This window comes from Oncorhynchus clarkii, chromosome 2 (genome assembly GCF_045791955.1).
Source record: "Oncorhynchus clarkii lewisi isolate Uvic-CL-2024 chromosome 2, UVic_Ocla_1.0, whole genome shotgun sequence".
Taxonomy (NCBI): Eukaryota; Metazoa; Chordata; class Actinopteri; order Salmoniformes; family Salmonidae; genus Oncorhynchus; species Oncorhynchus clarkii.
In genome coordinates this window covers 87,432,260-87,557,542 of record NC_092148.1, presented here as the reverse complement: position 1 = coordinate 87,557,542, position 125,283 = coordinate 87,432,260, and the positions used below count along the sequence as shown (strand labels likewise).

Sequence of the window (125,283 nt, the reverse complement as noted above, 5' to 3'; positions counted from 1 at the left end):
GAGGGTCAGATATTGTATTGTTTCAAGGTTAGCGTTATGACAATAGGATTCCTCTTATATAAAAGGAACCCTACAGGAGAGAAGAGCTCCTCCAGGGGAACCAGATATCACCTAGTCTCTCCACCACCAGGAACCCTACAGGAGAGAAGAGCTCCTCCAGGGGAACCAGATGTCCCCTATAGTCTCTCCACTACCACTGTACACATCGTCTAATTAGTGAACTGGCGATAAACTGCCAGCCTGTATGCTCTGCAAAACAAAATCATAAGAAAAGTTTTTAAAAAAAAGTTAGTTAGTTGATACCGAAACTAAATCACGATACACACTACCGGTCAAAGGTTTTATAACACCTTGTCATTCAAGGGTTTGTCTTTATTTTTCACTATTTTCTACATTGTAGAATAAAACTATGAAATAACACCAAAACTATGAAATAACACATATGGAATCAGGTAGTAACCAAAAAAAAGTGTTAAACAAATCAAAATATATTTCATATTTGAGATTCTTCAAAATAGCCACCCTTTGCCTTGATGACAGCTTTGCACACTATTGGCATTCTCTCAACCAGCTTCACCTGGGATGCTTTTCCAACAGTCTTGAAGGAGTTCCGACATATGCTGAGCACTCGTCTGCTTTTTCCTGCAGTCCGATTCATCCCAAACCATCTCAATTTGGTTGAGGTCGGGGGATTGTGGAGGCCAGGTCATCTGATGCAGCACTCCATCACTCTCCTTCTTACACAGCCTGGAGGTGTGTTGGGTCATTGTCCTGTTGAAAAATAAATGCCTGATTCACACAGTCTCCTTTGAACAGTTGATGTTTGGGCTGCAATTTCTGAGGCTGGTAACTCTAATGAACTTTTCCTCTGGGGCGGAGGTAACTCTGGGTCTTCCATTCCTGTGGCGGTTCTCATGAGAGTCAGTTTCAGCATTCACAATTTTTGCAACTGCACTTGAAGAAACTTTCAAAGTTCTTGAAATGTTCCGTATTGACTGAGCTTCATGTCTTAAAGTAATGATGGACTGTTGTTTCTCTTTGCTTATTTGAGCTGTTCTTGCCATTATATGGACTTGGTCTTTTACCAAATAGGTATTTTTTCAGTATACCGCCCCTACTTTGTCACAACTGATTGGCTTAAACGCATTAAGGAAAGAAATACCACAAATTAACTTTTAACAAAGCACATCTGTTAATTGAAATGCATTCCAGGTGACTATCCTATGAAGCTGGTTGAGAGAATACCAAGAGTGTGCAAAGCTGTCATCAAGGCAAAGGGTGACTATTTGAAGAATCTCAAATATCAAAAATATTTTGATTTGTTTAACACTTTTTTGGTTACTACATGATTCCATATGTTTTGATGTCTTCACTATTATTCTACAATGTTGAAAATAGTAAAAATAAAGAAAAATCCTTGAATGAGTAGATGTTCTAAAACTTTTGACCGGTAGTGTATGTAGAATGAGCATGCCCATTATTGGTTAAAATGAGATTTGTTTATGAATGAATTATGAAGCCGCCTGTGATTCGAACTCCGGTCTCTAATCAAAAGGTAAATGTGTTACCATCGCACCAAGCAGCGCTGGTGATAAATAACATTGTAGGATATGGGTTATATATATATATATTGAGCATATACCCACTACTGATTTTAACCTTAAACAATTTATAAAATGAAGCAAAAATTGTCTAATTCTTTAACTGGCATATCGGCTGCTGACTGGTCGAGTAAACTCTTCTACCAGGAAGTAATTCATAAGGATTAGTGACACGTCCAATACATACATCACCATCCAGACAGACTGACAGGATGTAATACAGTCACCATCCAGACAGACAGGATGTAATACATCACCATCCAGACAGACTGACAGGATGTAACACATCACCATCCAGACAGACTGACAGGATGTAATACATCACCATCCAGACAGACTGACAGGATGTAATACATCACCATCCAGACAGACAGACAGGATGTAATACATCACCATCCAGACAGACAGACAGGAACCTCTGACCTGGATGTAATACATCACCATCCAGACAGACTGACAGGATGTAATACATCACCATCCAGACAGACTGACGGGATGTAATACATCACCATCCAGACAGACTGACAGGATATAATACATCACCATCCAGACAGACAGACAGGATGTAATACATCACCATCCAGACAGACAGACAGGAACCTCTGACCTGGATGTAATACATCACCATCCAGACAGACTGACAGGATGTAATACATCACCATCCAGACAGACTGACGGGATGTAATACATCACCATCCAGACAGACTGACGGGAACCTCTGACCTGGATGTAATACATCACCATCCAGACAGACTGACAGGATGTAATACATCACCATCCAGACAGACTGACAGGATGTAATACATCACCATCCAGACAGACTGACAGGATGTAATACATCACCATCCAGACAGACTGACGGGAACCTCTGACCTGGATGTAATACATCACCATCCAGACAGACTGACAGGATGTAATACATCACCATCCAGACAGACTGACAGGATGTAATACATCACCATCCAGACAGACTGACAGGATGTAATACATCACCATCCAGACAGACTGACGGGAACCTCTGACCTGGATGTAATACATCACCATCCAGACAGACTGACAGGATGTAATACATCACCATCCAGACAGACTGACAGGATGTAATACATCACCATCCAGACAGACTGACAGGATGTAATACATCACCATCCAGACAGACTGACAGGATGTAACACATCACCATCCAGACAGACTGACAGGATGTAATACATCACCATCCAGACAGACTGACAGGATGTAATACATCACCATCCAGACAGACTGACGGGAGCCTCTGACCTGGATGTAATACATCACCATCCAGACAGACTGACAGGATGTAATACATCACCATCCAGACAGACTGACAGGATGTAATACATCACCATCCAGACAGACTGACAGGATGTAATACATCACCATCCAGACAGACTGACAGGAACCTCTGACCTGGATGTAATACATCACCATCCAGACAGACTGACAGGATGTAATACATCACCATCCAGACAGACTGACAGGATGTAATACATCACCATCCAGACAGACTGACAGGATGTAATCTATCACCATCCAGACAGACTGACGGGATGTAATACATCACCATCCAGACAGACTGACAGGATGTAATACATCACCACCCAGAAACACTGACAGGAACCTCTGACCTGGATGTAATACATCACCATCCAGACAGATTACATCCTGTCAGTCTATCACCATCCAGACAGACTGACAGGATGTAATACATCACCATCCAGACAGACTGACGGGATATAATACATCACCATCCAGACAGACTGACGGGATGTAATACATCACCATCCAGACAGACTGACGGGATATAATACATCACCATCCAGACAGACTGACGGGATGTAATACATCACCATCCAGACAGACAGACAGGAACCTCTGACCTGGATGTAATACATCACCATCCAGACAGACAGACGGGATGTAATACATCACCATCCAGACAGACTGACGGGATGTAATACATCACCATCCAGACAGACTGACGGGATGTAATACATCACCATCCACACAGACAGACAGGAACCTCTGACCTGGATGTAATACATCACCATCCAGACAGACTGACAGGATGTAATCTATCACCATCCAGACAGACTGACAGGATGTAATACATCACCATCCAGACAGACTGACAGGATGTAATACATCACCATCCAGACAGACTGACAGGATGTAATCTATCACCATCCAGACAGACTGACAGGATGTAATACATCACCATCCAGATAGACTGACGGGAACCTCTGACCTGGATGTAATACATCACCATCCAGACAGACTGACGGGAACCTCTGACCTGGATGTAATACATCACCATCCAGACAGACTGACGGGAACCTCTGACCTGGATGTAATACATCACCATCCAGACAGACTGACGGGAACCTCTGACCTGGATGTAATACATCACCATCCGCTGTATCCCCACCACTCGACCTCAGACTCGGAGCTACTCAGTAAAATTCAGCCATTTTTTGGAGTTCCAAACTTGTCTTTCTTTCCAGTGATGCAACAATGCCAACATGGTGATTTACAGTTAGCTGGTGGTCTAAATCCTAGTGTTTCCATTCCCCTTTAAAATATGTGAAATTGCAGCAACAGAGGACCAATGTCTCGTTCTGCATTAAAGAGCCTGGGTTATTCCCAAATGTCCCCATATTCCCTATATAGTGCACAACTTTTTAACAACCCTAAGGGCCCTGGTCCCTATGGACCCTGCTGACAGAGAGTGCTGTCCCTACAGGTTTCACCACCCTGCACCAGGTAATTATAATCTGGTCATTATCATAAGATAAAAAGTATTGTGTGTGTGTGTGTGTGTGTGTGTGTGTGTATATATCTATGTGATGGAGTGTGTGTGTGTGTGTGTGTGTGTGAGAGAGAGAGAGATCCTGAGATGGATTATCCCCAGGCACAGAGGAGCAGTCAAGGACAGTAAGGTCATCAACTATTGCATCAACTATTGCAGCTAGAGACAACACCCTCCACTCTGCAGCCAGAGACAACACCCTCCACTCTGCAGCTAGAGAGAGAGACAGAGAGTACACCCTCCACTCTGCAGCTAGAGAGAGAGAGAACACCCTCCACTCTGCAACTAGAGAGAGAGAGTACACCCTCCACTCTGCAGCTAGAGAGAGAGAGAGAACACCCTCCACTCTGCAACTAGAGAGAGAGAGAGTACACCCTCCACTCTGCAACTAGAGAGAGAGAGAGAACACCCTCCTTTCTGCAGCTAGAGAGAGAGAGAACACCCTCCACCCTGCAGCTAGAGAGAGAGAACACCCTCCACCCTGCAACTAGAGAGAGAGAGAGTACACCCTCCACTCTGCAACTAGAGAGAGAGAGAGTACACCCTCCACTCTGCAACTAGAGAGAGAGAGAGTACACCCTCCACTCTGCAACTAGAGAGAGAGAGAGTACACCCTCCACTCTGCAACTAGAGAGAAAGAGAACACCCTCCTTTCTGCAGCTAGAGAGAGAGAGCACCCCCCACTCTGCTGCTAGAGAGAGAGAGAACACCCTCCACTCTGCTGCTAGAGAGAGAGAGAACACCCTCCACTCTGCTGCTAGAGAGAGAGAGACGTGGAGAGCGCAGAGCAGAGGTCAGGATCAGGTGAGCTCCTGCATTTTTCAGCATTTTCTTTAAAAAAGATAGATTAGGAGTTAGATAAACCTGGATTTTTTTGTCAGGAACACATACTGGATTCTACCCTCTACAACATAACCCCTACTTCAAATCAAAACTTAAAACCTACAACTTGATTTTGGACGGAATTACCTGGATTTTTCACAACTACCAAGGATTTATTACCCTATACAGCAAATTCTCTGGAAAACAACAGAAACCTGAAAACACCATCCAACCTGGAACTGAGTGAGTAATGTTTAGTCTGAAACTATATTTTATTTCCAAAAGCCAAGAAGAAAAATACACAACATTACTTTATAAGGACTGAATTCTAACATAATTCTGCCAAGCTTGATACAGCTTCAACTAGCACTGACGTGTCAAGTGAGAGGTGTCAAAGCCCAATAGCCCAACAATGGCAGGAGAGTCACACAGTCTACCCCAACCAAATGGAGAGGCCTTAGAAGCTCCCTCCCGCTGTTCAGAGGTAATTAAAATACAGTACCCTGTGCATGTAAAGAATGATAAGGCAAGAAAAGATTACAAAATGAAGCTCCTTATGGAAAATCAAGAGACACTTTTTGCTGACTATTACAAAAATGGGAACATCAGCAACCTTATCTTCCACACAAACCATCCCCTGGCATGGCACAGTGCTATATTAGCACACTACCCCTTTGTTAAGAGAGGGGGGTTAACGAGGGGTGGAAACTCAGAATACTTGATAACGAGGACTCTGAGTCAGGTAATATAAATATCTTTAAGTCCGGAACAGTAATGGTACAGGGTAACCCCAAACAGTTTCAGCTGGACTTTCACCTAATCAAAGAATTAGCCCAGCAGGAGAAGCTCTCCCTTGATAAAGATACCCCCACCCCGAGAGGGTCAGACCAGACCTCTTCATTATGTAACCCCACAGATGAGCAACCCCCAGCGGAGAGTCAACCTCCCAGCACAGATTACCACTCCCTCATTGAAATGAAGGACAAATTCACCCAGCTGGAGGTAAGACAGGTGGAGCTGGAACAGCAGGTGATTACACTTCAGTCAGCACAGACCCAGACAACAGTCCAGCACAACAAGACCCGGAGAGCTGGAGGTGGACAGAGACATATCTGCACTCTGGACTGTGGTGAGACAACTTCAACAGGAGAAAGAGCAGAATCAGGAGAGGAACAGAGCATTAGAGGAGAGGATCAGACTGCTGGTGGAGGAGAGGTTGAGGGGGATGGAGGAGAGGGTGAGGGGGACGAAGGAGAGGTTGAGGGGGACGGCGTGTGACAGAGAACAACCCACTAGAGAGGTGGCCACCCCGACAGAGAAGCCAGCAGAACAGCCCACCTCAGCACCTGACAAAAGTCTCAACACCACAGCAGAACAGTCCACACCAGACCCTGACCATAGAGTCGACATCACAGCAGAACAGACAAATGAAGAACCACAAGCCCAGCGGCTCTCACCCCCTCTGAGCACCCCCCCTGTCAGCCACCCTGATAGCCCTTCTGACAACCCCCTCACACCCACTGAGGACAAACACAAGACACAGATTGTACTACTTATGGACTCAAATGGGAAATATATAGAAGAAAAAAAACTTTTTCCCAAACACAGTGTGTCTAAACTCTGGTGTCCAAACACCCAGCATGCCCTCGACCTTCTGTCTGAGGACCAACTAGGTTCACCCAGCCACATAATAATACACAGGCACAAACGACCTGAGAGCACAGCAGGAAAGGGTGGCCACAGCACTGAAGGGAGTGATTGAAAAGGCTTCTTCTACTTTCCCCAACGCACAAGTGGTTATTTCCACCCTGCTACCACGAAAATAATTCCACCCTGCCACAATACAGCGGGTAAACGCAAGTATTTCCCGTGACTGTGCCTCAAAACCAAATGTTTTCCTGGCCCACCACTCCACCCTGGACTTGAACAGCCTCTATGACCAGGTCCACCTCTACAAGGCAGCAGTGCCCACCTTTGCCCGGACTCTAAAGGACATCGCTCTCAAACGTATCCCCAACACTTCACACAGGAGCAACAGATCAATAGACACCCCACCCAGACCAGCGAGACACCCTCCCAGACCTGCAGGACCCCCCCCTGGACCTACACATAGAGGACCCACGCCAAGAGGAATTACATCCAGACCACAGTACACCAAGACACATCCACACCCCCACCCCAACCAATCAACACCCCCCCACGTCAACCATGCCCACACCCCATTTAGGCCCCCTCAGATCAGACCTATGCCACTCCTGCCCACCCCATGCACCCCACCCCCGCAAAGAGGGCCTCAACATGGAAGCCACACATACGCCCAGGTAGTGAGCGGGCAAACAGTCCCAACCCCCACTCTCACACTCGCCCAAGCCAATGGCATGTACCAGATGCTCAGCAGGCTCTGCTCACACTTACTGGCCTGAGGCCAAACCACGACCAACAACATTGGACACTCTATGGAACAAAAATCCTTCACTATATCATCCTGGAATATCCAAGGCCTGAGGTCATCTGCCTTTGGCCTAAAGAGCAGAAACCCGGACTTCACCAAAGAAATTGGTAATACAGACATTGTCATCCTGCAAGAAACCTGGTATAGAGGAGACGGACCCACTGGTTGCCCTCTAGGTTACAGAGAGCTGGTAGTCCAATCCACCAAACTACCAGGTGTGAAACAGGGAAGGGACTCAGGGGTTATGCTAATTTGGTATAGAGCAGACTTAATTCACTCCATTAAATTAATCAAAACAGGAACATTCTACATTTGGCTAGAAATTCAAAAGGAAATTATCCTAACAGAGAAAAATGTCCTCCTGTGTGCTACCTACATCCCCCCACTAGAATCCCCATATTTTAATGAAGACAGCTTCTCCATCCTGGAGGGGGAAATCAATCATTTCCAGGCCCAGGGACATGTACTAGTCTGTGGCGACCTAAATGCCAGAACCGGACAAGAACCTGACACCCTCAGCACACAAGGGGACAAACACCTGCCTGGAGGTGACAGCATTCCCTCCCACATATGCCCCTCTAGGCACAACTATGACAACATAACCAACAAAAACGGGTCACAACTCCTGCAGCTCTGTCGCACGCTGGGTATGTACATGGTCAACGGTAGGCTTCGAGGGGACTCCTATGGTAGGTACACCTATAGCTCATCTCTTGGCAGTAGTACTGTAGACTACATTATCACTGACCTCAACCCAGAGTCTCTCAGAGCGTTCACAGTCAGCCCACTGACACCCCTATCAGACCACAGCAAAATCACAGTCTACTTAAACAGAGCAATACTCAATCATGAGGCATCAAAGCCAAAGGAACTGAGTAACATTAAGAAATGCTATAGATGGAAGGAATGCTGTTTGGAAACCTACCAAAAAACAATTAGGCAACAACAAATTCAATCCCTTTTAGACAATTTCCTGGGTAAAACGTTCCACTGTAATAGTGAAGGTGTAAACTTGGCAGTAGAAAATCTTAACAGTATATTTGACCTCTCAGCTTCCCTATCAAATCTAAAAATCTCAAATAGAAACCTGAAGAAAATTAACAATAATGACAAATGGTTTGATGAAGAATGCAAAAATCTAAGAAATTGAGAAACCTGTCCAACCAAAAACATAGAGACCCGGAAAACCTGAGTCTACGCCTTCACTATGGTGAATCACTAAAACAATACAGAAATACACTACGGAAAAAGAAGGAACAGCATGTCAGAAATCAGCTCAATGCAATTGAAGAATCCATAGACTCTAACAACTTCTGGGAAAATTGGAAAACACTAAACAAACAACACGAAGAATTATCTATCCAAAATGGAGATGTATGGGTAAACCACTTCTCCAATCGTTTTGGCTCTATAACAAAGAATAAAGAGCAAAAACATATACATGATCAAATACAGATCTTAGAATCAACTATTAAAGACTACCAGAACCCACTGGATTCTCCAATTACATTGAATGAGTTACAGGACAAAATAAAAACCCTCCAACCCCAAAAGGCCTGTGGTGTTGATGGTATCCTCAATGAAATGATCAAATATACAGACAACAAATTCCAATTGGCTATACTAAAACTCTTTAACATCATCCTTAGCTCTGGCATCTTCCCCAATATTTGGAACCAAGGACTGATCACCCCAATCCACAAAAGTGGAGACAAATTTGACCCCAATAACTACCGTGGAATATGTGTCAACAGTAACCTTGGGAAAATCCTCTGCATTATCATTAACAGCAGACTCGTACATTTCCTCAATGAAAACAATGTACTGAGCAAATGTCAAATTGGCTTTTTACCAAATGAACGTACAACAGACCATGTATTCACCCTGCACACCTTAATTGACAACCAAACAAACCAAAACAAAGGCAAAGTCTTCTCACGCTTTGTTGATTTCAAAAAAGCCTTCGACTCAATTTGGCATGAGGGTCTGCTATACAAACTGATGGAAAGTGGTGTTGGGGGTAAAACATACGACATTATAAAATCCATGTACACAAACAACAAGTGTGCGGTTAAAATTGGCAAAAAACACACATTTCTTCACACAGGGTCGTGGGGTTAGACAGGGATGCAGCTTAAGCCCCACCCTCTTCAACATATATATCAATGAATTGGCGCGGGCACTAGAAAAGTCTGCAGCACCCGGCCTCCCCCTGCTAGGATCCGAAATCAAATGTCTGCTGTTTGCTGATGATCTGGTGCTTCTGTCACCAACCAAGGAGGGCCTACAGCAGCACCTAGATCTTATGCACAGATTCTGTCAGACCTGGGCCCTGACAGTAAATTTCAGTAAGACCAAAATAATGGTGTTCCAAAAAAGGTCCAGTCACCAGGACCACAAATACAAATTCCATCTAGACACTGTTGCCCTAGAGCACATGAAAAACTATACATACCTTGGCCGAAACATCAGCGCCACAGGTAACTTCCACAAAGCTGTGAACGATCTGAGAGACAAGGCAAGAAGGGCATTCTATGCCATCAAAATGAACATAAATTTCAACATGCCAATTAGGATTTGGCAAAAAATACTTGAATCAGTCATAGAGCCCATTGCCCTTTATGGTTGTGAGGTCTGGGGTCCGCTCACCAACCACCCACAAAATGGGACAAACACCAAATTGAGACAATGCACCCAGAATTCTGCGGAAAACAAATATACTGCGGAATACCTGACCACTGTGACTGACCCAAAATTAAGGAAAGCTTTGACTATGTACAGACTCAGTGAGCATAGCCTTGCTATTGAGAAAGGCCGCCGTAGGCAGACATGGCTCTCAAGAGAAGACAGGCTATGTGCTCACTGCCCACAAAATGAGGTGAAAACTGAGCTGCACTTCCTAACCTCCTGCCCAATGTATGACCATATTAGAGACACATATTACCATCAGATTACACAGATCCACAAAGAATTCAAAAACAAATCCAATTTTGATAAACTCCCATATCTTCTGGGTGAAATACCACAGTGTGCCGTCACAGCAGCAATATTTGTGACCTGTTGCCACGAGAAAAGGGCAACCAGTGAAGAACACCATTGTAAATACAACCCATATTTATGCTTATTTATTTTCCCTTGTGTAGCCTTAACCATTTGTACATCGTTGCAACACTGTATATATACGTAATATGACATTTGTAATGTCTTTGTTTTGAAACTTCTGTATGTGTAATGTTTACTGTTAATTTTTATTGTTTATTTCACTTTTGTATATTATCTACCTCACTTGCTTTGGCAATGTTAACATGTTTCCCATGCCAATAAAGCCCCTTGAATTGAATTTTAGAGAGAGAGAACACCCTCCACTCTGCAGAGAGAGAGAGAGAGAGAGAGAGAAAGAGAGAGAGAGTACACCCTCCACTCTGCAGCTAGAGAGAGAGAGTACACGCTCCACTCTGCAGCTAGAGAGAGAGAGTACACGCTCCACTCTGCAGCTAGAGAGAGAGAGTACACGCTCCACTCTGCAGCTAGAGAGAGAGAGTACACGCTCCACTCTGCAGCTAGAGAGAGAGAGTACACGCTCCACTCTGCAGCTAGAGAGAGTACACGCTCCACTCTGCAGAGAGAGAGAGAGAGAGTAGAGATGTGGATCTTTGTGGATCTCTATCCACAAAGAATCCACAAAGAATTCAAAAACAAATCCAATTTTGATAAACTCCCATTACTGGGTGAAATTCCACAGTGTGCCATCACAGCAGCAAGATGTGTGACCTGTTGCCACGAGAAAAGGGCAACCAGTGAAGAACACACACCATTGTAAATACAACCCATATTTATGCTTATTTATTTTATCTTGTGTCCTTAACCATTTGTACATTGTTAAAACACTGTGTGTATATATATATATATATATAATATGACATTTGTAATGCCTTTATTGTTTTGAAACTTCTGTATGTGTAATATTTACTGTTAATTTTTATTGTTTATTTCATTTTATATATTATCTACCTCACTTGCTTTGGCAATGTTAACACATGTTTCCCATACCAATAAAGCCCTTGAATTGAATTGAGAGAGTACACCCTCCACTCTGCAACAAGCAGTCTCTCCAGGAAGCAGGGAAACGTGGGTTTCAGCATTGTAAGTGACTGCTGTGTGTGTGTGTGTGTGTCTGATTGATACTCAACTAAATTCTCAGATCAGAAGCTTTTTCTTTGCTGCAAGCAAAAAAAACTGTCATCTCCCCAAGATAATGCTAACAACGATGGCATAATTAGAGTATGATTAATCTCTATGTCCGTTACTGTTATACATGCATTGCCACCCACTGCTTGGTTCCTGTAGTACTCCCATAGCAAGCAGCACTACAGTAACTAGCGAGAATACACTATTTCAGCAAATTCTGGGAATTAATAAGTTAATCAATCATTTTTAATTCGTTTGAACACAAAGTAGCCAGCTTGTACTCATCACTCAAAATAGCATATTCTCTACCTGGCCCTGCCCAAGACAAAAGCTAACTTGAGGAATGTGATTGGCCAACCCTGCCAACTCATACACAGAAGTTATATAAAATAAAATAAAACAATGGGCGTGTTTGTAAATTCTCTCTGGTTATCTAATCTGATTTCAGAGCACTCGTCTGAGTGTGCCAGAGCGCAGAATAACTGAAGAATTTACAAACGCTCAACCCCTGTTGAATATGGCCGATGTCAGTAAACGTCGGCAAAAAAAAGGCAATTAAATTGTTGGCAGCAGCAGTTAATCACCAACGCTCTGGATAACATGAAAACAGCCTAACCAGCTCTGCTAGGGCGAGTAAAATGGTCAGAGTGAGGTGTTCTCTCATGTGTCTGGAAGTAGCTAGAAAGCTTGCCAACATTAGCCAGTTGGCTTGGGTGCTTGACTGCCGTTGTGAGGTCAGAACGCTCGGATCAGCCCTACTCCTCGACCAGAGCGTCCAGTGTGGCTCTGAACGCTCTGAATTTACGAACACCCAGAGTGCACTCTGGCACTCCAGTTTGGATTTCCTACACTGACTTTCCTGACCCTGTGACCCACCACCTATATTTACTTTCCACTACAGGTAATACTTATTTATTACAAATCATTCATGAAAAACGATATATACAAAATATTTCTAATTCCTATATACATATCAGGCATACATTGTGCAATATCACTTCAGCTGTGAGTATGTGAAGTGCTTGCTGTGTGAAAGCACTCTATTTTCCTGCTTGTCTGTGCGCGTAAGTGCCTGTGTGTCCGATCGGCAACACAGTAGTGAGAGAGCAGTGCCTCCCCCTCTACTGCCTCTGTGTTGCTGACTCATCGTCACTGCCCCAGAATCTGCTGGCTGTCTGCATTATTCACCGACTCACCTTCCTCTGTTAACTGGTACTGTCTCCTCAGCACCTGGACTTGGCCGGCTATGGGGACTGCGCTGGTCCGTGGGGTCAGTGCTGGGATGGCCGTGCAGGCCCTAGGGACCAGGCATCAGTGGGAGCCGGGGGACTTGTCTCAGAGGGCATTTCCAACCTCCAGCCTCCCCAGCCTTAAATCACTTGGCCTGACCTGTGACCCCCCCCCCCCAAAAAAATCGCTGTAAGCGTTTAACTACGGATCTACAACTTTTTATTGTTATAAGGCTGAATGTATTGAGCAACACCTAATGCCGGGCAGACTTTAGTACCATGGGGGCTAGTATCAGAGGACAGCTCCAGCCATCCTGGCCAGGAAACACCTCACCTCCAAGAGGAACAACCAGTCACAATGCCCAGCAGACCAGAGGCAAATAGAAGAGGATAACGAACGCTGCTTTGCCTCCCGTGAAAATGATAAATATAGCTAAGTATATTCCAGCAGCGTGTAGAAGTCCCAGTGGGAAGACCAGAGGTCACATTATGGACGACGTTGGATTCATAGCATAACCTTTGCCTCAGAAAGTAACACTGCATTTACATAAGAGGACATTAAATGTACAGCTTTAGGTAGGAGGGTAAACAACATGGCTGCACAAGGTGTTGTAAGCCACACAGTCTGGGAAGACCACAGGTAACTTATGAACAAGGTTGGATTCTCATATTGTGATTCATTAGCATAACCTTGATTATTTCTGACTTGCCTGACTGATTTAACTCGTAGGAAGACGTTGATTAGCAAGAAGGTTCAGAACAACATTCTAGAAGCCTGGGGTTTGAAAAAAAAAATAATAATAATAATAATCACACTGGGAAGACCACAGGTAACAGGGACAATGTTGGATTCATTCCCTTTTAACCTTGCTTTGGATTAAACTAATTCATGAACGGTAGAGACATTCATTCATCAAACACCCAGAGGCAAGAAGAATAACCTAACATTACAATTTTGTCACCGCAGTCCATGAACGAACACATGGGGTGAGATCTCACAGGAAAGACAGGAAGTAAAACAATAGTGTTGGACTCTTATAAAGTCATGATGCATTAGCATATCCTTGACTATCCCTTATGTAACTAATACAAAAGACATTGATTAAATGATAAAATGGTAAACATTATTCTACCAGTGTGAGTTGTTGAAGTCACACCGGGATTCTGTCGGCACGGTACATAACTGACAGTAGTGATGTCACAGGATCAGTTTCCCCCAGTGATGCCTTCAGTCTGTCTGAGGTCCTACAGAGTGAGCTATAGCAGTACACTGCTATTCTGCTGCAGGTAGCCACATAGTACTGCATAGGCTGGCTGGCTGCGTGGACCAGGTTGCACTGCACAGGAGGTGGGCGAGGACTGCATACAGTATGCAAGAACACACACACACACACTCCTACCTCTCAGACAAACCCTCAGATCTGAGAGCACCATCTAGCTGGCCACATACTCCTGCCAGCTTTTCAAAGTCAATAAATCAATGTAGGACAATGTCAATTTGATATCAGTTGGGACAGAATTAAAAACAATTACAGGGCTTTTACAGGGGATAAACAACGAAGACACAATGTACTTAGAGATAACCTTCAGTACCTGAGCGTCAACATCCCACTGAGCTCTCCCAACTGTTGTCGGGGGAAACAGGGCCTCCGTCTCAAACAGCATCCTATTCCCTATGTAGTACAATACAGGGCTCTGGTCAAAAGTAGTGCACTATATATGGAATAGCGGGCCATTTGGGAAACAACAGACTAAATTTGGGAAACAACAGACTAAATTTGGGAAACAACAGACTAAATTTGGGAAACAACAGACTAAATTTGGGTTGCAGAGCCTCAGCAGTGAGAGAAGACTCTGCCCCCTGGTGGAGAGAAAGTACAAATACAGTCCTGAAGAAATTTCTCTCTAGCATTTAAGTAATGATTGATTGACTTGAGTTTATGTGGTGTCACATTTAAGATCATTCACATTTTCTACTGGTCTTAAAATGCAGGTCTTCGCACTGTGGAGATCAAGCTGACGTTACATCAGAAACATTAGGGGTCTGTTTCCCGTGGAGATCAAGCTGACGTTACATCAGAAACATTAGGGGTCTGTTTCCCGTGGAGATCAAGCTGACGTTACATCAGAAACATTAGGGGTCTGTTTCCCGTGGAGATCAAGCTGACGTTACATCAGAAACATTAGGGGTCTGTTTCCCAGGCGCAGAACAAATCTAGTGCTGGAGTAGAAAGCATGCTCAAATGGACATTCTCCATTGAAATAAGGTTTTAGTCCAGGATAGGTTTTGATTCGTGTCCAGGAAACAGACCCTACGAGTTGTAACACTGGTTGTATCGACATGTTATGACACTTCAGAACAGTCAATGTAATACTTTAACGACAAGGAAACGTGACAGTGTGTGAATCTGTGAAACAAAAACAGCCAAATCGAGCACTGGGTGTTTCCATTTTATTTAAGGTTTCTTTTACCAGACCTGCAGAGGACAGTTCAATTCCTTTAAGCTCCTCAATGAGTGTTTAACTCAGCGTCATGTTTAAAACCACGGTGGTACGACTGACTGTTGGTTTCTCCTGGATCAGTTCTTGTTTCTGGTGAATACTGTTTTTAATAGGGGACGGCAGGAGAAAGAGGGAGAGAGAGAGAGAAAGATGGAGAGATCATGAGTTAAGCCTAAAAGAAAGAGGCTGTGAAGGGAGGAGAGGTTATTCATTTTCTTGGCCCAGAGGAAGGCAGAGAGCTCCTTGGATTAAATTGCAAGCCGTCGTTTGTCAGCTTGTCTTGTAGCACTTTACGATATCACATCGCATTATTTCCATTCTCAGAGGTTTTATACAGATACATATCAGAACATCTTGACACCCTTTCCCAATCACTCAAGCGCCTCTCATTAATTCATGGTAAGGCCTCGTTGAAAGCCCTCACGGGTCTAACAAGGTGTAAACTTGTAACGCTATTGGCTACCCTTATTAGCATTAGTTTTGACCTGCATATCCTGGAAGCCTTTTCATCAACCCCTTCATTTCTCTGTTTTGTCTGCTTTCTGGTAGTTCTCCTGATAAGGGTTTACCTACTGGAGGTGCCACACAGTGGCACTGTGTATAAGACCAAATCCTGGTTTCAGGACGTCCCAGTATTAGCCTGTAATACTCCCAACAGTTTTTAAATACTGTACTTTTTTCTCTAGCCTCGACGCCAACCGCTCCGTTTCACCAGAATTAGCAGTTAACGTGCCGAGGTCTGGTATCGCGAGTCTTGGCCTATTCTTCTTCCGACCAGCGAACAGTGGCGAGACTCTTTAACCAGTCGGCCAGCCCTCCTGTTAGGTGGTGCTACTTCCTCTGATACAGAGGTTCAACTGAATCTTCCCTCTACTACAGGACGGGGCACCATGACCCCTGACCCCAAAGGGATGAACGTTGGTTTTAATGACCTGCATGAGACAAGTCATTGGCTGGGCGCGTTCCAGGCAGACTACATTGCAGTCGCCTGCCAGATCTCACAACGCCTGGATAGGTGTTCTCAGCTAACCAGTTAAATCAGCTATAGCTGATCAGTTCTCAGCTAACCACATATGATATAGCAGTCTGACATTGACTTCAAAAGGTTGATCATTGGTTGCTGCATTGAGTGCAGCACGACTACAATCTAGTCGGCCTGGAACGTCACCATTGTGACCGTGTGTCTAACATGGAAACCGTAGCATGTATAGCCTACCTGTGCCCCTCAACTCACCCCTCCTGACGTCTTAGTCCGCCCATCTCTGTCTGCAGAATTTCCTGTCATCTGAACCAACTACAAGTCCCTCAACAATAGTTCTCGAAAGATTCTCAACCATACCTGTTAAACCGTTAAACTGAGGCATTTTGCCACATGCCCAAAGTGAACCACTCCAGGGCTTCTCTGCAGCGAGGGAGCGTAGAGTTTCATCCAGGTCTCCTGTTCTGTTGAAAGTGGGGTTGATGAGGGTTTTTAGGGCAAAGCTTTAAGAGCAGATTTCCATTCATTTGGTTGCTTCATCCTCAGAGTAATCGTGACTTCACTTCTTTCACCCATTTCATATTTAAATCACGAGTTAACTTCTTAAAATTACCCACGTTAATCTTGTTTCCTGTGCGTTTTGTAGTTATCGACTTCGGCGTCACCAAACCTAGTACTGCTCCTGTTCTCCGTGCTCGTCTAGATCATAAAGAACGGACCTCAAGTGAAGCTCACAGCAGTGTCTGATCCCAAACAATTCACCCGGGTCATATTCATTATGCACCAAACGAAAGAAAACTAAGTGAAACCGGCAGGGACTACATGGATTTATCTGTCCAATAAGAAACACTTTCCGTTTTCAAAATGTTTCACAACTACTGAACACACCCCTGACTACTGGAGCTCACAGTAAGGCATTGACTTGGTCGGTGGCAGGCCAAAAGGGAGGGTAACTAACAATGCATGTCATGTGACACGGGGAAAAGAAAAAAAAGGAACAAACAGGCCGTCAGAACAGAACAAAAAGATAGAAGTTTAAAGGACAAAGAAAGCAGCCTTGTTATTTTGTTAGCTAATAATTCTTCATAATTTGATAATCTGCAGATTGGTGTGTGTACACTGTATCTGTATCGGGTTGGGACACTGCTGTAATCTGTCTTTAGTGTCGGTCTCCGGCGGTGGTACTGTTTAGCAGCTCGGTAGCGCCCTGGCCTGGGGGTCTGAAGGCTGTCTGGAAGCCTGGGGGAGGGCTGTGAAACTGGCTGGGGTTGGCCTGTGTGGGTTGGGCCAGGCTGGGAAGGTAAGGGGCCCAGCCGGAGCCAGCTCTGTGGTGGAGGGGGAGGTGTGGGTGTGAGGCAGCCTGGTCTAGGAGGCCGTGGTGGTGGCTGTGGAGGGACAGGTGCTGTTGGTTCTGGGGCTGCTGGGGGAGAGAGGAGCTAGGCAGGGCAGGGCCGTCCATCTCTGTCAGGGCCTGGAGGGACTTGAGCCAGTGGGGAGGGTTCTGGTCTTCTTGGAAAAGGTCTAAACTGTTCCCTGTCGAGGCTGGGATGCCTGAAGAGAGGAGAGAGATGGATGAGTGAGTGAGTGAGTGGGAACTGTAGGACAGAGTTTCCCAAACTCTGCATGCTTTGGTTTTTGCCCTAGCACCACACAGCAGATTCAAAATAGCCAACTCATCATCAGCCTTTGATTAGGGCAAAAACCAAAACGTGTACCCAGAGGGAGCCCTCGGGACCGGCTGGAGAAACCATGGAGACCCAATTCCATTTAGTATCTTTAGTGCAGTCTACAGATCTCCATGGAAAACAGTGACTATTGTTGGTGAGTAGAGTATCCTGGCTAAATAAAGATGACATGTCCAACTCTGCTTATAACACTTTCAAGCCTATCTTAATAAGTTAGTGTAAATAGTTGTTAAATATCCGCATGTTATATGACAGAATAAAGTCGTCATCATCATCATCATCGCATTGTACCCGTGTAATAAATACGTCTGGGGTTACTCACTACCTGTGATGATGGCTGGGTCCATCCAGCTGGCTGTACCGTCCCAGCTGAGGCTGTGTGATAGCCCCCCTGGCCCATTTAGCCCCCCAGGACCCCCCAGGTGGTTGGGCCGCCCGATGTGGTTCACACTGGAGGACGAGGAGGAGGAGGAGGAAGAGGAGGAGTTGGGGAGACCGCCGAAGTTGATGTTTATGTTGGGGAGGAGAGCTCTCAGGCCAGCTTGCCATTCTTTCACATTGAGGCCATCTATAGAACAGCTGCTTTCTAGAGAGAAAACATATTTAATTAGAAAATAAGCAGTGCTGATTTGCTTCATTTAATACAGATTTTATGAATCCACACCTTCACAGGTGGCTTTGGACTGCCATCTTGTGGCCAAAACACAGAACTACATTACATGTAATTTGTCATTTTGACCTTGCAGGAAACATGGGAGAAATCGGCAAAACGATGACATGTTTTGACATTCAATGCTTGCTACAGTCCTACTGGACAGACTGTATTAAACATGACTCAAACAGGGTTGGGGTCAACTGAACTTCAATTCAGTCCATTCAGGATTTAAACTGAAATGCCAATTTCAATTTTTGTTTAATTCCTGAATTGAGACAAGACATAACTTACTCCTAACCTCAACACTCCAATAAGACAGAGCCAGGGTCTTATAACAACCTACCTGATATGGGGATCCCTCCCAGCCCTGTACTGTGGCGCTGAGGGGGCATGCTCAAGTCCAGGAAGTTTCCGTGTCCCCCTCCAGCGTTGGCCGAGTGGTTCAAGTGTGAGAGGTGATTATTGTTGCGTGCCGAGGGAGACATGTCCATCCAGGGATGCCGAGAGGCTGTGGCGGCCTGGGCAGCCTGACTGCCACCATGATGACTACTCTGACTCTGGGAACCAGGGAAACTAAAGGAACTATAGATTTGCCTGTGGTGGAGCTGAGAGAGGCGGGGTGGAGGTCCAAGGCTACTGGGGAAATGGTTGGGGTTGGAGGGGGGCAGGTGAAGGCCGTGGTGGGACCCGGGGTGGTGGAGGCTGAAGGGGCCGGGGGACCCCAGCGGACTGGGCTGGTCCTGGACTGACAGCTCCTTCTCTATGAGGTCAGCCAGGGCCTTCCTCGTGATGTCGAAGGGGTCGAAGCCTAGGTCGTCGTCCTGCTGTTGTGTCTTGGATGAGGAGCCGAAGCCGAAGGCTGCCTGCCAGTCTGTGGAGGACGAGACCGGTATTGTGTCTGGGGAAGGGAGAGAACCATGGAAAACTTATCTAGTGGTTATGTTTCAAAGTTGAAAAGCAGTGGAGCAGACACTGCACTGTTTTTTTTCACCCCTTGTTTTGTTGTGTCCAATTGTTAGTAGTTACAATCTTGTCTCATCGCTGCAACTCCTGTACAGACTTAAGAGAGGCGAAGGTCAAGAGCCATGCGTCCTCCGAAACACAACCCAACCTAGCTGCTCTGCTTCTTGACCCAATGCGCATCCAACCCGGAAGCTAGCCGCACCAATGTGTCGGAGGAAACACTGTACACCTGGCGACCTGGTCAGCGTGCACTGAGCCCGGCCCGCCACAGGAGTCGCTAGTGCTCGATGAGACAAGGACATCCCTGCCGGCCAAACCCTCCCTAACCCGGACGATGCTAGGCCAATTGTGCGCCGCCACATGGGCCTCCCGGTTGCGACAGAGCCTGGGCGCGAACCCAGTGTCTCTGGTGGCACAGCAGTGCCTTAGACCACTGCTCCACCCGGGACGCGACACTGCACTGTTAAAAGGAAGCATCGTCTACTAAACAGTGTGTGTGTGTGTCTCAGTGTCTACCCCACACAACCCACCTGATGCGAAGAGGCTCTGTGGTTCAGGGGTCATGGGCCAGTCGGGTCCCCCTCTAGGCGTGTTAGGGAAGGGGGGCAGGCCAGACGGGATAGGGTTGGGTTGTCTGAAGTTACTGTTGTCTGAGAACAGCGACTGGGACTCTGCAGCAGCCCCCTCGAAGGGAGAACGGGCAGTGAGATCCACTACACTGATAGGAACAACCAGACTGCTCGGGGGTCTGGTCAGCCCCGGAGGAGAGGAGGGGGACTCACTGTTAGGCATCTGGAGAGGGGGGGGGGGGGGGAGACATTGGTAATGTCTGTGACAATGTAACATTTGTAAGAAATAAATCAGCTATATTTGAAATGGCCCAGAAGAAACTGTATACATATATTTAACAATCATTTCCCTAAATAACATCAATATGTTCTTCATGTAATAAAGTAATTATCTATATACTTATACACATCTTGAAAACACATGTAGAAAGGTTCAAACATTTCTATACTTCTACATTAGGTCATTAGTAAAGGTCTTCGTACCTGTTGTAATGCCTCTCCATTCACCATACTTATTGTTTCCGGAGGTTTGTCGCTGGGACTAAAGAGAAACAGACTATGATTTTCATGGCCCACCACCAGCATTTAAAACAGACCAAAAGGAGACCCGTTTGGCCTGTGAGTTATAGCCTTTTCACTTTATTGTGCTGACCTGAACCAAACTAGGGCCGGCTTGGATTCTCTCTTCACACAGCCCTTTTCAACACGATTCCAGCAACTATAGTGAATGTGTAACCATGCAGGACAGAATAGTACTGCCTGCCTTCTCAGTAAGCTTGGTTTAACCCTCCAGTATACAGTATAACATCTCTGTTGTCATTGTAAAATGGACTAAAGTCTTATTCTTGTACAGTGCCTTCAGAAAGTAGTCTCACCCTTGCACATTTTGTTGTGTTAAAGTCTGAACTTAAAATTGATCAAATGTAGATTTTTTTTGGTCACTGGCCTACATACAATAACCCATAATCAAAGTGGAATAATGTTTTTACAAATTAATTTTAAAAAAGTTCAAATGTCTTGAGTCAATAAGTATTCAAACTGTTATGGCTTAAATAAGTCCAGGAGTAACAGTGTGCTTCACAAGTCACATAATAAGTTGCATGGACTCTGTGTGCAATAATAGTGTTTAACATGATTTTTGAATGACCACCTCGCCTCTGTACAGTTAGTGACCACCTCGCCTCTGTACAGTTAGTGACCACCTCGCCTCTGTACAGTTAGTGACCACCTCGCCTCTGTACAGTTAGTGACCACCTCGCCTCTGTACAGTTAGTGACCACCTCGCCTCTGTACAGTTAGTGACCACCTCGCCTCTGTACAGTTAGTGACCACCTCGCCTCTGTACAGTTAGTGACCACCTCGCCTCTGTACAGTTAGTGACCACCTCGCCTCTGTACAGTTAGTGACCACCTCGCCTCTGTACTAGGTACAGTTAGTGACCACCTCGCCTCTGTACTAGGTACAGTTAATGACCACCTCGCCTCTGTACTAGGTACAGTTAGTGACCGCCTCTGTACAGTTAGTGACCGCCTCTGTACAGTTAGTGACCGCCTCGCCTCTGTACAGTTAGTGACCGCCTCGCCTCTGTACAGTTAGTGACCGCCTCTGTACTAGGTACAGTTAGTGACCGCCTCGCCTCTGTACAGTTAGTGACCGCCTCGCCTCTGTACAGTTAGTGACCGCCTCGCCTCTGTACAGTTAGTGACCGCCTCTGTACAGTTAGTGACCGCCTCTGTACAGTTAGTGACCGCCTCTGTACAGTTAGTGACCGCCTCTGTACAGTTAGTGACCGCCTCTGTACAGTTAGTGACCGCCTCTGTACAGTTAGTGACCGCCTCTGTACAGTTAGTGACCGCCTCTGTACAGTTAGTGACCGCCTCTGTACAGTTAGTGACCGCCTCTGTACAGTTAGTGACCGCCTCTGTACAGTTAGTGACCGCCTCTGTACAGTTAGTGACCGCCTCTGTACAGTTAGTGACCGCCTCTGTACAGTTAATGACCGCCTCTGTACAGTTAATGACCGCCTCTGTACTAGGTACAGTTAGTGACCACCTCGCCTCTGTACTAGGTACAGTTAGTGACCACCTCGCCTCTGTACAGTTAGTGACCGCCTCTGTACAGTTAATGACCGCCTCTGTACAGTTAATGACCGCCTCTGTACTAGGTACAGTTAGTGACCGCCTCGCCTCTGTACTAGGTACAGTTAGTGACCGCCTCGCCTCTGTACTAGGTACAGTTAGTGACCGCCTCGCCTCTGTACTAGGTACAGTTAGTGACCGCCTCGCCTCTGTACTAGGTACAGTTAGTGACCGCCTCGCCTCTGTACAGTTAGTGACCGCCTCTGTACAGTTAGTGACCGCCTCTGTACAGTTAGTGACCGCCTCTGTACAGTTAGTGACCGCCTCTGTACAGTTAGTGACCGCCTCGCCTCTGTACAGTTAGTGACCGCCTCGCCTCTGTACAGTTAGTGACCGCCTCGCCTCTGTACAGTTAGTGACCGCCTCGCCTCTGTACAGTTAATGACCGCCTCGCCTCTGTACAGTTAGTGACCGCCTCTGTACAGTTAGTGACCGCCTCTGTACAGTTAGTGACCGCCTCTGTACAGTTAGTGACCGCCTCTGTACAGTTAGTGACCGCCTCTGTACAGTTAGTGACCGCCTCTGTACAGTTAGTGACCGCCTCTGTACAGTTAGTGACCGCCTCTGTACAGTTAGTGACCGCCTCTGTACAGTTAGTGACCGCCTCTGTACAGTTAGTGACCGCCTCTGTACAGTTAGTGACCGCCTCTGTACAGTTAGTGACCGCCTCTGTACAGTTAGTGACCGCCTCTGTACAGTTAGTGACCGCCTCTGTACAGTTAGTGACCGCCTCTGTACAGTTAGTGACCGCCTCTGTACAGTTAGTGACCGCCTCTGTACAGTTAGTGACCGCCTCTGTACAGTTAGTGACCGCCTCTGTACAGTTAGTGACCGCCTCGCCTCTGTACAGTTAGTGACCGCCTCGCCTCTGTACAGTTAGTGACCGCCTCGCCTCTGTACAGTTAGTGACCGCCTCGCCTCTGTACAGTTAGTGACCACCTCGCCTCTGTACAGTTAGTGACCACCTCGCCTCTGTACAGTTAGTGACCACCTCGCCTCTGTACAGTTAGTGACCACCTCGCCTCTGTACAGTTAGTGACCACCTCGCCTCTGTACAGTTAGTGACCACCTCGCCTCTGTACAGTTAGTGACCACCTCGCCTCTGTACAGTTAATGACCACCTCGCCTCTGTACAGTTAATGACCACCTCGCCTCTGTACAGTTAATGACCACCTCGCCTCTGTACAGTTAATGACCACCTCGCCTCTGTACAGTTAATGACCACCTCGCCTCTGTACAGTTAATGACCACCTCGCCTCTGTACAGTTAATGACCACCTCGCCTCTGTACAGTTAGTGACCACCTCGCCTCTGTACAGTTAGTGACCACCTCGCCTCTGTACAGTTAGTGACCACCTCGCCTCTGTACAGTTAGTGACCACCTCGCCTCTGTACAGTTAATGACCACCTCGCCTCTGTACAGTTAATGACCACCTCACCTCTGTACAGTTAATGACCACCTCGCCTCTGTACAGTTAATGACCACCTCGCCTCTGTACAGTTAATGACCACCTCGCCTCTGTACTAGGTACACACATACAGATAACTGTAAGGTCCCTCAGTTGAGCAGTGAATTTCAAACAGATTCAACCACGCAGACCAGGGAGGTTTTCCAATGCCTCACAATTTCAGGGATTTCACCATGAGGTCAATGGTGAATTTAAAACAGAGTTCAATGCCTGTGATAGGAGAAAACTGAGGATGGATCAACAACATTGTAGTTACTCAACAATACTAACCTAAATTACAGTGAAAAGGAAGTCTGTACAGGAAAAAAAACTATTCCAAAACATGCATCCTGATTGCAATAAGGCACTAAAGTAATACTGCAAAAAAACGTGTTCAGCAATTCCCTTTTGTCCTGAATACAAAGTGTTACGTTTGGGACAAATCCAATACAGCACATTACTGAGTACCACTACATATTTTCAAGCATAGTGGTGGCTGCATTATGTTACGGGTATGCTTGTCATCTTTAAGGAATGGCGAGTTTTTCAGGATAAGAAAAAAAACAGAATGGAGCTAAGCACAGGCAAAATCCTAGAGGAAAACCTGGTACAGTCAGCTTTCCACCAAAAACTGGGAATGAATTTACCTTTCAGCAAGACAATAACCTAAAACACAAGGCAAAATCTACACTGGATTTGCTTACCAAGAAAACAGCTAATGTCCCTGAGGGGCCGAGTTACAGTTTTGATTTAAATCTACTTGAAAATCTATGTTAATACCTGAAAATGTCCAGCAATGATCAACAACCAATTTGATAGAGCTTTAAGAATTTAGAAAATAATAAATATGCAAATAGTGTATAATCCAGTTGTGGAAAGCTCTAAGAGATTTACCAAGAACGCTGTAAATCACTGCCAAAGATAATTTACCAAGAACGCTGTAAATCACTGCCAAAGATAATTTACCAAGAACGCTGTAAATCACTGCCAAAGATAATTTACCAAGAACGCTGTAAATCACTGCCAAAGATGATTTACCAAGAACACTGTAAATCACTGCCAAAGATAATTTACCAAGAACGCTGTAAATCACTGCCAAAGGTGATTTACCAAGAACACTGTAAATCACTGCCAAAGATAATTTACCAAGAACGCTGTAAATCACTGCCAAAGATGATTTACCAAGAACACTGTAAATCACTGCCAAAGATGATTTACCAAGAACGCTGTAAATCACTGCCAAAGATGATTTACCAAGAACACTGTAAATCACTGCCAAAGATAATTTACCAAGAACGCTGTAAATCACTGCCAAAAGATAATTTACCAAGAACGCTGTAAATCACTGCCAAAGATGATTTACCAAGAACACTGTAAATCACTGCCAAAGATAATTTACCAAGAACGCTGTAAATCACTGCCAAAGATGATTTACCAAGAACACTGTAAATCACTGCCAAAGATAATTTACCAAGAACGCTGTAAATCACTGCCAAAAGATAATTTACCAAGAACGCTGTAAATCACTGCCAAAGATGATTTACCAAGAACACTGTAAATCACTGCCAAAGATAATTTACCAAGAACGCTGTAAATCACTGCCAAAGATGATTTACCAAGAACGCTGTAAATCACTGCCAAAGATAATTTACCAAGAACACTGTAAATCACTGCCAAAGATGATTCAGGATTGTGAATACTTATGTAAATGAGATATTTATGCATTTCATTTTCAATAAATTTGCACCAATTTTTAAAAACATGTTTTCATTGTCACTATGGAGTACCCATGTTGAATTCAGGCTGTAACAACAAAATGTGGAATAAGTCAAGGGGTATGAATACTTTCTGAAGGCACTGCATATCAGGGGTTCTCAAAGTGTGATCCAGGTACTGCAGGGGGTCTGTGGCCAGATCTCTCAATCTATATCCACCCACACACAATTTTTTAAAATTAATATTACAAAAAGAGAATTTTGGCCAAGGGATCCATGGAATATATTTAAAGTGTGTAATATTAATCTATAATGTATGTTCTTAACTCTGGGCAACATGGGCCTCGGAGGCTCACAGACATATTGATATCCACAGTACTCCAATTATACATTTTTTCAACTCAATACTATTCCCTCCCCCATTTAATAAAATAAAAAAATGTTTTGTACTTAACTGCACTGTAATTTAAGTTTTAAAAACTGCGAAGTTCTCTCTGCCTAATGGCAAAAAGTGTAGAATTACGGGAAATTCGCTTTAAATCTGCATTATTTTCTCTCCGATGGCAAAATGCAGGCCTTTGAAAATGTTCCTTCCCCGGGGCTGAGACTTGGTTCGTCTGGCCATGTAATGCAGAAGTCATAGTAAAAAATTCCTTGTAGGCTATTTGTTAAAATGGCACTCAAGTAATGTTCTGATTATGAGGGGGTGCTTTCACAAAAGTGGTCCATTACCCAAAAGGTTTGAGAAGCCCTGTTCCATATTACCTGTTGCTGTCACAGTTAGAGGAGAAGGGGGACAGGGCAGCAACCTGACCAGACCCCATCCCCAGCTCGGTGTCCAGCCCCAGGCCAAGTCCTAACCCATCGGAGGTCATGCCCTCTGGGTCCAGGCAGCAGTCTAGCAGCGGAGGAGACTTCCTGTCCTCTGACAGGCCATTGGCCAGTTTGCCACCGTACCCCGATAGAATCGGCCACCCATCTTTGCCATTGTTGGGTCTGTTGTGATAAATGGACAAATATCTAATAAAGAGATGTTGTGTGGTGGAAATCGATAGAAGCCTAAGGTGGTCAAGCGGTTAGTGCCACAGCCTCCGGGGCAAATATTTACTGTTGGGTAGATAGGGGGAAGCCAAAATACCAAACATACCTGTGTGTAGAATTTGAAGATCTGCTTTTTGACTTTTCCCCTGCACACGGTGACGTTTGTAGAAAGCTTGGGTTCATTTTGTAGAGGTCCTGGAGTAGTGTTTGCTCGTATTCTTGGTGTTTCCCAGCCTAAGGACAAACATAATAACGTTAAGTAATTTAAGCAGTGAATCATAAACACACAACGCTCCCACTGTTCGCCATAGACACCTACTCAATTCAACTGTGTCGCAGCTTCCACCTAGACCCAGATCTAGCATGACAACGACATTAGGAATTGGCTATACAGCACATCCAGATCTGGGACCAGGCTAGCTTCAAGTAACATTAATACTGAGGTCCAAAGTCACTTGAAGTAAGAACATGGAAAAGGCAGATACTAAAACATCCAAAAAGGAAATAAAAGAACAAGATCTAACCCGGGACAAGGTATACACACAGGCAAGGACAGTATGTGACGCCAAGAGAAAGTTGTTCGGCATCTCTATTCACCCACCAACAAATCACACAGGAAGAAAAAAAAAGGATATGTTACCTGCATCTCCTCTTTAGTAAAGCTAGCCGCCTCGTCCCCCAGCTCATGTAGATACATACAGTCTGGTTTGGGACACTGCATGCTTTTGAGGAAGTAACTGCAGTATTTTGTTGTACCTAAAGAAGCCTGTATTTAAAAAAAAATACATGATTTTAAATACAGAAAGGAGAGCTCAGTGAAAATGTACTTGACAAATGTCATCTTCAGTTGTTGCCCTCTAAATCATATTATTACATATCTAAGACAAAAGGTCATATAGCATTTAAGATAAGGAACGTTATCAAATAAAGTACGATCTTACAATAAGTCTACAAACAGTTACTTCTAGGACCAGTTTCCCAGACAGATTAAGCTTTGTCCTGGACTAAAATGCTCCTTCAATGGAATTTCTCCATTGAGAATTGTTATCCAGGATTTGGTTTAATTTGTGTCCAAGAAACTGGCCCTGAATGTCTGTTTCGGTCACCTTGAGTGTTCTGCCGTCCACCACTACATTGTTTACACATTGTATTGCTCTGAGGGCGTCTTCAGAGCGGATATAGGTGACATAGGCACTGGCACTGGGACCCTGTGGATCAGAAAAGTTATAATAATATTCAGAATAGGTCATAAGAAAACACACTGCTTTGTTAGAGATGTATTGAGAGGAACCCACTTTTGAATTCAATCCCACTTTTTACGATCTGACTTTTCTCCAAAGTAATTGACAGTACAGTGAGTTTGTAACAGTACCAGCCGGAAGTTTGGACACCTACCCATTCAAGCGTTTTTCTTAATATTTTCTACATTGCAGAAAAAAATAGTGAAGATATCAAAAATAATTACTAACACATATCGAATCATGTAGTAACCAAAAGTGTTAAATCTACGATTCATCAAAGTAACCTTGATGACCGCTTTGCACACTCTTGGCATTCTCTCAACCAGCTTCACGAGGTAGTCACCTGGAATGCATTTCAATTAACAGGCCTACCTTGTTAAAAGTTGAATTCCAAATTCTTTCCTTCTTAATGCATTGAGCCAATCAATTGTGTGACAATGTAGGTGTGGTATACAGAAGATAGCCCTATTTGGTAAAATACCAAGTCCATATTATGCCAAGAGCAGCTCATATAAGTATAGAGAAAGGACAGTCCATCACTACTTTAAAACATGAAGGTCAGTCAATTCTGAAAATTTCAAGATCTTTGAACGTTTCAAGTGTAGTCGCAAAAACCAAGAGCTATGATGAAACTGGCTCTCATGAGGGCGACCACAGGAAAGGAAAACCCAGAGTTACCTCTGCTGCAGAGTACAAGTTCATTAAAGTTACGAGCCTCAGAAATTGCAGCCCAAATAAATGCTTCACAGAGTTCAAGTAACAGACACATCTCAACATCAACTGTTCTGAGGAGACTGTGTGAAGCAGACCTTCATGGTAGAATTGCAGCATATAAACCACTTCTAAAGGACACCAATAAGAAGAGGATACTTGCTTGGGCCAAGAAACAAAAGAAATGGACTTAAGACCGGTGGAAATCTATCCTTTGTTCTGATGAGTCCAAATTGTAGATTTCTGGTTCCAACCGCCGTGTCTTTGTGAGACGCAGATTAGGTGAACGGATGATTTTCGCATGTGGTTGCCACCGTGAAGCATGGAGGAGGAGATGTGATGGGGCTTTACTGGTGACACTGTCAGTGAATTATTTAGAATTCAAGGCACACCTAACCAGCATGGCTACCACAGCATTCTGCAGCGATAGGCCATCCCATCTGGTGTGCGCTTAGTGGGACTATCATTTGTTTTTCAACAGGACAACAACACATAACACACCTCCAGGCTGTGTAAGGGCTATTTGACCAAGAAGGAGAGTGATGGAGTGCTGCATCAGTCCTCCACAATCACCCAACCTCAACCCAATTGAGATGGTTTAGGATGAATTGGACCGCAGAGTCAAGGAAAAGCAGCCAACAAGTGATCAGCATATGTGGGAACCCCTTTCAAGACTGTGGGTAAAGCATTCCAGGTCAAGCTGGTTGACAGAATGCCAAGAGTGTGCAAAGCTGTCATCAAGGCAAATGGTGGCTAATTTGAATACAAAACACATCTTGATTTGTTTTATACTTTTTTGGTTACTACATGATTCCATGTGTGTTATTTCATGGTTTTGATGTCTTCACTATTATTCTACAATGTAGAAAAGAGTAAAAATAAAGAAAAACCCTTGAATGAGGAGGTGTGTCTAAACTTTTGACTGGTACTGTATATATTTTAGTATGGCGATAGAACCCACGACTGTTCTCCGTTACCAACCTAAGTGTGCTACCCTCCTCCCAAGTGAGCCACAAAGAACCAGCTCTTACCTGTGAACCTGCATATGATGTGCTGTTGTTGATGACCACCTTGTGTATTTTCCCAAACTTCCCAAAATACTCTGGCCTTTTTAGAACCTGTGCAGAAATGAATAGAGATGGAGACATTTCTCACAAACAAAGCTTCATAAATACAGTCGAGGGAAATCAAATATAGCTAGGTCAGTAGACCGGAAATATGATCAAGTAACAGAATAGTGAGATGAAATTCTGAATATCTTTGTCCAACTTCTTAAAGCAGGGCTCTCCAACGCTGTTCCTGGAGAGCAACCCCTCCTTCAGGTTCACTCCGACCCTGTTCCTGGAGAGCAACCCCTCCTTCAGGTTCACTCCGACCCTGTTCCTGGAGAGCAACCCCTCCTTCAGGTTCACTCCGACCCTGTTCCTGGAGAGCAACCCCTCCTTCAGGTTCACTCCGACCCTGTTCCTGGAGAGCAACCCCTCCTTCAGGTTCACTCCGACCCTGTTCCTGGAGAGCAACCCCTCCTTCAGGTTCACTCCGACCCTGTTCCTGGAGAGCAACCCCTCCTTCAGGTTCACTCCGACCCTGTTCCTGGAGAGCAACCCCTCCTTCAGGTTCACTCCGACCCTGTTCCTGGAGAGCAACCCCTCCTTCAGGTTCACTCCGACCCTGTTCCTGGAGAGCAACCCCCCCTTCAGGTTCACTCCGACCCTGTTCCTGGAGAGCAGGTTTTAACTCAGACCCCAATTGTAACTAACCTGATTCAGCTTATCAACCAACTAATTATTAGAGTCAGGTGTGTTAAACTAGGGTTGGAGTGAAAACCTACAGGATGGTAGCTCTCCAGGAACAGGGTTGGAGTGAATAACTCATGGATACAATTTGTATGTCTCTGTGTGCAGTTGAGATGATTGACATTAGCTTAGGGCAATTGCTGGAAGTCTCCCGGTACAGTAGCCAGCTCCTTTCAAAAGCAGGAAAATAAATCTAACTACTGTAAAGCTGGGGTAGTTATTTATTAACGCTAATAATCTACACATAGTAATCAATATTTTATAAATTCATACATTTTACTGATAATATATATATTTTTATGGTTATCCACTTCCTCATTTTCTGTCCCAATGTAGTATAGAGATGTAGAGATCGCAATGTTGTATCCGTCTCAATGAGATTTCCCACGGACTCACAGACACCATAAATGGGACAGATACAACAATTGTGACCTCTATACAGCTCTATGAGAAATACAACCCCAAGTCTCAAAATCTCGCAGTTTCCCTTTAAAAATGACTGAAGCAAAGTGGGGGGGGGGGCGACTTCAGTAGATTTAACGCGACGTGTTAAAAACTATTTCCAATCAATGTGCTAAGTGCTTTTGATCTCCACCGGCATCTGTGAACATCAAATACTCTACGATACAACTATGTACTCTGCACATAAGCAGCAAAAAAACAACATTTCCCAGGTAAAAAAAAAAAAAGTATGCATGGGTTAACTGAAGAAGGAATGGGATAGTATATCACGTTACTTACAGAAGAAACCTATGGCATTTGTCTGAAATCAGATGAGAAAATATGGATATCTTAAAAACAACTAATTACCTAGATGTCTCCTACACTATCGATGATGGACTCACCTTTGGGTCGGTGAGGCTTCAAGAGGAAAATCCTCAAAAAAGGGTAGTTCAACTAGGGTTGCAAAATTCAGGAAACTCACAAATTTCCCATGTTTTCCAAAAATCCTAGTGGTAAGATTCCCAATTTCTGGAAAACTTGGGTATTTCTGGAATTTTGCCACCTTAACAAAAAGGATCTAGATACTCTGAATGATCGGCTATGAAAAGCCAACTGAAATTTACTCCTGAGGTGCTGACTTGCTGCACCCTCGACAACTACTGTGATTATTATTATTTGACCCTGCTGGTCATCTATGAACATTTGAACATCTCGGCCATGTTCTGTTATAATCTCCACCCGGCACAGCCAGAAGAGGACTGGCCACCCCTCATAGCCTGGTTCCTCTCTAGGTTTCTTCCTAGGTTCTGGCCTTTCTAGGGAGTTTTTCCTAGCCACTGTGCTTCTACACCTGCATTGCTTGCTGTTTGGGGTTTTAGGCTGGGTTTCTGTACAGCACTTTGAGATATCAGTTAATGTACGAAGGGCTTTACAAATACATTTGATTGATTGGCCTATACGGATATAGTAGATCTACACTGAGTATTCCAAACATTAGGAACACCTCCCCTTTTGCCCTCAGAACAACCTCAATTCACCAGGACACATACTCTACAAGGTGTTGAAAGCGTTCCACAGGAATGCTGGCCAATGTTGACTCCAATGCTTCCTACAATTGTGTCAAGTTGGCTGGATGTCTATTGGGTGGTGGACTGTTCTTTATACACACAAAGGAAACTGTTGAGCATGAAAAACCCAGCAGCATTGCAGTTCTTGACACAAACCAGTTTGCCTGGCACATACTACCATACCACATTCAAAGGCACTTCACTTTGTCTTGCCCATTCACCTTCTGAATGGCACACACACACAATCCATGTCTCAATTGTCTCAAAGCTTAGAAAATATTTAACCCGTCTCCTCCCATTCATTTTATTTATTAAACTAGGCAAGTCAGTTAAGAACAAATTCTTATTTACAATGACAGCCTAGGAACAGTGGGTTAACTGTCTTGTTCAGGGGCAGAATGACAGATTTTTACCTTGTCAGCTCGGGGATTCAATCTAGCAACCTTTTGGTTACTGGCCCAACGCTCTAACCACTAAGCTACCTGCTGCCCCATGATCTACATGGGGCAGTTTTAACAAGTGACATCAATACGGGATCATCCTTTTCACCTGGTCAGTCAATGTCATGGAAAGAACATCTAATATACACTCAATGTATATTAATGTAGTAAGCTCATAGGTGTCTCACCTCTGGATCTGCGAGCCTTTGAGAGAGCCCGACCACAAACACCAGGTTTCTCTGCACCACCCTGACGCTGGCCAGGTGTTTCCTGTTCTCTGTCACCTTCTGCTTCTTCTCGTTCTGTTTCTGCTTCTTCTCATTCTTTATCCTCTGGATCTCCTCCTGTGACAGGGGCTTGTACACCGCAGGGTCCTCCGGGTACGGCTGGATGGTAGGAGCAGAGATAGACAGGTAAACTCACCTATACAGACTATAGGTATATCCTTCTGGGGAGAGTTAGGAGCTGAGTAGAATCATTTCTGTCTCTGATGGATGAATAAAGTAGTATTACATTATACTAGATCAGTACTCTCCAACCCTGTTCCTGGAGCGCTACTGTCATGTAGGTTGTCGTTCCAACCGTAATCAAGCGCACCCGATTATAATAATTTGCTGGTTGATAAGCTGAATCAGGTTAGTTACAACTGGGGTTGAAACGAAAAGCAACAGGAGCGTAGCTCTCCAGGAACAGGGTTGAAAAGCCCTGTACTAGACTGTAGGTCACATTTCCATAACCCCAACGAGCCAGCCTTTTTCTGCAGACGGGGCAGAGGCCGTTCTCGTCTGTGCGGACACGGGGCCAGCAGAAGTGTAGGAGAAAGGCTAGGGGGTTAGGATAGGTTAAGTACCTATCTGCAGGCGGGGCAGAGGCCGTTCTCGTTTGTTCAGATGCGGTGCTAGCAGAAGGGCTAGGGGTTAGGATAGGTTATGCACCTTTCTGCAGACAGGACAAAGGTCGTTCTCGTTTGTTCAGATGCGGTGCCAGCAGAAGGGCTAGGGGTTAGGATAGATTACGTACCTTTCTGCAGGCGGGACAGAGGCCGTTCTCGTCTGTGCGGATGCGGTGCCAGCAGAAGGGCTAGGGGTTAGGATAGATTACGTACCTTTCTGCAGGCGGGACAGAGGCCGTTCTCGTCTGTGCGGATGCGGTGCCAGCAGAAGGGCTAGGGGTTAGGATAGATTACGTACCTTTCTGCAGGCGGGACAGAGGCCGTTCTCGTCTGTGCGGATGCGGTGCCAGCAGAAGGGCTAGGGGTTAGGATAGATTACGTACCTTTCTGCAGGCGGGACAGAGGCCGTTCTCGTCTGTGCGGATGCGGTGCCAGCAGAAGGGCTAGGGGTTAGGATAGATTACGTACCTTTCTGCAGGCGGGACAGAGGCCGTTCTCGTCTGTGCGGATGCGGTGCCAGCAGAAGGGCTAGGGGTTAGGATAGATTACGTACCTTTCTGCAGGCGGGACAGAGGCCGTTCTCGTCTGTGCGGATGCGGTGCCAGCAGAAGGGCTAGGGGTTAGGATAGATTACGTACCTTTCTGCAGGCGGGACAGAGGCCGTTCTCGTCTGTGCGGATGCGGTGCCAGCAGAATCGGCAGATCTGGTAGCCACAGGTGCAGGGGAAGAAGTTGACGTCGTCAATCTCCAGTGGCTCCATGCACAGAGGGCACTCCATGGAGTCGTCCTTCATCTCGGGGCTGTGGGACATCCTATGGTACGGTGAAGGGAGCAGGTGTCACGGCTGGGAGGGAGGAGCGTAGTACGGGATGGGAGCGTTAGTAAGACATCAAGTTATCTTAATTGTCCCAATTGGGAAATGTGTTGTGCAGTCAGGATCCAACAATAAACATTAAAAACATACGTGAAACAGTGAGATGGATAAAAAGGGACAGGCATTGTTGAAAAGTGCAGCAATAAATAGGCATTTCCTTTCATGTGCAGATGATAGGATAGAGACTGGAAAGACAATTCTGCTCCTCACAGACTCTATTTTGACTATTTTCTAAGTAGGCAAATAAATAGTCAACAATTGATAGGTTTCCATCCAATTGGAAACAGATTTGCATGCAAATATTCAAAAATCCCTATAAAAAGTAAGATGCGCATTTTCCATCCAGAGATGTGTTCCCATCAAGTTAGTTTGATATGGCTATTATATCAATATTTGCACATAAACAGCTTCATTTCTCACATAATTAATTTTACCAACACAAAAAGATCACCTCTTGTAGCTTATTTTGTTTCGTTTATATTTTTTTAATTTAACAACAAATCTGCTGTTTCCATCAAGCTTGTAGAAGCGTTTTATCTGACATAATTTACTCGCATTAAAAAGGCTGGATCGGATACCTGGATAGTGGAGAACATTAATAGTACACTAGTGACAACGCAAAACGTAGGCCTAAATCAGACCTGCTCACTTAACTAGTGGTACTGGTGTCTTAATATTTTAGTAGTCGAAGCTGAATGTTATGAGGATCATCACCAACTTCTGCCTGTGTTACAGGTCAATTGGCAACAGCTTGATACGAAAGTAGCAGATTGTGGTAAGGACAGCCAGCCACAAACACATTATGTGATGTTGTTTAGACAGTAGGAGGGCGTACCTTCTTGTAGCTGTCAACTGTAATAGATCAAAGACTGATTAAAAACCAGGCCTATTGAATGTTGGGGTTTGCTCAGTTCGGGCTGGTTTTTAATAGAAATAGATTGCAAACTGGAAGTCACTCAACCAGTGAGCTAGCTAGCTGATTTACAAGTAACGGCCATTGACAAACTAGCTTACGTTAACTCCATGGGTAACACTAGTTAACCAACTAACATTAGATACTTTCCAATATAATAGTTCAAACGCATATTTAAATCCGTTGCTAAACTACAGCGGACATAGCAAACATTCCCCTCAACAAATGATGCAGGTATACAAGTACTATAAGCAGCAATGGTCAGATGACTGATACTATGAAGCCAAATAGCTAGGTAATTAACGTTAGCATGCTGCTAATGGTTTGCAATGATTCTCTCCTGTGTTAACATATGTTAGTTAGCTCGCAAAAAAAAAGCCGGTCAGGTGCCTAAACAATAAAAATAGGAGTAAGACTCAAGTCAACGAGTCAAATGCCGTCCGTTTGACATTTTGCTTTGAGTAAATACCCAACGTTCACATGACAGGCACTGTCGTGTGAATACAAAGTGACAGCTTGTTAACCAACGAAAGTGCTAAGAGGCTAACATTAGCCAACAAGCTAACTTCAGAATCTAGGCTAGTTAGCGACTGCGGCCTACTAACGTTAGCTTGCGAGCTAACAGACTCAAGACACAGTAAACCATTGACATTAGATTAAATCCACAACTAGCTAGGCGTCAATGCAAAAATGATTGGCATTGAGGCAGAAACGGTATACATTCGTTCATGCACTGTATAAAATCGTTCAAGCTAAATGTTATGTTACCACGAAATTACCAGTAGACAGTTACAATAATAGTTTCGACTAGCTAGCTACTTACCCTGTACGTATTACAGGGATTCCAATCCAAATGGACAGTCACACCAAATTGGGCGGGGATTGCTGATGTCTCTGAACTGTCCAGATTTGTATAGACACTTGAGATTATGTTAGGCTTATTATTGCGCTATAATTCAAAAAGCTTGATAGATGTTTTGTCCTTTTCTTGTTTTGTTTTTTTTATCTGTAAAGAAGATACGCTCTAACCACCATCTTAGCTAGCATTAAAATAGGGAGGAGTGAATGAAGCAAGCGTTCAGTACGTACTGCGGCGGCGCAGAAGGTTATCAACAGTGCATTGTGGGCAATATAGTTAATTGCATTTTCAGTCAACATACCTATGATATGCCTAGGATAGGGCATTTGAAATACAGTAGTTTAGTAAATCGAAGCATTAAAGTATTTTATTGAAAATTATGACAAAATGTATACAAATTAACAGCATCAGGGGTGCAAACAATCACATAATGGAAAGCTAGACAGGCAGGGAGCATAATAAATTCCCAAAACGATGGACAATATTTAGCTAATTTTGACAGCGATGAAATATAACCAATTTTCAGAGCAGCTCTCTGGACCTCGATGAAGACCAAATGCAGCCCATTGGATACAATGAGTTTGACACCCCTGAACTAAACATTGAAAAGTTATGTTGATGGTTGAACAAGATAATAACATTATAGTAATGGATCTTTCTTCATTCCTCCATCCACAGGAGGTTGGGTTGAGGCCACGATTGGGGTGGTTGGAACTTGTTTGGGTCCACAGAGTCTGTGGTCAGAGTGATGCAGACGGGATGTGGGGAGGCCAGTGACAGGCGTGCTGCCAGGAGCCCCATCCTAACACAGCTGTGAGTGTCTCTGCTCTGGAACATACCAGCCAATATCCCACCTGCAAGACTGAGGAGGGAAGAGAGGGGTGTGTGGGAAACCAACATTCACCTATGGAGATTTTTTTTTAAATCCCTAGATAGCTACCGACCTATCTCCGGCTCCTGAGACATTCACCATTTCGGCTGCGGTCTGAGCCAGAGCAGAGTAGTGGACGGCACATAGCCGACCCTTCTGGAAAACAAAAAAACATCATCACCATAATGTTCGGAGATATAACACATATATATATATATATATATATATATATACACACACACACACACACATAGTATCATCTTACCCTTGTTCCTCGCCTAGGCTGCAGGTCTACAGACCCAGCGTTATGTTCTCCACACAGCAGCACTCCCATGGCCCCCAGGGTCACCACCACACACTGCAGGTGGTCCAGCAGGGGGCGTGCGAGAGCCATGGCACAGCTCAGCACTTCTTCCACAGAGCTAGGCAGCACTGACACCACAAGACAAGATCTCATCCTCATTAATCAGACAGGAGTTTGTGCATGATGATGAGCTTTCAAACAAAGACTTCATAGTGTGTGCATTACCTATTATACTAGCCCGGACTATGGTCACTGTTACACCAAGCATAGGAGTTGGCTCCACAGCACAAAGATAGCTGCGTCCAGGCTAAATACATATTATATACAGTAGGCTCCAGAAATGATCTCAGTGCAGGAATTACTGACTATCATACCTGCAGGTGTCAGGAGGCCCAATGCCTTGTTCATGGTACACAGCTCAGCCAGGTTGGGGGAGGTGTAGGCCAGGGCTTTCCAGCTGTCTGACAGGAAAGGCTTGCAGGCCTTGTCACAATCAGTTGGCTCATACCACACTGCAACACAAGTTTATCACATCAGGGTCTGTATTCATATAGCGTCTCAGAGAGGGAGTGCTGATAAAGGATCGTTTTGCCTTTTTAGATCATAATGAAAAAGATGACATGGGGAGGGAGGACCTGATCCTAGATCAGCACTCCCACACAGATTCTTTGTGAATATGGGCCCTGATCACACAGCGATGCACTGATGGTAAGAAAATGGTGATTGATCACTATTGATTGCTGTCAAAGCGTTCAGCTCTATATGCTAACCTGGCACTGCATGCTTCTTGGCGACAGAGCAAACATAGTTGATGGTGGAGACGGGTATATTGCCGTCCAGACACATGAGAGAGGCTGCTGAGAGCTTCTCCTCAAACTGGGACACCTGTATGTAGAGATGGGCAAAGTTGTTATTTTTCAGTGCTATTCTATAAAAAACACAATAATGAACAAGAACATTAGATATGTGTACTTTTATGTGTAGTAAATCAGATTATTTTTTACAGTTTAAATGTAGATGAAGTACCTGCTTCATAAATATTTATTTTTATTAAACCTTTATTTAACTAGGCAAGTCAGTTACATTTTCAATGGTGGCCTACCCCAGCCAAACTCGGACGACGCTGGACCAATTGTGCGCCGCCCTATGGAACTCCCAATCACTGCCGGTTGTGATACAGCCCGGAATCAAACCAGGGTCTGTAGTGACCCCTTCAAGCCCTGAGATGCAGTGCCTTAGACCGCTACGTCACTTGGGAGCCCCAGAAATACTCACATACTGCTCTGTGATTTGCTGGTGAATGTCCATGTCGCCTAATCCCAGACTCAGATCCCCGCTCTCAGTGATTACGGCACAATACGTGGCAGTCCGCTGCTCCTTAAGCACAGCAACACCACTGGTGTTCTAAAGGAAAATCAAAAGAGGAAAGAATGTCATGCCAGAATACTATGGGAGAGAGTGATTCATTCCGCTTTGCACATGGTCACAACATTCAGTTGTTACCACTTATTAAAGGCCCGATTTAGAGTTGAGATAAGTAACTCGCACAACTCTGATTTGAATGGAAACGTGCTGATCTCAACTCAGAACACCTCTCTAAAATCTTCTCCACATACATACCATGTGCCGACAGTAGTTCAGCACAGCATCACTGTGAGAGTCAGTTCCAATAGCTGAGATGAAGAGAGGTCTTTGGCCCATTCTGCTCAGAGAGTCTGGTGGGTAAAATATCACACAAGAAGTCAACATTAAACTGTTTCATTAACCTTTCTTCCACATATAGGAGCTATGTAGACATAATTACACATTATAAACTGGTGGTTTGAGCCCTGAATGCTGAAATCAAATCAAACTTTATTTGTCACATGCGCCAAATACAACAAGTGTAGACCTTACCGTGAAATGCTTACTTACAAGCCCTTAACCAACAGTGCAGTTCAAGAAAGAGTTACGAAAATATTTACCAAGTAGACTAAAGAGACTCTGGGTTCGCGCCCAGGCTCTGTCGCAGCCGGCCGCGACCGGGAGGTCTGTGGGGCGACGCACAATTGGCCTAACGTCGTCCGGGTTAGGGAGGGTTTGGCCGGTAGGGATATCCTTGTCTCATCGCTCACTAGCAACTCCTGTGGCGGGCCGGGCGCAGTGCACGCTAACCAGGTCGCCAGGTGCATGGTGTTTCCTCCGACACATTGGTGCAGCTGGGGGGGATCAATGTAAATAGTCTGGGAAATAGTCTGGTGGCCATTTGATTAATTGCTCAGCAGTCTTATGGCTTGGGGGTAGAAGCTGCTAGGGAGCCTTTTGGACCTAGACTTGGCGCTCCGGTACCGCTTGCCGTGTGGTAGCAGAGAAAACAGTATATGACTTGGGTGACTGGAGTCTCTGACAATTTTTAGGCTTTCCTCTGACACCGCCTAGTATATAGGTCCTGGATGGCAGGAATCTCGGCCCCAGTGATGTACTGGGCCGTTCTCACTACCCTCTGTAGCGCCTTACGGTCAGATGCTATGCCAGGCGGTGACCCAACCGGTCAGGATGCTCTCGATGGTGCAGCTGTATAACTTTAAGGATCTGGGGACCCATGGCAAAATTTTTCAATCTCCTGAGGGGGAAAAGGTGTTGTCATGCCCTCGTCACGACTGTCTTGGTGTGTTTGGACCGTGATAGTTCATTGGTGATGTGGACACCAACGAACTTGAAACTCTCGACCCGCTCCACTACAGCCCCGTCGATGTTAATGGGGACCTGTTCAGCCCGCCTTTTCCTGTAGTCCATGATCATCTCCTTTGTCTTGCTTACATTGAGGGAGAGGTTGTTGTCCTGGCACCACACTGCCAGGTCTCTGACCTCCTACCACTGTTGTGTCGTCAGCAAACTTGATGATGGTGTTGGAGTCGTGTTTAGCCATGCAGTCGTGGGTAAACTGGGAGTACAGGAGGGGACTAAGCACGCACCCCTGAGGGGCCCCAGTGTTGAGGATCAGCATGGCAGACGTGTTGTTGCCTACCCTTACCACCTGGGGACGGCCCGTCAGGAAGTCCATTATCCAGTTGCAGAGGAAGGTGTTTAGTCCCAGGGTCATTGACTTAGTGATGAGTTTCGTGGGCACTACGGTGTTGTACGCCGAGCTGTATTCAATGAACAGCATTCTATGACAAAACATTTATTTGTACTGCTCAAATTACGTTGAGAACCAGTTTATAAACGCAATAAGGCACCTTGGGGGTTTGTGATATATGGCCAATATACCACGGCTAAGGGCGTTGCGTGGTGCATAAGAACAGCCCTTAGCCGTGGTATATTGGCCATATGCCACAAACCCCTGAGGTGCCTTATTGCTTTAAATAACTAACCAGCAAGGTTCTTTCCTACTCCACCAAATGACTGGCAGACACTTCCAGGATTCGTCTGTCCAAACTGTTGAGCAATCAAACAAACCCATGTGTCATTGACATCAATTGAATATTCCAGACATGCAGTAGTAGATGCTTGACATTAGCAGAGTTTGTGTGAACGTACCACCAGCTTATTTGTTTTCCCCTTGGCAATAAAATCCACATTCACACCACCTATGACAACCTGCGATGAAAGAGCCAGTGTTATTGTACAGTAAGCATGTTACACACTGTCCATCAAGCTAAAACTAGAATAAGAAAAATGATGTGCTCTGCAAGACAAGAGTGATTGGTTCATGTGTATTGATGATGAACATATGACTAGTACTCACAATGTTTGGCTGAGAGTCCGAATCTTTCTCTCTCTCCTTTCCGTGAGGAGCAGGTGTCCAAGTCTTCTTCTGCATTCGTTTAGACAGTGCACAGGCTATCTGACTGCCTACCCTGGCATTATTATGAATGAGAGCGATATCTTTGGGAATATCAGATTAAGGGACCTTAATGTAATGATGATACAAACATTCAGTTATACATCGATAAAACAAGTTATAAAAACCACAATTATGTCAGATTATTATAATTTTTTAAACATTTTCTTACACTAAGAATGACTCTGATATGATCCCTCCCTCTCTCTCTGCAGCGTGGTTTTCTCACACCACGTTATTGATCAGAGAAGGATACTAGCCTGGAGGGACTTTCCTCGGGTCAGTTCGTTGACCTTTTGAAGAACGAAGGGCGTCAAATCCCTTCCTCTGATACCTTCAACACTACAGGGGGAAATACGTACGAAGGCAACAGAGAGTTAATCGTGTGGCTGAGGTGAAATGCTGATATTTTTCTTGTCATATCAAGGCAACCAAACAGGAACTCTGATAAGCAACTTCCTGTGTTGTCAGTCATGCAAGCGGCTATCTAAAGATCAGGAAATAACTGTTCAGAAAACTACACCAGCTCATACAGACCATGAAAAGTGCTCAATAAATAGGGCTTTATAGCAATACCTTAGTAGGCTAAAAAACATGAGCTGGCGCACACCCAGAAAAATGTATTTGTGTGGAGGTGCTGACTAACGGCGAATAAACTATAAACTATGAAAATAATGAAAGTCGCACACTCCATATATAAACACCCAGAAATTTAATGGGTATTTACCAGTAGGCAACATACATATCCAAAAACATGTATTAGGGATTTTAAACTGGGTGGGTCAAGCCCTGAATGGTGATTGGCTGACAGCCGTAGTATATCAGGCCATATACCACGGGTATGACAAAACATTTATTTTTACTGCTCTGGTTACGTTGGTAACCCGTTTTTTAATAGCAACAAGGCACCTAGGGGGTTTGTGGTATATGGCCAATATATCACGGCTAAGGGCTGTGTCCAGGCACTCCGCGTTGTGTCGCGCTTAAAGAACAGCCGTTAGTCGTGGTATATTGGCCATATACCATACCTCCTCGGGCTTTATTGCTTAATTCAACTACAGTCAAGTCAGGTGGAGAGATCATAATATGTTACAATGCAGTGTTTTCTTACTTAGCCTCTGCCAGTGCAGCCTGTATAGCGTTCTCAATCTGTTCTCCAGCTGCTGCATGCTCCTTAGGGATGGGCACAGCCAGCAGCAGGCCACTCTGTAGACCCAGGGACAGGTTACCCGCTGTAGGCCAGGGGAAAGAGACAGGTATAGTACATTATGATGCAGTCACAATACATTGTAAGATTTGTCATAAGCATGATATCTTATAATCATGCCTAGATTAACAGCTCAGAATGACCCTGAAATAACAGCAATTTCGAGTCAGTTGGAAAATGTTGCTACTCAGACATAAAATATTGAGCTGCGTCACCAATGAGATCAGCAGCCTCCTCAGCATTGTTGACATGGTAAGGGGAGGTAAACCCACTTTGTGGAGAGAAGAAAGCGGGGAAATTCATGGAGGTCCCAAATGTGGCGACACACACACCCTGTGTCTCCTGAAGAAAACACAATTATTAATAATTATTTGCGATGTAATGGAATCTCTTGCAATGGAATCTCTTGCAATGGAATCTCTTGCAATGGAATCTCTGCATTTGTCCATGTATAAAACCATCTAGCAATTACCACTAACCAAGTACTCCAGGGTGCGGCCAATGTCGAGAATGGACTTCACTCCAGCTGAAACCACAGCAATGGGAGTCCTGCCTAGCTCTGTCAGATCTGCACTGATATCCATACCTGAGAAGATGGTCAGTTAACAATTTCAATACCTTTTGTTGTTTTCTATTTCTGTATCCTAAACATGAAGTCTCCCTGCTGTGTAATTTCACTGAGGCTACAGTAGTGTCCAACCAATAACATTTCACTGAGGCTACAGTAGTGTCCAACCAATAACATTTCACTGAGGCTACAGTAACTTCCAACCAATAACATTTCACTGAGGCTACAGTAGTGTCCAACCAATAACATTTCACTTTGGGATATTGTACTTACTATTCTCTCCATCTCGGTGCACTCCTCCAACACCCCCAGTGACAAAGACATGGATACCGGCTCTGTGTGCTGCTATTATGGTGCCTGAAACCGTAGTGCCACCACAGAGACCCTGGAGAACACACACACACACCGGTAAGCAAGGTATTCAATCTGAATAAGACTGAATGGAGTGGCTTTTCAGTTGTTTGTCCAACCTTGACAGGTGCTCACCTTGCTGATGGCATAGGGCAGGTCTCGGCGGGACACTTTCAGCGACGTCTTACTCCGTGCTAGGTAGTCCAGTTCTTCTGAAGACAACCCCACATGAACCCTGCCCTGGAGCAGCCCAACAGTGGCAGGAATGGCTCCCTCTGTCCTTACTATGGCTTCTACCGCTTTGGCTGTGCTGAATGAGGAAAATCAGTGACTGTTGAAAGCAGTAACTTCTAATACTGAATTAAGGGCGGCAGGTAATCTAGTGGTTAAGAGCGTTTGGCCAGTAACCGGAAAGTTGCTGGTTCAATTCCCTGAGCCAACTAAGTGAAACATCTGGCGATGTGCCCTTGAGCAAGGCACTAATTGCTCCTGTAAGTCTCTCTGGATAAGAGCGTCTGCTAAACGAGGTAGGTACATGTAAGGTTGCTAGAATAAATAAGCTTGATAGTGTAACGGATGTGAAACGGCTAGCTTAGTTAGCGGTGTGCGCTAAATAGCGTTTCAATCAGTGACGTCACTTGCTCTGAGACCTTGAAGTAGTGGTTCCCCTTGCTCTGCAAGGGCCGTGGCATTTGTGGAGCGATGGGTAACGACGCTTCGAGGGTGACTGTTGATGTGTGCAGAAGGTCCCTGGTTCGCGCCCGGGTATGGGAGAGGGGACGGTCTAAACTTATACTGTTACAATAGCATGGATTATATTTTATATCAGGGACTTTCTGTCTAACACAAAGTCCTTCCCATTTTGACATCTTTGCAGCACATACCTCAGGTTGTGTGGGTATGGCATGCCATGGGTGATGATGGTGCTCTCTAGTGCCACCACTGCTCTGTTTTCTGCCAATGCCTGGGATACTGCCGGGTGGACAAGGAAGAGACCATCTGGGGGGGGGGGGGGGGGTTACTTTTTTTGAAATATAAGGAATATAAATATTTGAATCCGACTTCAATATTACAATGAGGGTAAGTTCAAAGTCAAGTCTTTTAATATTTTTGTATTATTATAGCAGGGGCTGACTTTACCATTTTTGCATAATCTCCTGTGAAATGTTGTGATGTCACGTTTTAGGAGTTGTGCAGATACTTCCTTCAGCAACCTCAACTCAGAATATCTAAGGGAAACAATGACAGCAGAATAAACTAATCAGAATTCAAGAATAACATTTTAAAAACAACAACCAAACTTTTGTCAAAATGGCATATCCAAGTAACAGAACAAAACGTAATCACAGGGAGTTACCTTAATTTCATGATGGAAAACAAAACAGATTTCTCAGCCTTGGATTCCCGGGCATCAAAAGCAGCAGTGAGTAGCCAACCAAGTCACTGCAAGGCACACACAATTCACCCATTAAGTAGATTTCCATGCTCTAGTTAGTTGGGATAAAGTAACCCCCCCCCCCCCCCCCCCACCTCCTCCCCTATTGGGGCACACAGCAGTAAATCTACACCCGGAATATCAGTGCTGCCTGCAACATTGTGAAATAAGTGGAGTGTTTTGTATTCTTATCCTGCTACATTCAAGAACTGATTCAAAATAAAGGTATACTTATTCATATTAAGTCATACTGGTAGAGAAAAACCCAGTCAATTGTAACTTAATAGAACTACTACTTTAAAAAATAATTGAGGAAAGGGCTCTGTCAAAGTTAGGGTCACATAATGTATAAAGTTCACACACAAAAAAGGCCTTATTACACATTATAAACTGGGTGGTTCAATCCCTGAATGCTGATTGGCTGACAGCCGTGGTATATCAGGCCCTATACCACCATATGACAAAGCATTCATTTGTACTGCTCTAATTACATTGGTAACCAGTTTATAATAGCAATATGGCACCTCAGGGGTTTGTGGTATATGGCCAATTTACCATGGAAAAGGGTGGTCTCCAGGCACTCTACCGTGCAAAAGAACAGCCCTTAGCCGTGGTATATTGGCCATATACCACACCTCCTCGGGCCTTACCCAGCAAACATGACTGAGCGGGGCCCCTTTGGGGCTGAGATGCGGCTGTGAAATCAGTGGCCCCTCTCGGGTCGATAACATCATGGGCCACCACTGAGCGGTTGGGATTGGACTCTGCACTCTTTAAACACGTACACGAGCCCGCGTTTAAATGTGAACTGTTTTTGAGGGAACTGTCGACTTCACAAACTGACAGGTAAGCGATCGGCTCAGCCATAACATCTGTTAACCGTTTTGTTAATAACTTAGTAAAAACGATACCTAGACTAAAATGGTTTGAATATTTTACCGATGGTAACATTGCTCGTCTGGCAAACAACATTCATTTAGCAAGAGCTAGAATAGCTAACGTTAACTAGCTAGGCTAACGTTAGCACTATGATTAATTATGTAATGTTGGAGCTTAACCGCCACCATAGACTTCTGGTTACTGCCATTACGATTTTAGCTCACGATTAGCATAAAAATACTACACAGCAAAGCCTAAATGGATTAAGATCACTTGGCTAATAAGACTCAAGTCTCAGCTAAGTAACATCTATGAAAGGGGGCATAACTAACTTGAGATAAATGTATACATGTAGTGTAAGGGAGTAAGCTTATACATCTATGTAACTTAATAGGTTGCTATTTTAAGGTTACTGGTTTTGGACTAACGTTACCACAGCTAGCATCTAGAGGTGTGCACTTCTAACCTGACTGGCTAAGCAAGTTAGTTGCCACCATACTTTCCTGTGGTGATATTCAATAGACAGCTAGCTCATTTGGATACAGTAAAATTGTCCATTTAATGTGTAACTGTCTAACTTTTGCAAGGCAAGTAACATGAATCGATCAAATGATGTGTCCATAATTTAGTTGTACCATATCCCGTATACTTAACCCACATTTTTCACATAAACCACACTGGTTCACCTCTTCTTCTTTTCAGATTTGCTGAAACCTACACTGAACCAAAGCCTCAGTCAGTCATCCTCTGAATTTAGTCAGTTTGTCTGAAGCATAATTGACTTGCAGTAGTAATGGCTGTCCAAAGGCAGTTATGTCCGGCAGAAGTTATTGGATGAAACGAAGGCGCACATTTAGAATACTCCAATCGTTTGCCAATTAATCATCTTCACTAGAAAATATTAATGATTCTCAAGTGTTAGAAGACATTCATCCAGAATTGAATCTCCACGAGGAGCCTAATCATGAAGAAGATGATGTGTATCTGGACTGCTTAAGTTATTTTGATAAATCTTGTTGGTGACGATAGTGATGAGACAAGTGACAGCTTTGATGAGGAGGAAGATAATTCCGCAAAGTTATGCAAGGTGTTATGTGAGTGGGCATTGAGAAATTATACACCACAGAACACCCTCTCAGATCTTCTTGGTGTGCTGAAGGAATTCCATCTAAATCTAGGAAGGCAAGCTCGCACTGTCCTACAAACAGCAAAAATAGAATCCAACTTTCAAACCATTAAGGGTGGCGATTATTTACACCTTGGCATTGCGTCTTAAGATAATATCCAGCCGCCACTTAAACATTGCCAACAACACCATTGGCCTCCAAGTGAATGTTGATGGTTTGCCCTTATACAAGAGCTATTCTTTGCAGTTGTGGACAAGTTTATGCAAAATCTCTTGAGAAGGAGCCCTTTGTGATTGGTGTTTTCTGGCAAGAGTAAACCACATGATTTGGGGGAATATTTGTACGACTTTGTGGAGGAGGTAGGGAGACTACAGGAGGGTTTTGATGTGGCAGGGAAATCATTCCTTTACAGTTTGGTTGTTTCATTTGTGATGCTCCAGCAAGATTATTCCATACAATAACATTAAGGGCCATTATGGGTACAGTGGGTGTGAGCGCTGCACTCAGGAAGGGGTCTAATGTCGAGAATCATGACGTTCTGAGATAAAACAGCTACACTCCACACAGATCAGTTTGAGACAGGAAGATGAAAATCACAATAAAGGCCAATCTCCTGTTACCCTGTTGAACATAGGCATGGTCACAACGTTCATTATTGACTACATGCACCCTGTTTGTCTTAGAGTAACTCGGAAGTTGATGTATTTTTAGATGAAAAGGGATTTTTCTTGTAGATTGGGATCTCGGGCAGTGAGCGCCACCTCTGAGAGGTTGGTGTCAAATCAGACAGCACATTCCAATGGAGTTTCAGAGAACCAAGACGACTGGAAGAAATAGACAGATGGAAAGGAACCGAATTCTGCCAATTATTATTATACACAGGCCCTGTGGTGTTGCAAGACATCCTTTCCTTCTCCCACTACGGCAACTTCCCTGCCTTGTGCTGTTACTACTGTGGCTATGCAGATGACCTCAAACACTTCCTCAGTGAGTTTGAGAATTTGTATGGCATTGAAGAGTTGGTCTACAATGTCCATAATCTGACTCTTGGCAGAGGATATGAGGAGGTTTGGGTCCTTAGATAGTGTTGTCTTTTCCTTTTGAAAACTATGAACAAGTTGAAGAAAGTTTGCCGGAAACCACAATTTGTTCACAAACCAATTAAATCACCAAATTACTCGAGAGAACGCTCCCATCCATAAAGAGAACTGAGGAAAAGAAACATTCTCTGAAAAGAAAACACTATATAGAGGCCCAACCATTCCCTCACTCTCTCACTGCACCCAGTTTCTAAAGGCTATATTTGAACAGTTCAGCATTGCCACAACCACTGGGGACAACTGTGTTAAAGGAGACCTGGGACTGGTACAGAACATCCTACGAGATGATCGCACAGGGAGGAGTACATTATTTTCAGGAAGTTCTTGACACTCTTCTCCAGTCCCCTGGATTCAAAAGACATTGGTGTCTATAAAGCATGCCATCCTCAACTAAGAGACCAAGTTCACCACCTATTGGACATTTTGATCCCAATGGGCACAGATTGGGCAGCCACGCCATTGCTACATAATCAAGGTTTAGCGTTTTTTGTTATACCCATTTACTGAATTTCTCAAACTCTTATTTTTCAATTGTCCTACAGAGATCTATATTACTTACCAATGGCCCAGTATCACATTGAAGAGTTTCTGTATCATTCAGTTGGGATTGTTAGTAGTACATGGATACAGGATGCGTACATGGATACGTTATGGCCACCTTAAACCGATCCGAACAAACGCAAGAGAGCTTTAGTGACTCATGAAGTACCTGGTGAAACATGGATTTCATATGAGATGACAACTTTAAAGCACAGCAGGTTCAACCGTGTGTGTCCTGCATGTGGTATGACATTTACACAAGTTGTGGGCAATTTTTGGCTTGCAAGTGCTATAAAAATAAATAGTGGTTATAATTACAGCAAAAGTTATGTGAACCATCTTTACATTAATATTTTTGTGGTCTTGGTATGTATGTGAAATCATTTTCTATTTTCACCAGAACAATCAAGCAATACATTGATTTGGAGCCAGCCCCTCCGAAAAGGCAACAGATGTTTCCAAGTGCAAGAGACCTGTGTCCAGTAATCTGTGCTTCCAGTCCCACCACTACCATTAAGTTTGCCAATACCTTCACCTCCCAGTAACTCTCCGTCTACCAGCAACCCTATGAACAACTCACTTTCTTTGAGTCACCCCCAATCTGCAAGACGCTCTCTGACTCCAAGCAATCCTTTAGCGCCTGCTAGCCACTCTCTGTCTGCAGGTATGTCTTGCAAAAATTCTTTGCTAAGCCGAAATGATAAAAATAACACAATTGGGCTTTAAGTCTCGCTGAGTACATGTGGTCAAAGTTTGTGATTAGATGCTTTCTTGTCAGGTATTGATAGTACTTGGTCAATGCGCTTGAAGAAACTAAGGACAGACTGACAACTTGAGAGAGTGGTGTCAGGTCTCTCGATCAAGTAAAGCAGGAGGTCACTTTATCTGACGACATCAGCCTACCCTTACAAAACTATGATGAACTTGATCGCCTGGAACAAAAAATTGAGGACCACCAAAGTCTAGAAGACTTGGTAAACTCACTCAATACAGTAATTACTTTCTTACTAATAGTGTCTCTTTCCTTTACACATGTAGCTTTTATTGATTTCCCTTGATTTGAAAATGACATATCTGGGGACCATTGGAGGTTATGATGTCCAAGCGACAACAAGAAGGATGATAAGTCATGCTCTGGCAGCTCAACTGGAAAGGCACGAATGACAAAATACCCTTTTACAACCTGGGGCTAAGGAAGGTTGTTGCAGGTACATCCGGTGGAATCTCAAACATTTTCACATTCTTTCGAGCACCTAGACATCCGTGATTTAAATGTTTGAAACTGCAACTGTTTTAACTCCAACTCCGACTATGGCCTGACATGTTAATTATGTAGAATATCAATGTGTCGCCATGGGAACCTTGTTGGCTATAGTAAGCATGACATATGCTGCTTATATGTGGGAGGGAGGGAGGGGGTGGTTTATCGTAGTGTAAAATATGGTTTCTGCCATCTTCCTACTAGACACCCGTTGCTTTCTCATGATATATGGCGATCCTATGATCTGACCCCTATATGTCTGTATGCTCTAGGGTCTTCAACTGGACCTGTCACCGGGTTCACAGAGTCTGGTCATCTTCATATTGCATACCACACCCAGTTCACTGTTACAAATGTGATTTTTTTTCAGATACAGTCAGGAAAAGCCCTATCCAACCCAGGCCTCAAGATGCAACAGTTGAAGAGGAGATCAAGATCTGGTTGATGAACTCACGTGACCGTAGTGGAGGACGCAAGGAGCGGTTTGAAAGACATCTGAGGCAACAGACACAAGACTTTGGGGAAGAGTGAGCTCAATAAATTTGCTATGTGAGAGCTGACTTGACATTAAACTTGGGTCCAGCAACCAAACGTTTAGACGTGAACCTCAAGGACTGGGCTATTACGTACCTGTACACAGACAGCCTCCGGGACAAAGTAGTTCCAGTGTTCGTTCTCTCCACCTTTCCGCCCCTACTCTTTCTCCTGTGTAGCAACATCTCAGATTGTCTTGTGCTCCCCTTGCTCTCGTTCACCCATCTTGTCTGAGACTCGTCTCACACTAACAGAGGTTATAGTTGTAGGTGACTGTGTATAGTTGTGGGTGACTGTGTGGTGCTCACTGCAGAGTTGTCAGTGAGGTGGCCCTTCATCACTCCAACTCATCTGCACTCTAACGGACTGAGAGAGACTAATGGGAGGAGCTAACTACACACTAAGACAAGATGGGTGAAAGAGAGCAAGGGGAGCACAAGACAATCTGAGATGTTGCTACACAGGAGAAAGAGTAGGGGAGGAAAGGTGGAGAGAGAGAACTGGAACTACTTTGTCTCGGAGGCTGTCTGTACAGATACGTATCAGCCTAGTCCTTGAGGTTCATGTCTAAACGTTTGGTTGCTGGAACCAAGGTCAAAAATGGGGATTGTGTTTACATTTTAGCCCCACAGTCAACCTCAGCTTTTTCTGATGTGAAAACAGCCTGAGAAACTAAACTGTCACTCTGTACAGCAGCTGTGAGAGCTATACATGAGAATCAAACATTCTGTATACTCTGTCCAGCAGCTGTGAAAGCTATACATGAGAATCATACATTCTGTATACTCTGTACAGCAGCTGTGAGAGCTATACATGAGAATCATACATTCTGTATACTCTGTCCAGCAGCTGATGTATTTGTAATTATGTGGTGTGGTGTGTCTCTGTATATTTAAACCATTAAAATGTTCATGTTATGTTAATGAAATGTCAGTGTTGTGCATGTTGAAGTTGTAACCTCACTTTGAAAGCATACTTTCTTAATTGAAAATTGTATTGTAATTTTAAGCTAAAGACTCCATTCAAGTCATACTTAAATACACAGAATGTTATGCTTGTTTTTTCTCAGAAAAAATCTTGTATATTCATTTTATTATATTAGCCAATTGTTAGAAAATCTTGCCCTTTTTAATTGTATTTACTTGATATTAACCTAAGACTCCATTCAGACGCTGAGGTACTTACAGTTGAAGTCAGAAGATTACATACACTTAGGATGGAGTCATTGAAACTCGTTTTTCAACCACTCCAAATTTCTTGCTAAACTATAGTTTTGGCAAGCCGGTTAGGATATCTACTTTGTGCATGACAAGTAATTTTTCCAAAAATTGTTTACAGACAGATTATTTAACTTATAATTCACTATATCACAATTCCAGTGGGTCAGAGGTTTACATACACTAAGTTGACTGTGCCTTTAAACAGCTTGGAAAATTCCAGGAAATGATGTCATGACTTTAGAAGATTCTGATAGGCTTATTGACATCATTTGAGTCAATTGGAGGTGTACCTGTGGATGTATTTCAAGGCCTACCTTCAAACCCAGTGCCTCTTTGCTTGACATCATGGGAAAACCAAGACCTTTACGATTTCCTCAGAAAAATTGTAGACCTCCACAAGTCTGGTTCATCCATGGGAGCAATTTCCAAACCCATGAAGGTACCACATTCATCTGTACAAACAATAGTACGCAAGTATAAACACCATGGGACCACGCAGCCATCATACCGCTCAGGAAGGAGACGCCTAGAGATAAACGTACTTTAGTACGAAAAGTGCCAATCAATCCCAGAACAACAGCAAAGGACCTTGTGAAGATGCTGGAGGAAACCGGTACAAAAGTATCCATGTCCACAGTAAAACGAGTCCTATATCGACATAACCTGAAAGGCCGCTCAGCAAGGACGAAGCCACTGCTCCAAAACTACCATAAAAAAGCCAGACTACGGTTTGCAACTGCACATGGGGACAAAGATCGTACTTTTTGGAGAAATGTCCTCTGGTCTGATGAAACAATAATAGAACTGTTTGGCCATAATGACCATTGTTATGTTTGGAGGAAAAGGGGGAGGCTTGCAAGCCGAAGAACACCATCCCAACTGTGAAGCACAGGGGTGGCAGCATCATATTGTGGGGGTGCTTTGCTGCAGGAGGGACTGGTGCACTTCACAAAATAGATGGCATCATGAAGAAGGGAAATTATGTGGATATATTGAAGCAACATCTCAAGAGATCAGTCAGGAGGTTAAAGCTTGGTCACAAATGGGTCTTCCAAATGGACAATGACCCCAAGCATACTTCCAAAGTTGTGGCAAAATGCCTTAAGGACAACAAAGTCAAGGTATTGAGTGGCCATCACAAAGCCCTGACCTCAACCTATAGAAAATTTGTGGGCAGAACTGAAAAAGCGTGTGCGAGCAAGGAGGCCCTCAAACCTGACTCAGTTACACCAGCTCTGTCAGGAGGAATGGGCCAAAATTCACCCAATTTATTGTGGGAAGCTTGTGGAAGGCTACCCATAACGTTTGACCCAAGTTAAACAATTTAAAGGCAATGCTACCAAATACTAATTGAGTGTATGTAAACTTCTGACCGACTGGGAATGTGATGAAAGAAATAAAAGCTGAAATAAATTATTCTCTCAACTATTATTCTGATTTCACATTCTTAAAATAAAGTGGTGATCCTAACTGACCTAAAACAGGGAATTTTTACTGGATTAAATGTCAGGAACTGTGAAAAACGGAGTTTAAATGTATTTGGCTAAGGTGTATGTAAACTTCCCACTTCAACCGTAACTGTTATTTAATATTGACAAAATCTATTGAATTTGAACATGTGGTATTTGTTTATTACATTTTTTGGAACTTAAAATATTGATTTTATACCTCCAGAATTAACAGGTTTACTGCAGCTGTTTGGGTAGAATGCGGGTAATATTTGGGAATTTATCACTAGACCATCAAACTTTCATTTGGACTGTAATTGACCCAACGAGGGCAGGCCAAATAACATAAGGCTTCTTGTGGGCTGGTACTGGGCTGCCCACATTTATTTGGGGCTGAATAAGGGCTGTCAACAATTAGGGGCCAACTATTTGCCCATGAGCAAAAACCCACGGGCCCAGTGCATGTAGCCCAAGCCGGGCCTTTTGTTACAGCCCAAAGTGGACCCCTACGGTGCCAACCTGGGTGCGTTTGCTTAATTATACAAGGGGTGGGTCTAATCATGAATGCTGATTGGTTAAAACTGCATTCCAGCCGGTGTCTATTACACAAATGACCACTTAAATAATAAGGGCTGAATCGTCACAGTTAGCTTTTTATGCTAGACCAGCAGTGATACAGTTAAGTGATAATGCCCGAGAAGCCGGTGTTTGGAGGATCTATTGGCACGGTTGTTGTTCGTCTCAGGACGGCCAACGTGCCATTTTTTAACGGGTTACCAACATGTTAAAATGATTGATATATTTTCATGAACGTTATTGATGAATTTATTCACACTATTTCAGCCTTTCACAAGATATAGTTCTGACACATGCGGTTTCTACCCAAATCCGGCTGGTCATTCGTTCTATTGGTTCGGTTGCCAGAGACGCGACCCAGTCGTTCAGTCTTCATGTTCTGTACCCAGTCGTTCAGTCTTTATGCTCTGTACCCAGTCGTTCAGTCTTTATGTTCTGTACCCAGTCGTCCAGTCTTTATGTTCTGTACCCAGTCGTTCAGTCTTCATGTTCTGTACCCAGTCGTTCAGTCTTCATGTTCTGTACCCAGTCGTTCAGTCTTTATGTTCTGTACCCAGTCGTTCAGTCTTTATGTTCTGTACCCAGTCGTTCAGTCTTTATGTTCTGTACCCAGTCGTTCAGTCTTTATGTTCTGTACCCAGTCGTTCAGTCTTTATGCTCTGTACCCAGTCGTTCAGTCTTTATGCTCTGTACCCAGTCGTTCAGTCTTTATGTTCTGTACCCAGTCGTTCAGTCTTTATGTTCTGTACCCAGTCGTTCAGTCTTCATGTTCTGTACCCAGTCGTTCAGTCTTCATGTTCTGTACCCAGTCGTTCAGTCTTTATGTTCTGTACCCAGTCGTTCAGTCTTTATGTTCTGTACCCAGTCGTTCAGTCTTTATGTTCTGTACCCAGTCGTTCAGTCTTTATGTTCTGTACCCAGTCGTTCAGTCCTTCTGTTCTGCATCTTTGGACGCGACCCAAGCCGTTCGTTCTAAATGGTCCATTTCCATACTGGCTGGTAACGTTCTTATCCCTCGCTTGTTAAGTCAACTACAGCTAATTTACAGTCATGTCAAACAGTGCAGCCAAAATAACGAAGTAGCTGTATATGTTTAAGCTGTTTTCTAGTTATTTATTTTGATACATAACAATGAGCTAGTGATGCGCGATTTCACCTGGCATAGAAAATATGCTCTCTTTTCAGGACACTTGTTCAATATCTAGCCAACAACACAGCTAACTCCTGAATAGAGCCAATGCTAACTAGAGCAAATGCGCTAAAGCTAGTTAGAAACTTCCTTCAAACTGCACGCAGACATACAAATGGTATACACAAGTTAATCTGACTCTGGGGATGTAGATAACGGGTTTCATTGCCAAAATCCCCAAGTATGCCGTTATTATTTAAGGCATATTAATTAATTGATAATAACTAACATATTTGTATACATGGCACTAGGCATTCATTCAATTTCCCATAATTCATATCAGCTCATTACCAACAATACTGCTCTTAATGCTTACCTTCTCCAGTGTGTGAGAAACTCAGGAATGAGACTTTTTCGCCAGAAAAGTGAGTGAACTTTGACCCTGCCATGCCTTTTGTTGACACAGTTTGCTTGCCTTTACCATGAGAACTCTGACCTGTATCTATTCACCCAGTTTCACCCAGTTTGAGTTTATGCAATTGGGAATTAACATGATATGAATAAGAAAACTATATCTTAAAATATATCCATTATTATCAATGCACACAGTTACACAATTTGCTAAGATCAGAGCTACTCTGGTATCAAAAAGTTGAATATACAATGAAACACATGAGTAATTAAATAAAATATGTTTGATTCCATGCAAGCTCATTCTCCCTGCCTCTTTCACTAGGCCTACACAACTCATTTTACACCAACAGGTTTCTGTGCCTGTCACGTGAGTGAGGAGAGACGGACCAAGGCTCAGCGGATGTTGAGTTCCACATATTTATTATAAAGTGAAACTTAACAAGAACAAAACAAATCAATAAACTAACAACGAAACGTGACTACGTGGTGCACATGCACAAAACACAAAATAATATCCCACAAATGCAGGTGGGGAAACAACCTACCTAAATATGATCCCCAATCAGAGGCAACGATAAACAGCTGCCTCTAATTGAGAACCATATTAGCACCCACATAAAAATATCTATACTAGATCACCCCCTAGTCACGCCCTGACCTACACCATAGAGAACTAAGGGCTCTCTATGATCAGGGCGTGACAGTGCCAATATACCACACAACCAATAAACAAAACATACTGACTTGGGCACTTCAAAATCATGGGTTGTGTTTTCAACACCACAATAAATGTCAATCTTGACAAACAGAAAATCATTGGTGTAAAGTACTTAAGTAAAAATACCTTAAAGTACTACTTTATTAGTATCTGTACTTTACTATTTATATTTTTGGCAACTTTTACTTTTAACTTCACTACATTCTGAAATAAAATAATGTACTTTTACTTTTTTTTTACCCAAAAGTACTGGTTACATTTTTACAGGAAAATTCACACTTATCAAGAGAACATCCCTGGTCATCCCTACTGCATCTGATTTGGCGGACTCACTAAACACAAATGCTTCGTCTGTAAATTATAGCTGAGTGTTGGAGAGGGCCCCTGGCAATTCGGCAATAAAAATAAAATAAGACATGGTACCGGCACAGCCAGAAGAGGACTGGCCACCCCTCATAGCCTGGTTCCTCTCTAGGTTTCTTCCTAGGTTCCGGCCTTTCTAGGGAGTTTTTCCTAGCCACCGTGCTTCTACACCTGAATTGCTTGCTGTTTGGGGTTTTAGGCTGGGTTTCTGTACAGCACTTTGTGACATCAGCTGATGTACGAAGGGCTTTATAAATACATTTGATTGATTGATTTGCCGTCTGGTTTGTTTAATATAAGGAATTGTTTTATGATTTATACTTTTGATACTTAAGCACATTTTAGCAATTCCATTTGCTTTTGATACTTAAGTATATTTAAAACCAACTACTTTTACTCAAGTAGTATTTTACTGGGTGACTCACTTTTACTTGAGTCATTTTCTGTTAAGGTATCTTTACTTTTACTCAAGTATGACAATTGAGTACTTTTTCCACCACTGCAGAAAATACATCCCTCCCAACCTTGTAGATCTACCCAGTATCAAAGACTTGGATTGACAATCTCAGAATATTATTCAACTTTTGGGGTGTTTTTAAACAGTTGTCTCTTTCAACTTATCAAATGGCAGCTGCACAGTTTGGATTGATTGATTTTATTTGTCAGTAAAAAAAATGTTATACATAAATATATATTTACACAGTACAAATATTTTTTGAAGTGACCGGGATTGCACAATCAAGGTGGGTAATGTAAACCAGCAAAAAAACACACTACCCTCCTCTGTGCCAAATATAAAACTACACAACCATCCCCAAAGCAAAAATAAAGTTTGACAACCCTCCCCTATTTTGGACCACTCCCCCACCCCAGTAAATATAAAACTGTCCCTTCTACAGAGTTACCTGATCAAATCTATTTGTCATATGCATAAGATACAGTGTAGTGTACACGGTACAATGAAATGCTTACTTACTGAACACCGCAGGACAACGGTAGAGTGAACTAAACACAGTGAGTCTCTATGAACACCTTATTGTTGTACTTGTTTTTCTTGCACAAACAACTAGCACTGATTTTGGTGATAGCTGCTTCATTGAAGTTTTAAACATGCAATGACTGTGATATGTGGTTGTCTTACCTACCTTAGTTGAATGCACTGACTATGAGTCGCTCTGGTTAAGAGCATTGGATAAACGGCCAAAATGTTAAATGCCTTGAAACTGTATTGAGTTGCAGGTGGGTTTGAGAGTAGTTACTTCGTTCTGTCCTGGACACATTCCATGTTCCCCTCACTCCACAACTGAGAGCATTATGAACTTCCCCCTCGACTCTTACACGTGCGCGGTCTTCACTCTCAAAAGGTCATAGGAAGACACCGTGCAACAGGGTCCACATATGCTTGTGGTGGGGCCTGTAACGTTAGATGAGTTGCAGTATGTGACACTGACACCCTCTCATAGACCTATCTTTGGTATGTCCCTGTTGACCCCATACAGACATTAGTTGAACCCAAGATGTCTTCAAGATGATGATGTGGTGCACTGCGTGGGCTTGGGGATGGATCACTCCCTAGCGGCATCAGTGAAATTACACTGCTGTTCCTTCTTTAAGTGTGCTGACAGAGGGATACCAACCTACCAAGACAGAGTTACAGGACCCATCTTGCTCAGCTGGATGGGAAACATATATGTGTGTGTGCGCCGAGAGAGGAAATGGTTTGGATTCATTGAGTCCCTCTGTCATGTGAAGGGTTGCAGAGTACACCGTGTGATCCCTCTCTGACGGTGTCACATCATTGATGGGAGAGGAAGGTCCATCTTCTATGCACTCTGGCACACTCTGTCTGATGGTGAGGGGGCTCTCAGTTGGTTGTTCTATAGCATGATGCTCCAGGGAAGGTTCCTCCACTTCCACGTCCGCATCTGTGTCCTTTACTAGTTCATCCTCAAACCAGTTTGGATGCTCCAGCTGATAGGCATGGAAAGCCTCCACTGCCTCCCGCAATGCTTTCCCTGAGGGACATTGAAAATACTCGTCCTCGGTGATGCCTTCAATGCGATTCACTCGCCCTGGCTCATGTTTCTCTTTATCCAGGAGCCTGAAGAAGAGCTCCTCAAAATGCTTCATGAGTTTGTACCTGTAAAGGGGAATAGGAATGAGTCATGGCAGGTATCTCTCTCTCTCTCTCTCTCTCTCTCTCTCTCTCTCTCTCTCTCTCTCTCTCTCTCTCTCTCTCTCTCTCTCTCTCTCTCTCTCTCTCTCTCTCTCTCTCTCTCTCTCTCTCTCTCTCCCTCTCTCCCTCTCTCCCTCTCTCCCTCTCTCCCTCTCTCCCTCTCTCCCTCTCTCCCTCTCTCCCTCCCTCCCTCTGACAGTACCTCACTATGATGTTAAACGGAGACGGAACATCCTCCTCGGAACAAACGTCCTCAAAGTAAGCCACCATGTAGTTCTGGAACGTTCCAGATCTCACAAAGCTGGGCACCAGGAGGCTGAGCGCAGGGGTGAGCATGTCCCCCATGGGGGAACGTACATCCTCTCTCAGGATCACCCGGGTTTCGGCACCATCACACATTGCTCTCCATTTGGCCCTTACCCCTCGTGAACACAGGATTAGGATCTTGTCTGAGGATTTAACAATCTGTTCCCTCTGCCAGTCCAGCCACTGGACACTACCCACAATGCCCAGCCGGGCAGAGTCCAGCAGGTCCAGCACCACCTAAATGAGTCAATTAATTCACTTTATTTGACAAATTGAATGTACAGGGTTGTATAGGGCTGGTTTCCAGACACAGATTAAGCCTACAGTATTTCACAATGCTATTTCAATGAAGATTCATTATTGAGTAGGATTTCAAATCCAGGACTAGGCTAGAACCATACCATAGAGGATGTCCTAGTCACAATACATACATTAAAAAATCATAGAGGATTAAAAACACAATAATATCAACAGACAACAGTCAAAGTGCCCATTGTGGTCCTCGTTCTCACCTCTATGCCACACTTAGCCATGAGGAAAGCACAGAGCTTCAGGACGATCTCTATATACAGAGGATGGTCCAGAGAGTAGATGATGAGGACTTTTCTTTTTCTCTCTTGTATTTGGACTCCCTCCAGTTCACCTCTGGGCGTGGTCAGGAGCTGGCTTCCTGGATCTAGGAAGGAGAAGAAGAAATGGAATAGAGTGCGCAGAAATATAAACGATATTTTACCAGTTGAGGCATGTAGTTTACTATTCTGTTTTTATTTAGTGAAAGGTTAATCTATTAACCAACAAACCTGTATGGGATGTTTTTTGCAGCAAATAAGTCAGGAAACCACCAGCCATGATTAGCCCCAGGATTACTTTTATTATCAAAGATCGGCTGTAAGTGGGAGGCCTTTGATAGTCTGGGGAAAAAAACAATACAATAAATTTATCAGACAAAGATAAAAGTGGAAATCAATGAGATGACCGTTGGACAAAATAAGTCATTTAGATGGCAAATACATTTTACTCACAGGAGCAGTAGTTACACTTTGTCTGATGATGTAAACAGTTGCTCTTGCACCGTATAAAAAATGGCTGAATCTTTTGAGAGAAAAAAAAGTATGTTTGTGGTTAGGTCAGTCAGTGAAATTGAAAACAAATGGTTGCTATAGGAAATGAAACTTACCACAATTAGCATGTCACATGGAGGCAGCTGCCATACATCCAGTTCAAAAGTCACATTCAATGATGTTCTATTCTCCTGAAACGGGAATTGAAGGGAATTGAAGAAATCATGACACAGTAATAAGTTCCAGGAACACAGTAATCAATTACCAATGTTTCATCATTGAGTGTTGTTGACCACAGATACCTACCCTCGTGACATGTTGTGAGTGTTGTTGACCACAGATACCTACCCTCGTGACATGCTGTGAGTGTTGTTGACCACAGATACCTACCCTCGTGACATGCTGTGAGTGCTGTTGACCACAGATACCTACCCTCGTGACATGCTGTGAGTGTTGTTGACCACAGATACCTACCCTCGTGACATGCTGTGAGTGTTGTTGACCACAGATACCTACCTTCGTGACATGCTGTGAGTGTTGTTGACCACAGATACCTACCCTCGTGACATGCTGTGGGTGTTGTTGACCACAGATACCTACCCTCGTGACATGCTGTGGGTGTTGTTGACCACAGATACCTACCCTCGTGACATGCTGTGAGTGTTGTTGACCACAGATACCTACCCTCGTGACATGCTGTGAGTGTTGTTGACCACAGATACCTACCCTCGTGACATGCTGTGAGTGTTGTTAACCACAGATACCTACCCTCGTGACATGCTGTGAGTGTTGTTGACCACAGATACCTACCCTCATGACATGCTGTGAGTGTTGTTGACCACAGATACCTACCCTCAAGACATGCTGTGAGTGTTGTTGACCACAGATACCTACCCTCATGACATGCTGTGAGTGTTGTTGACCACAGATACCTACCCTCATGACATGCTGTGAGTGTTGTTGACCACAGATACCTACCCTCATGACATGCTGTGAGTGTTGTTGACCACAGATACCTACCCTCGTGACATGCTGTGGGTGTTGTTGACCACAGATACCTACCCTCGTGACATGCTGTGAGTGTTGTTGACCACAGATACCTACCCTCGTGACATGCTGTGAGTGTTGTTGACCACAGATACCTACCCTCGTGACATGCTGTGAGTGTTGTTAACCACAGATACCTACCCTCGTGACATGCTGTGAGTGTTGTTGACCACAGATACCTACCCTCATGACATGCTGTGAGTGTTGTTGACCACAGATACCTACCCTCAAGACATGCTGTGAGTGTTGTTGACCACAGATACCTACCCTCATGACATGCTGTGAGTGTTGTTGACCACAGATACCTACCCTCATGACATGCTGTGAGTGTTGTTGACCACAGATACCTACCCTCATGACATGCTGTGAGTGTTGTTGACCACAGATACCTACCCTCATGACATGCTGTGAGTGTTGAGTGTTCTGGATGGATATCTGGTATTCGTCAGAGAACTCAGCTGTATTAAAACCCACTGTGATGATCAGTCTCTCTCCTCCATCCACTGACACAGTCCAGGACAACTGGGGATCCCAAAGACTGCCTGGAATGATGCAACATACTCAGTGTTGTTGTAGATATATCCAAGCCCTTGATTACTTTCTGTATTAACTATTACCTGACTGTAATTGTGAGCCTTACCGTTTTCCAAACACACCTTGGCTGCTTTTATTCTTGGATCCATGCATCCTGATCATGATAACATACAGGTGTACATTTCAATACACATTCAGAAGTTTAACCGAATCACTTTTCCAATCGAATTCCATGTCTGCCTCACCTGGGATTGTAAAGATTTTGTCAAGTCTGTAATTCCCCAGGTCTGGTTTTGGTAAGTTGTAGATGGAAACAGAATACTTGTTTTCGGGGTCCACCACAACTCTGTCCAAGGAAAATGTCCACTAAAAGAAAGTCAAGTAAATAGATATCAGTCTAACAAAACAGAAGGTTCTTTTCATATCTGACTATTCATTTCCACCTTTCAGCAAACCTCCATCACTTAGATTCACATCCAGTATCATTGTTTTACCGGCTTCCAATTAATCATCATGTTTTGTATTTTGTTATGGAAGATGTATCGGACACATATGCTTTTATTACTGTCCTCTTCAGTGACGTGCACCTCGGTCCCACTGGTCCCATTGATTACACCTCCTGTTGATTAGATCAAGGAAGAAGAAGATGATTACATCATCGTTGGAGCTGCTAGAGCACAGGCTCTGTCACAACGCAGTGCAGCGCACCGGGAACAGATTAGGGATGAAATGCCTTGCTTCAACGGCACAACGGCAGAAGCAAGCATCCAGTTTTACTTGCCTATCAAATAATAAGAACCGCTGTGTACATTACCATTGATCTGAAGGCTCCAGCTCAGAGACATCACGGGTAGCAGATCACCACTCTCCCCTCTCCTCACAAACACATGCTGCTGTGAACCTGAGTGCCACAGAGGACCGTTAGGCGCCTGGTGTCTGGGTATAATCCAGCCCTCGTCTGAACAGTTATCTGGCAGATTCAATAGATGGTATGACAATGAATGATCTGTATTCACAGTGTTTGTCATCATTGAACACATTGAAATGTATTGAACAAAATACTGTACGTGTTAACAATATATATGTTAAACTGTACATGTCATGATTTACCTTTTCACTATGCCATTTTTATAATACAGAGACCCCCTTGGGTTTTCCCAACTGTGTACCCGGTATTTACAGCAATCAAGACAAGATACTTTCCCCATAGTCAGATGACACTTACTAATTTGAACGCTGCATTGAAGATCCTGGAAAACAACAACAAAAAAAAAGGTATACTGTGCAATAGGCTATTACAACAAATACAATGAAGTGAGAGGAAGATAACGGATCCGAGGCGGTCTTGTCAGGCGGTCCGATTGAGAAGCATAAAGAGTCAGGTGCAAAATCGTGGTATTTATTTCCAGGTGCAGAAGGTGAGCTAATCACGTGGATATTTACAAACCGTTGACGAATACTGGCATATAAACGTAGAATCGCTAAATAACAAACAGCCTAATACTCCCCTGAATAGAGTACCACAGTATGAGTCATAATACCCATAAAACCTAGAGATCAATGAAGGAAATGTCCGGGGGTATCATCGGATGGGGCCACAGTGTCTCCTAACCCCTCCTGTCTCAGCCTCCAGTATTTATGCTGCAGTAGTTTACGTGTCGGGGGGGTAGGGTCAGTTTGTTATATCTGGAGTACTTCTCCTGTCTTATCTGGTGTCCTGTGTGAATTTAAGTATGCTCTCTCTAATTATCTCTTTCTCTCTTTCTTTCTCTCTCTCGGAGCCCTAGGACCATGCCTCAGGACTACCTGGCATGATGACTCCTTGCTGTCCCCAGTCCACCTGGCCGTGCTGCTGCTTCAGTTTCAACTGTTCTGCCTGTGATTATTATTATTTGACTATGCTGGTCATTTATGAACATTTGAACATCTTGGCCATGTTCTGTTATAATCTCCACCCGGCACAGCCAGAAGAGGACTGGCCACCCCACATAGCCTGGTTCCTCTCTAGGTTTCTTCATAGGTTTTGGCCTTTCTAGGGAGTGTTTCCTAGCCACCGTGCTTCTACACCTGCATTGCTTGTTGTTTGGGGTTTTATGCTGGGTTTCTGTACAGCACTTTGAGATATCAGCTGATGTAAGAAGGGCTATATAAATACATTTGATTTGATTTGATTTGGTTCCAGTCGTTTTCCACCATTCATTTTTCCCATGGGGGATTTTAGAAACGGTTCAAAAAAGGGCTGTATTTCATGTAGTCTCACCCTGGCATGACGTTTTAATAAATGTGTAAATCTCTCTAAGACAAGGTGACTTTTATCAATATATTCACCTGTATTTTCCCCACAAAAATGAAATGCTAATTATCTGCTAATGTCATCATAAAGAACTACAAATACCACGATGATCTGGAGGAGACTGCCGAATTGAGACAAAGGTAGGAATCTCTGGATTAACTATCTAATGTTAGCTAAATTTAGTCTTGAATAAATTGGCTACATTTCTTTCAATTGACAATTCTGTGAACTGTTCTGTGCAATGTTTTAATTGACACAATACCTGTTAGCAAAGGTGTCTGCAAGCGATGATGTGCAGGAGCTTGTGGGGATTTGATGATGTCTACTTTGATGATAGTTAGCATTTTCGGATCTGAGAGTAAATAAAGCTGAATATATTGATAAAAGTCACCTTGTCCGAGAGAATTACATGGTTATCAAAACATCACGCCAGGGTAAAACTATGCTTAAAACAGCCGTTATTTTGTGTTTCTTAAATCCCCTATGGGAAAAATTGATCGTGGAAAAAAACGATTGGAACCATTTCCTTGTTTGACCACTAGGTTTTATGGGTATTATGACACCTCCACTGTGGAGCTCTATAAGCAACCTGAACAGATGAAAAACCCAACCCTTAAAACTGGTATAATCCAAAATGCACCTCAACAGGTATTTCTTCAATGACAATATCTTATTATATAATCAATACTCTCAATGTATTAGCCTATACATTTCAACATCTCAGAACATAACACATCACATAAACATTAAATTAATAAAGATTAGGAAAAAACCCTCAGTGGCTATGAAAATAGAACATCTAAATTCCTGAGAGCCTGCTGGATAAAAATGTGACGTGACTGGCTTGCGCTCTCATTATCAGTGGCGTGTACTCACCACAATTCGCTTCTGAGTACAGGTCAATTTAAAATGAATTTGTTATATAACTTCCTTCTCGCGTGTGATATTTTATATAGAAACTTGGGACATGTGTACTATTAGCAGGCGTACGCTTGAAACATGAACAAACAACAAAAAAACATTTGCAAAGTGTGTGGCTGTATTGCGCCAAATTAGTAAAATACAATGGAGTGGAATGTGTCACGTGACGGGCGCTCTCCGGTGCGCATAGTCCCAGTGTGTTTTGATCATTTGCGATGCATTTCTACAGTTAATTACGGTAAAGAACAACTGTGTTGGTTAAAACATACCAGTTGTGTGCAGTTCAGGGGTGGCCATTCCAGAATCCTGAGAGTTGACGTCAGAGTCAGTCCAAAGATGATCAACCAAACACAGTACAGGTCCATTGTCCTCGAGAAATGTTCTGCACGTCCCTGAAAACGCAGGCCTATGTACACAATAAGGATAACATGTGTTGGAGATGTGTTGTGATGGTACAATGTGAAGCCTTCAATTCTGAGAATGAAATACAGGTAGCTTGCAGGAGGACATGTGCAGGCTTGAACAAGGAAATGCTTTGAGGTAAATGTACTGTCTCTGGTGAATTTGTACTGATAAACATCATAATTTGAAGGAAATGACACATTAGGTTGTTTTCTTATCAAACATCAGCCACTAGAGGGAGGCACCTACTAGATGTCTTTGCCCTGTCTAGTCAGGATCCTCAAATCTTCTAGATTGGTTTTGGTATACTGTATTTGGATCATATGGATATTAGCCAATCTATGCCTTTCTGACCGTATATAGTCCAATTTCTACACTATAGAAAAATAAAATATGTTTGGATTTTGAAACCTCTTAGTATTCATAAAAATGCATCCAATAACTCATGTATAAAAATGAACGTGTTGATTACTGTATATTTAACTGTAGTCTAATCCTACTACTTCTAATCCAGAGAATACACCATTACTCATCAACGCCGAGTGGGAATGTGTTGGAATGTTCTCTCAGCCGAATCCCCAAAGCATCTGTATACATTCTCAACCTCGATCACAGGCTCAACACTGTGATCTACAAACACGTTGCCGGCTTATCTACACTGAACCCCAAATATCCCAGCGTCAGTTGTTTCATTATCGGGCTTAAATCCTAAAGATTGATCTGTGACCAGGGATTGTGTGTGCTCAGTCCTGGCTCTTCTTACAGCTGTTTCTGTACTGTTCACTGACAGCCAGCTAAGAGCTCTGTCCCAAATGGCATCCTATTCCCTACATAGTGCACACCATTTATTTATTTTTTACCAGCGCCCATAGTGAACTATGTAGGGAAGAAGGAGCTATTTGGGATGTAGACAAAGCTCTAGTCAGATCAGCTTACATAACACTATGGCAGATTGACTAGCCTGGTCCTAGATCTGTTTGTGCTGAGTTGCCAACTCCTATGTCTGCTATGGCCGTAAAAGTTAGCAAGACGGCACAAACAGATCTGGGACCAGGCTAAAGATTGACACCTGCCCTCTAGCTGCTATTTGGATCCATTACATAGATCAGGGCAACCCTGTTCCTGGAACTCTGAAGGTACTGCAGGATTCTGTTCCAACTAGGCACCACACCTGACCAACTGAGCTAATTGATCAGTTCAGCGATTGCCTAAATTTAACACACCTGGTCTTTCAGGTCGGGTACAATTTAAAAAAAAACACGAAGTGTCTGCGACGCTCCAGGACCAAGGGTCGCCTACCTCTGCTAGATGAGGGTGTACTAGTATATGAGCACTGAACGTTGTATCGAATCAAATGCACACTCCAATCTAGTTCAGACAGACACCATCATGGTGTTTGTTTATTTTTGATCCCAAATTGTTTAATGTAAAAATAGATGTTTACAGTAGTGCTTTGTTCCAGCTAGAAAGGAAGAGTGGCGTTGGTGATCTTTATAACAGTGCTGATCTTTATAACAGGGGCGTTGGTGATCTTTATAACAGTGGGGGTGCTGATCTTTATAACAGTAGCGGTGCTGATCTTTATAAGAGTGCTGATCTTTGTAACAGTGCTGATCTTTATAACAGTAGCGGTGCTGATCTTTATAAGAGTGCTGATCTTTGTAACAGTGCTGATCTTTGTAACAGTGGCGGTGGTGATCTTTGTAACAGTGGCGTTGGTGATCTTTATAACAGGGGCGTTGGTGATCTTTGTAACAGTGGCGTTGGTGATCTTTGTAACAGTGGCGTTGGTGATCTTTATAACAGGGGCGTTGGTGATCTTTGTAACAGTGGCGTTGGTGATCTTTGTAACAGTGGCGTTGGTGATCTTTATAACAGGGGCGTTGGTGATCTTTATAACAGTGGCGTTGGTGATCTTTGTAACAGTGGCGTTGGTGATCTTTATAACAGGGGCGTTGGTGATCTTTATAACAGGGGCGTTGGTGATCTTTATAACAGTGGGGGTGGTGATCGTTATAACAGGGGCGTTGGTGATCTTTATAACAGTGGGGGTGGTGATCTTTATAACAGTGGGGGTGGTGATCTTTATAACAGGGGGTTTGGTGATCTTTATAACAGTGGGGGTGGTGATCTTTATAACAGTGGGGGTGGTGATCTTTATAACAGTGGGGGTGGTGATCTTTATAACATAGGGGGTGGTGATCTTTATAACAGTGGGGGTGGTGATCTTTATAACAGTGGGGGTGGTGATCTTTATAACAGGGGGTTTGGTGATCTTTATAACAGTGGGGGTGGTGATCTTTATAACAGTGGGGGTGGTGATCTTTATAACAGTGGCGTTGGTGATCTTTATAACAGGGGGTTTGGTGATCTTTATAACAGTGGGGGTGGTGATCTTTATAACAGTGGGGGTGGTGATCTTTATAACAGGGGGTTTGGTGATCTTTATAACAGTGGCGTTGGTGATCTTTGTAACAGTGGCGTTGGTGATCTTTATAACAGTGGCGTTGGTGATCTTTGTAACAGGGGCGTTGGTGATCTTTGTAACAGTGGCGTTGGTGATCTTTATAACAGTGGAGTTGGTGATCTTTATAACAGGGGCGTTGGTGATCTTTATAACAGTGGCGTTGGTGATCTTTATAACAGTGGCGTTGGTGATCTTTATAACAGGGGCGTTGGTGATCTTTATAACAGTGTTTGGTGTGCAGCTCTATGTATTTCACATAAGGATTACCTGTGTTGAAAGACATTTCCGTTTTAATTGTATTCTATTACACTGCATCTCTGTTTACAGTATGATACAAGCCAATCATCCCTGTGTGAAGCACTCATGACCCTGAGCAATGATTTCTAGCTGGACCTTGTGTCTAAGAATCTATTTTGCTAGAGAAACTGGCATCAGATGATGGTTCCATGTTTATGGTCTTACAGCAGGTGGTCTTAGATATCAGACTGTTCTGCCAGTTTGTTAGAATTATTTATTATTCAGAAGTAGTTTCATGGTACTGTGTGTGTGTGTGTGTGTGTGTGTGTGTGTGTGTGTGTGTGTGTGTGTGTGTGTGTGTGTGTGTGTGTGTGTGTGTGTGTGTGTGTGTGTGTGTGTGTGTGTGTGTGTGTGTGTGTGTGTAACGTGCGTAACTGCGTGTGTAACTGAGTGTGTAACTCAGCTCACGTGTGTGAACTGTTTACAGCTTTTATATGTACATCATCTGGGAACGGATGTATACTAGGTTGGGGAACAAAGAGCGATGCATTCTATTAAATGTTAAATGTCAGGACTAGGAGAGGCGTTGCAGGGGGTCTATTTTAGTGAGCCATTCACACGAGGCTTTCAATCCATAAATCTATCATCTCAAATCATAAAATACTTTTTCCTCTCCTCTGTCCTCTGACACTCCTCTCACTCTCTCTGATTGTCCTCACCTTGAAGGTAAGTTTGATACAATAATCAAGTAATAGAAATACGCAAAATTAAATGGGTATTGTGTAAAGTTATGTATTTGAATTTGGAAGAAAAAATGTAAGTAAATCAGATTTACATTCAAACTTAACGATAAAACGTCTGACATTACAAGATACAGTGGAAGAATGGAGCCCAGCCGTAGCTCCTGCATAGTAACGTTGAGACAGAAGTGTATTTGCCTGGGTGTGTTTCAGGCCCTCTCTCTACACTGTACAAATGTGCTGAGGCCGGTGGACTAGCCTTTGTTTTAATGCCGGGGACTAGTGAAGATTGCATATCATTGTGACCAGCTGTGACACGGATACTGCTGCTGCTGTTCGTATTTACGTCATGGAATCTGTGTTATGCCACTACTTTTGTTGTATGTGTGTCTTAGTCAGAGCTATCGTCCGATTGTGTGTGACTTATTTTGCCCCTCTCTGGGCCAACACCATGAATGACTGACTGATTTTATTTTTTACCTTTATTTAACTAGGCAAGTCAGTTAAGAACAAATTATTATTTACAATGACGGCTTACTGGGGAACAGTGGGTTAACTGCCTTGTTCAGCGGCAGAACGGCTGATTTTTACCTTGTCTGCTTTCGGTTACTGGCCCAATGCTCTAACCACTAGGCTACCTGTCGCCCCAAAGAGAAAAACATGTAACCTGAAGCTTATACACACCCCAATTGCCAAAAGCCTGATGGCAGGTTACAACCACTTCACAGCTTGAATCCTCTTTAGTGGTCAAGAATCTGTGGTCAAAGGCCATTCTCCCTCTACTAGTTTACCTTGACTTGAGCACACCGTCAGTCATTGACAGGCTTAGCTTCATAGGCTGCATATTTTGCATGTAGGTTTCATTATACTGCCATGCTATGGTACAGAACCTGTAATTCTCATGTCTCATTCTATCTACACACTTAGAAAAAGTGGTGCTATCTAGAACCTAAAACATTTCTTCAGCTGTCCCCATAGGATAACTCCTTGAAGAACCCTTTTTGGTCACAGGTAGAACACTTTTGGGTTCGATGTAGAACCCTTTCCACAGAGGGTTCTACATGAAACCCAAAAGGGTTCTTTCTACCTGGAACCAAAAAGGGTTCTCCTATGGGGACAGCCAAATAACCCTTTTTAAACAGTTTTTTCTAAGAGTGTATGGTAAGGAAAATAGCAGATAATGTTTGTTTTCATCCAAATATTTCAACAAGATTTTTTCACTGTCAGCCCTGTATTGTAAGGTTCTCTCTGCTATATTTCAACACAAGCCGCCATGTTCAACAGGGAAGCTGAAAGGAGAGTCACATTAAATCTGTTTCCTACCAGAGACAGAAAGAAACAGAAGAAAGAGAGAGATGGGAAAACAGCTAGATCATCCTCAGTGTCCTGCCAAAACCTCTTTCCTGTCAGGTCTTCTATCGACAGGCCTTCTATTGCCAGTCCTTTGACTGGCATAACCAAGGCCACAGCTGCTACTTGATGTCTATCTGGGTCAAAGGAAAGCACGGGAGAAATGTGCTACACAAATATAGCCAGACAGGAGCTCTCACACAACCTTAGCCCTTGATAACAAAGGGAAGTATTATCCCATGGTGTGAGCACACTGACATTTTGTCCCCATCAAGTCCTATGAGACAACCAGGCCTAACTGTAATCATTTAATGATCTGTGGGAGATTACTGTATCAGCATAAATGTTCCATAAAGTTTGTAACGCTTGTTTGAATTGGTTCCTCAGGTAACCTGACCGACAGTAGCCATGTCTGAAGGGTGAGTAGTGACTTTAACCTCTCTTGATCCAAAGCTTCAAAATATATGTCATGTACAGTCAATTAACTGCTCTTGTCTTATTGTTGTTTTACCAATGGTGGAAAAAGACCGGTGAGTACCTTGTCCTTTATCCACATCAACACATCTAAAGCAGTTGCTTATAAACAGAGGTCACTGGTGTATATTGTCTATAGTGAATTTTTTTTGTCTCTTTCAGAAAAAGCCAAAGTATTCGGCAACACGCCGTCTGCTCCTAAAGGTAGGTTTCACTCTCAGGCCTTGCTGTGTTGATGACGGTAGTAGGTCGATGACAGAATTCACAGAAACAAGGAGGCCTTAGTTATCTGCATGTGCCCCTACAATATGGATATACATTGAATCCTGAGTGTTAAAGACTCCAGGTCTTCAGACATGGACCTGCCCTTTGAATCCCTAGGTTGTCCCTTTATTTCAACTTCCTGGCTGCTTATTGGTCCTTCGAGCCGGATATGGACAACCAATATTTGGGGTCAACTGCTAATTTAGAATGGGAACAACTGCTCAGTTATAAAACAGTGGAAATGGTTCTACATGGAATCAAAAATGGTTCTACCTGAAACCAAAAAGGAACAGCCAAAGTACTATTTAAGGTTCTAGATAGAACCTTTTTTTCTGAGAGTGCAGCTACACCTTTTATTGAAAATGGATTCTAATACATGATAAGCAGTGTTAACTTCAATTGAAAAGAGATGTTTAGCTGTTTACCAAATGCCACATTAAAAGTGATTAACTGTTGGTGTAAAACACAAATCTGTGTCATTCTTTGAGAAGGAAAATTGTCAGGGGTTAACTGCTGCTGTTGTCCTTCCTCAGACCAAACTGCTGAAAAAGGCAGGGATAATGCTGGTGGCTGAGTTTGCGGACAAGAAACGTGAAAGAGAGAGTGCTCTGAATGAGAGAGCCCCACCCCTCAAACTGTCTGGCCTGTCTGTGCAGGAGCTACAGGTAGGCCTTAATATATCTATAATACTTAATGTATCTATAATACTTAATATATCTATAATACTTCATGTATCTATAATACTTAATATATCTATAATACTTAATATATCTATAATACTTCATGTATCTATAATACTTCATGTATCTATAATACTTAATATATCTATAATACTTCATGTATCTATAATACTTCATGTATCTATAATACTTCATGTATCTATAATACTTAATATATCTATAATACTTAATTTATCTATAATACTTCATGTATCTATAATACTTCATGTATCTATAATACTTAATATATCTATAATACTTAATTTATCTATAATACTTAATTTACCTATAATTCTCAATATATCTATAATACACCATATATACTATAAAATATATTCCAGTATATCCATCCAAATTAGGAGGTGGTTAAATAGGCAGAGAATCCTCCATAAAAATATTTTACTCAACAAATCTGCTAATATAGAATTTATAGAATTGTCTATACACTATAAGTTCTTTCTTTTGCAATTGAATGGCTAAATATTTTAAATAATCTGTCACTTCAATAATATCGTTATCTGTAATGTGTTGTTGGTTGTCTTTTCTACATGATATCATATTTTCGCAGGACCTTTGTAAAGACCTACACAAAAAGATTGATATCGTAGATGAGGCACGATATGACATGGAAATCAAAGTGGGGAAAAATGATTTAGAGGTATGCTATGTTCTCTGTTATTGTGTTTGATATATTCACCCAACCATAAACCTGTCCACAATGATGGCTCATCTTCTAGAATGTATTTTACAGTAATTCAATTATTACATTCCTAGCTATATTAAATAAAAAGTGGTGAGAGTGTACACCCTTGTCTTGTGCCTCCATGAGAAGGAGAGTATTCCTAATAATTAACAGCAATAGCAATTGACTGATTGGACACGTGCTAGATAAACTAAGATTGGACTTTATTAATCCCTTTAAGGGAGATCTGATCTGATTGCACCGGCCATACAAACAACACCAATTAATACGCAACAAAAATATCAGACACTAAAAAGCAGCACATCATCAACCCTGTCCACAGATTAAGTCGCTGACCCAGAAGGTCGATGAGATTAAGGGGTCGAAGAAGCCTACTCTGAAGAGGGTGAAAAAGTCTGCCGCCGACGCCTTGTCGGGAGCCGTGGCCGACACTGGCAAAATGAAGGCTGACTTCACATCCGGCCTCAAGAAAGTCAAGAAGGAAGAGGAGAAGGTTTGTTTGTTTTAAGACAACAATGAGGTCTATGGTTGTCCCAAATAGCACCCTATTCCCTATATAGTGCTCACTGGTAAAAAGTAGTGCACTATATAGGGAATAGGGGTCAAAAGTAGTGCTCTATATAGGGAATAGGGGTCAAAAGTAGTGCACTATATAGGGAATTGGGGGCAAAAGTAGTGCACTATATATGGAGTAGGGTGCCATTTGGGATGCAACCATAATCTTCCAAGGGTCCATGAAAAACAGAAATCTGATAGTATTTTTCGAATCAAACCTAATAATATGATATCTGGTCTCCTCAGAAAGAAGAGGTGACTGACTGGCGTAAGAATGTGGATGCCATGTCTGGCATGGAGGGCAGAAAGAAGCTGTTTGATGCTGGAAAATAAGCAGGTATTGATTATGATTAGCAACATTAGCTAAATGACACTTTAGGACATGTGTCAAACTAATTCCCCGGAGGGCCGAGTGTCTGCGGGTTTTCACTCTTCCCTTGTACTTGACTGAATTACTGAATTAAGGTCACTAATTAGTAAATAGCTCCCCTTACCTGGTTGCCTAGGTCTTAATTGAAAGGAAAAACTCGCAGACACTAGGTCCTCCATGGAATGAGTTTGACAGCCCTGCTTTAGGACAATGGAAAGTGTCTTTTGCACTTATGATATATTGTCAAGGAGTGCTTAAATACTAACCTTCTTCATTTAATTCTTATTCTCATCTCTAATCTCGATTCTAATATTATTGCAGGGTCATGTTGTACCACCATTAAGAGAGAAGTATGCCAAGACTGTAAGAACCCACAAAGAAGAGAGAGAGGAGGTCAGTTCTAGATGAGATGTGAATTTCATGTTGTGATATGAAATGAATTTTATAAAGAATCATGTCAACCATGTCAATTTTACGTGTGTGTCCCCTGTTTAATGTGATATGAGAGTTTGCTAGTTCACAGGGAATATTGTTGATATTATATATTGTAGATATGTTATAGATAGTTGTGTTATAAATTATGTGTTGATAGAATCAGTTATTTATGATGTATTGGTAGTATCCCTTATGTAAAAACCACATGATTTCAAGTGGAAAATCACATGATTTCACATGTGAAATTTCCACGTTTTGCAGATGTAAAAGTGGTATGAACTACGTGGTTTTCGAACACTTCACATATGAGGATATTTCACATTAAATTTCACATGGATTTTCACGTGATCACATGATCTTTCACATGTGAACCAATGTGGTTTTGGAACACTTCACATGTGATTATATTTCACATGAAGTTTCACATGTGGATTCAAATGTTCACTTGTGTATATTTTTCACCTGAGATTTCACAGGTGATGATGCCCTGCATACAATAATTTGTCACAAAATAGTTGCAGTGTTTTCAACTTACATATTTGACACACATGATTATATTGTGCATGTTTATTTCAGTGGAGGGGAGGACGGCTCATAATAACAGCTAGAACCATGGAAACCATGTGTTTGATGTTGTTGATACCTTTCCACCTATTCTGCTACAGCCATTAACACGTGCCCATCCTCCCCAAGTATGGTACCACCAACTTCCTGTATGTTTATTTATACAGTAGTTATTATTCAACATGTCCTCACTTTCCTGCCATGCCACCATGTCTGTGTCAATGACTGATTTCACCTGTACCTACACGTTGGACTTTAAGTTAATCTTAGCTTTGAATAATACACTCAAGAAAATCTATTATATTTATCATAGTGATTCACCAACATCAGACAACTATACAGAAAACCCTCAAGTTGCTGAAATAAGTAAACTAAATCAATGATGAGAGAATAGTCAGATTAAATGATAACTAAAATCTTAGTTATGCAGGGATGTATTACAGGTAATGAATGTGTAGGGGGTTTCTGAGAATGGTACAGACTTTGTGGTGCAGCAGAAGGATCAGCGTAGCCCAATTCCCAGTTGGGGTCATATTGAAAAGTCTACTAAGTGATCATGTAAAATGTAATAATTTTTCTATTGGTGAAAGATTTTTGCACTATTTCAGCTGAGCAGCGTACCATTTACCTTAACCCCCACTAACTACCATTTCATTACTTCCCTAACAAACAAAACATGTGAAAGGTGCAGTTTCACATGTGAAACCATGTATGTTACATTTAGAGTTCATAATTTAACACCAACTTTTCACATGTGACGAGAATAACATTTTGTGAAATTTGCAGATTCACATGTGAAATTTGCAGTTCCACATATGAAAAACTTTCACATGTGAAAATTAAATTCAGCATTTTAATGTGAAAAACTTTCACATGTGGAATTGCATTTTCAATGTGAAAATCGAATTTGTCACGGTATTCATCGTTGACTTCTATTTTAGGATAATATGATGATTTCACTTGCCCGAGGTCATTCATTATCCACCTACAAAACATTCTCAGTCCACTCCTTATACGTGTATGTGGAATAAGTACAAACTAAGTGTACGGTCATGTGGTTCACTAGCCTGTTCCGGTTCTGTATAGCAGAATGTATAGCCAACCCTTCTATTGTTGTCATGACATATGAGGCAAGCTGCATTGCATTAAACCTCTATCTTACTTTACATTAGTCTTTCCCATCCCTGGTCCTCCAGTACCCCCAACAGTACACATGTTTATTGGGACCCTGGACAAGCACCCCTGATTCAACTGATGTGTCACAACAACTGACTGTCACAACAACAATGTGTTGGGGGTACTGGAGGACCTGCATATGTGGAATTGCAAGTTCACATGTAAGAAACATTCACATGTGAACATTGAATTTGCAGTTTTACATGTGAAAAACGTTCAAATGTTATCACAGGTGTAGTGTCATGGCATCACATGTTGAAATTTGCATCCTCATGTTGTCACATTTATTTAACTTGAGATCATGTTTTCACATGTGAAATTCATGTGTTTTTCTGTAAGGGATTGTAGTTCTGTAGGTGGATGGATAACTGTCAATATCATCTGAATAGATATTTCAGGTCAGAGCCAGGAATGTGATGATATTAACAGTATCTGTACAGTATCTGAAAAGTTGTATATTTTCAGTTGATTTAGCAAAATAAAAAAAGACGATCGCTACTGAGAGAGTGAAGCCAGGTTATTTTGATGTACAGACTTGGTGTAGCCTACATACATTTAATTTGACTGAATATACAGACTTGCTGTAGGCTACATTACATTTGACTGAATGTACAGACTTGCTGTAGGCTACATTACATTTGACTGAATGTACAGACTTGCTGTAGGCTACATTCAATTTGACTGAATGTACAGAATTTGTGTACACACTGCTACATTTGACTGAATGGTTTAAAAGTGATTTATTTATTTGATATGAATGTAAATGCCACTCCACTATTTAATAAATAGAGCTTGATAGTTTTGCAGTCTGGTGTCTCACTTTTTCTTACTGTGGAAAGATGGCTGCTGCGGGTGTTTGACAAGTTCCAGAACAACATCCTCTCATCCCATCTAGGGCAGAACACTGGAGTGTAGTAGGGGACCTGTCATTGGGTACTGGGGGAGTTCTACACTCATGATATAGTGTTTCGATGTTATATCCTGGTTCGTCAGGACAGTGGGTTTATTTGAGTTGTCCACTCACAGGAGGCCATGACATTTGACTGAGGTCATAAAGTAGTTATCATGTTGTCTAGTTATCCTATTGTCTAGTTATCCTATTGTCTAGTTACCCTATTGTCTAGTTATCCTATTGTCTAGTTATCATATTGTCTAGTTATCATATTGTCTAGTTATCATATTGTCTAGTTACCCTATTGTCTAGTTATCATATTGTCTAGTTATCATATTGTCTAGTTATCATATTGTCTAGTTATCCTATTGTCTAGTTATCATATTGTCTAGTTATCATATTGTCTAGTTATCCTATTGTCCATTTATCCCACTGTCTGGTTATCCTATTGTCTAGTTATCCCATTGTCTAGTTATCCTATTGTCTGGTTATCCTATTGTCTAGTTATTCTGGTGTCTAGTTATCCTATTGTCTAGTTATCCTAGTGTCTAGTTATCACATTGCCTAGTTATCATGTTGTCGACCAGTGAATAGCTCGCTCTTCCAGGTTTTCTTCCTGCATAGAAAAAGGTAAGTTTGTTTAACATCCGATGTGGCATGGGAGCATGCTCTGAGATCAGATATCATCATATGAAGTTAATTATGTATCATTATGTACATGCAGGTTCATATTTCTTATACTATATTTAATATTAAAAATTAAATATTGAATATCAATATATATTTTAATATGTCATATTCACAATTGACTAATGTCTACCATTGTTATGTAGACACATTCTGGACAAGAAAGATATATATATATTTTTTAAAATCTTTAGATCTTTCTGAAATAGGGCAGATGTACAGTATGCCTCTCAAAAATATATTTCAAGTCAATTTCTTTGAACAATCTATAGTATTCAGGTATGGCCTGGTGCTAATTGAAAGGCTAAGTGCCTGCGTTTTAGCATACCATGAGTTGAATAGTTCACATCTTTAGCTTCAGCTGCATGGGCATCACTCAACCAGAGGCTTGATATAGGAGAAATACATAGGGGTTTGAAGCTGAAACCGTATTCTATTCTACGTGCAGATGCCTTTGGCAATTAGTCCAAAAATATAGCCATGAGTTGAGGCTACAGACTAATTGATCTGATTCTTAGGTTCAGATATGTGCATACTGTAATTTGTCTTCAATGCAAGGAAAATGTTAGTTATTTTAATCTAATTAAATCTAATCTAAATTGTGGGCGTTTGGCAGTTTTTCAGGAAACAAAAGGATACTCCATCATGTCTAAGGCCTATGATTTGTATGTGTTTTTAAAGGATATTTTTATTGCACACAACCTGTTTTATCATTAACTCATTGTTTATTTCTCCATTGTTCTCTTCGATCATGTTCTTCACAGACCGGGGCAAAAATCAATTATATCAACCTATCATTTCATAATTTTGTTACGCATAATTGCTGAAAAAAACCCATTGTTTTATGGTAAAATTATGTACATTAACTTGTCAGTGAAGTCGTGTTAGGTATGTTTAAAAAAAAACGATTATACAGTATGGAGAAAATAAGAAAATAGGAGATAACGAGAATCCTAATTATAACAGACAGTAAACAAAAAAAAAGAGGTAAACATGACATATAGGGATAATTCAAAGAATTCTTAATTAACCTCTATGTTCACGTAGAAAAAGCCGAAGATCGCTGCATCCCGCTGACTGGCTCTAAAGCTATTTTTTCCCCAATGCTGAGTGGTGCAGCGGTCTAAGGCACTGCATCTCAGTGCTAGAGGCGTCACTACAGACCCTGGTTTGATTCCAGGCTGTATCACAACCGGCCATGATTGGGAGTCCCATAAAGCGGCGCACAATTGGCCCAGCGTCGTCCGGCTTAGGGTTTGGACGAGGTAGACCGTCATTGTAAATGAGAATTTGTTCTTAACTGACTTGCCTAGTTAAATAAATACTTTTAAAAATCCCAACAGCTATACAAGACACAAACACATTCAAAGAGATCTCAGGAGGCCTAGGAAATCAATTATATTTGTGATAACATGTCTTTATTTGATAGGAGATACTTAGTGGCATAAGTCATGCATTGTTATATTATAATTATTAAAATTCCTCCTGTTATTTCAGACCAAACTGCTGAAAAAGGCAGGAGTGATGCTGGTAGCAGAGAAAAAGAAGAAGAGGCTCTGAATGAAAGAGTTCCTCCTCTTAAGTTTTCTGATTTGGCTCTGGTTGACCTAAAGGTATGTCCCAGGGGTCATAGGACAATGGTCATAGGTCACAGGGGTTGATTGACTTGGCTAGGGTTTGTTATTTATATACCTAATATACTTTATTATGCTATATTTGCCAAAGATTGAGAATCTGAATGTGAAGATAGTTGAGCTGAAGGGTAAAAAGAGACCTACTCTGAAGAGGGTGAGAGTATCAGCTGAAGCCATGATGGAGGCCCTGCTGCCAGCCAATAACTACAATAATCAAATAAGAACTGTCTTATAAATTAGGGATATTTTAAATGATGACACCTATATAGATAGTTAGCTAGCTACTGAAACAGATTGTCGTGTTGCTATGTTTTTGGGGAATAACACTGCTTGCATCCATCCATCAGCCAGCTAGCTTTTCTTATGACCAGCACTGTCCAGAACTTGGGGAAACGCCTGCGCTCGTACGGCAGCGGCATCTACGTGAGACAAAACTTTACCGGCATCATAGCATCCGAATCGGTGAATCGTTGTGACATGAAATACGAGTGATGGTGTAATAACTACATATAAAATGAATGAATGTGTTAAATTATTAGGTGACGTGCAGTCATATTTAGGTCCTGATTGGTCAACAAGCTCATTTGGCGCGTCAAAGTGTTACTTGACGTGTATCTTTATTGACACGCAAAGACCCGAACGGTGTTTCATACTGTTCTTGTCTATTTACATTCTGAATTATGTAATGTTTCATGTCTTGTGTGGACACCAGGAAGAGGAGATGCTGCTTTTGCAAATTACTCACAAATTACTCACTTACTTACTAATTACTTTGCTTCTTCTGGGTATTATAAAGTATTTTACTCTAGAGAGTACCTCAGCGATAAGCTAGCGGGTCATTGTATCCACATTCAGTCTCTCTTTATACTTCAAGGTCTCCTCAGAGAACAGTCAGTCCGCCATTATGGTTTTTTTTAACAACGTTTGTAAATCAAAGAAGACATGAGACACATATTAGGATTATTTGACCTTTCCAAACATAGTGACGGTCACAGGGTCAGTGTTGCTATTGTTCAACGATGTGTTTCAAAGAGGCCTGCCTGGCCACAGGCCCGAGAGGACGCCATTCCATCACTCACATACCCGTAGAGACAGGCTGCGTAATAAAGACTTTTATCAGGGATGTTGTGATTGACAATAGACACGTGGGGTTGTGTACCAGGAGTTTAGTTTAGTGTTGTGTGGGGCCAGGAGTCTATCCCGACCGTGTGACCTGACCAGGTAAAACTACGGATCGCATTCAATGGACCTCTTTTAAGAAGATCTACCCAAAAATAGTATTGAACCACTGAATAAAGTGGTCCAATACCACAGTATATTTGCTGACTACTATGCTGACAGGATACTCATTTTCATTAGGCGCCACCTACTGTAACTGATAGGCTGTTTCACAGAGACATGATAAATATACAGGACATCAGAGACATTATAAATATACAGGACATCAAAAACATGATAAATATACAGGACATCAGAGACATGATAAATATACAGGACATGAAAGACATTATAAATATACAGGACATCAAAGACATTATAAATATACAGGACATGAAAGACATGATAAATATACAGGACATCAAAGACATTATAAATATACAGGATATCAAAGACATTATAAATATACAGGACATCAGAGACATGATAAATATACAGGACATGAAAGACATTATAAATATACAGGACATCAGAGACATTATAAATATACAGGACATCAAAGACATTATAAATATACAGGACATCAAAGACATTATAAATATACAGGACATCAGAGACATGATAAATATACAGGACATGAAAGACATTATAAATATACAGGACATCAAAGACATTATAAATATACAGGACATCAGAGACATGATAAATATACAGGACATCAGAGACATGATAAATATACAGGACATGAAAGACATTATAAATATACAGGATGTCAAAGACATGATAAATATACAAGATATAGACATGGTAATATACAGGATATCAAAGACATGATAAATATACAGGATATCAAAGACATGATACATGTACAGGACATCAGAGAAATTATAAATATACAGGATATCAAAGACCTGATACATGTGGAGGATATCAAAGACATGATAAATGTGGAGGATATCAAAGACATGATAAATATACAGGATATCAAAGACCTGATAAATGTAGAGGATATCAAAGACATGATAAATATACAGGACATCAGAGACATGATAAATATACAGGACATGAAAGACATTATAAATATACAGGACATCAAAGACATTATAAATATACAGGACATGAAAGACATGATAAATATACAGGACATCAAAGACATTATAAATATACAGGATATCAAAGACATTATAAATATACAGGACATCAGAGACATGATAAATATACAGGACATGAAAGACATTATAAATATACAGGACATCAGAGACATTATAAATATACAGGACATCAAAGACATTATAAATATACAGGACATCAAAGACATTATAAATATACAGGACATCAGAGACATGATAAATATACAGGACATGAAAGACATTATAAATATACAGGACATCAAAGACATTATAAATATACAGGACATCAGAGACATGATAAATATACAGGACATCAGAGACATGATAAATATACAGGACATGAAAGACATTATAAATATACAGGATGTCAAAGACATGATAAATATACAAGATATAGACATGGTAATATACAGGATATCAAAGACATGATAAATATACAGGATATCAAAGACATGATACATGTACAGGACATCAGAGAAATGATAAATATACAGGATATCAAAGACCTGATACATGTGGAGGATATCAAAGACATGATAAATGTGGAGGATATCAAAGACATGATAAATATACAGGATATCAAAGACCTGATAAATGTAGAGGATATCAAAGACATGATAAATATAAAGAATATCAAAGACCTGATAAATGTGGAGGATATCAAAGACATGATAAATATAAAGAATATCAAAGACCTGATAAATGTGGAGGATATCAAAGACATGATAAATATAAAGAATATCAAAGACCTGATAAATGTAGAGGATATCAAAGACATGATAAATATAAAGAATATCAAAGACCTGATAAATGTGGAGGATATCAAAGACATGATAAATATAAAGAATATCAAAGACCTGATAAATGTAGAGGATATCAAAGTGGTTATTTCCTTTGTACCATTGACCTCACTTACTGCATTCACACAGAGAATGAACTCTGGCTGGGGTTACAACACATCAAAATCTGCCACCTTACACTAACACCTGTTAGTCCCACTCTAAATAAAGCACCGCTAAGATTTATATGGCTTGTTCTCAGGTCACAGGTGGCGATCTGATGTGTTGGCTAATTATCACATAAAGACACCTAAACCTGTGGTGTCAAAGGTTGTTGAAAAGTGTGTAGCAGAACAACTGATTGCCCACCTCAACAACAGCCCCTTCACATTACACTCCATGCAGTTTGGCTTCAGAGCGAAACACTCCACAGAAACGGCCAACTGCTTTCTTCTGGAAAATGTGAAGTCCAAGATGGACAAAGGGGGTGCTGTTGGGGCTGTGTTTCTGGACCTAAGGAAGGCTTTTGATACTGTTAACCATGAGATTCTCATCACAAAACTGTCCAAGTTCAACTTTTCCCCTTATGCCTTGAGATGGAGGAAATCATACCTTGAAGGCAGAACTCAGTGTGTCAGAGTGAGCAATGAGCTGTCGCCCACTCTTAGCTATGATGTGGGCGTGCCCCAAGGGACAATACTGGGGCCACTCCTGTTCAGCCTGTACATTAATGATCTGCCTTCTATCTGTACTGGGTCTGAAGTTCAAATGTATGCAGATAATACAGTGATATACGTGCAAAGAGCAAACAACAAGCTGCACAAGAACTCACTACTGTAATGGTCCAGGTTACAAAGTGGCTCAGTGACTCGTGTTTGCATCTCAATGTGAAAAAAACTGTTTGCATGTTCTTCACAAAGAGGGCAACAGATGCTACTGAGCCAGATGTCTATGTGTCAGGGGAGAATTTCCAGGTGGTATCTGATTTTAAGTACCTTGGCATCATACTTAATTCCAACCTCTCTTTTAAAAAGCATGTGAAAAAGGTCATTCAAATATCCAAATTCAACCTAGCTAATTTCCGATTTATACGAAATTGTTTGACTACAGAGGTAGCAAAACTGTAAACTTGGTCCAAACATTTCAAACAACGTTCCTAATCCAACCTAAGGTGTCCTAAAACGTAAATAATCTATAAAATTTAAGATGGGATAAACTGTTTCCAATACCGGATAAAAACAACGTGAAGCGTTCACTCGCACCAAAATACTAGAGACCTTCAGAGTGACACTTACAAAGAACAGCCATACTTCTTCATTTCTCAAAAGAAAAACATCAAACAATTTCTAAAGACTGTTGACATCTAGTGGAAGCCCTAGGAACTGCAGCCAGGTTCCTATTAAATAGTGCTTCCCATAGAAAAACATTGGGAAATACTATAACCTCAATTGTTTTTTTCCCTGGATGGTTTGTCCCGGGGGTTTCACCTGCCAAATAGGTTCTGTTATACTCACAGACATTATTTTAACAGTTTCAGAAACCTTAGAGTGTTTTCTATCCAAATCTATAACTTATATGCATATCCTTGCTTCTGGGCCAGAGTAACAGGCAGTTTACTTTGGGCACGCTTTTCATTAGGACGTGAAAATACAGTCCCCTATCCCTAAGAAGTTTTAACAGCTTCTACGCGCAAGCCATAAGACTGTTGAACAACTAATCAAATGGCCACTCTGACTATTAACATTGCCCCCCCCCCCTTTGTTTTTACACTGCTGCTACTCGCTGTTTATTATCTATGCATAGTGACTTTACCCCTACCTTCATGTACAAATGACCTCGACTAACCTGTACCCCCGCACATTGACTCGGTACCGGTACCCCATGCATATAGCCTTGTTATTGTTATTTTATTGTGTTATTTATTTATTTATTTTTTATTTAGTTTATTTCAAAAATATTTTCTTAACTCTATTTCTTGAACTGCATCGTTGGTTAAGGGCTGGTCAGTAAACTTTTCACGGTAAGGTTTGTTGTATTTCGGCGCATGTGACAAATACAATTTGATTGGATTTGGTTGGATTTGATTGCCTAGAGTTGCTCTGAGACAAGTTGGTAGACTCCTATGGCAACTAACCATAGGATGCTGTAGGAGTCTACAGACACGCCGCAAGGGAAGGTTTTAGAGGGGCTCTAACAATAAATGTTTAATGTTAACTTGCCACCAATGGGTGGCGTCAGAACCATGCGACAGACAGACAGTGTACTGCCCAAACATCCAAGTCCATATAAGTTGTTTTATTGCAGCCCTTTCCTGCCTGAATAATGTTTGTAAACGTCAGCAGGAGAGTGGCTTGGACAGCGAGCAGTCTATTTTAGTGAGCCATTCACACAGGGGTTAGAAACTATAAATCTGAATGATTTCCCCCCTATCCTCTCTCAGTCCCTCACTCTCTCCCTCTCTCAGCCTTTTCTACATCTTAAAGGTAGGGTACCTCTCAATGACCACTTTGGCTTGATATTAAGGAACTTCGTTTTTTATATTTCATCTTCTGTGTAGAATACATGTATTATATTGTAGGTGCACTGTGAATGCAGGAAGAGTGTTGAGGAGGCAGAGGAAAACAGTATGGGAATGTGTGATTTTTCAGTATAGGTGAATTGTATTTATTTCTGGAGGTTCTGCCGGAATTCAGATATGAAATTGATGATATGATGACACATTGGATTAATATTTTGCCATAGACTGCAAGATAGTGTTAATTAGTTCACATGCCTTTAAATTAGTGGGCTATGGACTACACTGACACCTATGCAGAGACTCTTGTCAGTTACGGAGATAAACGTTAGCACCTCACATTGTAAATCTTATATTTTCAACTAAATGTTTTACAATATTTATATTTGAACTATTTAAATATAACATTTAGGCACATTGCTTCTACTCTGCTTTTTACTTGGGAGCAAAAAAGAAACCAGCACAGCCTTTGAAATTGTGATTGAAATGTAAAATGTGTTGTAATGGTTTGTCATTTGGGTGTTACATGCTCTGACATTTTACCAGAAAATAATGATATGTGATATATAATAATATCTCAAAGTTTCTTTGTGTGAAATGTTGACCTTTGGAATCAGGTCATGTGAGCTGCAAATAACAATAACCCCGTACTGCCTCACATACTGTACACAATTCAAATGTGCTACAATAAAATAACTCCCTTCGTCAAGTATGGACTGAGGCCTCTTTTGGATTTGGACGCACCAGCAGTGCACAATAAATTATCTAAAGAGAGTTTTAATGAGGCAGCACATGCTCTGAGTACGTGACATAGCTGACCCAAAGACCATACAACCAGTCATCAAACCCCATCCTCAGCATTGGGAACAGCTCAATTGATGCAGAAATGAAAGATACAGTCATTGAATTGTATTTCCATCCATACATTTTACAACCAAATTAATAACATAGTATATAAATAAAGGAAAATTGTTCCCACATTAAAAAAAAAATCATCAATGGATAAAAAAATGTACAGTACATAAAATGTAAAGTACATAAAAATGTACAGTACATAAAATGTAAAGTACATAAAAATGTACAGTACATAAAAATGTACAGTACATAAAATGTAAAGTACATAAAAATGTACAGTACATAACATGTAAAGTACATAAAATGTAAAGTATATAAAAATGTACAGAACATAAAATGTAAAGTATATAAAAATGTAAAGTACATAAAAATGTACAGTACATAAAATGTAAAGTACATAAAAATGTACAGTACATAAAAATGTACAGAACAGAACATAAGCCTGAATGTTCAGTTTACTGTATTTCGTTTTACGTGGGGTAAAAATGCTAACTCCTTTCTCTATCTAAATTTCAGTAAGATAAGCAGGAAAACATGGCAGACGCGTAAGTATTCATGTTCACTGTGTGTATCAAGGTTATTATAGTAAACTAAAACTGAAACTAAAACGAAAATTAATCATGAAAAAACGATTTAGTCAACTGAAATAAAATGATTAACAAACCCATTTGAAAACTAAAACTATACTAAAACTATTAAATTGGACTCCAAATCAAATAAAAATAAACATTAATTATGTTCAATTTTAGTTTTTGGGGGGTCAAAAAGCGAGTGGGGTTTTCAATGGGATTTTAAAGCTTTTTAAATGTTTTTTCTTTACTTCTAATGGGGTTTCAAGCTTCTGAATCTGGCAGATCACATTGAGATTTAGTTTAGTTTAGACTCACAAGATGATGTTGCCAATAGCAGCACTGTTGATATTTGGCATTTTTGAGTTGTAAAGCTAAAGCAACCGACTGTAGACAAAAGTCGAGGAGTGAAGCCGGGGGAGGTGCATCTGCCACTGTCAAAAGTTGGAAACGAATGTGGTTTTCTACCACATTCTACAAGGCTCAGACCCACGTGGGAGTATTGCCATTGTTTAGAAACATTTTAATAATAATATGTGTGTACACATTATAAATTTAATTTGTGATAGAGAGCCTCAAATATCACATATCACAATGCATATCTACAGGGCATTCGGAAAGTATTCAGACCCCTTCACTTTTTCCACATTTTGTTACGTTACAGCCTTATTCTAAAATGGATAACATTGTATTTCTCCCCCTCATCAATCTACACACAATACCTCATTAAGACAAAGCAAAAACAGGTTTTTAGAAATGTATTACAAATATAAAACTGAAATATCACATTTACATAAGTATTCAGACCCTTTACTCAGTACTTTGTTGAAGCACTTTTGGCAGCGATTACAGCCTAGAGTTTTCTTGGGTATGACGCTACAAGTTTGGCACACCTGTATTTGGGGAGTTTCTCCCATTCTTCTCAAGGTCTTGTCAAGCTCTGTCAGGTTGGATGGGGAGCGTTGCTGCACAGCTTTTTTCAAAGATGTTCGATCGGGTTCAAGTCCGGGCTCTGGCTGGGCCACTCAAGGACATTAAGAGACTTGTCCGAAAGCCGCTCCTGAGTTGTCTTGGCTGTGTGCTTAGGGTCGTTGTCCTGTTGGAAGGTGAACCTTCGCCCCAGTCTGAGGTCCCGAGGGCTCTGGATCCTGACCAGTTTCCCAGTCCCTGCCACTGAACAATATCCCCACAGCATGATGCTGCCACCACCATGCTTCACCGTAGGGATGGTATTGGCCAGGAGATGAGTGGTGTCTGGTTTCCTCCAGATGTGACGCTGCCACCACCATGCTTCACCGTAGGGATGGTATTGGCCAGGAGATGAGTGGTGTCTGGTTTCCTCCAGATGTGACGCTGCCACCACCATGCTTCACCGTAGGGATGGTATTGGCCAGGAGATGAGTTGTGTATGGTTTCCTCCAGATGTGACGCTTGGCATTCAGGTCAAAGAGTTACATCTGGTTTCATCAGACATCTCATGGTCTGAGAGTCCTTTAGATGGCTTTTGGCAAACTGCAAGCGGTCTGTCATGTGCCTTTAACGGAGGAGTGGCTTCCGTCTGGCCACTCTACCATAACAGCCTGATTGGTGGAGTGCTGCAGAGATGGTTGTCTTTCTGGAAGGTTCTCCCATCTCCACAGAGGAACTCTGGAGAGAGAGACCATTGGGTTCTTGGTCAACTCCCTGACCAAGCCCCTCTCCCCCGATTACTCAGTTTGGCCGGGAGGCCAGCTCTAGGAAGAGTCTTGGTGGTCCCAAACTTCTTCCATTTAAGAATGATGGAGGCCACTGTGTTCTTGGGGACCTTCAATGCTGTAGAAATGTTTTGGTACCCTTCCCCAGATCTGTGCCTCGACCAAATCCTGTCTCTGAGCTCTACGGAGAATTCCTTGGACCTCATGGCTTAGTCATTATGGGATATTGTATGTAGATTGATAATAATTAGTATTTATTTAATCCATTTTAGGAAAAGGCTGTAACATAATACACTTTCCGAATGCACTGTAAATCATGGCACATTGGTTCCTGTTTCAGTCATGTCTTTGGTCACGTTCGCATGGTTAAAACAAAAACACCCTGATGATTGGTTAAAACAAAAACACCCTGATGATTGGTTAAATGATTGATGATTGATCACATGATTTTTGGAAAGATCATGCATTGTATGTAGGCGCTATTGTCAGAAATGGTGTTTTCCCAGAAAGCAAAACAATTTGAAAGAAAGAGAGAGAAAGAGAGAGAGAGAGAGAGAGGAGAGAGAGAGAGAGAGAGAGAGAGAGAGAGAGAGAGCGAGAGAGAGAGAGAGAGAAAGAGAAAGAGAAAGAGAGAGAGAGAGAGAGAGAGAGAGAGAGAGAGAGAGAGAGAGAGAGGGAGAGAGAGAGTTAGAAAGAGAGAGAGAGAGAGAGAGAGAGAGAGAGAGAGAGAGAGAGAGAGAGAGAAAAAAAAAGCGAGAGAGAGAGAGAGAGAGAGAGAGAGAGAGAAAAGGCGAAACGGATGTTCTGTTTGAAACTGATGGTGGGTCAGGTGAAGAAGAGAGCACAGAGAGTAAACCAGTGGGCTGCAGTGGTGAAAAAGAAAGGACACAAATTAAGTACAGTTGTGATGGAAACTAAGTAATCCCTAGATTAGTTTATAGTCAGAGTGAGGGTTTTGGATCAATTTTACCTGGGGGATCTGTTTGAATTCACAAGGAGTATGATGGATAATTTGGGTGAGGTGGTGTCGGCAAGAGTCACGAGCTGGTTTTATTCCTATTTTTTGTGTGTCCGCGGACCAGAAGAAGCGTGCTTTGAGCCTCAAAAATATTTTGGAGTGGAATGTTTTGTGCATGGATTTCCTGAAGCAGGTTGCCTGTCAAAGGGGTTATTTCTGGGGTTCCGCATGAAGTGGATGGGACGGCAGGGTAGCCTAGTGGTTAGAGCATTGTACTAGTAACCGAAAGGTTGCAAGTTTAAATCCCCGAGCTGACAAGTTGTTCTGCCCCTGAACAAGGCAGTTAACCCACTGTTCCTAGGCCGTCATTGAAAATAAGAATTTGTTCTTAACTGACTTGCCTGGTTAAATAAAGGTAAAATAAAATAAAAAAAATATACCTGAGTAAGTAGGTGAAGTGATTGATGTCGACTGACCTGTATGGTGGAAGTATGGAAACTCACTCCGTCCATATTATAGTTTCTTGATGAGTCTCTTCCTTCTCATGTAAAGCTAGGCTGTATGAGATACCATGTAAGATTCCGAGTGGTGCAGTGCTCAGTGCTAGAGGCGTCACTACAGTCCTGGTTCGATGCCAGACTGTATCACAACCGGCCGTGATCGGGAGAGAGGGAGGCACACAATTGTCCCAGCTTCGTCCGGGATGGGGTGGGGGGGTGGTTTGGCTGAGGTAGGCCGTCATTGTAAAATAACAATATGTTCTTAACTGACTTACCTAGTTAAATAAAGGAGAAATACATGTTTTTTTTAAAGTACGACCCAGTAGTACTGTTTACTTCATGCATCTACATCATCTCGCTGAGTCATCTCGCTGAGTCTACCTTTGAAGCTGAAATCCTCAACCGTGAAACAGCCATGTCCATTTGCAATATTACAACAACAAAGTTACTGCAAACAACCAAAAGTTTTTTCCTTCTCACACATCATTGCACGGATGATAGAGCGCAATATGTACTGCCATTTCTTTTTACCATGCTGCTTGACGTCTCAGCAGTGTTGCCAACTCCTCAGTAAGGAAAGTTGGCCATGTGCATGTAATTGTGATGGACGCTGTAGCAGAGAAGAATAACGTTGTGGTAGAGACAAAACGTGTGTAAAAAAAAACACCCTAAATATGTTAAGAACTACAAATTAACTTTCTTCTGTCGATTCTTGTTTTTTTTTATGTTACAATTCCAACCCTCCTCCTTTATCCGGGCTTGGGACCGGCTAAAGTGACCCAAAAGAGACACACTGGCGGAGTTACTTACTTTTATATTTTTTATTTTTTATTTTAGTTTTCTTAATTTGTTTTTGTTTTTAACCTTATGGTCCACTTAGGAGCTGTGCGAGGACTGGGCCGCCTGTGAGTGCTTTGGGATGGGGGCCCACGGAAGCACTTGCTGCTCGTTGAGAAGAGTAAGAACGATACATGCTTTCACGTCAGAGTCTCCAAAAGTCTCCAATAACACCAGAAAAAGTTGCTAGATTTGTCGCTAGTCGCTTTTTTGAAAATGTGTCGCTAGAGGGGTCTGAATACTCGCTAAATATAGCGACATTGTCGTTAAGTTGGCAACACTGCTCCTCAGCTCGGCAACAAAAACAATAAAATTGTAGTGGGGCGACCGTGGCGCTGCTTTCGACTACTGCGGGATCCACCTTTAAACCTAACCTAACCGATAACTTGACCCATCATTTTATGTGTGGAAAAAAGTGACATCCCCAAAAACAAACCACACAAACATACATGGCTCCTCTCACACATAGGTTACTTTCTGTCCCTAACAGTAAAACTAAAACTAAATCATATAAAAATGTAATATAAATGTTTTAGAAATGGTAAAGTGGATCTGAATTTGTAATAAAAATCGTAAAACTAATAGAAATAAAAATGTATATAAAAACACAGAAGTATAATAACCTTGGTGTGTATTTGAATAATGAACCATATATAAATGACAGGTTAGCACATTGAAATGTTATCTCTCTTCCCTCTCCCCTCCTAATGACACAGACCAAAACCAAAAGAAAAGTCCAAGATCTCCTCAGCCCGACGGTTGGGTTTGAAGGTGAGCGTTGCATTCCATTGTCAACACAAGAAACAAACAAGTCGTCTTACATTTGCGACATGAATGTTATATAAACATAATGCATGCCATAATGTGTAGCTCATGAACCCTGACCTCTTGTGACCCTTTTTAACATATTTTGGATGTTAATGCTCCTATAGATCAGATTGCTGACTCTAGCTTTATGCTCCTTCCTAAAGATCAGTAGTTACCAGATTGCTGATTGTAGCTTTATTCTCCTGTAGATCAGATTGCTGACTGTAGCTTTATTCTCCTGTAGATCAGATTGCTGACTGTAGCTTTATTCTCCTGTAGATCAGATTGCTGACTCTAGCTTTATGCTCCTTCCTAAAGATCAGTAGTTACCAGATTGCTGATTGTAAGCTTTATTCTCCTGTAGATCAGATTGCTGACTGTAGCCTTATTCTCCTGTAGATCAGATTGCTGACTGTAGCTTTATTCTCCCGTAGATCAGATTGCTGATTGTAGCTTTATTCTCCTGTAGATCAGATTGCTGATTGTAGCTTTATTCTCCTATAGATCAGTTTGCTGATTGTAGCTTTATTCTCCTATAGATCAGATTGCTGATTGTAGCTTTATCCTCCTATAGATCAGATTGCTGATTGTAGCTTTATCCTCCTATAGATCAGATTGCTGATTGTAGCTGGCCAGATGCTAGAGGTTGAGGTGGAGGAGAAGAAGAGAGAAAGAGATGAAGCTCTGGCTGAGAGAGTCCCTCCTCTCAAACTGTCTGGCTTGTCTGTGGAGGAGCTCCAGGTATACACATTGTATAAAAAAACTGTTTTGAGTGCATTTATAATGCCATATAAGCCGGGCATAATGCGTTATAATGCACGACGCAGTTGAAATTCCTGACAGAAAGTGTAACAAAATAAAATATGATAAATGAGCTGTCTTTTGTTTTCTCTGCAGGATTTGTGCAGAGATCTGCACCATAAGATCGATGTGGTAGATGAGGAGCGATATGACGTGGGACTCAAAGTTACCAAAAATGACAAGGAGGTAGGATACCCCCAAAATAATTTGTAGAAAACAAATCATTCCAGAGGGAAATGACAAAAGATAGTTGAAATGTTTTATAGATTATTGTATGTAAGGTAAAGAATTGCTCCTGTGATATCATAAAAGGATTGCATTATTCCCCTAACATTTAAATCCCTTCTACTTCTATCAGTCCAACATGCACCTTTTTTGAATGCTTGGACTGTACATTTGAAGATGACACTGTTAAAACACAGCCTCCCGGTGGATACATACATTTAGAGCCAAGGTCAGCCACAGTACATACTAGTTACTGTACAACTGGGAGGACTAAGTGTGCAAATTGGACTGATAGAAATATGGGTCCTGGTCCAAAGTAGTACGCTATAAAGGGAATAGGGTACCGTTTGGGACGTAGACGATGTCAATTGTCACAGTTAATGTGCGACCCTTTGTTGTACCTCGAAAGTAGCTAAAATCCTGCTTACTGTGACTGTGATATGTGGCTGCTTCTCTCAGCTACTCTACGAGAAAAATAAACTCAAACATTTTTTCATCAGTCCACTGTTGATACAATCCCAAAATGTTTTGCATGTCAGCAGTCAAGTTTTCAAGATATTGGACTTTCAAGAAGCAAAGTGTCACTTGTCACATAATCATGATGATATGGTAAGTGACACATCTTGAAAACTTGACTGATGACATGCCACACATTTTGGGACTGTATCAACAGTGGACTAAGGATTTTTCCTTCAGGATGAACGCACTACCTATAAGTCACTCTGGATAAGAGCATCTACTAAATGTCTAAAATGTAAAAATGTCCTTTGTTCTTTGTGCTCTGCCAGATCCATAATTTAGGACTAAAGATCATTGAGCTGCAGAGCAAATTCAAGAAGCCAAACCTGAAGAGGGTGAAGATCTCAGCTGAAGCCATGCTCAGTGTTCTGCTTGGCTCCAAGCATAAGGAGACCATCGACTTCAAGTCCAACCTCAAGACAGTCAAGAAACCAGAGGAGAAGGTAAGACTGGTGCATGCCCGTTCGTACTTCACGTGCAAGATGTCTACTTGCTTTTACATGTTATTCAGCTACTCTTACAGGCGGTTGAAATCTGAGAACCTCTTCATCTCTCGGACAAATTATGAACTTGTTGTTTATTCTCAAAGTAGTTCGTTTTCAATGAATGATTTAGTGTAGATAATACATTTCTGGTCCTCCCAGAAAGAAGAGGTCACCGACTGGCGTCAAAATGTGGATGCCATGTCTGGCATGGAGGGCAGAAAGAAGATGTTTGACGCTTGAAAGGTACACAAAACATTGTCTGTACTGAGAAGATCAATTCCAGCATTCAACCTGCAGAGCCTTCAGAATGCATTCATACCCCTTTTGTTGTGTTACAGCCTGAATTTAAAATGGATTCGACATGTTTCTGGCCCATCTACGCACAATACCCCATAATGACAAAGTCAAAACGTGTTTTTAGACATTTGTGCAAATTTCTTGAATATGAAATACCGAATTATCTCATTTACATCCGTAATCCCACCCCTGAGTGAATTCATGTTAGAATCACCTTTGGCAGCGTTTACAGATGTCAGTCTTTCTGGGTTAGTCTCTAAGCTTTGCACACCTGGATTGTACAATATTTGTAGATTCTTCCTTTTAAAATTCTTCAAGCTCAGTCAAGTTGGTTATTGATCATTGCCAGACAGACATTTTTAAGTCAAAACTGTAACTAGGCCACTCAGGAACATTCAGTGTCGTCTTCGTAAAGCAACTCCAGTGTATATTTGGCTTTGTGTTTTAGGTTATTGTCCTGCTGAAAGGTGAATCCATCTCTCAGTGTCTGTTAGAAAGCAGACTGAACAAGATTTAACTCTAGAATTATTCCTGTGCTTAGCTTATTACGTTTATTTTTATCCCCCCAAACAACTCCCTAGTCCTTGCCGATGACAAACATACCCGTAACATGATGCAGCCACCACCATGATTTGAAAATATGAAGAATGGTACTCAATGATGTGTTGATTTGAATTTGTCCCAAACATGACGCTTTGTATTCAGGACAATAAAGTACATTTCTTAGTTTACCTTAGTTAAATGTCTCAGTTTTACCTTAGTGCCTTGTTGCAAACAGGATGCATATTTTGGGAATTTTTGTATTCTGTACAGGCTTCCTTCTTTTCCCTCTGTCAATGAGGTTAGTATTGTGGAGTAACTACAATGCAGTTGACCCATCCTCAGTGTTCTCCAATCACAGCCATTAAACTCTGTAACTGTTTTAAAATCACCATTGGTCTCATGGTGAAATCCCTAAGCGGTTTCCTTCCCCTCAGGCAACTAAGTTAGGAAGGAAGCCTGTATCTTTGTAATGACTGGGTATATTGATACACCATCCACAGGGTAATTCATAACTTTACCATGCTCAAAGAGATATTCAATATCTGCATTTACATGTATTTATTTAAGTATCAATAGGTGCCCTTCTTTGTGAGGCGTTGGACAATCTCCATGGTCTTTGTGGTTGAATTTGTTTGAAATTCACTGCTCAACTGAGGGACCTTACAGTTATCTGTATGTGTGTACATAGTACAGAGATGAGGTAGTCATTCAAAAATCATGTTAAACACTATACTGCACACAGAGTCCATGCGACTTATTATGTGACTTGTTAAACACATTTGTGCTCCTGATTTTATTTAGGCTTGCCATAAAAAAAGGTGTTATTTATTCAAGACATTTTAGATTTTCCTTTTTAATAAATTAATTTCAAAACGATTCTAAAAACATAATTCCACTTTGCCATTATGGGGACTTATAATTCCATAAAATAACATACAATCTCACTTTAATCCATTTTACATTCAGGCTGTAACACAAAACAATTTGTAAAAAGTCAAGGAGTGTGAATATGTTTATATGTTTATGTTTATGTTTAATACATCATGTTTTGCAGATTAGTGATGATTATCACGTTATCCTCCAACGATGGCTTTGATGATTGAAGATAAAAGACGACAGAGAGGGCAACTGAAGGTATGAAGAATAATTGTAGGAGATAACTGAGGGAACACATGGAGGAGAAAAATAAATACATACAAACATTTGTTCTTTTTTGTACGTGAAATAAAGGTTTTGATTTAAATGACTGTATGAGAATGTTGAAGGGAAAACAGATAGTGTGTGTACAATAAACTTAATATTAGTGTGTTTGAGCAAATGCATTTGCTTATTTTCAATGCCTTTATGTAGAAGTTACAAGCCAATCCTTTTTTATTGTAGTATTCCAAGTGTAGTTTCTTGTTTGACGAACGATATTATCCTCAACTGCCTGATGATGGCAGTGTTAGCTTGAGGTCGGAGAACGTTGCTTCCACCCACCAAGTTGCTATTTTTCTCTATTATTGGTTGTCTACTGTACAAATGTACTATTGAATGTCTATATACATATACATCAAGAGTTACTTGTTTCAAAACTGATACCAATTAAATAAACTTTTAACTCAATTGTAAATCATCTGCTTGTGAAATGATTATGGGGGCATTATGGATTGCTGTGGTAGGGATTGGGATTCAACCATTTTCTTTTTTTTCAGAGAGCTAGTCAAACAGCGGAAGACAGGACAGTACTCTTAATATACTCTCTGTATTTAGGAAGTAAATACTCTGGATATCCATTGGCTTGGGGTGTATATTGTACATGTATTGCCAATTTGTGGTAAATATAATATTTTTGACAGAGGTACACTACCGGTAAAAGGTTTTAGAACACCTACTCATTCAAGGGTTTTTCTTTATTTTGACTATTTCTTTTTTTCTACAGTGTAGAATAATAGTGAAGACATCAAAACTATCAAATAACATATATGGAATCATGTAGTAACCAAAAAAGTGTTAAACAAATGAAAATATATTTGAGATTTGAGATTCTTCAAATAGCCACCCTTTGTCTTGATGACAGCTTTGTACACTCTTGGCATTCTCTCAACCTGATTCATGAGGTAGTCACCTGGAATGCATTTCAATTAACAGGTGTGCCTTCTTAAAAGTTCATTTGTGGAATTTCTTTCCTTCTTAATGCGTTTGAGCCAATCAGTTGTGTTGTAACAAGGTAGCGGTGGTATACAGAAGAAAGCCCTACTTGGTAATAGACCAAGTCCATATTATGTCAAGAACAGCTCAAATAAGCAAAGACAAATTACAGTCCATCATTACTTTAAGACATGAAGGTCAGTCAATCCGGAAAATTTCAATAACTTTTAAAGTTTCTTCAAGTGCAGTCGTAAAAACCATCAAGTGCTATGATGAAACTGACTCTCATGAGGACCACCACAGGAATGGAAGACCCAAAGTTTCCTCGGCTGCAGAGAATAAGTTCATTAGAGTTACCAGCCTCAGAAATTGCAGCCCAAATAAATGCTTCACATAATTCAAGTAACAGACACATCTCAACATCAACTGTTCAGAGGAGAATCAGGCCTTCATGGTCGAATTGCTGCAAAGAAACCAATACTAAAGGACACCAGTAATAAGAAGAAACTTGCTTGGGCTAAGAAACACAAACAATGGACATTAGACCGGTGGAAATTTGTCCTTGGTCTGGAGTCCAAATTAGAGATTTATGGTTCTAACTGCCGTGTCTTTGTGAGACGCAGTGCGGGTGAACAGATTATTTCTGCATGTGTATTTCCCACCGTAAAGCATGGAGGAGGAGGTGTTATAGTGTGGGGGTGCTTTGCTGGTGACAATGTCTGTGATTTATTTAGAATTCAAGGCACACTTAACCAGCATGGCTACCACAGCATTTTGCAGTGATACACCATCCCATCTGGTTTGGGCTTAGTGGGACTATCATTTGTTTTTCAATAGGACAATGACCCAACACACCTCCAGGCTGTGTAAGGGCTATTTACCAAGAAGGAGAGTGATGAAGTGCTGCATCAGATGACCTGACCTCCACAATCCCCCGACGTTAACCAAATTGAGATGGTTTACGATGAGTCGGACCGCAAAGTGAAGGAAAAGCAGCCAACAAGTGCTCAGCATATGTGGGAACTGTTGGAAAAGCATTCCAGGTGATGCTGGTTGAGAGAATGCCAAGAGAGTGCAAAGCTGTCAACAAGGCAAAAGGTGGCTATTTGAAGAATCTCCAATATAAAATATATTTTGATTTGTTTAACAATTTTTTGGTTATTACATGATTACATATGTGTTATTTAATAGTTTGATGTCTTCACTATTATTCTACAATGTAGAAAATAGTAAATAAAGAAAAACCCATGAATGAGTAGGTGTTCTAAAACTTTTGACCGGTAGTGTACATCTATCTTTTAATTCTTATAATAAACCGTCCGGGTACAGTGTGATCATTATTCATTTCCAAGCGACATGGCATTGCACAGTTAGCTATGTGACACGAATCAAATTCTCTGAAGTGCTCATGATTGTGTTCACCAAATATAATGTATCACTTACATAGATTTATTTACACTCTCAAATAACATGTAGTAGAATATAAAGTATCACCACTAAAACTCAAATCAAGTTACTATGTTCGGAAGGTCACACATAATAAGAATGGTGAGGACAGAGGGTCTATTTTGGTGAGCCACTCACATGAGGTCCAGAATCTATATAGTAACCCACTTTTCATCCCTCCAGCCTCACAAAGACAACTAGTAACGTTACAGTAGCTTTTCTTCACCTGAAAGGTACGTTTCCAGTATTAACACAACGCCTCAAAGGAGGAACGTGTCAAATCTGATTGTGGTAAAGGATCTTATTTTGTGTCTGTTTTTGACAGTAGCTTGCTGTCAGTGTGAGTAGATACCCCAACAAAGAGATGTCAAGTTGAAGTTGAAGTTTGTACATGTGATTTATGTCAGGATTGTTTTAGTTTGCCAACAATTTCTATTGCAATCGGGTAAGACCAGAACTTTATTGCATTTTTTGTTTTCATGGTAAATTTCATGGTAATTTTATGAATTGGCAAACAGCCAGAGAATTGTTTTCTGTTATGTATGTTTGATATATGTGATTTTTGTGAGATATTACAGAAGATCGCTAACCAGTTTAGCTATTTGAGCTCATAACTCCATCTCCATTTGTGTGTACAATTCATGCAGTCTAAAGTCTACAATACTAAAAATGAGATCTCTTGGGAGAAGACCTTTCTTAATCAAGTTATAAATCTGCATACTAGCATTCTTTGATAATACCCCAAATACTAAACACTAGTCAGATATGTTTCTAAATCCTAAATTAAACACTGAATAAAATAAAGACAAAATACTACTCTGACAGATTTATTGTGTGTTAACAGTACTGACTTTCAACCATTATTTTATTTCTGCAAGGTCATGTATTATAGTTGTATGTTGTACGATGTTATATTACAGTCATTTGCTGTCGTTAAAGAAATAAGATTGTTTTTATTTGATAATCTGCTAGAATAGATTGGAATATTATCAAAATGAACTAAATGTATTGTTTTATGTATGTTTTATCTAAAATAGTTTAGCTATAGTTTGGCGTGCTGAAAACTGTCCGTAATAAAATAAGCTGTCTGTCTGTAATATGATGTAGTTTTGAAAACGTCTTTCAGTCTGTTATAACTGTTGAACTTTTTTACATTGTGAAATATGTAGGAGACACAGAGAACCGCAACCATGTCTGAAGCGTAAGTATCGACGTCTCATATTTCATTGCATTGCTGTCAACATATACAGTGACTTTAGGAAGTGTACATCCCCTTGAACTTGATCCACATTTTGTTGTATTACAAAGTGGGATTGAAATAGATTTAATTGTATTTTTTTGTAATTGATCCACACAAAATATTCGAAGTGAAAGTAAAATTATAATTGTTTTTGATAAATTAATACAAAATATAGTCGTTGCGTAAGTATTCAAACGTTTGTTTAGGCAAGCCTAAATTAGTTCAGAAGTCAAATGTGGCTTAACAAATCATATAATAAGTTACATGGACTCCCTCTGTATGAAGTAATAGGGGGTGACATAATGACTAACCCTTCCTCTGTCCCCCATACATACAACATATGTAAGGTCCCGCAGTCAAGTATTGAATTTCAAGCCCAGATTCAACTACAAAGACCAGGGAGCTTTTTGAAAACCTCAGAAATAAAGGCAGTGATTGGTAGATGGGTAACAATAACAAATAAGACATTGTATATATCTTTAAGCATGGTCAAGTTAATAATTAGGATTATGTATTAAACCACCCAGACAACTCAAAGATACAGTCATCCTTCTGAACTGAGCTGCAGGACAGGAAGGAAACTGCTTAGAGATGTCAGCATGAGGCAATTGGACATTTTTAATCAGTTACAGAGTGCAATGGCTGTAATGGGAGAAAAATGAGGATAGATCAACAGCATTTTAGTGACTCCACAATAATGACCTAAATCACAGAGTGAAAAGAAGAATATAAATATGCAATAAGCCACTAAAGTAATATTGAATAAAAAAAACATGGCAAAGGAATACACTTTTTGGCAGAAATGCAATGCCTTATGTTTGGGCAAATACAACACAACACATCACTGAGTAACTGTCATCTTAATCTCAAGCGTGGTGGTGGCTGCGTCATGGTATGGGTATGCTTGACATTGGCAAATACTGGGGAGTTTTTCATGATGAAAAGAAATAGGATGTAGCTAAGCACAGGCGAAATCCTAGAGGAAAATCTGCTTCAGTCTGGGAGAGGAATTCCCTTTTCAGCAGGACAATAACAAACAAGAGCCAAATCTACACTGGAGTTGCTTACCAAGAAGGCAGCGCATTTTCCTGAGAAGCCCAGTTTTGAATTTAAATCTGCTTTGAAAGCTATGGCAAGACCTGAACATTGCTGTGTAGACATGATCCCAACACCTTGACAGAGCTTGAAGAATTTTTAAAACACTAAATGGGAAAATATTACACAATAGAGGTGTGTAATGAATGGTCTTATGAGACAAGAAGACTTGTAGCTGTAATCGCTACCTCAGGTGTTTTTAACATGCATTGACTCGGGGGTGAATACTTTATTAGTGTTTTTATTTTTCATTCATATTTAATAAATGTTAGATTTTTTTTCTTACACTTTGACATTCGAGAGTATTTTAGATTGTTAAAAAAAATTGTTTAGCTCATTTAAAACAATTGACAATTAAATCAATTTTAAGCCCACTTTGTAACGATAAAATGTGAAGAACTCAAAGGAGGGTGTAGACATGTTGTAGGCACTGCAGTAAACAATATGCATAGAACATAAATGTAACAATCTTCTTCTTTTGGGGTTTTGGTTTCTTTCTCTCCAATTGGTTGATGTTGGTCCAGGCCGGTAAGTGAATTTTCATACTCAAACCAGAACAAATGTGCAGAAATTAACACGGCCCTTACACAGTGATCATCTTGACAGGCGTAATTTACATTTACATTTTAGTAATTTAGCAGACACTCTTATCCAGAGCGACTTACAATTAGTGCATTCATCTTAAGACAGCTAGGTGAGACAACAACACATCACAATCGTTTCAAGCACATTTTCCCTCAACAGCAGTCAGTGCTAGTAGGAGAAGAAAAGTCCCTTTTTTTTGGAGGTGGGGCAGAGTGGTGAGGGGAGGGGGGGTGTAGGGTTTGAACATAGCCTTAAGGTAAGGAGGGGCAGTTCTTCTTGCTGCTCCGTAGGCAAGCAACAGAGTCTTGAAGATGATGCAAGCTTCGACTGTAAGCCAGTGTAGTGTGTGGAGGAGCGGGGTGACACGGGAGAACTTAGGAGAACACCAGGTGGGCTGCTGCGTTCTGGATAAGTTATAGGGGTTTGATGGCACAAGTGAGGAACCCAGCCAACAGAGAGTTGCAGTAGTCTAGGCGGGAAATGACAAGGGCCTGGATTAGAATCTGCACTGCTTCCTGTGTGAGGAAAGCTCGTACTCTTCGGATGTTGTAGAGCAGTGGTCACCAAGATCACTTTCTGAGTAAAAACGCAAGCCGAGATCTACCACTCCATTTTTTAACATGACTTAAAAAACCTAAGCCTATTAACCAATTAAAAACAGTTCTGTAGCAATGAGGTACAGTATGTACAGTAAGCTATAGGCCCAATACATTATCACTATGCTTGAATTGCCCTGCCAATTTTGTTCTTCTTAGACCATTTTGAAATTAAAAACATTTAGGTATATTATCACGCTGGTAATAGACTATTTGTTGTATTACTTGTGAGGCAAAGTTAAGTGAGCCTCTTTGTTTTTTACTGTACTGATGACCTGCATCTGATGGTCAGTGAGGGGAGGGAGAGAGCTCCCTTCGCTGAGAAAAGGAAACAGTCTTCCAGCTGATAATGAAACTTAAGTCGCACTGAATCATTTCTGCCTCATGCACCAATTCATGTTGTTACTCTTTTTACCAGAAAGTTAAATATTCCTTGATATTAAAAGCCGCTAATAATAACAATGCAAGGTTATGGGAACACTTTTCTATACACATTCATAGTGTGAGTGGAAGTAGGGAGATGTAGTGTGAGTGGAAGTAGGGAGATGTAGTGTGAGTGGAAGTAGGGAGATGTAGTGTGAGTGGAAGTAGGGAGAACTCACGTTTTATGGGTTATAAAAGTGTTGAACAAAGTGTTGACAGGGCTGAATAACAACAAACATGAACTTACTCATAAAAACAGCAACTCTTTGCTGTATTCAATGAGTCTCTTTAGTCATGTTTTTTATGATGTGAGCTATCTGATTGGCCAGCGATAGACCTGTAAGTGCACTTGATTTGATCTCTGGGCCTGCTGGGTGTGCAGAGTTCTACCTTCAGACACATGAAATGGTTCAAAATGGGAACACTTTGCCTTCGCTGCGCTAGGCCTGCTGAATCAAGTGCACCTACCGCCAACAGCTCAAAACAAATACATAATGGAGCGACATGCCAGGTAGGATGCAATCCAGGACTGTGCAGAGCCTGAGACGGCCAACCCTGAGAGGTGGAGAGGAGGATCTGATGGTTCACGGATGTTGAAGGCAGCAGATAGATCTAGGAGGATGGGAACAGAGGGGAGAGAGTCAGTTTTGGCAGAGCGGAGAGCTTACGTGACTGGTTAGGGTCAAGAAGATCGTTCTGAGTGAGAAAAAGAGATAGATGGTCAGAGACAGCACACTCAAGTGTTTTGGAAAGAACAGAAAGAAGGGATACAGGTCTATTATCACAATAATTTATGCTTCACTGCGCTGGCTTAGAAGGTGCAGTTGCAGCATAGCATGAAGATCAGGCTATTTCATATTCTGGATTTCAGGAATTTTTATCAAATCAATCATATGTGTTATATAAAGCCCTTGTTACATCAGCTAATTTGAGGCAGCAGCAATACAAAGACAAACATTTTAAGGGTACTGTCCATAAAAGCCAATTAATAATTTAACATTAAAATATTGATCGTGAATATTATTGTTTATTCTTTGTTTAGCAATGAGCTTAAGACATCTTCTCTGTCCTCATTTCAGCCAAAACCAAAGTCGAAGATCTCTGCATCTCGCAGACTCTTCTTGAAGGTAGCTTTTGTGTCTTACTTCCCTGTTACTGTCACAGTCACAACTAAACAATACTTCTCCATAATGTGTGTGAGTTGTGATTTGTGGCTAACGCATACATAGATATATAAAACACAATAGCAGTTGTGCTACAAGTACACTGCTAATACATAATAGTATAAAGTAATGATATGGTGTTGTATCCCAGACCAAGCTGGTGAAGAAGGCCATGGCTATGTTGATGGCTGAAAAGGAGCAGAAGGTGATTGACAGAGAAAGCACACTGAGTGAACGAGTCCCAGCACTCAACCTCTCTGGGCTGTCTGTACAGGACCTGCAGGTACTATTAATATAGGAATATTATTTAGATACATTACTATGCATATGGTCATGTATATTCAGGTACAGTACTATGAGTATAGTCATGTATATTCAGGTACAGTACTATGAGTATAGTCATGTATATTCAGGTACAGTACAATGTGTATATTAATGTTCATTTAGGTACAGTACTATGGTATAAGTATATTTAGGAATGTTCAGGTTTAGGTACAGGTGTCAGATCTTAATTTGATCAGTTTCATCGCAGGAGTAAAATAATCCTGCTCCAGGAAGATTTTATTATTCTCAAAAAAAAAGTTATACTTTCTAACAGGAAATGCGTTTTGATAGGACCTCCTACAGTAGTAGGACATGTATTTGGTCTGGTGCTTTAGCATTTGAACAAGCGAGAGAGAAGGTGAACTGCAGATTTTCAGTGAATTTGTGTAAATCCTGTGGCTCAGGAAAATTCTCTGGGACAACAGAGTGATCAAAATGACCACATCTGTAGGTTACTATGAGTATGACTACAGTATAGTTAGTTATAATCAGGAAGAGTACTATGAATGTGAGTTTGTTTGTATATTTAGGTATATTCAGTCTGAGTTAAGTACATTCGGTATATTCTGAAATATTCAGGTTCTATGGCTATGAGTACGGTATATTCAGATATTAATCTGCTTTCTCTTCACAGACTCTTTGTAAAGAACTGCACCAGAAAATTGATGTTGTTGAGGAAGAGCGGTACGACATCGCAATGAAAGTCTCCAAAAGTGACGCAGAGGTACCCGATCCACAGATTCTCAAATTCCAATATTACAAACAGTTCACTTCAATGTATGATCTTTCAATGCCTCCTCTATCCAAGTATGGGATATCTTATTAAGAAGAATAGGGTTTACTAAACCTTTGTTCAGGTCAATATTGTAAAAAAAAACATAAAGGCAACATAAGCATTTATTTTTTACAATAACATTTCAATCAAATCAATGTACAGACAGCAACGTTTGAAATATTGTCTACCCTCTTGTGGCTTTGAGTCGGGTACTCTTACCACGGAGTGACATTTTATCACAGAGTGAATATTTGTGTTGGTATGTGGGACTTTTATTTAGAAATGGAGACTTTTATTTTTTTTGACACCTTGCTATATAGATTGAAAATCTGACCATGAAGATCATTGAGCTGAAGGGCAAGAAGCGACCTCAGCTGAAGAGGGTGAGAGTATCAGCTGAAGCCATGATGGGGGCCCTGCTGGGAGCCAAGATCAAAGAGTCTGTCGACTTCAAGGCCAACCTCAAGACTGTCAAGAAGGAAGAGGAGAAGGTAAGAAGGACATTCACTGCACAGTACAGCCTGTCCCAATGCTTTCTTTTCGTTACTTTTTTGTTGTTGTTGTAATGTGCACCTGCAATACAACTGTGTGTGCAATATTTCTGTCATCCCCACAGAAAGAAGAAGTGACTGATTGGCGTAAGAATGTGGATGCCATGTCTGGCATGGAGGGCAGAAAGAAGATGTTCGCTGCTTCCTAATAGCCACGGGTGGAACGATGACATCATTATGACTTCTCAGTGTTTTAACTTACATTACGACAGTCAAGGAACCGAGTTAGTTTGCATGATTTTACGTAGCTACAGAGTCTCTTGCGTTGTTATGTGTACATGTGTTTTTTGTGTGCACGCAAATCACATTTATATCATATGATAATTATAGTCACTCAATGGAAAATAATGTTTTATCTTTATGGAATATGTTATGGAATGTGGTTATTATATACACTATCGTTTAAAAATGTGGGGTCACGTAGAAATGTCCTGGTTTTTGAAAGAAAAGCAAAAAATGTTGTCCGTTAAAATAACATTGAATTGATCAGGAATACAGTGTAGACATTGTTAATGTTGTAGAAGGCCAGCATATCGGGGTTTCCTCTTCACTGTTGACGTTGAGACTGGTGTTTTGCGGGTACTATTTATTGAAGATGCCAGTTGGGGACTTGTGAGGTGTCTGTTTCTCAAACTAGACACTCTAATGTACTTGTTCTCTTGTTCATTTGTGCACCGGGGCCTCCCACTCCTCTTTCTATTCTGGTTAGAGCTAGTTTGCGCAGTTCTGTGAAGGGAGTAGTACACAGCATTGCACGAGATCTTCAGTTCCTTGGCAATTTCTCGCATGGAATAGCCTTCATTCCTCAGAACAAGAATTGACTGACGAGTTTCAGAAGAAAGTTATTTGTTTCTGGCCATTTTGAGCCTGTAATCAAACCCCAAAATGCTGATGCTCCAGATACTCAACTAGTCTTAAGAAGGCCCGTTTTATTGCTTCTTTAATCAGGATAACAGTTTTCAGCTGTGCTAATATAATTGCAAAAGGGTTTCCTAATGATCAATTAGCCTTGTAAAATGATAAACTTGGATTAGCTAACACAACGTGACATTGGAACACAGGAGTGATGGTTGCTGATAATGGGCCTCTGTACGCCCTATGTAGAAATTCCATTAAAAAAAAATCTGCAGTTTCCAGCTGCAATAGTCATTTACAACATGAACAATGTCTACACTGTATTTCTGATTAATTTGATGTTATTTTAATGGAAAAAAAAGTGCTTTCCTTTTAAAAACAAGGACATTTCTAAAGTGACCCCAAACTGTTGAACAGTATTATATGGTATTGACATGCAAAATGTTGGATGTTTGAAGTTATCCAAATGTGATTGAGTTACTGACAATAAATTACTTGTGTTATCATTGTCACGTGTATGGTCAACCGTCAGCTGTACACAGTTTATTCCACAAAGGTGATCGTGTGTGTGTGTGCGTGCGTGTAATTTGCATTGTTGATCAATCATAGTTCATACTGTAGTTTTACTGTCTAGCCACGTTCAGTGACTGTTACAATGTAGCTAGTAGAATCGGTCATGCCACGCCTTCTCTCCCATGACGACCGTTCTAGAGGGCCTTTTCTCTCATCTCTCTCCACCTATGGGCAGCACACATGACACAAATCCCGCCCTAACCTGAGCTTTTCCGTTTCGGTTGGACCACAAGCTTTCAATCGCTGACTTCTTAAATGCTCTCGATGGTTGTCCAAATTTCTGTCAACAGTCACGACTATTGGGACGGACTTGTAACTCGCAGGGTAAGATCGTATTCATGCTATTATTATGATGCATGTTCCGGTACATGTATGTTTTGTAGCTTGCCGTCTTGCAGTCTCGCGCGTAAACGCATGCCCGTTAACAGCCTACCAATGAGATGACAAGTGCCTAAGGCAAGCTCTTTTAATTTATTTTACCATTTGACTGTTATGATGTAAAATGTATTAATTAGGGAATGTGCAATAGCCACATTTCCATGTTTAGTTACTGAATTACCCTGTTTAATTTGGAGTTAAACAATAACCCGTTGTGTTGGCATGTAGCCTTTTAACCACTCGAAATGCCGGACATTTGCTGACCCCACTAGACCCACCCCCAGAATAAATGACATGGCGACTGCTTCTGACATTAAGCTTAGTAACAGCAGTTCCATAGTAACAGTAAAATATTAGGCTCTAGTGAGTGGAGTGGAGGTGTGTGTGTGTGTGTGTGTGTGTGTGTGTGTGTGTGTGTGTGTGTGTGTGTGTGTATAGCTAATAATATACAACACCACTGAAATATTGTTGGATATTTAGGCCGATGAAACTCATCAAGAGACTTGTTGAATGATGTTTTTCCACTTATGTGGTAAGTGTCTGGCCACAGTACAGTACTATATGTTACTGCAGTAGTCCAGCATCACCCTCATCTAATCACTGTAAACCCATTGTTTGTGTACAGTACAGGCTGCTGCTGCCAGACAGTCCTTCCGGATGTCCAAGTACAAAGTCTTTGTGATGAGGCATGGAGAAGGAGCCTGGACCAAAGAGAACCGCTTCTGCAGCTGGGTGGACCAGAGGCTGAGTGAGGACGGGGTCAAGGAGGCTTTGGCGTGCGGTCACCTCCTGAAGGAAGCAGGCTACCAGCTGGATGTGGTATTTACCTCCCTGCTCAGCCGATCCATCCACACAGCCTGGCTGTTGTTGGAAGCCATGGGGCAGGAGTGGGTCCCCGTGGTCAGGACGTGGAGACTCAACGAGCGCCATTATGGTGCTCTGATCGGGCTGAATAGAGCTGAGATGGCCCTAAACCACGGTGAGGAGCAGGTGAAACAGTGGAGGAGGAGCTATGACCTCACGCCTCCCCCTATCGACGAATCACACCCTTACTTCCTGGAGATCTACAATGACCGCCGGTATTCTACCTGTGACGTGTCTAAAGAGTTTCTTCCGAAGTCAGAGAGCCTGAAGGATGTCTTAGAGAGGCTCCAGCCATACTGGGACGGCACCATTGTGCCGGAGATCAAACGGGGGAAATTGGTGCTCATCTCTGGGCACGGGAATAGCTGCAGGGCCCTGCTGAAACACCTGGAAGGTATGCCTGGTGGCTCCTCGTGTGTCTGTGTGTGTGTCTGTGTGTGTGTCTGTGTGTGTGTCTGTGTGCCAACCCTGCTCGGCTGGACTGCATCAGTTGCAGTCCCATTATTACCATTGACTTTTGCTGCACTGCTATTGTTCTCTTTTGTTCATGCAGATTTTAGTATGAGCTGCATGGCCACTTTCACTTGCATTTGAATGTTTGAATCCACAAAGGCCCTTGTATCGGAGTTTACTAGGGCCTCCATGTTTTAGACCTAGTTTGTAACTATCATTCACTCCCATTTGGATGAGAGGAATATACTGTATATATTAGTTCCAGAAATGTCACGCGGTTGAACTTGTAACATAAACCTAGTGGCCTTTTTGTACATCAGGCTACTGCCAGTAGATCCACATTGACCTTTTCTCTTCCCCACAGGCTTCTAGAGATCACGTTTGTCGTAGTTGGCCAGCCAGGTACTTTATAGGCCGTTATGTTAGAAATTATCGTCGTTATGTAGCTGGACAAATTTTTTTTTGTAAAGATCTAGACGTAAACAAAGTTATTCAATAATCTGTGTATTTTGGTTTTAATTGGTCATGTTGCTAGCGCTTTACATAACAGCATGGGCGAAAGCTGTGCTAACGGTTTTATTATGTTTATGGCGATAGTATGGTTGTTTTACTGTGGTTTACAGAAGCAGAACAACACAACATTCAGTATTATATCAACAGGTATATCAGATGCTGATATCGTCAATGTGACGTTACCCACTGGGACACCCATTCTGATTGAGCTGGATGAGAACTTCCGGCCCACCAAACCAATGCAGCTCCTGGGAGACCAGAAAGCCATCCAGGCAGCCATCAGGAAGGTGGAGGACCAGGGTAAGGTCAAACAAACAGCCTGAGCATAGTCAACAGGATTCTAGTCATTCTGGATTGTAGAACATAGTCAACTGGATTCTAGTCATTCTGAATTGTAGTCAACTGGATTCTAGTCATTCTGAATTGTAGTCAACTGGATTCTAGTCATTCTGAATTGTAGTCAACTGGATTCTAGTCATTCTGAATTGTAGTCAACTGACTGCATAATTGTGTTATGGACTGGATCCTATTTGGTACAATGTGGAAACGAAACAAGATAGTTTGTCCTTCTGTTAAGTGCTGTGCTTACTAGATTTAACTTCTGTTTGCCAAGATATAACCCTCTCAAAGTTATAATTTACCAAATAATAGGCTGATTTGATTTGACCCTTGTATTGAGGTTCTTTAGAATTGAGGAAATACTAAGATGTGTCCCCAACAAAACAATTTTTTGAAAGATCTGTCGCACGTGCCTTCATTGCCAATTAATATTTTCTGTAGGACTTTTGCAATGCGATGTAGCTAGTTTTTACAGGTGAATTATGACTGACAGAATCCAGCAGGTGATGAGTCGGCACTAACAAGTACAGGTTAATTTATTCATCAAAACTCTTTTTAAAAGCACATTTTATAACAAATATTACCTCAGTGAGACCGACAGCCTGGCTATTCTTTTCTAAGACAGAGCGGCGATTGTGTGAAGCTTTTTTTTAGTATAGAATTGCTGTAAATGTTGTTGAAACCAACGGGGCAAACTTGATACGAGCGCGTCTTCCAGTGGAGGCTGCTGAGAGGAGGACGGCTCATAACAATGGCTGGATCGGAGCTAATGGGATGGCATCAAACACATGGAAACCTTGTGTCTGGTGTATTTTATACCATTCCACTCCAGCCATTACCACGAACCCATTCTCCCCAATTAAGGTGCCACCGACTTCCTGTGATGTCTTCTTATAGGCTACATGCTAGTTTGAGAGACTTTCATATGAAATAACTGTAGGGCTTATTCATAAAATACCTACATTGACATGCTGTAATAAAGTCAGATTCATGATTTGCTGTATCGTTGTATCATTTATTTCAATTTTGACTGCTCAAAGGGAAATATCCCCATCGTACCTTTTCCTCTCTACCCAAGTTATCAATGTCATTTTTTTTGTTTGTGACTTTTATTTCATTTAGTGACGACAAACAAACATTTGAGTCAAGTGTTAACTTAAGAGCATACTGAACATAGTTTAGGTTATGCTCTACACTGAACCCCACTGTATTTACAATGTAGTACAGTGCTACTAATGATTGTACCTCATGAGGGTACAATTATTAATATAGTGGCTTGTTGTTTTTTTAATTGCCTGATGCACATGCTTAGACAAACCCCCCCCCCTTTTCCCACTTTAAATCGTATTTTCTTGTGGAACTTAATATATTACATTTTAGAGGTTGACGATAACAAAAATGACTGTGAATTGATGACCAAACAACCACTTGTGATTGTTACACAATTTTTATGCACTGTTAATGTAGGGAAAAATGATTCACTCCTTATGAGTGTTGCACTGTGTGTTACATCTGTTTGTGCATGGTTTTAGGGGGCATTTATTGAGGTGCTTTTTTTTTTTTTTTTTTTTTACACAGGAGAGACATGCATGTATGTGTGCCTCTTGTGTTGTTTGAAACTGTCTTTATTTATTTTTATTATCCTCTATCCATCTGTCATAACCACGATCTTGGGTCATTTAAGGAAATGCTGACTATCATTTAGTTGAGCCCTAAAACTGTAAATGTGTAAATTTTATATTGATACTAGAAAATACTGTAGTTCTGTAATGTGTTATACCCACAGTCATCCTAAATGGTGACGATAGGAAGTATTGGACTCGGTTTGAACATTTTGACATTTGATGGTTTGCATGGTGGAAATGAAATAAAGGAACTGAAAATATGCCCCATTCAGTAACAGTATGACTGTCTCAGATTGCTTTTTTTTTTTTGTGGTAATAATGGCAAGGATGTGACTGTATGGTCATGTGGAACTTAAGTGTACAGTAGTGTATTATGATAAATGTCCGTATCCTACCAGTTGGAGGAGCTACAGTTTTTCCTAATAAATCATGATAGTCACGTGATCTGAAATGAGCATAGCCCAGACAAATTAATCTCATTGACAGGAGAACTTCGGACGGTTACAGGCAGGAGCTGCCCTGCGTTTCTGCACGGTTTTAGTTATGTGCCCAGGAGTGGATGAAGGGGAGGAGTGGATGAAGGGGAGGAGTGGATGAAAGGGAGGAGTGGATGAAGGGACTATGCCAGAAACCATCACTCTGGGCAAAGACACTTGGTTGAGCTGCCTGTTGTAATGGAACCAATAGAAAAGCCCCAAAAATGGAAAAACCCACCCACTTTGCACTCAAAGGCTAAAGCAAGATTTCAAATGCTATTTGAACCCAGGTCTGTATAGTTCGTAGCGCTTTGGGAGGGATGTAGACTTCTATACTGTCCTTTAATCATGATTACGGCCCTGATAGTAATGAACTAGTTATTAGCCTCACTAATACTTCGACCCTGGTTACGGACCTGATAGTAATGAACTAGTTATTAGCCTCACTAATACTCCAACCCTGGTTATGGACCTGATAGTAATAAACTAGGTATTAGCCTCACTAATACTCCTACCCTGGTTATGGACCTGATAGTAATAAACTAGTTATTAGCCTCACTAATACTCCTACCCTGGTTAGGGACCTGATAGTAATTAACTAGTTATTAGCCTCACTAATACTCCTACCCTGGTTATGGACCTGATAGTAATTAACTAGTTATTAGCCTCACTAATACTTCGACCCTGGTTAGGGACCTGATAGTAATGACTAGTTATTAGCCTCACTAATACTTCGACCCTGGTTATGGACCTGATAGTAATAAACTAGTTATTAGCCTCACTAATACTCCTACCCTGGTTAGGGACCTGATAGTAATGAACTAGTTATTAGCCTCACTAATACTTCGACCCTGGTTAGGGACCTGATAGTAATAAACTAGTTATCAGCCTCACTAATACTCCGGACCTGATAGTAATGAACTAGTTATTAGCCTCACTAATACTCCGGACCTGATAGTAATGAACTAGTTATTAGCCTCACTAATACTTCGACCCTGGTTACGGACCTGATAGTAATGAACTAGTTATTAGCCTCACTAATACTCCTACCCTGGTTATGGACCTGATAGTAATGAACTAGTTATTAGCCTCACTAATACTTCGACCCTGGTTAGGGACCTGATAGTAATAAACTAGTTATTAGCCTCACTAATACTCCGGACCTGATAGTAATGAACTAGTTATTAGCCTCACTAATACTCCGGACCTGATAGTAATGAACTAGTTATTAGCCTCACTAATACTTCGACCCTGGTTACGGACCTGATAGTAATGAACTAGTTATTAGCCTCACTAATACTCCAACCCTGGTTATGGACCTGATAGTAATAAACTAGGTATTAGCCTCACTAATACTCCTACCCTGGTTATGGACCTGATAGTAATAAACTAGTTATTAGCCTCACTAATACTCCTACCCTGGTTACGGACCTGATAGGAATAAACTAGTTATTAGCCTCACTAATACTCCTACCCTGGTTAGGGACCTGATAGTAATTAACTAGTTATTAGCCTCACTAATACTCCTACCCTGGTTATGGACCTGATAGTAATTAACTAGTTATTAGCCTCACTAATACTTCGACCCTGGTTAGGGACCTGATAGTAATGACTAGTTATTAGCCTCACTAATACTTCGACCCTGGTTATGGACCTGATAGTAATAAACTAGTTATTAGCCTCACTAATACTCCTACCCTGGTTAGGGACCTGATAGTAATGAACTAGTTATTAGCCTCACTAATACTTCGACCCTGGTTAGGGACCTGATAGTAATAAACTAGTTATTAGCCTCACTAATACTCCGGACCTGATAGTAATGAACTAGTTATTAGCCTCACTAATACCCCGGACCTGATAGTAATGAACTAGTTATTAGCCTCACTAATACTTCGACCCTGGTTACGGACCTGATAGTAATGAACTAGTTATTAGCCTCACTAATACTCCTACCCTGGTTATGGACCTGATAGTAATGAACTAGTTATTAGCCTCACTAATACTTCGACCCTGGTTACGGACCTGATAGTAATGAACTTGTTATTAGCCTCACTAATACTCCTACCCTGGTTACGGACCTGATAGTAATAAACTAGTTATTAGCCTCACTAATACTCCTACCCTGGTTATGGACCTGATAGTAATGAACTAGTTATTAGCCTCACTAATACTCCTACCCTGGTTATGGACCTGATAGTAATAAACTAGTTATTAGCCTCACTAATACTCCTACCCTGGTTAGGGACCTGATAGTAATGACTAGTTATTAGCCTCACTAATACTCCTACCCTGGTTACGGACCTGATAGTAATTAACTAGTTATTAGCCTCACTAATACTTCGACCCTGGTTAGGGACCTGATAGTAATGACTAGTTATTAGCCTCACTAATACTCCGGAACTGATAGTAATTAACTAGTTATTAGCCTCACTAATACTCCTACCCTGGTTAGGGACCTGATAGTAATGACTAGTTATTAGCCTCACTAATACTCCGGAACTGATAGTAATGCACTAGTTATTAGCCTCACTAATACTCCTACCCTGGTTAGGGACCTGATAGTAATTAACTAGTTATTAGCCTCACTAATACTTCGACCCTGGTTAGGGACCTGATAGTAATGACTAGTTATTAGCCTCACTAATACTCCTACCCTGGTTACGGACCTGATAGGAATAAACTAGTTATTAGCCTCACTAATACTCCTACCCTGGTTACGGACCTGATAGTAATTAACTAGTTATTAGCCTCACTAATACTTCAACCCTGGTTAGGGACCTGATAGTAATGACTAGTTATTAGTCTCACTAATACTCCGGAACTGATAGTAATTAACTAGTTATTAGCCTCACTAATACTCCTACCCTGGTTAAGGACCTGATAGTAATGAACTAGTTATTAGCCTCACTAATACTCCTACCCTGGTTAGGGACCTGATAGTAATGAACTAGTTATTAGCCTCACTAATACTCCTACCCTGGTTACGGACCTGATAGTAATTAACTAGTTATTAGCCTCACTAATACTCCTACCCTGGTTACGGACCTGATAGTAATTAACTAGTTATTAGCCTCACTCATACTTCGACCCTGGTTACGGACCTGATAGTAATGAACTAGTTATTAGCCTCACTAATACTCCTACCCTGGTTATGGACCTGATAGTAATTAAATAGTTATTAGCCTCACTAATACTTCGACCCTGGTTACGGACCTGATAGTAATGAACTAGTTATTAGCCTCACTAATACTCCGGACCTGATAGTAATGAACTAGTTATTAGCCTCACTAATACTTCGACCCTGGTTACGGACCTGATAGTAATGAACTAGTTATTAGCCTCACTAATACTTCGACCCTGGTTACGGACCTGATAGTATTGAACTAGTTATTAGCCTCACTAATACTTCGACCCTGGTTAGGGACCTGATAGTAATGACTAGTTATTAGCCTCACTAATACTTCGACCCTGGTTATGGACCTGCTAGTAATTAACTAGTTATTAGCCTCACTAATACTCCGGAACTGATAGGAATAAACTAGTTATTAGCCTCACTAATACTTCGACCCTGGTTACGGACCTGATAGTAATGAACTAGTTATTAGCCTCACTAATACTCCGACCCTGGTTACGGACCTGATAGTAATGAACTAGTTATTAGCCTCACTAATACTCCTACCCTGGTTACGGACCTGATAGTAATGAACTAGTTATTAGCCTACCCACATCTTTATTTAAAGCCCTGATGTTATACCCAATGCGCTTTGAGTTGTATGGTCTCTCATCTATCTTCAACTGTTTAAATGGAGAATCAGACTTTCCACCTGGACAGCATCACGGATCCCCTCTCTTGTTTTTGCAGGTGTGGAATCAGCCAGAATTATAGGATTGCTCTGACATATTTTTGTACATTTACCATCCGTCACCAAGCCTGCTACAGGATATGGGCAGCTATAGCTCCAAGGCTAATGGGATAGTGGCAACTTTCTTTACAAGTAGTTGAGCCCAGAGAAAGTTCCAATATTATGTTTCTTGTTCATTTATTTTCATGCTAAAGTTTAATTGTGGCGATAAGGTTGACAGGTAGATAGACCTGTCGATAGACCTGTCTAGGTCTACTGTAGATTGACCTGTCTAGGTCCACTGTAGATAGACCTGTCTAGGTCTACTGTAGATAGACCTGTCTAGGTCTACTGTAGATAGACCTGTCGATAGACCTGTCTAGGTCACCTGTAGATTGACCTGTAGATTGACCTGTCTAGGTCTACTGTAGATTGACCTGTCTAGGTCTACTGTAGATAGACCTGTCTAGGTCTACTGTAGATAGACCTGTCGATAGACCTGTCTAGGTCACCTGTAGATAGACCTGTCGATAGACCTGTCTAGGTCTACTGTAGATTGACCTGTAGATTGACCTGTCTAGGTCTACTGTAGATTGACCTGTCTAGGTCTACTGTAGATTGACCTGTCTAGGTCTACTGTCGATAGACCTGTCTAGGTCACCTGTAGATAGACCTGTCGATAGACCTGTCTAGGTCTACTGTAGATAGACCTGTCGATAGACCTGTCTAGGTCTACTGTAGATAGACCTGTCGATAGACCTGTCTAGGTCACCTGTAGATTGACCTGTCTAGGTCTACTGTAGATAGACCTGTCTAGGTCACCTGTAGATAGACCTGTCTAGGTCACCTGTAGATAGACCTGTCTAGGTCACCTGTAGATAGACCTGTCTAGGTCATCTGTAGATTGACCTGTCTAGGTCTACTGTAGATAGACCTGTCGATAGACCTGTCTAGGTCTACTGTAGATTGACCTGTCTAGGTCTACTGTAGATTGACCTGTCTAGGTCTACTGTAGATTGACCTGTCTAGGTCACCTGTCGATAGACCTGTCGATAGACCTGTATAGGTCTGTGTTTTTGTGTCCTTATACTTATAGGGAAATAGTATTATTGTTTAAACCTGTGTCTTGTTGTTTAAACCTGTGTCTTAGTGTTTAAACCTGTGTCTTAGTGTTTAAACCTGTGTCTTGTTGTTTAAACCTGTGTCTTAGTGTTTAAACCTGTGTCTTGTTGTTTAAACCTGTGTCTTAGTGTTTAAACCTGTGTCTTAGTGTTTAAACCTGTGTCTTAGTGTTTAAACGTGTGTCTTGTTGTTTAAACCTGTGTCTTAGTGTTTAAACCTGTGTCTTGTTGTTTAAACCTGTGTCTTAGTGTTTAAACCTGTGTCTTGTTGTTTAAACCTGTGTCTTAGTGTTTAAACCTGTGTCTTAGTGTTTAAACCTGTGTCTTGTTGTTTAAACCTGTGTCTTAGTGTTTAAACCTGTGTCTTAGTGTTTAAACCTGTGTCTTAGTGTTTAAACCTGTGTCTTGTTGTTTAAACCTGTGTCTTATTGTTTAAACCTGTGTCTTATTGTTCAAACCTGTGTCTTGTTGTTCAAACCTGTGTCTTATTGTTTAAACCTGTGTCTTATTGTTTAAACCTGTGTCTTAGTGTTTAAACCTGTGTCTTGTTGTTCAAACCTGTGTCTTGTTGTTCAAACCTGTGTCTTGTTGTTTAAACCTGTGTCTTATTGTTTAAACCTGTGTCTTGTTGTTTAAACCTGTGTCTTAGTGTTTAAACCTGTGTCTTGGTGTTTAAACCTGTGTCTTAGTGTTTAAACCTGTGTCTTATAGTTCAAACCTGTGTCTTGCTGTTTAAACCTGTGTCTTGTTGTTTAAACCTGTGTCTTGTTGTTTAAACCTGTGTCCTGTTGTTTAAACCTGTGTCTTGTTGTTCAAACCTGTGTCTTATTGTTTAAACCTGTGTCTTATTGTTTAAACCTGTGTCTTAGTGTTTAAACCTGTGTCTTGTTGTTCAAACCTGTGTCTTGTTGTTCAAACCTGTGTCTTGTTGTTTAAACCTGTGTCTTATTGTTTAAACCTGTGTCTTGTTGTTTAAACCTGTGTCTTAGTGTTTAAACCTGTGTCTTGGTGTTTAAACCTGTGTCTTAGTGTTTAAACCTGTGTCTTGGTGTTTAAACCTGTGTCTTGGTGTTTAAACCTGTGTCTTATTGTTCAAACCTGTGTCTTTGTGTTTGGGATCGGACCCTTTTTTTCAATTTTCACCTAAAATGACATCCCCAAATCTAACTGCCTGTAGCTCAGGACCTGAAGCAAGGATATGCATATTCTTGGTACCATTTGACAGGAAACACTTTGAAGTTTGTGGAAATGTGAAATTAATGTAGGAGAATATAGCACATAGGATCTGGTAAAAGATAATACAAAGACATTTTTATTTTTTTAAATCACCTTTGAAATGCAAGAGAAAGGCCACAATGTATTATTCCAGTTTAGGCACAAATTTGATATTAGCCACTAGATGGCAGCAGTGTACACTACTGTTCAAAAGTTTGGGGTCAGTTTTTTTTGTTTTTGAAAGAAAAGCTATTTTTTGTCTATTCAAATAACATCAAATTGTTTAGTTTAAGAAACAGACACCTCACAAGTCCTCAACTGGCAGGTTCATTAAATAGTACCCGCAAAACACCAGTCTCAACATCAACAGTGAAGAGGTGACTCCGGGATGCTGGCTTTCTAGAGTTCCTCTGTCCACTGTGTGTTCTTTTGCCCATCTTAATCTTTTCTTTTTATTGACCAGTCTGAGATATGGCTTTTTCTTTGCAACTCTGCCTATTGTAAGTCTTCAGGTATCAGGTATCAGGTGTGTTTCACCACTGTGAAACCCCTGTGAAACTCTGAACTCGGGTGCTTCTATCCTCAGTGTGCACCAGTATTGAGACTGCTCTCTCTCATTGTGTCACTGTCAGAAAGGCAGCTTAGAAATTAGAATTTAATTGCATGTTTAGTTCAGGATGAGATGCTGACACCCTCCCTCGTCCCTACTAAAAGCTGTAAAAACATTATGTTGATTGAAAGAGTTTTGTCCAGTGTCCCTCTACGCTACGCGTGTTCGCGGCCGCGCACCTCTTCAAAGACTGCCGCTCAACATAAATATCATGCAGCGCAGAGACGCAAGAGATGGATTGATCTTCACTGAGTTCCCTTACTAGTTTGGACTAGATACATCAACGTTTTTTCTGTGATCGAATCAACATTATATCAGCCCCTTTTCAATGCTACAAAACAAAACAAATCTAATTTTACAAGATTGAGTCTGTGATTATGTTGTAGGCAGAGCCAGAGCACAACGGAGTAGAATTCTATTGGCTGGGGTAGCCCACGAGTGGTCTTTCAATCACCTGGGAGTGAAGGCGCTTTTTTCAGATCAGAGCGCAGAGTCGCGCATGTGCACATTTGTTGATAATCTTTGCTAGTTAGCGAGTTATTCGCCCAGTAATAGATAAGTATAGGTCGGCAATGGGGAGTTACTGCTTTCCTACAAGAGCACACAACGTATAGGCTACATTTGGGCTGGGTTTGCGTACAATGGTCAGGGTTCGCACATAATGAGCAGGGTTCGCACATAATGAGCAGAGTTCACACACAATGGTCAGGTTTCGCACATAATGAGCAGGGTTCACACACAATGGTCAGGGTTCGCACATAATGAGCAGGGTTCATACACAATGGTCAGGGTTCGCACATAATGAGCAGGGTTCGCACATAATGAGCAGGGTTCACACACAATGGTCAGGTTTCGCACATAATGAGCAGGGTTCACACACAATGGTCAGGGTTCGCACATAATGAGCAGGGTTCGCACATAATGAGCAGGGTTCGCACATAATGAGCAGGGTTCGCACATAATGAGCAGGGTTCGCACATAATGAGCAGGGTTCACACACAATGAGCAGGGTTCGCACATAATGAGCAGGGTTCACACACAATGAGCAGGGTTCACACATAATGAGCAGGGTTCGCACATAATGAGCAGGGTTCACACACAATGTTAGTCAGCCTACCTGGTGGTGGGTCAGCCCGTGTCTGCCGCGACTCTGACTACTGTTAGTCAGCCTACCTGGTGGTGGGTCAGCCCGTGACTGCCGCGACTCTGACTACTGTTAGTCAGCCTACCTGGTGGTGGGTCAGCCCGTGACTGCCGCGACTCTGACTACTGTTAGTCAGCCTACCTGGTGGTGGGTCAGCCCGTGTCTGCCGCGACTCTGACTACTGTTAGTCAGCCTACCTGGTGGTGGGTCAGCCCGTGACTGCCGCGACTCTGACTACTGTTAGTCAGCCTACCTGGTGGTGGGTCAGCCCGTGTCTGCCGCGACTCTGACTACTGTTAGTCAGCCTACCTGGTGGTGGGTCAGCCCGTGACTGCCGCGACTCTGACTACTGTTAGTCAGCCTACCTGGTGGTGGGTCAGCCCGTGTCTGCCGCGACTCTGACTACTGTTAGTCAGCCTACCTGGTGGTGGGTCAGCCCGTGTCTGCCGCGACTCTGACTACTGTTAGTCAGCCTACCTGGTGGTGGGTCAGCCCGTGTCTGCCGCGACTCTGACTACTGTTAGTCAGCCTACCTGGTGGTGGGTCAGCCCGTGACTTTTTAATTATATGCGCTATACATTTAGCTATAATTTTTGCATCACAACACTGAAGTGTAAGGTTTAATGGAATGGATCTTTATATTGACCACTTGTATCCAGTTTCAGTAATAATTAAATCAGACCTTCTTGTTGAGTGTCCGATAATCTACCATTTATATAGAAGTGGTTAAAACATGCTAATGACGGTCCTCTTGAGGCCTGGAGTTTTCCTGGACTTAGTCTTTAATTGCATTTAAGAAGTTCCTCCTCAGTAATTTGGCTTCACATGAGTCTTTCTGTACAGATGTTAATTTGACATTATTAATAGAAAAAAATCCATAAAATGATCTTTGGTTAGAGGAGATGGCGGAGACTGAAACGAAACCATATGCTTAAAGTACTTTGCTTCCTCTTTCAAAATATAATTTGTTGAATCATGGACGAAGTTTCAGTAAATTATTTTAGATAGCATTTCTATGTTGAAGATAAAAACATAATTTGGTGCATTTCCCCCCCATATTCCATCCAGTTTGCTTAATTTTTTTATAATATATTACACTTGATATTTCTTGAATAAGTTCCTCCATTTTTTTTCCCTCTGACTTATTCTGTGCCTCTATGGTACAGTTTTTATTGCTATCTATCTGTACTGTTAGTCCTTCTATATCCTTTGTTAATTAATATGGACTCTTTTGACCTAAAGGTCTGGATATTTAAACCTCCATATATCCAACAGTGTCCATGACATTCGTGATTTCCTTAAGTGCATATCTCCCACCATAATAATATCATCTTGTATTGCTTGTAGGGTTGATAATTTATTATATATATTTTCTAAGAAATGTGGATCATTATTATTTGGTCCGTAAAGGTTAATGAGCCATATCTGTTTATGTCCAATAACATATTTAAAATCATCCATCTACCTTGAGGATCTGTTTGGACAATTTGCACATTCAGATCAAAATGACTTTTAATTAAAATCATCACCCCTTTTGAGTTTCTTTACCCATTTGAGAAGTACATTTCACACCCAGTCCTTTTCCCACACAACTTCATCTAAAACTGTTGACTGAGTTTCCTGTAAACAATAGGTATTATATTCCTTCTCTTTAAGACAGCTGTATCCCAGAGAATGTGGTTTCATTAGGAATCCCAGTCATTCTCAGTAGATGTTGCTCCCTTCTCAGATTCAGCTGCGACTATTTCTGTATTCAGTACTAGAATCTTACAAATTGTTTGGGTACATAAACATTCATGTGGATCTGTCTGTTTGAGTTGTTCTGTCTGAATGAATTGTTCTTAAATGTACTCAAACGGCAGAACTTTATTCATGGATATACATAAATAGTTTCCAATGAAATGTCAGCATGATACTTTCCAGAGCTCTGTGCTCTACTTGGACATGTTCAGTTTGTACCCCCGTTTCACTCTGTTTCAAAACATTTTCTCCCTACTGAACACTACCCAGACCACACTTTAGTGGAACGACCGGGAAAGGAAGGTCCCACAGTGAAAAAAGGCTCGCTCGCTCTGCTGGCTTTGTTTTGTGACTGCCATGTTAACAGTCTCCGAACGGGAGAACTTGCACAAAGCAGCCAAATACACACACTTCACTATTCCAACTTATTGAGTATTGTGGAATCTTTCCAGAAATAACATGAAGTATTATCATATTATCATTATTATTTAATGGACTGGGAGATGTGTAGTACAACCAAGGCCTAATTTAAATTGATAGTAGCCTCTAATATCTTAAATGTTTCAAAAAATGCACAGGAAACTGTAGCTTCAAACAAAAACGAGGAGTTTTGATGTATTTTTATTAGCTGTTCTAAGCCAAAATGTCTGGAATTTGAACTGTTTCTGGTCTCTGATTTCTTTCTCCTTCCCCTACTCTCTGAGACTGAAGAAAAAAACCTGCATTTTCAGTCTTCGGAAATGACGTATTGTGTTACCTTACTCTGCGACTGTTCTGTTCACCCTGTTCGTCTCACTCTGGACGTAGTTGGCGGTGAGCTGTGAATTTACAGTAGCTGTCAATGACATACCCAGTCAGTCTCAGGATCATATCAAAAGAGCATTTCATTGGCAGGAGTTATGAACATACACCCATCCCATAATTCACTTCTTTCAGCATCTGTTTATTCCTCAACGACTATTCTGTTACTGTATCTGCCAATCACGTCTCTTCTCAGTGGAAGCAGACTCTCTGAACAGGACAACCTTCAAATAATAAGTCAGTCAGTGACTTGCGAACGGAAAATCATACATTTCTTACATCAAATAATGTTGAGTTATTATTGTGACATATCTTTTAAGAAATTGGGTTGCTCTGGCATATTTGACATCTCCGTTCAGAGGAGCTGTTTCAGCCTGTCGTTCAGTGTCTTGGCATTAGTGAGTTTGTGAGTTGGCAAGGGTTTCGTATGACTTATAATGTTACGTAATGGACTGCACTAAATCCCTCCTGGTCTGCCTGTCTGTACAGCCCTAAATACAGATGTATTATGACTAACTAACACAGTGTTTTATAGATAGGATAGTATATATGCTTTGGTAGAGATACCCAGGGTAACATTAGCTCTTAAATCTCTTTTGTTATTTACATTTACAATATGTTGGGAATTTCTGATGTTCTTTTCCTCCTTTCTCCCATGATGAGAACAATACATACACACCTTAGAAAACGTTCAACACGGAGTGGCATAGACAATGTCCTCTGCAGCACAGAGGGAGAGAGGGAGAGGGGGGAGAGGGAGAGAAGGAAGAGGGAGAGAGGGAGAGGGGAGAGAGGGAAGAGGGAGAGAGGGAGAGGGGGGAGAGGGAGAGAAGGAAGAGGGAGAGAGGGAGAGGGGGGAGAGGGAGAGAAGGAAGAGGGAGAGAGGGAGAGGGGGGAGAGGGAGAGAGGGAGAGGGGGGAGAGGGAGAGAGGGAAGAGGGAGAGAGGGAGAGGGGGGAGAGGGAGAGAAGGAAGAGGGAGAGAGGGAGAGGGGGGAGAGGGAGAGAAGGAAGAGGGAGAGAGGGAGAGAAGGAAGAGGGAGAGAGGGAGAGGGGGAGGGAGGATGAGAGGGGGGGAGAGAGACAGGGAGGGAAGGGGGAGGGAGGATGATAGTTATAGCTGCTGAAAGAGCAAGCAGGAATGATTTGTGCAGTAGGAGAGAGAGCAGAGGTATATAAACCAGACTGTGGACTTGATATTCTGAGAGAGGAGGGAGGGCTGCACATGGACTAAGCCTAAGAGTTGCTACTTTATTTATTTATTTTTATTTCACCTTTATTTAACCAGGTAGGCCAGTTGAGAACACCTTTATTTAACCAGGTAGGCCAGTTGAGAACACCTTTATTTAACCAGGTAGGCCAGTTGAGAACACCTTTATTTAACCAGGTAGGCTGGTTGAGAACACCTTTATTTAACCAGGTAGGCTAGTTGAGAACACCTTTATTTAACCAGGTAGGCCAGTTGAGAACACCTTTATTTAACCAGGTAGGCTAGTTGAGAACACCTTTATTTAACCAGGTAGGCTAGTTGAGAACACCTTTATTTAACCAGGTAGGCTAGTTGAGAACACCTTTATTTAACCAGGTAGGCTAGTTGAGAACACCTTTATTTAACCAGGTAGGCTAGTTGAGAACACCTTTATTTAACCAGGTAGGCTAGTTGAGAACACCTTTATTTAACCAGGTAGGCTAGTTGAGAACACCTTTATTTAACCAGGTAGGCTAGTAGAGAACACCTTTATTTAACCAGGTAGGCTAGTTGAGAACAAGTTCTCATTTACAATTGCGACCTGGCCAAGATAAAGCAAAGCAGCTCGACACACACAACTACACAGAGTTACACATGGAGTAAAACAAACATACAGTCAATAATACAGTAGAAACAAGTCTATATACGATGTGAGCAAATGAGGTGAGATAATGGAGGTAAAGGCAAAAAAAGGCCATGGTGGCAAAGTAAACACAATATAGCAAGTAAAACACTGGAATGGTAGATTTGCAGTGGAAGAATGTGCAAAGTAGAAATAAAAATAATGGGGTGCAAAGGAGCAAAATAAGTAAAATAAAATAAATACAGTAGGGGGAGAGGTAGTTGTTTGGGCTAAATTATAGGTGGGCTATGTATAGGTGCAGTAATCTGTGAGCTGCTCTGACAGCTGGTGCTTAAAGCTAGTGAGGGAGATAAGTGTTGGTAGTCAATAATACAGTAGAAAAATAAGTCTATATACAATGTGAGCAAATGAGGTGAGATAAGGTAAATACAATATAGCAAGTAAAACACTGGAATGGTAGAGTTGCAGTGCAAGAATGTGCAAAATAGAGAGAAATAATGGGGTGCAAAGGAGCAAAATAAATAAATACTGTAGGGGGAGAGGTAGTTGTTCGGGCTAAATTATAGATGGGCTATGTACAGGTGCAGTAATCTGTGAGCTGCTCTGACAGCTGGTGCTTAAAGCTAGTGAGGGAGATATGTGTTTCCAGTTTCAGAGATTTTTGTAGTTCGTTCCAGTCATTGGCAGCAGAGAACTGGAAGGAGAGGCGGCCAAAGAATGAATTGGTTTTGGGGGTGACCAGAGAGATATACCTGCTGGAGCGCGTGCTACAGGTGGGTGATGCTATGGTGACCAGCGAGCTGAGATAAGGGGGGACTTTACCTAGCAGGGTCTTGTAGATGACATGGAGCCAGTGGGTTTGGCGACGAGTATGAAGCGAGGGCCAGCCAACGAGAGCGTACAGGTCGCAATGGTGGGTAGTATATGGGGCTTTGGTGACAAAACGGATGGCACTGTGATAGACTGCATCCAATTTGTTGAGTAGGGTATTGGAGGCTATTTTGTTAATGACATCGCCAAAGTCGAGGATTGGTAGGATGGTCAGTTTTACAAGGGTATGTTTGGCAGCATGAGTGAAGGATGCTTTGTTGCGAAATAGGAAGCAAATTGAAGCCAGTTGAAGAGCATGCATTTAGTTTTACTTGTATTTAAGAGCAATTGGAGGCCACGGAAGGAGAGTTGTATGGCATTGAAGCTTGCCTGGACAGCTGCCTATCCATAAACGGATCGCAATCTCTGTTGGTCACCTCGGCGCCGATGTCGATCGATCTCACTGGAGAAGGAGCTGGCCGAGATGGAAGTGGTCGTCAAGGTGCCTAGGCCTGAGGTGGCTATCGATTCTCTCGAACCACACCAGACCTCCGCCACCGTGACGCTGCGATCGTACGAGGACGGCGAGACACTAAACGTCAAACTTCACCTCGATGAGTTTACGGTGTTTCTACAAAGACCACGGACGACTCTTCCTCGGAGTGGAGTGTCACGGACACCGCCTTGGAGCGGTCCCCTTATGACGTCTTGGAGATTGTCACCGGCGAAGATGTTACTGTGAAACTGTCTGGCAGAGACGGTGAGCCGTGCGTTGAGGGATTCTCCGGCAGGTTGAAATTCAAACGTACTGCCGACGAGGGAGACGAGCTGACGGATCTGATGTAATGAACCTGAATTCGTGTTTCTAAGTGTCATTATTTATTGTATCTTTTGTATAATCTCAGATATTGGTATGTTCTGTGTGGTTAACATCTCTCTGATAATAAAAACAACATCTCTGGGGGACACTAGGTCAATGTAGTTCTCTTCCGAATTTAAAATGTTATTATTATCGCACAAAGTATAACATCCCAAAACTATTTTGTACTGTGCTTAAGAAAGGTACACTTTCTCAGATCAGTAGGATAAATGTTACCACCTTAGGTAGATCAAGGTATATGTTTCGATAAGTTTCTAACAAAGCTCTGCCGAGCGGCGGGGTTCAGGTCCTGATGGAAAGAAAGCTTCAGGTGTCCTTTTTCGACGGGATGCCTTTGGTAAATGTACCTGGTAAATGTATGGTTACTTGGATTACCTGTAACAAAAAATGAACCTCGGATTTACTACCCAACAAATATAATAAGAACCACGTGTTTTGAGATATACTTTTCTTTATTTTGGGAACAGAACACTGAATGTATGAAGTATGGCCACGCAGGGTCCAACATTCCTGGAAAATTAATGTATGAATATTTAGAAAATAGATCTCCCTCTAAAAAAAATAACCATAAGTCACATAAACTTGTGGATGCTCTTATTTGAAAGCATTTTATCAAATAGATTGTCCTGGAAAAAAAAGAATGGGATTGTTGAGACATTCCTATACAATTTTGTGCCCAGCTAACAACTGAGGGAGCAGGCCATAATTTGGTATTGATCAGCTTGACGATCCGCGGGAGGACTTCGTTGTGAGCTTGACCGTGCAGACTGCACATTTTTCAGCAGTATATCCTCTCCTTTTAGGTGCATGGAGATCAAAAGTGGGTGTGCCTTGTCGCTTTCGGGCTGAAAGCGAAGTGTCAGAATATCCCGTTCTTATATGTGATACACACCTGAAGAGTACAGCAACTTGGAAATATTGTCGACCAGCCAAATTGGCCAACATCTCCACATACTCGACGTGGGAATCGATGAGCTCTTTCTTGATAGGTCCTGTAAAAAAATAACACAGAATTAGCTAAATTCAAACGCAAACCGGTCTGGGAATTGAGTTTAATAACCATGGAATTCGATTCAGGCTCACCGTATCTTCGTAAGAATCACAGTGTTGGGTGAGTTCTCTCATCAGGTGAGGTTTGTGAGTCAAGTGTAGGGTGTAGACATGTTGGTGGAGTGTAGTTTCTTCCAACAGACGAGACATCCCAGCCGTATCCCTCAGCTCTCTCTTTGCGACTTCATGGTAACTCTCACTAGTTAGCAGTCCCTTGCCCAATAAATCGTCGGCCATAGGTAGGTCACTCTAAAACTGAGTGCTCGGTGAAACGTGTCCACAAAGTCGGCCCTGTCTTGGCTACTTATGTCTGGGTCGGCCTGGATGATAACTGCGGTCGGGGTGTGTGTCTGATCTGGTCTGTCTCTGGAGAATGTTGAACTTCAATGTCTCTGGAGTATTCGTGACTAAATGCACAGACGTCTCTGTGTGTGTTTATAGGGTCAAGCTGGGGGCTGCATTGTCAGACTCGAGCCCAGAACTCGGTCCACATACACGGTTTACTCGGTCGGCACACATAGTTTAGACTCTCCCTCGGAAACGGAGGAATCTGAGATTGGAACCAAAAAAGGAGTCCTTGTCGTACCAAACTCCAACAGATTACACGGTTCGTACAAACTCCGACGGGCTCGTACATGAGATACCTTCGGCCTCTTTGTCAGTTTAGGGACTCTCAGACTCCGGGACTCATTTGGTGCAAACTGTCCTCACCAGACTCCGTTTTACCATCTCTCCCCTTGGAGACGACCAAGTTGGAACTGCCAGGTACACCTTTCGACCTCTGAGCCGGCCCCCACCTCGTTCATACCGGACTCTGTCATAACAGACTCCACGACTCCTTGTCCTCACCAGCATTGGCCTCACAAGATCCCTCCCCTCCTGCTGAGATGTCGAAACGCATCGATGACTCCGCACTAGCAGGGTACCTGGACGACCTCACGTTCTCAGAGTTTGATAGATTTAAACATGAACTGGCCCGAGGACAAGATCCCCTGGTCCCCGAGCTCCCTGCCGTGAGCCGTCCTTCGGCGAGCCACCTGGAATACTCTAAACCCTGGGATGTGGTGAGTTTGATCCGATGGCGGTGCGGCGACTTGGCAGTGAACATCGTGATGAGAGTCTTAAGCCGCGTCAACACCCGGCTGTACGAGAGACTGCACACTGAGCACGCAGCCCTCTCTCACAAGGAGGATTCCTCGAGAGCGTGGAAGTGCGGCGGTCGGAGTCCTCACCCGAAACCC

General features: G+C 41.9%; 8 protein-coding genes across 12 annotated transcripts; 4 read left to right on the top strand and 4 right to left on the bottom strand.

Moving 5' to 3' along the window:
* Positions 1–15,554: 15,554 nt before the first annotated feature.
* LOC139375607 (CCR4-NOT transcription complex subunit 4-like) lies at positions 15,555–36,272 on the bottom strand. Of its 3 annotated transcripts, none has more exons than XM_071117414.1 (13): positions 36,013–36,272; positions 34,040–34,246; positions 32,698–32,895; positions 29,794–29,880; positions 27,917–28,018; positions 27,451–27,576; positions 26,917–27,044; positions 26,535–26,765; positions 20,953–21,010; positions 20,431–20,692; positions 19,281–19,835; positions 18,608–18,868; positions 15,555–18,148 (listed from the first exon to the last, which is right to left on the bottom strand). In XM_071117414.1, exons 2-13 carry the CDS (start codon positions 34,211–34,213, stop codon positions 17,757–17,759), a joined length of 2,574 nt encoding a protein of 857 aa, XP_070973515.1. In that variant the 5' UTR covers positions 34,214–34,246; positions 36,013–36,272; the 3' UTR covers positions 15,555–17,756. The 3 variants fall into 3 exon arrangements, with proteins under 3 accessions (XP_070973515.1, XP_070973501.1, XP_070973508.1); XM_071117400.1 differs by having other exon boundaries at positions 18,605–18,868; positions 36,013–36,261; XM_071117407.1 differs by having other exon boundaries at positions 17,620–18,148; positions 18,605–18,868; positions 34,040–34,214; positions 36,013–36,222.
* Positions 36,273–36,393: 121 nt separating this feature from the next.
* On the bottom strand, positions 36,394–54,852 carry LOC139375590 (uncharacterized). Of its 2 annotated transcripts, none has more exons than XM_071117382.1 (20): positions 54,798–54,852; positions 44,530–44,615; positions 44,313–44,401; positions 44,057–44,171; positions 43,308–43,482; positions 43,095–43,206; positions 42,733–42,839; positions 42,469–42,595; positions 42,158–42,278; positions 41,303–41,388; positions 40,951–41,090; positions 40,743–40,802; positions 40,577–40,640; positions 38,844–38,938; positions 38,499–38,627; positions 37,994–38,108; positions 37,598–37,735; positions 37,185–37,351; positions 36,993–37,075; positions 36,394–36,910 (listed from the first exon to the last, which is right to left on the bottom strand). In XM_071117382.1, the coding sequence occupies exons 2-20, from the start codon at positions 44,538–44,540 to the stop codon at positions 36,709–36,711; spliced, it is 2,136 nt and encodes a 711-aa protein (XP_070973483.1). In that variant the 5' UTR covers positions 44,541–44,615; positions 54,798–54,852; the 3' UTR covers positions 36,394–36,708. The 2 variants fall into 2 exon arrangements, with proteins under 2 accessions (XP_070973483.1, XP_070973491.1); XM_071117390.1 differs by lacking the exon at positions 54,798–54,852 and adding an exon at positions 48,273–48,424.
* Positions 54,853–57,009: 2,157 nt separating this feature from the next.
* LOC139378496 (interleukin-17 receptor A-like) lies at positions 57,010–64,619 on the bottom strand. The gene is made up of 13 exons (XM_071120715.1): positions 64,524–64,619; positions 62,266–62,290; positions 61,855–62,010; positions 61,535–61,659; positions 61,286–61,406; positions 61,147–61,194; positions 60,900–61,048; positions 59,576–59,686; positions 59,421–59,490; positions 59,199–59,309; positions 58,911–59,074; positions 58,295–58,635; positions 57,010–58,056 (listed from the first exon to the last, which is right to left on the bottom strand). The coding sequence occupies exons 1-13, from the start codon at positions 64,617–64,619 to the stop codon at positions 57,507–57,509; spliced, it is 2,067 nt and encodes a 688-aa protein (XP_070976816.1). The 3' UTR covers positions 57,010–57,506.
* Positions 64,620–66,118: 1,499 nt separating this feature from the next.
* LOC139378490 (uncharacterized) lies at positions 66,119–70,006 on the bottom strand. Its single transcript, XM_071120700.1, has 2 exons — positions 69,989–70,006; positions 66,119–67,366 (listed from the first exon to the last, which is right to left on the bottom strand). Exons 1-2 carry the CDS (start codon positions 70,004–70,006, stop codon positions 66,119–66,121), a joined length of 1,266 nt encoding a protein of 421 aa, XP_070976801.1.
* A 74-nt stretch (positions 70,007–70,080) lies between these two features.
* Positions 70,081–75,336, top strand: LOC139375564 (troponin I, cardiac muscle-like). Of its 2 annotated transcripts, XM_071117380.1 has the most exons (6): positions 70,081–70,128; positions 70,722–70,853; positions 71,476–71,565; positions 71,933–72,103; positions 72,412–72,502; positions 72,857–75,336. In XM_071117380.1, the coding sequence occupies exons 2-5, from the start codon at positions 70,749–70,751 to the stop codon at positions 72,496–72,498; spliced, it is 453 nt and encodes a 150-aa protein (XP_070973481.1). In that variant the 5' UTR covers positions 70,081–70,128; positions 70,722–70,748; the 3' UTR covers positions 72,499–72,502; positions 72,857–75,336. The 2 variants fall into 2 exon arrangements, with proteins under 2 accessions (XP_070973481.1, XP_070973480.1); XM_071117379.1 differs by lacking the exon at positions 71,476–71,565 and having other exon boundaries at positions 70,092–70,128; positions 72,857–73,091.
* Positions 75,337–83,341: 8,005 nt separating this feature from the next.
* Positions 83,342–93,901, top strand: LOC139375537 (troponin I, cardiac muscle-like). The gene is made up of 8 exons (XM_071117370.1): positions 83,342–83,473; positions 84,877–84,905; positions 89,635–89,689; positions 90,335–90,466; positions 90,623–90,712; positions 91,540–91,713; positions 91,915–91,998; positions 93,650–93,901. Exons 2-7 carry the CDS (start codon positions 84,895–84,897, stop codon positions 91,993–91,995), a joined length of 543 nt encoding a protein of 180 aa, XP_070973471.1. The 5' UTR covers positions 83,342–83,473; positions 84,877–84,894; the 3' UTR covers positions 91,996–91,998; positions 93,650–93,901.
* Positions 93,902–101,030: 7,129 nt separating this feature from the next.
* On the top strand, positions 101,031–104,038 carry LOC139375548 (troponin I, slow skeletal muscle-like). The gene is made up of 5 exons (XM_071117378.1): positions 101,031–101,237; positions 101,425–101,556; positions 102,232–102,321; positions 102,693–102,863; positions 102,989–104,038. The coding sequence occupies exons 2-5, from the start codon at positions 101,446–101,448 to the stop codon at positions 103,070–103,072; spliced, it is 456 nt and encodes a 151-aa protein (XP_070973479.1). The 5' UTR covers positions 101,031–101,237; positions 101,425–101,445; the 3' UTR covers positions 103,073–104,038.
* A 495-nt stretch (positions 104,039–104,533) lies between these two features.
* Positions 104,534–108,803, top strand: LOC139375526 (bisphosphoglycerate mutase-like). The gene is made up of 3 exons (XM_071117359.1): positions 104,534–104,675; positions 105,355–105,987; positions 106,707–108,803. Exons 2-3 carry the CDS (start codon positions 105,387–105,389, stop codon positions 106,880–106,882), a joined length of 777 nt encoding a protein of 258 aa, XP_070973460.1. The 5' UTR covers positions 104,534–104,675; positions 105,355–105,386; the 3' UTR covers positions 106,883–108,803.
* Positions 108,804–125,283: the final 16,480 nt, after the last annotated feature.

Bases quoted from the DNA above. Each gene is read 5' to 3' on its own strand.
- LOC139375526 (XM_071117359.1), top strand. From the start codon at position 105,387: ATGTCCAAGTACAAAGTCTTTGTGATGAGGCATGGAGAAGGAGCCTGG. The intron at 105,988-106,706 runs GTATGCCTGGTG...TTATATCAACAG, and splicing joins CCTGCTGAAACACCTGGAAG to GTATATCAGATGCTGATATC.
- LOC139375537 (XM_071117370.1), top strand. The intron at 89,690-90,334 runs GTGAGCGTTGCA...ATCCTCCTATAG, and splicing joins CCCGACGGTTGGGTTTGAAG to ATCAGATTGCTGATTGTAGC. The intron at 91,714-91,914 runs GTAAGACTGGTG...TGGTCCTCCCAG, and splicing joins TCAAGAAACCAGAGGAGAAG to AAAGAAGAGGTCACCGACTG.
- LOC139375548 (XM_071117378.1), top strand. From the start codon at position 101,446: ATGGCTATGTTGATGGCTGAAAAGGAGCAGAAGGTGATTGACAGAGAA. The intron at 101,557-102,231 runs GTACTATTAATA...TTCTCTTCACAG, and splicing joins TGTCTGTACAGGACCTGCAG to ACTCTTTGTAAAGAACTGCA. The intron at 102,864-102,988 runs GTAAGAAGGACA...TCATCCCCACAG, and splicing joins TCAAGAAGGAAGAGGAGAAG to AAAGAAGAAGTGACTGATTG.
- LOC139375564 (XM_071117380.1), top strand. From the start codon at position 70,749: ATGCTGGTGGCTGAGTTTGCGGACAAGAAACGTGAAAGAGAGAGTGCT. The intron at 71,566-71,932 runs GTATGCTATGTT...CCCTGTCCACAG, and splicing joins TGGGGAAAAATGATTTAGAG to ATTAAGTCGCTGACCCAGAA. The intron at 72,104-72,411 runs GTTTGTTTGTTT...TGGTCTCCTCAG, and splicing joins TCAAGAAGGAAGAGGAGAAG to AAAGAAGAGGTGACTGACTG.
- LOC139378496 (XM_071120715.1), bottom strand. From the start codon at position 64,619: ATGGACCTGTACTGTGTTTGGTTGATCATCTTTGGACTGACTCTGACG. The intron at 59,075-59,198 runs GTTTGTTGGTTA...TCTCCTTCCTAG, and splicing joins GCAAAAAACATCCCATACAG to ATCCAGGAAGCCAGCTCCTG. The intron at 58,057-58,294 runs GTACTGTCAGAG...TCCCCTTTACAG, and splicing joins CCGTTTAACATCATAGTGAG to GTACAAACTCATGAAGCATT.
- LOC139375590 (XM_071117382.1), bottom strand. The intron at 42,596-42,732 runs GTTAGTGGTAAT...TGTTTTCTTCAG, and splicing joins GCCGCACCCTGGAGTACTTG to GAGACACAGGGTGTGTGTGT. The intron at 38,109-38,498 runs GTGAGTATTTCT...CTCTACATACAG, and splicing joins AGCAAATCACAGAGCAGTAT to GTGTCCCAGTTTGAGGAGAA.
- LOC139375607 (XM_071117400.1), bottom strand. From the start codon at position 34,213: ATGTCCCACAGCCCCGAGATGAAGGACGACTCCATGGAGTGCCCTCTG. The intron at 18,869-19,280 runs GTAGGTTGTTAT...TTTTCTCTCTAG, and splicing joins GGGAGGGATCCCCATATCAG to AAAGCAGCTGTTCTATAGAT. The intron at 18,149-18,604 runs GTGAGTAACCCC...TCCTCTCTTCAG, and splicing joins CCCAGCCATCATCACAGGTA to GCATCCCAGCCTCGACAGGG.